At 42.2% G+C, this 136,834-nt stretch overlaps 2 protein-coding genes across 4 annotated transcripts; one reads left to right on the forward strand and one right to left on the reverse strand.

The window, feature by feature from the left end:
* Nucleotides 1–26,916: 26,916 nt before the first annotated feature.
* Nucleotides 26,917–41,627, reverse strand: PTCD2 (pentatricopeptide repeat domain 2). 3 transcript variants are annotated; one of them, XM_054986086.1, is made up of 10 exons: nucleotides 41,463–41,627; nucleotides 40,239–40,331; nucleotides 38,999–39,128; nucleotides 38,166–38,283; nucleotides 34,370–34,448; nucleotides 33,688–33,779; nucleotides 32,611–32,724; nucleotides 30,953–30,991; nucleotides 28,453–28,563; nucleotides 26,917–27,209 (listed from the first exon to the last, which is right to left on the reverse strand). In XM_054986086.1, the coding sequence occupies exons 1-10, from the start codon at nucleotides 41,575–41,577 to the stop codon at nucleotides 26,985–26,987; spliced, it is 1,116 nt and encodes a 371-aa protein (XP_054842061.1). In that variant the 5' UTR covers nucleotides 41,578–41,627; the 3' UTR covers nucleotides 26,917–26,984. The 3 variants fall into 3 exon arrangements, with proteins under 3 accessions (XP_054842061.1, XP_054842060.1, XP_054842062.1); XM_054986085.1 differs by having other exon boundaries at nucleotides 30,953–31,027; nucleotides 41,463–41,626; XM_054986087.1 differs by lacking the exons at nucleotides 40,239–40,331; nucleotides 41,463–41,627 and adding an exon at nucleotides 39,417–39,503 and having other exon boundaries at nucleotides 30,953–31,027.
* Nucleotides 41,628–41,759: 132 nt separating this feature from the next.
* MRPS27 (mitochondrial ribosomal protein S27) lies at nucleotides 41,760–119,853 on the forward strand. Its single transcript, XM_054986776.1, has 11 exons — nucleotides 41,760–41,829; nucleotides 44,175–44,252; nucleotides 50,191–50,261; nucleotides 52,250–52,308; nucleotides 100,654–100,768; nucleotides 104,073–104,151; nucleotides 104,772–104,887; nucleotides 112,237–112,339; nucleotides 114,754–114,896; nucleotides 116,324–116,464; nucleotides 119,478–119,853. Exons 1-11 carry the CDS (start codon nucleotides 41,760–41,762, stop codon nucleotides 119,715–119,717), a joined length of 1,215 nt encoding a protein of 404 aa, XP_054842751.1. The 3' UTR covers nucleotides 119,718–119,853.
* Nucleotides 119,854–136,834: the final 16,981 nt, after the last annotated feature.

Consider the following 136,834-nt stretch of genomic DNA (forward strand, 5'->3'; position numbering starts at 1 on the left):
CTAAAAACGAAAATTCAAGGCATACGATAGAACAAATAAAACAATTTGAAATTAAGATCTAGTTACAGTACAATATAATTTCTGATACCTGAATATCACTAAACAATATCTGGCTACTTGATAGGTAACAATAAGATCCAGCCCCATAGCTATGCGTTGCCTAGGTTTAAAGGGACTGAACACCTCCATACCAAGGAGAACTGCATGCAGCTGTCTCACATCGCAGTACATTTTACATATGGATGTGAATGAATTCTGGGTGGAGTTATTTTTCAAAACTAAATCCTAGATGTACGTGATCATTCAGCCTGTTGATGTTGGCTCTGGAATACTTGCATATTGCTGTGCACAGCAGGAGATCTCTCTTGGAGCATTTCCAGATCTCAGGGGATGTTTGATCATGGTCAGTTCTGTTAGCTGAGTGCAAAATAGAGCAGTGAAGTTACACTGTGCTGATTAAAGAGGCAAAAAGTGTATTTGAGGAAATACATACTTGATAGTGAAGGGAAGAGAGAGAGATGGGTTCCTTGCTATCTGACTACATCTTGCAGAGAGAGTGAAGTGAAGCAGGAGAGAAAAGAAGCAGGATATTGCCCTGTTTAGCCCAATAGGAGACAAGACAGGAAATGACCCCCAGGAAACAAGAGAGGTGCTACTGTCACTGTCCTAACTAAGTGACCCTTGCTGCCCCCTGCATGGTAGGCTCTTCTTCCTTCTTGCTGCTGCAGTACACCAGACATTGCTATTTCCAACAAATTCACCATCCAGGTGAATTTCACTGAAAAGAACGCCTCTGCTGTGAGAGGGGGGGCCTTGCCCACTCGATTATTGCAACCATTAGAAGTACATTGCGTAGCTTAGTTGCCAAGTATCTGCTCATGAGTCACAATTTAGACCTGCTTCATACATGCTGGAAATTCAGCGTGAACGGCACTTCTTCAGGATACAGGTGGAGTATCACATTTTGGAATTCTTTCCTAACAATAGTCTTCATTTAAAGAATAAACAAAGAGAAGAGGGAAAGACATTTGCTCTTCTCTGCTAGTTTTCTATTTATATGGATTTTTTACACAAAGCAACATTCAAAGATGGAATTTATTTATGTTCAATATATATATATATATATATATATATATATATATATATATATATATATATATATATATATATATATATCCAGAAGCCCTGTGGTGCAGAGTGGTAAGCTGTAGTGCTGCAGCACAAGCTCTGCTCATGACCTGAGTTCGATCCTGGTGGAAGCCGGGTTCAAGTAGCCAGCTCAAGGTTGACTCAGCCTTCCATCCTTCTGAGGTCGGTAAAATGAGTACCCAGTTTCCTGGGGGTAAAGTGTAGATGACTGGGGAAGGCAATGGCAAACCAAAGTCTGCCAAGAAAACGTCCTGATACGACATCCCCCCATAGGTCAGCAATGACTCGATGCTTGCACAGGGGACTACCTTTACCTTTACCTATATATATCCCACACTCTACAGAATCTGCCTGAGCTTCCAGCCATAGGTTGGGCCCATCAGCACACCTAGACAATGAACCAACTGGCAAAACACACACATACTGTGAGAGTTTTGTTTCTCACATTATGGGACACATTACCACTGGATTTCTTTGGTCAGGGATCCTGCATCCCTGATTTTTTAAATATTCTGTTGGCAATGGTAAGTCAAATAATGCATTCTGTGATGCAACTAAGATCACAGACTGCCTGTTTAGTTGGTAGCATTAAATGTGTTTGCTCAGAAGTCAATTTAATTGAATTCCATGTTACTGACAAATATGCGTAGGATTGCAAAGAGTTCTTTCTTGAAATTGATTGCAGATGAATAGCAAACTCTATTAAGTCTGAAAAATCTTGTAGTCTAGCCTTTTAAATGAATAAATGGCTGATTAAAATGAAATACATTCATATCTCAACAAAGGAGCTGGTATTTTCTAGGTTTCTGAAGGGAAGGGGCAGTTCCTCTTTACTGTAAAATAATCTCCAACTTAATAAATAGGTTTATTCATTGCAAGATGGAAAGATCACTGTTAGTATTCTTTCCTTTAGTCAATTTGGAAATACATAATATTGATCAAAAAGAGTACTGTAAAAGATCAGTATAAAATAGTTTAGAAGATGAATAGACTACGGTGATAGGGATTGCAAGGAACATTGGTTTGTGGATAAGAATTTCAAATAGAATCACATTACAAGGAAAACTGGGCTATCTGATTCAGCCTTGTTCTGGACTACCTTGGAGCATAATTTGATGGTTGTCATAAAAAAAGAAAATCAACCGGGGCCTAACAGAAAGCACCTTGCATAACTACCTGTACATCTTTGGTACAAGTTCAACACTTGATTGGGGGAAAAGGGAAATCAGGTTTACTTCCCTATGATTCTTGTCAGGTGTATCACAGTTCTGACAAATCAGTTCTGACTTCCAATGAGATCCAAATATAAATTTGACATTAGGAAAAATTAACAACTTTTTATACATGTTCTCTGACAATCAGGAAGGGGGAAAGTAGAAAGAGTTTTTTGTTTGCAACATTCACTTGTTCTAGAAGGCAAAAAAAATCTGTTTATCTTACCCTTTCTGAAAAGCACTTAGGAGAGCATACAGAGGGCTTTGCCCCCTCAGTTGGAAGAATGAGACAGACACAGATTATTTGGTATAAATGGCCGCTTTATTAAACATAACATCAACACTAAACTGCGGCAAGGGCAAACTAAGTGGTACAGGTCAAGCCACGGGGTCACCTCTGACCTCCGCCTTGACCTGTATGGGCGAGCCCCGCTGCCCCGGGTGTGATCCATTCATGGAATGGCCTCGGCCCGGCCGGCCAGGCAAAGGGTTCCCCCCTCAAGCTCCTAAAGCCTCAGCCATACAGCATGAGGGAAGAACTTGCACCTGGGGTTCCCTGGAGGCAGTCTGCACAGGTGGTGATAGCCATGAAGCATACCATCCCTCCTGACAGACCCTATTTCCCCACCGATGGGGAATTGCCAAAGGGGTGCTCCCTATTTCCCAACTTTCTCCTGCCAGGGGAAACCTACAAGGCACCACACCTAAAATACCTCAAACCTCTGCTTCAGTACAAGGTAGGCAAAAACCCTGTTCCCCACCTCAGCCAATCAGGGGGAGCAGGAAAATTCCTACCTGGCTCAAATAAAGCAACCGGCTAATCCTGCACTGAAACAGGGAGAGGAGGGTGGGCCGATCGCTCGGAGCCACTGAAACAGAAGGGGGCGGAGATGCCTAATGGCTCCAACTCCACCCCCTACTGTGAAGACCCGGATGGCCGGGAAAAGCCTCTCTCCTCCTCCATCCGAGAAGGCAAACTTCGGCCTCACGGCCAAAGCCACACGTGGCTGCCGTGAATAGCCGTATTCCCAGGTTACTCTTGTAACAACCATGAGGGATGATGACAGGCTCAAGGGAGCCCCAGGGAACCTCTTTCATGAGCCTGTATCAGAATCTAGTACAGATCCAGCTCCAAATCCATTACACCATGCAAGCGCTGTAGTTTAATGTATATCTGTGGATGCATTTCCCACCTCAGGTATTACAGAGGGAAATAAGTATATATTCAATCATTCCAAAGCAAGGCAGTTGCAACAAGTTGAACTGCTCAGCATCTAGCGGCTTCCTTCACACAAATGTACAATGAAAGTCTTCCTTTCATTTTCAGCTGTAATGGCACTGTGGTCCTTTTCTTAAGCAATGCTGTCATACAGCAAAGGTATATCTGTGAATCCTAGAACTGAAATGGATAGGTGCATTAATCTATCCCATCTGATCACTGGCTTACGTCTTGACTGGCTGAAGATTTTCTTCACACCAAATGGTTTTCTTCACACCATTTCACCTGCTGTGGCATGGGAGAGGAGTAACTTCCTTATGCAGCTAAGCCATGTAACTGCTATGTGTACAGGAATACTAGAATTGCATGGTTGGAATCAAATGCATCATCTCTCATCTGCTCATTGCCCTTGCTGCTGTTAAGAGGACAGTTCGGTGGGAGAGATGCATGCATCATGCTTGGAGTATTCACACACTTACTTCATGTGCACTGGATTGCACCGAGTTTTGTGTATGAAAAAGTCTCTTGAATTACTCTATCTTTGCCACAATTTATGAACAAGAATACTACCAGTAGACAATTTTATGGCTCATTTATCCTTTGTATATTTCTGTCAATAGCAAACAGAAGAAAACCTACTTTGTGTTTATACTCCAGCTCTCTGCTAATACTGACATCCAAGACAACATTCAAAGCTATAGAAAAAAATCAAAAATACATTAAAAGGTGAGTCCAAACTGCTTGTTTTAGTCTTTGCAGTATTACTGGAAGATTGGGAGGGGAAGGATGGGACAAAGCTGGCAAAAATCCTGACACACCCACACACACCCAGCCCTCAAATGGTCCTACTACTGCAGATACTTTCTTTAGAGGTAGTACAGTTGGGCTCCTTAATATTTATTTATTTATTTTATTCAACTTATACCCTGCCCTTCCTGAAAGTAGGCTCAGGGTGGCTTCCAAAAATTATACTGTTAAAATACAATAAAAACCTTATTAACACATTAACACATTAAAATTCAGGCACCATCAGACAGATCAGCTACTGCAAGATCATTATAAATCCCCGCACCACTATGATGTAACTCAAGGGTGGCTGCAAAAAGAGGGTATGGCGATCAGAAGGGGGACAAAAAGCTGGCCCCTAGTCAGAGGCCCGGTGGAACATCTCCATCTTGCAGGCCCTGCGGAATTGTAAAAGGTCCCGCAGGGCCCGGATCTCCATTGGGAGAGTGTTCCACCAGGCTGGGGCCAGGGCAGAAAAAGCCCTGGCCCTAGTTGAAGCCAGCCAAATGTCCCTTGGGCCGGAGATCATTAGAAACTGCTTTTGTGAAGAAGCATTGTTCTCCAGTCTTGAATAAATTCCAGTGAATCCTGCCTTCCATTTCAGAATGTACACTTGAGCAAGACTAAGAGCTTAAGGGAGCAAGCCTAAGCAGGTCTACTCAGAAGTAAGTCTTATTGTATTCAATAGAGCTTACTCCCAGGAAAGTGCCCTTAGGATTGCCACCTCATTGAATATGCGGTGGGTGGGTATGGGCATGTAAACTTGTCAAACATGCTCTACAGCATTAGGTAATATTTTCCTCTAAAAAAGGTGGGGAGAAATAGTAACAGGAACAATGTCCACTTTTCTACCTCTGCATTTATTTGTTTGTTTGTTTGTTTGTTCCAATTTCTATTCCACCCTCCCCACACTGGCAGGCTCAGGGCAGATTACATTAATGCTCATTAAAATTTGCAGTCCACGGTTTAAAACACAATAAATACAATATAAATATTTAAAATACAAATACAAAGCAGCACAAAAATAGTTCATTTAATCCATTTTCAACCGTCACTAAAGACAGTTAAAAAGAGAAAAACTTTCTTTTTGGAGGTGGATGTTCTGATAGGGAGAGCATTATTTAATAATAACGATCATTCAAACAATGAGATAGCCAGGGTAATAGTCTGGTTGCATGACTGTTGTGTCTTGCTAAAAAGCTAATTTGCACCTGAATTTCCACTTCTAGTATCTGAAAAATGGTGGACAAACAGCTCTCACACCAGGGCAAATGAACTGCTAGCATCCATTAAGTAGCAGCACCTCACCAAGAAGAGATAGATAGTTGCCCCAGAAAGTGTGACATCAGCCCCTGTGTGATTCTTGGTTCCAGTTTGTGCATTCTATTATCCACACCCAACTGCTTCTGGGTGGTGACATTCTTCCCCAAGTATAGCATTTATTCTTGGTTACAACATTATCGTAACAAAGTTTCTGCAGTCCCTCATTTTCCACAATAGTGCACGATAGTCTGATTCCTTATGGCACTGATGCATCTTACCAAGGTGTCTGAGGACCCTTGAACCCTAAATGACTGACCAGCTGCCAGAGAGTGGAAGATAAACAAGTTGTCTGACAAGCAAACTTCCGTCTTGTTCTCTTCTCTTTCCACAGCTGAACAGATGGCAGCCTGAAAACAGTTGTGCTGGAGCTATGGCTAGATAGCATCAGACTTGCTGTAGAAAATGAGTGGGACACCGTTCAGCACTTGCTGTTGAATTTTGAGTGGCAGACAGCCAATTTGCTACCAGTTGGGTTATTTGCATTGCAATAGGAAGCAATTTCTTGGATGTACAAACTTCCTTCTCCTTCTGTTTCAGGCCGGGCAACAACTGCATACATAGACTGTATATATAAAAAAGAAATGCCAGTTTAGAAACTGGAGAATTCCATCATGGGAAAAAAGAAATAGACACTGCCTCCTAATTGTGAAAGATCCTTTAAAAGCATGGCAGGTCCATGTGCTGTATCATACATTTCCTTGACCCTTTCCCCCTTGATTCAGGTTGAATTCACACATCTGCAACATCAGACAATATTTGCTTGTGTAAAATAGACTTTCAGGGCTGTGCCAGGTACTAAAATGGGTCAGAGAGAATAGCATAAAGTCAAGCCAGGGCTCAGGTAGCAAAAGGGAGTTAGAAGTGGCAGGTAACACATTCAGCAGAAAGAGCATTAGGGTCAAGTCAAAGGTCAGGATCTTTGCACAGGAACTCCAAAGTCAAGGTCAGGCAAGAGATCAGAATGTACATGTCAGCCCAGGCCAGTGGAAAACATGTGGTCAAAAGCCAGGCTTGCCGGAATTAACTTTGTCTCCATTCATGCTGCAGACAAACTACTCATACTGAAGACCTAGCATGGAAGCTAGGGGAAGTCTGAGTGATTCTAGGGTTCCACCAGGGTTTGTTTTTTTTTGCCAACCCCTGCTAGGGCCAAATGAGGGGGAGCCATAACTGGAAACCAGCTACCTGAACCTCAGATGCGGTCGGTATGAATGGCTGTCACTGTCAGTGGGCAGTCCAATCCCTGGACAGGCAGTGTGTGAGTAGTAGCAGCAGGAGCATGGTTTTTTTCTTCTCCCTCCCTTTTGGCAGAGGGCAGGGCCATGGGAGTTAGACTCTAAGAATGGGGCCTGGGGAAGCTGCCTCTGTTGCCTATTGGTCAAGACTGCCCCTGATGGAAAAAGCAGCTGGGTCTTATTCAACCATTCAGTCAACTGATCCCTGCAGCTCTCATTGGGTCCCTCCAGGCAGCTGGCCATCTTGAGAGGGTACTGTGGTGCAGAAGAGATTAGGTCAGCCATTCTTCCTTGGAGCAAGCACTTCAAAGGACACACAAAGCAAGGCTCTAGAGCTGCTTGTCCTGGGTTCAAAAGCCCGCAGTACCAAACAGGCTGCCTACAACAAAAACAACCCAAGAAATTACATAAGTGACAACATTTTGGTGGTTGCACTGCATCTTCTGCAGGCAGTTCTGGGATGCATCTCATGTACAGTTGTGCAGTTGCTCAGTCAGCACAGTTTCTCAAGTCAGACTGGCAACCATCACATGACCAATGGGGCTTTCTTGTCAACTGACATAACTTCAGATACCGCTTTCAGTGGAGACATGTCATGATAGACACGTTGTGGGTTCCCTATACTCCATTACATACCACCATGAGGAAACATCTACCTTGACTTTAGCCCAGTGGACCTGGGGTTGCTGTTATCTGATGGCGTTTCTGGTCTGTCCAACAGTCCCAGGAAATGTGGCCAGGCAAGGAGGTCTTCAACTTTAGTATAACCAGCAGATCATTTTAAGACTGGTTATATTTAAAGGAATTAACATGATTAAGAATTAACATGATTTACCTCCTTTTCTTTCAGAAGGAAGTGTTGTAAAATTAATACACTGAGATTTGCAGGAACAAATAGTTGTGGACGGACAACTAAGCTGCTGCTCAGGTTGTTACTGTTGGTTCAGTCCTAAATTGGATTGATGTCAATGGATTCAGATAGTGTAACTCTGCTTAGGATGATGCTTCATGTTGATATTTTATTATTTATTTATAGTCCGCCTTTCTCACTGAGACTCAAGGCAGATTACACAGCATGAGTCAATATGATCAACAGCGCGGACATTTAATAACTTTAATTAGTAGAAATTAAATATAAATACCTGGATCCTGCCATTCTTATTGGTGATGGGCTGAACCATTAGGGCATGCTGATGTGGACGCCTTCAAGAGATTCAAATATTACCTTGTTCTATTGTGTCCTGGGCAGGAATCTGGTTCTCACAGTGTGATATGGGCGGGCAGCAGTTTCTAATCATGGCACATGCACAGGACACATTGTTTCTCCTTTGATTTCCTCTAATTTCTTCCAGACCTACTTCAGAATAAAATAAATTAATTGCTGCTCTAGGAATGAGCCCCTGGTGTTGGATTTGAGATTACAGAGATAAGCCCTAATCTAATTTTGAAACCCTTTAAAACTGAAGGTGTTTCATGAGCTTAATTTAAGTGTCTGGCTTTAGCTAACTGACTTACATTGAAATCAATGGGCTTAGACTGGAGTAACTCTGCTTAGGATTGCACTGTTAGTTGCTTTTGATAGACACACAGGACCTTAACAGCATGTTTGCCCTGAGGACTGGAGGGCTGCTTCTCCCACAGCAGTAAGAAAAGGGAAACATCTGATTATGATGTCAAAATAAGACAACATTTTTCAGAACTTTCATGTTGTTGGCTTCCCTGAAAGACACTCAAAATGAATAGGAAAGAATTTCCTGGGGAAAATGCTGGAATGCTTAGATAAAAAAGAGGAAATGACTGAAACAAATCATGGCCTCGATAATGGTGGTGAGACTGATGCATATTGTCTATTGGTAGAAACTCCTGAAATTGTTGCAGATAGAGCAACACGAGGGTGATCCATGGCCCATCATGAGTAGCTTTAGGCTAATTTCATCCCATTTATTTCTGTGGCACAAACAATTTTATTTTTTTATCTGCAGCTGGTCACATAACTGAACAGAACCAGTTGCTATGCTTACCATCTTCTGATGTGGTGTACAATGGCATGTTTTAGCATTACTTTATTTATGCCCTCCACAGTGAATGAGCAATACCTTGCTCAGCAATGCAAAATAAGAAGTCCAAAGCCTGATCTACAGCTAGGTTATGTTGATGTCCTCCCCCAAACATTCCAGTGTCTAGCTAGCAGCATGCTTCAATGCACCGAGAATGGAAATACTTACCTGCCAATCATTGCTTACCATATGCAGAGGCTGGAGTGGGCTTAGAGATTCTTTGCTTGAACTCAAGCCAAGGTCCTGCTGTGCCTTGTAGGAAAGAAGTGAGGACTGAGCTGTGATCTTGACATCTGAGACCAAGCCAATAAGAACATAAGAAAGGCCATGCTGAATCAAACCACAGAGGCCAACCAGTTACCCTGGAGGACCAACAAACTGGGAATAAAGGAAAGGTCTTGCCGTGATATTGCCTCCTAGCAGCACAGGTATTCAGAGATTTGCTGACTCTGATTGTAGAGGTTCCCTTATGCTCAAGGGCCTGTAATCACTGGTGTACCTATCCTTTACAAATCTGCCGAAATCTGTTTCAAAACCATCATGCTTCTGGCTGTAACTAAAATGTGAGCCCTGCAAAGTGTTTGGGGCATGCAGTTTAATGACTGCCTGTCTTTCATGCATCTGCATTCAGCAATGTTGTGGCATTCTTTGTCAAACGTTGGTCCAGGTTGACCCCAGGAAGAGCACATGTATGTCTGCATGCAGTTGGGCCATGTTCTGACACAGGAAGGATATCTATACATGAAGAGACAGGTAGAAAGAGAAAATTTGAATTTCAGTTCTCAACACTTTTCAGTCTGTCAAAATGTATTTTTGGGTGGAGAATATCCAAATAAGTTTTGGATTAAAAACATTATCTGTGTATCATGTATTGTTATTATGAGGGCTGATTGACATGTACAGAGTCCCACCTTATGTTTTTTTAGTCTTCATGTGAGTTTGAGTTTTCCATGATCCTTTGATTGCATAACATCAGTATTTCTCAGCAGAAAGCCCAGCAACAATTTTAGAGCAGTGTTCTTCGAGATAAAGGCCAATAGTTCAGCACCAAATCAAATGATTCAGGTCAAGCCCTAATATTAGATAAGTTTATTGTGAGTTCACATATGCAAGGTCATCACATAGTCTGCTGTAGCATCATGAGAATGAAGACTGTTATGTGTGACTGGTGTATCACAAATTAATCTTTGCAGACAACTTTCTTTCATGTCATCTCACGTTGGTTCAAAACAATGTTTTTCAGTGGAGCCAGATCATACATTTGGCAGAGTTTCCTAATGTGAATCATCAAATGATGAGAAATCAAGTGATGCACATACTACTGTTTGTTTCCAGGTACAGTTCAAGATGCTGCTTATCACATTTCTATTCCCAAATGCATAGGACTGGAGTATTTTAAAGGACTGGCTGCTCCTACATATTGCTGCCCAGATTTTCTGCAAGAGTATAGATGGTCTTAGCTATGGTACAGCCAGGGCAGCTTTCCTTGGCCCCTCACTGGGTGGCATGCTGGGGGAGGGGGCTTGATCACTGAGCTGCCATGGTTTCCAGCAGCCACATCCCTCTCTGCCGTTGTCATGACTGCAGAGGTGAGGACAGTGAGAGGCATCACTCAGCTAGCAGCCAGGGCTATCAGCAGTAATGTGAGGGTGGCAAAGGATGGAAAGTTCCCCCCTCTTCTTGCCTCCCTGTCATTTCCTCAGGAATTACAGCAGCAGCTTCACTCAGGCAACGGATTGGCAATCAAGGGTAGGCCTGTGAAGCCCTACAGCTGATCGCCAACTACTGTGCTGAAATCTCTCCATCTGCTGTACCCTGTGATTCTGGGGCCCCATCCCTGACTTTTGCTCAGGTCCCAAGAATCACTAAGACTGCCTCTGTGCAGGAGTCCTCTGTGGCTTCAAAAGTATGGTGGATGGTCAGCAGGGATAGGGCTTTGTTGGTGGAAAGGAGTAGTGATGTGTGATTTGGTATACCAGAGCTGAAAATATACCCCAAATATATAAATTTAGGGTCTTCAAGTGTGCCAATAAAGCCATTCCCAAATATATCCAGAATTATTTGGGAATATTTGGGAATCACAGCCAGCTGGTTCCTCCCCTTCCCTTTACAGTTTTCCTGGACAATGCAGGGGAGTGAGTGAGGCAGCTTCACTGGCAAATAAGACCTGGCATTAGGGAAAGCTCTAAGTGTTTGGCCAATCATGGTGATTCTCTCATGGTATTGACTTGCCTGGTTGGGTGCTGGGATTCTCTGGTTTGATGATTGTGCTATTCAGCTTATTTGGCCCCAGGTTCTACCTGGCTTCTGAGACTGACACTGGTTCCGTTGGGTTTGCAACAGTGTCCCTGGCTTCAATTGGTTCTGCTGGGATTCTTTGGTTTGATGTTGGTTCTGTTGGGCTATGTTGGTTCTGTTTACATTACGAGGCTTGGCTAGTGTGGTTATTCTTGTGTGTGTTTGGCTAAGGCTCTTCCTTAGGCTTTTAAAGGCTTCTATCTTTGCCGTGGAGAAAGCATTTGACAAGGTCCCCCCTCGCCCCCAGGAAACAGTGGAGAGTGACTGGGAGCACCTTTTCAGGGGCCCATAGAATTGGACCCTTTGACTCAATTGACTTGAAACTTGTGAGGTCTTTAGTGGGCAGGATTAGGTTCCCTACAATTTTGGTGTAGTTTGGTTGGAAAATGCCCCTCCCAGCTCCCCAGAAAGATTTCCCCACAGGGAATAATGGAGCCAAATATATACAGATTCCCAAATAAAACCTGAACCCAACACTACAATGGTACTTTTGTTCCTAAATATCTGAAATACTGATATTTATGGCCTTTCCAATTTTCAAATCCAAAAAATATCATTTTTTTTAATGCAGACCCCTAGAAAGGAGAGCAAATGATATGCATAATCAATGATGTGCTTGAATCTTTGAATTCATTTGGGCTTGTGTTTGACTGCAAAGAACTGGGGTAAAGCAGCCAATCAAGGCAGCAAGATGGTGTAATAAACTCTGATGTTGTGCCTGTACTACAGAAAACACAGGCATCACATGCACACGAAGTGCCAGTATTCAGTAGTAGGATGGCACTGGTTTTAAGGCAGTATAGACATCAGGAGCTTAGATGCAGGGAAGGTTAGATTCAAATAATGTAATTATGAAAAAGGTAGTAAGTTATAAGGAGAAGAAGCAGCCGTGTTAAGGAGCTGGACTAGTATCTGGAGGACCCAGGTTCAAACTCCCACCCCCCCCCCCACTGTGCCCTTGGGCCAGTCACTCTCTCTTAGCCTATTGTACTTCACAGGGTTGTTGTGATGGTAAAATGGAGGAAGAGGGAGCCACGTATGCCACGTTGCACTCCTAGGAAGAAGAGTGGGATAAAAATGTTCTCAAAAATAAACACAAAGTTGTTTTTAAACAGATAATGGATGTACTTGCTCAGCAAAAAAATGGTTCTATCCAATCTCTAATTTATAGTTTTAGCAACTGGAGGAATATATATTTTCAGCATGCAAGGAACTAAGGGAGTTTTTCTTTCCAAGCGGTAGCATTCCTGAAATGTGGTATTATGTTGAGGGGGGGGGGACTGTATTCATTACAGCATTTTTTCCCCACATGCATTAGCCAGGGACACAAGAAGCTATTTAATGGACTAGTATAGCTATCAACTCATTCATTTTCTATCTGCTTCTGAATTGGCTAATTTGTTATGTCCTAATTCATGTTAGGCAGAAATTCAAGCCATTCTTGGCAAGGAAACAGAGGCTGATGTTCATTGCATTTACTGTGTCATTTGTACAACTCTTTTCACTCCCTTTGCCAGCTAGTCCTTTAAAAACTATTCATCTTTAATGAAAAATAACTTTAAAGTGTAAAGTATAGCATTATTATCTGTGCCAGATAAATTGGATGCAACATATTTTTTGCAATTCAAGATAAAGATCTCCCATGTCTCATCCAATGTTCCTGAAAATGTGCATGTTAATGTTATGTCATGGATACACTCCAATTGATTCAAAGACATGACCTTTATGCGAACAAATATTGAAACGTATATCATATTTTGAATGGCTCATGAGGCATGGATCCCTCTTTCCCTGTTGGATTCAGCCTTGATCACAGTCTGAAAGCTTCTAGACTATTGTTGCCAGAGAAAATCTGCACTGAAAACAGCAGCCTAAAGAAAAACATAGTTATTTCTCAGTGTGCTTATGACTGAGCAATGTAGCATCACTAGTTACAGTGGGGACAACCATATCCATCAGTGTCAACATTTGTTTGTTTAGAAAATGTAATTTGCTCAAGGCAGTTCACAAAGGAAAAACAATACAGTAAGGTAATGAAAAACAAAAACTCACAAATTTAAAAAAGCCAGAAAATAAAATAAGCCAGGGACGTAAAAAAGAAAAGAAAAATAATATCCATAAAACCAAAAATGATATCCATTGGACAGTTCTTAGGCTAAAGACAGCTAAAAAGATGGAGCCCCTCAGGTGAAGAATTCAAACTCAGCCCAGAGCTCATTCAGTTGCCATGAAGATGTTCTCTGCCTTCCTTCCCTGTCAGAAACCCCTCTGGCCACACCCAGGCTAAATACTTGCAAACAGATAAAGAAACTCTGTGTGTGTGTGTGTGTGTGTGTGTGTGTGTGTGTGTGTGAGAGAGAGAGAGAGAGAGAGAGAGAGAGAGAGAGAGAAATGGAGCTGAGCTGCCATTATATTGTTCCAGCCTGAGAAAGGAACATTGAAGATGTGGGCAAAGATGTTCAAATCTGTGCAATTTCAGAAAAGCTTATTTAGCAACTCCTTTCATGCTGAGGGCACCACTCCTTCCCTTAGGAAAAGTATGTCTATTGCTCTTAAGGCTGCCCACTCCATCTTCTGCATGTTGCCATCTGCTAAAAGTGGTGCACCTAAGTTATCATCCACTAGCATCCCAAGCCCATTAAAATGGTTGGGTCTTCACATCATTAAGATAATTTGCTCTTTTGATGTACCAGATGATGAAATATAGAGGCACTAGTTACCCAAGACAAAATGCTAAAGTCTCTAGTGATCCAGAAAACCTGGCTGGGAGCAGGAATAGTGAGTTGGCTGGAAATACTTGAACCAGGCTTTCAGGAAGGGATAGACATGGATAAATCTTGGAATTTTATGGGGGGGGGAGTTGCTTGACAGAAAAACGCGGAATTGTTTCTGCTAAGAAGAGATGTCCAGAGGAGATGGGCCTAGATCATGTATTGTAAGAATTAAGGCAAAGCACAGAGATGAATAGTAGTGGTCAGGGCTTTTTTTCTGGGAAAAGAGGTGGTGGAACTCAAGTCCACACAATGACATCATTTTGGGTCAGCTGGAACAAGGGGGGAGTTTTTTAAAGTTTAAATTGCCCTAGGTGAAAATGGTCACGTGGTCAGTGGCCCCGCCCCCTGATCTCCAGACAGAGAAGAGTTTAGATTGCCCTCCGTGCTGCCGATCAGGGGCTGGCCATGTGACCAATTTTAAGAGGTGCCGGAACTCCGTTCCACCGCGTTCCCGCTGAAAAAAAGCCCTGGTAGTGGTAGTGTAGTGATGTAGTGGTTAGAATGTCAGACTATGATCCGAGAGAACCAGGTTCATATCCCCACTCTGCCATGGAAACTTGCTGAGCAACCTTGCTAGTCACTGTCTCAGCCTAACCTATATCACAGGATTGTTAGGATAAAATGGAGAGAAATGCTGTAAACTGCTTTGGGTTCGCACTGGAGGAAATGGTGGGGTATAAATAAATAAAGGTTCATGAGATCAGTATCACAGATTCCCCTAAAGGGTATTTTGCAAAATAAGGAGAAATGAGATAGAGTTATGGTAAGACTAACAGATTGAGTGGTAATGGTACTATGATCAGTTCTGTTCTATACTGAAAAAGTATGTCATAGAAATTTATTTAGGTTTAAACCACACAGAAAGAGGAAAACTTTGAAGTCAAATATTCCAAATCAGAACCTTTATTTAACCCAACTGCATGACACTTGTGGGTAAGAAGATCTCACTCTCGTGACTTTCACTCACCTAACTTCTCATTTAAACTGTGCTACTGTACATGCAATGCTGCCACGTGTACACCATTAGCACACCAGAGCAATGACTGCCTGGACTATGAATCTTTGGTGTGCTAAACAGTGCATTCCAAGCAGCAAAAAGCACCATTTAATTAGATGCTAGAGCAAATACAACATCAAATGGGCAACATCATTTTACCCAACAGCATCACATTTAAATCAGGCTTCGGGGAACTTGTTTTGTGTTGCAGATCATCATATTAAAAAATAATTTCTCCATCACATATTCAGAAATATTCTGCAACCATGCAGGCTGATCCGCTATATTCTCCCTAGGGTCAATGAATGACACCAATAAGCCCACATGATCAAAGTGGCCCATCCCCAACCAAATCACTATCATTATTAATACTCCCATATAAAAAGACAATTGTGAACATCAAAGTGGAGAGTATGAATTCTACTGAACAATTTCACTAGAGTTGCCTTTAGCAGAGCATGGTATCCCAGTGTAATATGATAGTTTGTCAAATTATACTGGAGTAGTAGTAGATAAGCTCCATCTGGAGGACTTTTTTTAAACTACTGCAGCAAATCTTAAGGCAGCTGTTTAAGACAAAACACATTCCCAGACACAGCATTATTCTTAGTAAGAAAGAGAATCTTATTTCAGTGAGTTGATGTTTCAAAGCCTCCATTTATCACTACATCTAAAATGAACTCCCCTCCAAAGGGTAGTAAAAGTGCAGTGGAACAGACTCTGTGGTCTAAATTCCCCCTGAAACTACTTAACCACTGGGACAGTTTTGTACATATATCATTCCTTCTCTATCACAGTTCTCCTTTTTGGGGGGCATTCTGTGTAAGAAGTGACAACACTTAATACATAAAGGAGAAGTTCTTCCCAGGGACACCGCTTTTCTATTTCTCCTTCCCCTGACATAATGATAACATTTTGGAGAACAGTAAATGAGTTTATGGGAAATTAATTTCCACTTACAATAACACTGAGTATATTTCTGTCTTGCCCCAGCCATCAGGTGTAGTGGTCACTCGGTCATTGCACCATCATACCTACCCCTATTCTGTGCCAGTATTACAAGCAGAGCTAGGCTGTTGTGATGATACAGCAAGTAGGGCAATACTTTTATTTATTTTACTTATCAATTTAAGTAATGTATAGCATGGCTTGTTATGCTAGCACCCATATATTCATCTAGGAACTCAGGCTTCCCCCAAATCTGGGGTCAATTCCTGTTTATTGAGATTATTATTTATTTAGTTATAGTCTGCCTTTCTCACTGAGATCCAAGGCAGATTACACAGTGTAAGTGAAATACAATATAACTACCAGCTAGGACATTCACAGTACAATAAAGAACTACAGTTAAGACATTAGATCTGAAAATAAGCATAAAGTCAAGCATAGAAATGAAATCTTTCTAAAACAACAATTGACTATACTTAGCAACATAGAAACTTTCTAGTAGATGCATATGTGCATCAGCAGACAGTACCCAATAGCAGAGCATATAGTCCCTGTCCCTACCAAAGCCTGTCTTTGACCTATTACTTATGACACAGCCTTATAATGTGGGTAGAAACCCCTCTTGAATAATTCAATTTTGCATAATTTGCGGAAAGCCAGGAGAGTGGGAGCTTTCCTGGCTTCCTCAGGCAGGCCATTCCATAAATTGGGGCCAGTACAGAGAAAGCATGTGTGTGGGCGGCTGTTGATTTTGCCCAAGCGAAGGGTCTCTGGTCTGTAGAAGGCTCTGACCAGAAGAGAAAAGCTGCCATGGCATAACATAGGGGGAGAGGGGGTTTATTTGTTCGTTCTATTTAAGTTTATACCCCACCCTCCCCACAATCAGATTCAAGGTGGCTTACAATATAAACATCATAAAAATATAAAAGTCAATTCAACAATTGAGGGGCCGAGGCTGTGAAGGGCTTTGAATGTGATAGTCAGGACCTTGAATTGAGCCTGGTAACTGATGGGAAGCCAATGGAATGACTGCAAGAATAACTGTCTGAAGTTCAGTCTCTAGGAAGAATTGTTGATTGGTGCCTTTCATGTCATTATTTTTGCCTGACTATGGCTGTTTCCACACATGTTGAATAATGCACTTTCAATGTACTTTAGCAATCCTTCGGAAGTGGATTTTTTGTTTCACACATGAAAACCCAGTTCCAAATGATCACTAAAGAGCATTGAAAGTGCATTATCCAACATGTGTGGAAGCAGCCTGTGTGTTTTGCTATGTGTTATTTGGTCTGGTATAACTCATTTATGTTTGTTTTGTAAAAAACTATTATTCTATGACTTTTCAGATATCGGCATGATTTATAAGTATTCATTCCTCTTCTGAGGAAGACGCTGAAACGAGTAATAATCTGGAAGCTTGTCAGAAGAAGATTAAAGCAGAGGCTTTAAGAATAGGAGGAAGATTAAAGGAAAGACTTTGAGACTATTTCTTGTGTTTGGACCTAACACGATGTACTCAAGTTTTAATTGACTGTAATGAGCTTTGTTTACCCAGATATAACATTACATTGTGATGAGGTTGGAGTTTGAACATGTATGTTGACTGGATTGTATGTATTGTATACAGGATTATTTATTTATAAAAATACATACATAATAATTGATAAGACCAACTTATTGTATTTTAACTTCTTGTATTTAGCGACCTTTATCACAGGGTTCCTTTTGTAAACGGGAGTGATATGCACGCTCCATCTAGCTCCTGTGCGTAAATGCGCTGTGGTGTTCTGTGCCCACTGGAGTCTCTGAGTTGACTTTGAGGGGAGAACTATGTAGAGTGCATTACAATAGTCTAGTCTCGATGTTACCGTAGCATGAATCTAGGTGGCCAGATCAAAGTAGAGGGCCATCTTCCAGGCTAGTCTGAGTTGAGAGAAGGCCTTTTTTGTACCTGCATTTATTTGCTTCTTTAACAGCAGTGCTGCATCTAGTATAACCCCTAGGCTCTTAACTGAATCAACCAGGGTCAATTGAAGCCCGAAGCACAACCTCCTTCAAGATCTTTGCTTTTCCAACCAACATCACTTCTGTATTGTCTGGGTTCAGTTTCAATTTGTTTGCTTTCAGCCAATTGACAACAGCTGTGAAACAGTGACTCAGTTGTGTCTGCTGCATCACCAGGGGATTTGGATAATGAGATGGAGAGCTAGGTATAAACTGCATACTGATGGTATTCAATTCCATAGCTATGAATGAGCTCTCCCAAAGACTTTACATAAAGGTTGATTAACATGGGGGAGAAGATTGTGCCTTGTGGAACCCCACAAGATAATTCCCACAGTGAGGATAGCTGGTCTCCAATAGCAACCCTTTGAGTCCATCCTATAAGGAATTATTTAAACCAGTCCAAGGCACATCCTCTGATACCTACTTCTGCTTCCAAACAACTCAACAGGATGTCATGGATTACTGTGTCGAAGGCTACAGATAGGTGCAGCAGAAGCAACAATGAAGTATGGCCTTTGTCTACATTCAGACGAAGGTCATCAGCTAGAGCCACGAGAGCCACCCCCTTCCAATAGCCTGGCTCCAAACCAAACCGATAAGGGTCCAAAGCATGAGAGTTGTCCAAGAAGATCTGGAGTTGGTCAGCAACTGCTCTCTCAAGTACTTTACCAAGAAAGAGCAGATTAGAAACTGGGAGATAACTGGCTGCATCATTTTTCTTATTTTTTTTTTCAGTAGAGGGCGAATGGCCGCCTCTTTAAGTGGCTGAAGGAAGGTGCCTTGGGTTAATGACTCCTTTATATGGTTTTTATATGATTTTAGTAGCCACAATGGGCAAGAATCCGGAGTACAAGTAGTGGCTGCTATCACCACTGCTTCAGAAGTCATTCAATGGGCTCTGTAGTATGCTCTATCAGATTCAGCATGTGTTTTCTGCCAGACACCTTCTTGCCAACTTTAGTTCACCCAGCTCTGTAGTGAACCACAGGACTGGTTTCTGCCAAAAGGTAAAAAGAGGTAGGCAAGGAACAAACTTGTCTATAGCTTCAAGATTCCATGCTTCCATGCAAGCCTCAATGGAGCCTGAGTTTGAAATACTAAAATCATCCATTTTGGAATTCAGAAAGATCCATGAGTCTTCATGGGCAGTCCATTTTAGCTGGACCCTACATTTTGTGGGATTTCAGGGCCATATTCACCCTTGACTTCACCAGGTATTGGTTAGTCCATGGTTCATGCCAAATCTCCAGTTCTGAAAGAAGACCTACCCTCAAAGGCCTTGTGGTTGTCTGTCGTGTGTGCACTCTCACATATGAGCGATATTACTTCCAGGATGTAATGTCATCACATCAGTGCAGGAGTGCAGGCATGCTTCCCAGTGGGTTGATTTGGATCCCAGCTCATTTGGGGCCCAAATTGGTCTACTGTGGAGCATGGGAGCACTCTCAGGGTGGTGCAATGACATCAGTGACTTCATCGTACTGCCCCCACGAGAGTGCCCAGGAGGCTTGTTTCCCACCTTTCCCTCCTGCCAGCCAAGTAAGTGGTGGTGGGGAGCGAAAGGTAGGAGCAGGGGATCCCACACCCCCACAGGGGGAATGGGATCCCTAGGGCTGGCCCAGACATGGAGCATTCATAGATGTTAAAGTCACCCAGAACTATCAGTCTACGTGTCTCTAGTACCATATCTGAGAGCACATCTGTCAGCTCAGAAAAGGTGGTTGCTGGGGAGCTGTGTGGCTGGTAGACTAGCAGAATACCCAATCTATCTTTAGTTCCTAATGTAAGGAGCATATAGTCAATCCCTGCTATAGTTTGTACTGGGAGTCTCTGGAAGTTGAAAGTCTCATGGAGTACAGCAGCAACACAACCTCTTCTGTCAGCTGGGTGGGGTTGGTGGAGGACTGCATAATTAGGTGGAGTTAGCTGGGACAGGGACCCCACATAATTTCCTTCCAACCATGTCTCAGTTATGCAAGCAAGGTCAATTCTCTTCTCCTGCAATAATGCATTCAGATGGGCAGATTTGTGCCTCACCCATCTGTTTGGCATAGCATGAGAGAGAAGGTGGGAGAAGAAGAGAGCCTTGCGTCAGCAACTCTCAGGGCGCTATGGAGCTTTAACAATGACAAAAACAGTTGATAGAAGGTAAATAATGGCCTAATGGAATCAAAAGATGAGAGAACAGCCAGAGGCAACAGACAAAGGCTACTTCCAAATGGAGCTTTTCAGAAAGGAGGGACTACATTCTTCCTCCACAATTTGCACACAGTAGGGCTTCCATCCTCCTGTCTAAATCAAAAAGAGTCCAGTAGCACCTTTAAGACTAACCAATTTTATTGTAGCATAAGCTTTCGAGAATCAAGTTCTCTTCGTCAGACGCCTGATACAGTGATTCTCAAAAGCTTATGCTACAATAAAATTGGTTAGTCTTAAAGGTGCTACTGGACTCTTTTTGATTTTGCTATCACAGACTAACACGGCTAACTTCTCTTCATCTCCTGTCTGTCTACCTTGCAGGCATCAGTGGGAATGGTCTAGCACAGGATGTGCAATCTGCTAAAAAGATGTGATGAACCCATAGAAACAAAGCAAAATAGGCACACTGTTGGGGAGCTGCCTGCTGTTCTGGCTTTCCTTGTGTTTAGTGTAAAGCACAGTCATCCAGAACATGGAAAATGGGCATTTGGAAATTCCCAATGCCTGCTGCATGTGACTTCACAGAGACTCAAGACAAGAGGACCTCTTCTTATTGCATTCTCCCCCCCACCACCACCACACACACACAAATTTTCTGTGCTTTGGGAAGCAGGACTTTTCTGAAGTATGAAAATAAAAGCCACATTCTCCCAGATGGTGTTGTTTCCTCTTTGTGTTGACCTCTTCCCCTTTAGGTGCATATTAAAACTATCCCAAAGTCTGTGCATATTGTCTTTTGCAAAAGTACACCTATCTTTTCTCAAGCAAATTAATTGGGAATCTGTTCAAGAAAGTATATCTATTTATCAGCATCCTTTCTGGCTCTTTGAAATCTTGGCAAAAGATTGTGTGTGTGTGAATTATCTGAGTATTTCTGTATTATGAAAGACAACAAATGGTTCTTGTTCTTCCTTTGCAATATAACTAATTCCTACTGCACAATCCTAAGCCTGTTTACTAAGAACTCTGATCTCAAATTATTGTAATTTATTTTCAGGGACTCATAGAAGACTGAGGAGACAAAAGGTCCAGAGCTCTTCTTCTCACTGCCTCTTGTGCCTCGTTCTGCAGCACTATAAGTCCAGTACATCTATATCTTGTTCTTCCTTTGAGCTCAAGGTGGTCTACACGGGTCAGTCTTTCCCATTGCTTCCTCACAACAACAATCCTGTGAGGTAGGATAGGCAGAAAGTGAGTGGCCCAAAGTCACCTAGTGAGCTTCTTGGCAGAGTTGGAATTTGAACCTGGTTCACCCAGATTCTAGTCTGACCCTCTAACCATTATGTCACACCTGGCCTGCTGTGCTGAGCAGGTATTGGAAATGGCAATTTAAAATACAAGAATTTTTCTTAATGTTTAGTTGAATGGGCCATATGAAATCTTGCTATAGTGAATAAATTGGTCCAAGAAGGCCAGTTCCTTGTCAAGAAGAGAAGCAATCAAGGCAAGATGGGAGATGCCTCATTAAGACAATCTCATTCACAATAGAAAGAAAGAAAAAATATCTTATACATATTGAGAGGATGTGTCTTGATTCTTAAAAATAACAAAAATTATTACTCATAAATTCAAAAGAGTCAGAGATTCAATTGCTTATGAACATGCAAAGCTGCTTTCTACCAGGTCAGACCATTGGTCCATTGGCGGCATTTCTCCCAGGTGTCTGGCAGACTGACTGTGAAGAGAGAGTCTCAGAACATAGTGATTACTTTCAAAACATGCATAGACCTCCACATTCATGTTTAGTTATGTCATACACAACTTTTTATTACTGATCTAATGGGTAAATTAATATGTTCATAATTTTATATGTAATAGCTTAATTTTATATTAATTTGACATTGAATTCAGATTTATTAGTATATTGCCTGTTCAACCAAACGTATTACTGTAATCACATAATCCACTGTGCCCTCTACTGGCTGCTCCATGAGAAAATGCAAAAATGCAGTTTTATATTTATTATGCAAAACTGCAGATTAAAAAAATGACTTCCACTGTTTCTGCCTTTTTTCTGCTTTCATTTTCCAGTTGTCTCTCCCTTGAAGCAGTAATTTAAAATACCAGAAGTTTGCTTACTGAACAGAACTACAGCCCCCACCCCCTGAGAATATTAAGACCTTCAGGGGAGGCCTTGCTCCGTATTTCTTCTTTGCTTGGTTAAACCGATAAGGAGCAGGGCCTTTTCCTTGTAAAATTCACATTCACAAAGAACCTACCTAGGTCTGCCCTTTTCATACATTCAGGAAACTAGCACTCCTGGATTTCCATGAGCAGTAAGATTACACATTGGGCTTTTCCGCACACTCGATTTATTCCTGATCTTCTTAGCAGTCGATCCCCAAACACTGGAATCAATTTGGGTACAGTTCTTCTGCATGTCTGTCGCCCTTTGCATTTTTACAGTTGTGGAGTCAATTTATTTTGTTCTGCATCCACCTTAAATAATCATGCTTTTCAAGTCAAAGTGCTGTCATTATTAGTGACATTATAGGTAGGGTTGCCAGGTGCTCTAACCCTTCCGGCAGGAGGGGGGAACCTGGCACTCACCTTACCTTTCCTATTCTTGCACACATGTGCATGTGCACATTCCCAAGGGAGCACAATATCAGTTCTGAAGGTCTGGGTGACAATGTCTCTCCCGGGAGTGACATCATCGCGCTGCCCTGGGAATGCACCTGGGAAGCCTGTTTCCCTGCCTCCCCCCCCCCCGCCAGGTGAGTGGTGGTGGGGGCAGGTGGTGGTAGTGGGGGATCCCTGCCTGCACTGGGGGAACGACAACCCTAGTTACAGCACACACACTCCTGTTTATTTTTGAATGTGCTTATATTGATAGATTGATATAAGAGCTAAGTTTTGTTTTAAAAAGATCAAAAATAAACACATGGGGAAGTGTTTGCATGGGGAAGCATAAAAGGGGAGTTGATTCACTATTCATATCTAAGTTCCCCCATCCGAACCAGGCAGCCCTGCCCGGGCTGACCTAGAGGCAGGAGGCGGAGGCTGGCACTGGCGGGACATACTGACGTCGATTGGGATGGAGCCCAGAGAAGCAGCACCTACATGCTTTTCAAATTTTTCCGGTGTTCTAGACCACCAGGGAGGTTGCAATTTTTTTTTTACAAAAATTATAAATTTCTTATCAATAGATTGACCTAATGTTGTAGTAAAAAGTGCAGCAGATTCTCTGAATTACCTACTTTTATTTTTTTTAACAAGCAAGTCTCTAGCCCCTTCCCTTGTGGAGATGTAAGGAAAAAGGCATATCATCACAAGGGAAGGGGCTAGAGACTTACTCTTTTTCACCATCAATTTCATATCAATAGAGTGACCTGATGTTGTAGTAAAAGGTGCAGGAGGTTCTCTGAATTCCAAGCTTTAATTTTTTTAAAAAGCAAGTTACTGAAATGTCTTTGACTTGACTGTACTGACTCACACTTTATAATCCACCTTGAGTCTCAGTGAAAAAGGTGGACTATAAATAATGTAAATAAATAAAATAAAGATGTGTTCTGTCCCTTTGATCGGGCTTAATGGAATGTCATTTACAAGGTGACATTATTTACCTCTATGCCATGACATTTCAGCTGCCTGCTCCTTCACATTAAGACTCTGTTAAAGGGGCAGGACATTTTTCTCCAGGCCAGCTGGAAACCCTACATACCAATCTGAAGTTCATTTTCTAAAGGTATATACTTGGAAGAAATTCCACTAATTTCCATGGATTGTTCTTTGTAGGATGCATACTTTAAGATTGTAGGTTTGAGAAACTCTTTCATGATAGCATCATGTTCCACTCATTATTTCACCTTCTGTGAACACACTCTACATATGGTCTTTCATGTCATCAGTGCTAAATTTCACAGAAAGAGGTTCCTGAGAAGTATGCAAATGGCTTATTAGCCTATTTGGAATCTGGCACTAGCGGTTCAAGCATCTATTATGGCCTCAGGTTTTTCTGCAGTTCTCAAGATGAAAAATGGATCCTCACTATGCAGGTCATCTGAACGGCTCATCTGTTTCTTTCCTGCACTCCTGCATTAGAACTCCAGACTGTTATACATGCAGTTGGCTCATTCTGTGGCAGGAGATTTTTCCTTTGATGTGGTTTCATGCCCCTCTCCCACTGATCTCCTAATATCTTCCCTGCATTCCATTTCTCCACATTCTGTCTCCTCTCTCTCCCCTAGCTCATCTCTCTTAACAGTACACCTGTCAAAAGAGAAAAAGAGATGTTAGCCAGATATTAAAGAGAACTAGCCCCAGAATATCTGGCTAACATCCCTTCACAATAATTTCAACATTTGCAAGCCACTTCTTCTTTAGGAGTCAACTGCAGCAGTAAAGTATAGAAACTACACTTTTAAAAGGATTTCTGAAATTTCATCCTCAGGAAGGGAAATCTTGAAGCCCCAGCTTTTGAATTCTGGCTAGGTCTTGTGGCTATAAATGAGAGGATGGAGTTCTAAGATTTCCTGCCCTACATCTTTTCACAGTGAAAAAGATGCACATGGATTCAGTATACACTCCAGAGAGCCCTACAGTATGAGAAGGCAGAGGGATCAGGTTAAGAGGCGCATTATACAGTGTAGACATGTGTAGTTTTCCTGTCATAGACCATACAGATCCCAGCTCCAATCAAGAAATATTTTCAGCCTGCCATAGTAAAACAACAACAACAACAACAACAATAACCAGCCTGCCAAATCAAGCCAATGGCCCATGTAGTCCAGTATCCTGCTTCCCATAGAGGCCAGCCAGATATCTAGAAGGGTGGCATGCAGAGGGATAGAAGCCAAAGTACGCTCCTGTTGCTGTCCTGTAGCAATTGGCATTCAGAAGTAAACTCCCATCTGTTGCCATGTCCTTTGTGCTGCAGTTTAGGAAGGACAGACAGAAACTAAAATGGAAACAGTAAGTAAGGGCCACAGAAGTCTAGAGGGTGAGTTAATTCTAAGTGATTTAATTCTAAGTGAACTCACAAGGCTTGAGACAAGCACACCTTAAAGACCACATACTCCCATGTGAATCTACCCATGTGAATCTACCTGTCCAGTCACTACAGTAATCTGAGGCTATATGGGGGAGCAACCTGCGAAAGGGTGTTCTCAGTTGTGGCAACAAAACTAAGACTTTCCTCCCCAGGGAGATTTGTCTGCCCCCCTTTATCATTGTCTTTCACCAGTGGAGGAAAACATTTCCCTTACTTACTCTCACTGACACCCTTCCCATTCATGTGTCTTAAGTGGCCTGTTTTTAATCATTTTATATATGTATTTTAAAACTTCTGTAATGTTTTTCTTGTTCAGCACTTGGGGGATCTTAAATTGGGTGGAAAGACAGCTTTAAAATGTTTCAAATAAAATAAATAAGATCCCATGGCAGGAAGACTCCTCGTGTGCTTCTGCCCTTCAGCGCATGAGCATGTAGGGTTCTCAAACTCCTTGGGTCACTGCCAGCCCACACGGGGTGCCCCAAGGCAAACAAATACCTCCCCTCCCCTGGGCTCTTGCCATGTTCCTGGTTGTGCATTATATTTCACATATACTCATGATGGAGTAACAAATTCTGGAGATGCAGCACATCAGGTGTGAGCCTGAATAAAAGGGGACTAACTTCTAATACCTGCATATCTGCAACCAAACTGATGCACACCAGCTGGAGTCCGTACTCCCTGAGAGTTTGAAGCATGGCTGGGAGTGGGTGGTGCTGATTAGGAATCAGGGCAGGGGGTTGGGCGGGCAGGCAGGCAGGCAGGGACAAACGTTACTGCAGCAGAGAGTCTGACATTTCTTACAAGATAATAATATAAAATTGTGAAAGCTAACTAAGAAACAGATTTTAGTCGATGAAAAAATGTTTACAAGATGCAATCTAAGAAAGCTATCACAGAAAACCCTTAATGGTGTGCTTCTAATTATTATACTACAATAAATGCCCATAAAGTTGTTTTCATAGAATTTTTATACAAGTGCCAGTTACAGAATTATATCAAAGCATTTGGTTAAACCACATTACATAAGCTGCTCTACCTAGCTCCTGAGTAAACCAAGTTGATAAAGCACTTGTGCCGAGTACACATAGCCTTATTATGTAAAAAAGCTAATTTGTAATTATTGTACAAGCCCATCATAATCTTGAAATGACTGAAACCAGCAGGGATGAAAATAAAGTATTTTTGTGCAGCCAGTTCATTCACAGAAGTAAGTCCATTCATAAATATTCAATAAGACAAAACCTGCTGGAACTGCAGTCTCAACAGCTGGGCCAAGAAACTTCTTCAGAGTAAGAGGAACTCAGCTGTGACCCTGTCTTCCTGATGGGTGGTCCAGATCATTTAGCCCGTTTTGACCAAGCCATCACAAACCAGACTAACCGTGGCATGTGCTCTAGGAATAAAGAAACATCCTCATTCTGCTCAGGTAAAAGGCTGAGAGGCATTTACTGTGGTAAAATAATTACAAGCATACCATTAAGGGTTTTCTGAAATAATTTATTAGACTGCATGTTATAAACATTTTTCTTACTTAGCGTTCACGATTTTATATTGTTACTTTGTATCGTGGTACTCTCTTTCATCTTACATTTCTTACAAGATTCCTGCTTTGGAAGTAGCCAGGTCATTTGATTACTTTGGTTGTATAATGATTGCTGGCATGTTTGGGGGGCGGGGAACAGAATTCATACAGGAAAGCAGCTTGAAAACCACATTTATATACAACGGAGACATTTTATTGGGGACAAATCCTATCAGGGGAAATGCAGTCCAAACATGGTTCTACTCAGACAGCAAAGCAGACGGAAGTGGCTTGAATGTCCGCTGGCTCACTTTTTTTTGCTTCAACAGCTGTGTGTAGTGCTTTCTTGTGCGTGGCATCTGGCACAGCAAGTCATCCAGAGTCAGGGAAGTTACCTGTCCTGAGGCTTGCAGCTTGGCAAAGGTTTCTTCAAAGCGGACATAAAGGGTTGGGTCTCCCTGTAGCTTCTCCCTGGCCGTTGTCAGCTGTGAGAAGATCATGGCAAACAGGTCAACCATTATATCAAGTCATCACATTCGACATTCCACACATAAACAGGCTCTGGATCATAAAAGTGTGAGGAAAGGATTCCCTTGAGCTGTGCAAGGGCAAGATATGAAATGGCAAACCAAAACACCTTCCAAAAACCAGTTTCCATTTGCTGCTTGTGCTGCAGGGATTCAGCTGATCCTCAGGATCTTCCTGCTCAAGGGCCAAGTGTTGGAGGAGGTTTTTGAAATAGCATGTTACGAGGATGTGTATCGCTCTACCTTTCCTGTGTACTGACTAGTTAGAATTTACTGGATGAGAATGCAGCAGGCTTATAAGCAGCGGTCCAACTGCTTCCAGGTCAAGATCAGAATCTACCCAGTAGACTGCAAGAGCCTTTAACAACTGTTTAATCGGCCCTCTAAGGTTCATTTTAAAGTCACGTTTCCATTTACAATTACAAGGGAGTAGATCCAGAGGAGTTAGTCGTGTTAGTCTGTAGTAGCAAAATAGCAAAGAGTCCAGTAGCACCTTTAAGACTAACCAACTTTATCGTTGCATAAGCCTTTGAGAGCCTCAGCATGCATCTGATGAAGAGAGCTGTGACTCTTGAAAACTTATGCTACGATGAAGTTGGTTAGTCTTAAAGGTGCTACTGGACTCTTTGCAATTTCAAGGGAGAAATCAGTCAAAACTTAGCAAGCTCACTGGCTCTTTTCATCTGCCTTTCAGTGCAGGTTGAACACTAGGAGGTTAGGTTGGTGGGGTTTATTGGTCCATAGAGAAATACAGCAACCTGGTGGCTAAGCAATATAGCTGACCACACTGCCTGGTTAAAATCGACACATTTGTTCTCAGAATAACATCCCTTCAATCTAGATTGTATGAAGTGAACTCTGAGTGAATCATCTACCGATATGTCATGTAGCATAAAGAGTTGAGGGGGCCTGTTATGTTGATTTATCCTACAGAAGCAGTAAAACTGCAGCAGTGTAGAGACCACCCAAGGAAGTTAAGAAGAAAAACAGCCAACACATTTTCATGTTCTTGCCTGCAACAAAGAGGACTAGGAAATGTCATGTTATACTAAAAGAAAAGGTGGGGGACAGGGTGTATGAGATTTTGCAAGATCCTGGAGCCATCTGATAAAGATAAACACATGAACGGAAAACAGGCCAGACCTTGCTACAAAGAGGGCTTACTTTCATCCACTGGCTTTGGCTAGAACAATGCACTTACCACCTGCATGCAGAATTCATGTCTTTTCACAAACACAGAAGCACGGTCTGAAGCTCTTTCCACTGTCTGTACAAGGCCTTCAAGGTCTCCAGATTTGGCCTGAAGAAGAACCTTCAAACAAAAGCACCACCGGAAGCCAAGTTTTAATAGGACAGTGTGAAAAGGAAACACTTTCACATCCAGCAGATCCAATATACAAAGTGTGGAGAGAAAGAGCACGTACTGAAAATTTTAATAGCTAGAGATGATCCTGTATAAAATCTCACATAATAAAACAGCTGGGAAGAGAGAGGAACCAGGAAAGAAAATAACTTGGAATGGATACTTAGCTGGGAAACATTCAATGTGTAAACGGCGCTGCTATTAAAAAGTCTGCATATATGGGACATGGGCAACATGGGGTACAAGTTGCCAATATTTCTGCCTCAGTGAGTGTGATGATGCTTCAAATACAGAGATTAGAAACACAAGGGGCCCTGGTGGCAAGTTACTAAACAGGAAAAAATGTCATGTATACGGGCTCACATCCCAATCAGTTATTTTTAAGCACTCAAACTAATAAAGTGTGTTATCAAACACTACAAATTTTGTTACTTTGAACTCATATATTCATTATTCCACTTAAAACAAGTAATTGGAATAGTACAGTCTCTTCTATACAGGAAGAAGGTACATTCATTCACAAATTATGTCTCAGATCATAGAACCACTAGACACTTAAAGAATGCTTGTTGCAACTTTTCACTGTTCTTTGGTTTTATGGACTGGGACTACTGTTGTTAATGACTTGTAAAATGCATAATGAATTGTTAAGTAAATTGCAAACTTTTAGTGCTTTGTGGTTCTATGGACTATAGGTGTTAATGTACTTGAAATGTACTATGAATTGTTAAGCATTCTTTAAGTGCCTAGTGGTTCTATGATCTGAGACATAATTTGTGAATGAATTGCTTTACAACTCTTTAGTGACTTATGGTTTGATAGATTGAGACATATTGTGTTGTGAATAACTTTGAAAGTACTACGAAGTGTTAATCTAAATAGATAAAGACACTGGCTCATCAATGCCCTGTCCAAACCCCTGGACCTAGAAACATGAAATTTGGGGAGAACATTCCTTTCATGATGTAAACATCCACTAAGAAGGGATTTTAAGAAATTCGCCCCCTAAGGGTGTAAAAAGGGGTAAAATGTGTTTTCCCAAAGGGATACAGCTTCCTTGTGTGGCTGGCAGGCTGCTGCCTGCTTGCACCCCCGTCCACTGCCAGCTCGGCCACTCTTCCCTGATTGGGCCAGCCTTTCAAGTTCTTTTGCATATGCAGGCTGATTGGGGCTCACAACATTCCGCACCTCATCCCCCCAGAGACAGTTGGAATACGGAGGTCATTTGCATATGCGGCCTGATTGGTCCTCAGCTCCCACATTCTAAACAGTCTGCAGTTGCTATTGGGAGTCATTGAATGTGTCCTGAGGTAAAATGCACCTCCCAGTCTTCCTCTAAAAGTAGTTAAATACCGTAGCGAAGCATGAGTATCAAGCTAGTTGATATATATACCTGTATAGAAGAGATTGTATTATTCCAGTTGTTTTATGTGGAATAATGAATATATGAGTTCAAAGTAACAAAAGTTGTAGTGTTTGATAACATACTTATCAAACATAGTGTTTGAGTGCTTAAAAATTACTTAAATATGGAGATAGCAACCAGAGAAACTAAACTAAAAATGGTCTTCAATAGCAGTCAGAACCAGGGCAGCCAGCATGCAGAAATCCAAGTCATTAAGACCAGGGCTCTGTGCATCTTGCAGAAGGGAATGAGTTTTTATCCCAAGTTCAAGCAACAGCCTTGCTGAGTGCAGTCTGCTTAGTCCCATGCCTTCTATCCATCAAGGTTCTGTTCCTCAATTTCTTCCTACTTTGCCCTTTGCCTTGACTGCTATGCCTCTAGCCTCTCCGTCCTCACCCCCACACTGCTTGCCTATCTTGTGAGGTAGCCTCTCCCTAATTTTCCAGTCCTCATGGTTCTTCCTCGCACCAGGATCTGTATCAGCCAAACTGATTTTTCTGACAGAAGATGGATTGTTACATGTCAATTACTGGTCTGATAATTCCATTACTATGGGATGTTGAGTACTGACTGTCTGAGAACATTCCATGATGTCACGACCCTCTACAAATCTATCTAATTTTCTGCCATCCCATAAAACCCCTGAGCACATTAATATCCTATGTACAACCAGTGTGTCAAAGTATTCACAGTATGAAGGGGTAACTGTTTACATTTCCCCCCCAATGTAGCTCTGTCTGCAGAGCAGTGATTCTAATCCCTTTCAGTATATGTGAGGACAAAAGCAAACAGTGATTTTTTTTTTCAAATTAGTGCAGAATAAAGTAGGACGTTGCATATTCTACAATTGTTCTAGGCAGTGGAGAACAGCCCTTCAATGACTAACCATCTCTTTCCAGACCCAGGATGAGCAGCAAAACCCAACAGACTTACTTTTAGATTACTGCATATTCTGTTTTCTGTATCCTTGATCTGAGAAAAAAGGGAACGGGCTTTTGTGACATCATTCTAGGAAGAAGAAAACATTAATTATCAAAGCATATTCAGAAGAAGACTGTACTTAGTATGAAACGCCTTATACTCATGTCTCCTACCACAGCTTTCTCACCATTGCAAGAGAAGTAACTCTGCAACTTTTAAAGAAATATGTAGCAATTTTGTTTCGATAGCAACTTTATCTCTGCAAACGTCCACTCAGGTCCCTAAACCTGTTCTGCCATCTCTGTTTGTCCACATCTAAGGAACGCATCCAGAGTTTGGGACAACCACATTGCATATATTTACTGCAAGAATGGGGAGGACTAATTTCTGAGATCTCATAGAGTCTATTCTTCAGATGCTAGAGTGGGCATCAAACCAGTCTGACCCCAGCATGAATGATCCAATCCTATAAATAGAGCAGGTATCATCTAAGAGTAAGAGGTTTACTGTGATGTAGGCAGTGAGTTCAGATGCTATGAGATTTCTGATGGGGGGGGGATTAAGAACAGCTTTGTTTCCTGAAGAGATCCCAAGAGAGAGAATGACAGCGATTCTTGCTCTTTCCAGAATGTGCCAGTACAATTTTAAAGAACTGAAAGCGACCAATGAAGACGGTTTAAAGCAGTAGTGGGACCTGCTTTTGAACTTATTCTACAACTGGGATTCACCATGGTAGGTCAAGGCTTGGCCTCATCATGGCAGCTGCCAGCATGAGTCCAGGCGGTATCAGGCACAGGCATTGCCAGTTGCTTCCTGGCACTGGTGCAGGCTGGAATTCAGCTTGGACCTAGCACTTGCAGCTCAGGCGGGAGAGGCAACAGGCAACGACTGTGCCCATCACCTCCCCCTCTGCTGACAGATGGGAACGGGCAGAGCTCTTGCAAATGAATGGGCCACAGAATGAAGGAAGGAACATGACTGCTCTGCCCTCTTGTCTCTTTTCTCCACTGCTGGAAGAGGGAGATTCAGAGGCTTCTCTCCCAGCTCTGGCGTTTCAGTCTGGCAACCTACCTATGAGCGAACAATTACCTAATCCCCATGGTTTGGGAATCACTGGTTTAAGGGGATGTGGCTCATTGGTAAAACACATGCAGAAGAACCTAGGTTCAGCACCCCCCCCCCCCTTGAGTCTTCAGTTAAACAATCTCTGGCAGCAGCTGTTTCTCACCCTAAGACCCTGGAGCGCTGCAGCCAATCAGTCAGTGATGCTGAACTAGACAGATCAATGCCCTGATACAATATAAGATAGCTTTGTATGCTGCAGGGGTCACATGCGACTCATGAGCACTGCTCCATTTGTAACCCTTTGTCTTAATTATCTTTCTTCACATTTTCCAACTGCTGAGTCAGTGAGCCTCTTTGGCAAGTGATTTCCAATCTAAATCACAACCCCTGCAAAACAAAATCTACATCACATGAGCTCCCTCCCCTATCTGTAAAAAGTCAGGTGGAGATGCACCAGTAAACATTTATATAGCCTCAATGTATTTTAACAGTCCCTAGGAATGAGAGCAAAATGGTCACAGTAAAAATAGTACCTGTACTGCATGTTATAGTCCATCTACAGACACTATGACGCAGGTCTCCCCCCCCCCCGCCCCCGCTAGCACCTGTTTCAGAGCAACTGCCACTGCAAAGCAGTACACTCTTCTTGGCATCAGGACTCCTTTGAGTTGCATGTCTTCCAGTAAGGTAGTACAAATCTTGCAAGACTCTGAGCTGTTCTGTGTAACAGAAGAACACATGTGATTACAGTTCACACCACTTCTTGTGAAGACTCACTGGCAAGGGTACTGGGACTGTTCATGTATCATGACTTAGAAATCTGAAATTTTACACTCATGTATGCTGGTTACTAGAACGACCTGAAAAGGGACATTTTTATACTTTCAAAATGGGGCTGAAATGGTTGAGATACTCCCATCCCACCAGAAAGATGAGATCTGGCACACCTGTACTACCCACTGGATACTAGAAATCTCTCAACAGCTCAAGAATGACAATTACTAGAAACGGTTGTCTGAAAATAGAACTTTTAAAAACCTTTTAAACTTTTGATAGAACTTGGTGTATGAACTGGAAGCTGGCATTCTAAGACAAAGCAAGCCAAGTCACTTGCAGCATGGATGCAATGTTGGGTAGCAGAGGTTGTGACCTCAGCAGGCTTGAATTTGGGGGCTGCGGCACTTCCAGTTGCTACTACAAATATATAAGGATGCCTGCAGAATGAGAGTTTAATTTATTAATCAATCTATACTTCCTAAGGACAGCTTCTTATACAGGCTTAAAATACAAAATACAAATTAAAAAAAGGAATAGATTATGATCTCTCACATATGTATGTCCCATTAAGCTGAGTGAGACAGAATTGACCAGGAACTTGCTCTTGCCTATCATATATCACATGCCATTATTGATGATGGTGCAATTGGGGAGAGAGAGGTGTATCAAATATTTCTGCTTAGTCTGAACCCTTTTAAAAAGTTTTATCTAAAGTTTCCTAGCTTCATCAATTACTGTTTGAACCATGTCTTCACTGATTTAGTTGCAATGCAAAACTAATTTATTAAAGTCCTTGAGACCACTGTAACAGAAGGAGATTGTGAAACTTTGGGGTACTAAAGAGGCATTTAAAAAACAAGTTTCTCACTCACAGCAATCTAATAAAACATCTTATACAATATTACCAGTTTGTAGCATATTGCATATGCAAGCATACAGGTGTCTCTACTGAATTTTACGCCTTGTTTCCTCATTTCTAACAGCACGTCCAGAGCACCTGTCAAAAAGACCTTTATTAGTGTTAATTACAAGATCTTGTTATCACATATCTCAACTATCACATATCTCAACTACTAATTAATACCATTTTGGCGGGTGACCTGGAAATAATGATCATTGGCAACGAATAATTTGCAGGTTAAAGGAATACGAAAAGGTGCCTGCTCCCAGTTACACAGAAGTACAATTGTAAATTCAGGGTTATCTGCCACAGACAAATAAGCACCACGGCATCCAGGAAGTGTGGCATATACTTCTGCATAGCTTATAAAGATCCCAAAAGAAAACAGCTGCACAGAGATGGGAAGTTACCAGATACATGTTTTTTTTTAAAAATAAAATAAAGGCTTAATCATATGGCTGCACATCTGATGGAATACAGAGAGTGATTAAAAAGAAAGGGCTTCAATTACATTTACAAAATGAATTACAGCTCTCTCGCACCCAACAGAAATCACAAAATATCTTGCTAAACTAAAAGATCAAAGTTATCTGCATGTTAATTATAGCTTAAAATTACATTCATGTGTATACTGAAGGCAGTTTCATTGTAAAATAATATATTCCTTTTTGACATATGTTACTTACATTCATAACGACTTTTTACAAACAGCAGATCCATCAAAATATTGAATGACGTGCAGTCTGAGAAGAAGCCATGCAGAGCCTGAAGAATATAAATATAATCAGCTGGGAAAAAACACTACAGACATGAGTGACATCAACACCCAAGTAACTGTTCATACGGCAGCCATTGTGTTCTTATAGTGGAGTACCCTTGTGGATCTTGCTAGCAAACCTGGCCAAAAGAGAACACAAGAGGAAGGAAGGGAATTGCAGCCTAGGATAGACATGGGGGTGATATGTAAACACCTAGCTTCTATACATGAAATCAAGTCCTCAGGGCCAGACGAATTGCATCCTAGGCTACTAAAGAAACTTGCTGATGTAATTGTGGAGCCTCTATCTTCTTTGAGAATTCTTGGGAGAAAAGACAAGCTGCCAGAAGATTGGAGGTGGACAAATGTTGTCCCCATCTTCAAGACGGGGGGAAAAGGAGGATCCAGGTTACTATTGACCTGTCAGCTTGACATCCATACCTGGAAAGGTTTTGGAACAAATCATAAAACAGTTAGTCTGTGAGCATTTAGAAAATATAGCTGTGGTTACTCACAGCCTCAAGAACAAGTCACGTCAGACTAACCTTACTTCCTTTTTAAAAAAAGATAATACTTTGGTGGATCAGGGGAATGCTGTGGACATAGTTTATCTTGATTTCAGTAAGTCTTTTGATAAGGTTTTGCACGATATTCTTGATGATAATTTGGTAAAATGTGGTTTGGATCATACTAGTCTTAGGCAGTTTTGCAACTGCTTAATAGATCGCACCAGAGAGTGCTTGTAAATGGTTCCTCATCCTTTTGGAGAGGAGTGACAAGTGGGGTGCCTCAGAGATCTGTCCTTGGCCCTGCGTTGCTCAACATCTTTATAAATGACTTGGATGAAGGAATAGAGGGATTCTCATTAAATTTACAGATGCTACTAAATTGGAATGATTGCAAATCCAGTAGAAGACAGAATCAAGATTCAAGGTGATCTTGACAGGGTGGGAAAGTGAGCTAAAACTAACAAAAATGAATTTCAACAGAGATAAATGTAAAGTTCTGCATTTAGATAGGAAAAATCAAAGGCATAATTATAGGATGGGGAGACTTGCCTTGGCAGTAGTACATGTGAAAAGGATCTAGGAGTCTTAGTAGATCATAAACTGAACATGAGTCAGCAGTGTGACATGGTAGCTAAAGAGGCAAATTCAATTTTAGGCTATATCAATAGGAGTATTGTGTCCAGATCACATGAAATGATGGTATCGTTTTACTCTGCTCTGGTTAGACCTCAGAGTACTGTATTCAGTTCTGGGCTCCAAAATTTAAGAAGGATGTTGACAAGCTGGAATCTGTCCAAAGGTGGGCAACAAAGATGGTGAGGGATCTGGAGGTCAAGTCCTATGAGGAAAGGTGCTGAGTAAGTTTAGCCTGGAGTGGAGGTGACTAAGAAGTGATATGATAGTCCTCTTCAAGTATTTGAAGGGCTGTAACTATGGTTGCCAGGTCCCCTTACCCTCCTAACAGGAGGGGGAGTGTGGAAACAGTATTTACCTTTTAGTTGCTCCTTCCGTGTAAAGTGCATGCATGCTCCTGAGGCGGCACAACGACAGCACTTCTGAGAAGTGTTGTCATCGCGCCGCCCCGGGAGTGCACGCATGCTTCACAGTGGGCCAATTGGGGCCCTTGATTTCACCTGTTTGGAGTGCAAATTGGCCCACTGTGAAGTCCAGCGGCACCATAGAGACCAACAAGATTTTCAGAGTATAAACTTTTGAGAGCTCCCTTCTTCAGAGCTCCCTTCCCAGAGCTCCCTTCCCAGAGCTCCCTTCTTCAGACATGAGTCCTTGGCAGATGCTGGGCTCGCCTTCTTTGGAGGTATTTAAGAAGAGACTAGATGGCTACCTAACATCTATGATGATTCTGTGACTCAATATGATTGGGAGAGGGAGGCATGAAGGGATGAGCTGGTGTGAGGCTCTTGTGACTGTTTCTTACATTCTCAGGGTAATGCCAATCGCCACTTGGGGGTCAGGAATTTTTCTCCAGGTCATATTTGCTGGGGCTCCTGGTGGATTTTTGCTTTCATCTTGGCATAGAGCAGGGGTCACTGAGGGAGGTGACGGAGCAGATAGCTGTGAATTTCCTGCACTGTGCACAGGGTTGGACTGGATGACCCTTGAGGTCCCTTCCAGATCTATTTTTCTATATTTCTAGAATCCAGGCACTAAAATTTCAGTCTAAGATCTGTGGTATTCTATAAAGACTCACACAAAAAAAGAGCATGGAATCCAGAGAGACTTCCATTGTGACCTCAAAGAGTTCCTTCCCACCTTTAGAATAGCAAAAAGGGGTTATAGTGTAGGGCTGAGCTGGTGCAGCGTCAAAAATGATAGAGGGCGTCAACTGCTGCTACTGAGCATGCTCAGTTGCACTAAGCTGCAAAATCTGACAATTGGTTGTTTTCGTTGCTGCAGTGGTTCTATAATGAGAGTAGTGGATTTCTACCCCCTGCCTCACCCACCTTTTCTCCTGCCCAGGAACTAGAGCAGCTGCTGCTTCTATCCTCATTCTCCAGGTGTCTTTAAACACAGTAAGCCACATCTGCCCGACAGGGCTTCCTAAGCTCACACACATACTTTGCCATGTTTAAAGAAACCTGCAGAATCAGAAGGGGAAGATCATCAGCAAAGATGGTGTGCTAGCAGCCTCAAGTGGCTCCTTCTGTAGAGCTGTCACAGGTGGGGATCCTGAAAGACCACAAAGCGTACATGGAACCCCATGCATGGCCTTCTGGACCCTCATCTTATTCTTCAGTTTAATGAGACAGGTACATTGTTATATTTGTCTAACATTCTTAAAAGAGTACTACTAATCAGGACCATGAAAGGAAAATCACCTTTTTAAGTATGGGAAAGACTGGTATGTGAAACTGGCTGTTGTCTGAGGTGTCTGTTGCAGAAATTGCTGTTTTTTCTATAGAAGAACTTGTATGATGGCACATACAAGTCATTTATGTCACACTTATGAGATATCAATGATTAATTTGTCTTATGTTGGGATACTGATCTGAAGAACCAATACGTGCGCAAGAAGAGAGAGCCGTGAGTGCAGCACAAACTGCTCTGAGATCTTGGCAGGATAGTGGACTCCAACACACGTCTATCTTTGATCCAAGACTTATATATGTTAAATAACCCAGAGACTGACTGTTATCCCTAAATAATTAATCCAAACCCTAATGCAACACAAGCAAAGCAGCACAACCACCATGGAAAAATAAATTCCCACCATGTTAGCCAACAAGGCATGTGCCACACTGATTTGAGGACTATGTCCCAACCAAACGAGATGCAAAGAGTTTTACATAAGGGGATTCTGTATCCCTACAAGGCCATTTCAAATAAGGAAAACTATGCCAAGTAGGAAGGAGCTTAAAACTTCCTCATCTTCCCACACCAAGGTCCCAATCTGGATCAGCCCCATCCCACCCCTGGAGCCTACAATGCAAAAGTGGTAAAAAAAACCCAGAGGAAAGTCCATTCACAGAACTTGCAGCACTGCATCTGGCCCTTAACTTCACCAAGATATTTTTCTGTTCTAGGAGGAATGGCAATTGTGTAGCCCTCACATTTATCAAAGCCCTTGCAATCTTGCATAACCACACTTCATTTTAAAGAGGTTTGCACAGGGAAAAGTTCCAGTGGGCAGTACCTCTTATTTAAAATAAAGAAGAAAGGGATGAAAACACAGTTCTGAAATTCTTATGAACTTCTTACCTGGTCTTTGATGAGTTCTACAGCAGACGCTTCAAGGTCCAATTCATAACACAGTCTCATAAAGATAGGGCCAAATTTAAACTCTCCGAAGGCCACATTTTTGTTTTCTGCATGGTACCTGAGTGGAAGATATTGGGGAGGGGGGGGGGTGATTTATTTTTAAAAGATCAGGACTATGAAAGGAAAAAAACAAACACCAAAATGAGACCCACCAAGGAGATGGGAAACTACATACATAAGAAGGTACATGCCAATTTTTTTCTGCTTGTACAGAAAAACCAGGGAGTTCAACCAGGGAAATATGAACACAGAAAATATGTTATTTTCCAGAAATAGCCTCACTGTCTGTCACTGACTTAAGCATGGCCAGTCTTTGAAGACAGCATAGGCCTTTCTATCCTTCTTATTATTTTGTGTTTCGTGGTATTTCCATACAGCAGACCTCATAGAAAAGACCTAATTTCACAATGAATGCATTTTCTCAAGCATACAATGTTCTTTTTTTAAAAACTTGAATCTGAATAATTTCTTGGCTGAGTCAACCGAAACAAAATCATTTACTTAGCTTTATGAAAAAATTGTATTTCCCTCAGAGCAAAGACATGACAAGATGCCAATCCCAGAGAGGTAAACAAAAGCAACATTTTACTTTATTTAACTCTAAATGCCTTTGACTGACAACTCAAAGCAAAAATTTCCCAACGGTAAAATAATTAGGGCTGCTCTCTTAAAAGATGTGAATGTTTTCTACTAGCTGTCACATGGTCCGCGATACATTAGAATAAAGCCAACACACAAATGAAAGAGTACAATATTATTTTAATGAATTTTACCTGTATATAACCTTCTTGGCTACTTCCACATCACTTTCTGTCTGGCACAAATGCAGCAACATTTTCAATTCATCTTTGAGAATCAACCTATTTTTCATTAGCTTTTCTTCAACAGTACTAAAATATGTATCTGAAATTTAATAGACTGTGATCAGAATTTTAAAAGATTAAATTTGGCCAGTCAACACAGCATCATAGCCAGGACCTTAGGAACAGCATTTTGGGCCTGGGTAGGTGAGAAAGTCACATTCTTTAGACAGAAGTCCTTCCACCCATAGAAATGCTCTGCTGGCTCCATGCCAGTAGCTGGACAATAGCAGTCATACTTGTATGGAGGGAGGCCTGGAGTTTGGAGACACCCCCCCTGCTCTTTGCACAACTGAGCAGCACTTAGTGCAAATCCCTCTGTGCAGCACACCTGACTCTGTCTGCTCCACCTTCAACATGCATGATTGTGGCCTCCTCCTGGTTAAATCCACAGTAGGACAGGAACAATCTCCCAAATTCCATCTGCTTTTCTGTAAGAAACAGCCAGGCTCCACCTTGTTTTGTTGTGAATAAAAGACATGCTAAATTTTGTTCTTCCCTTCTGCATGAAAGTAAGGAAACAAGAACACTACTGTCACAGAAGGGGGTCTCAGCATTATTATTGCCTGCAATTATTCATCACTGAGGTGACAGCACTATGTGGGTGCAGAAGAGGGGCTAACCCAGTATGCTCTGGGACTGATCTTCCCTGACTACAATTAACTGTGCTGAGGTAGGAAAACGTTCACAGTTTTCAAATACTGTATCACCTATGAATGGATTGAAACCCACCCCCAGCAATTTTTTTGGAAGTTGAACAAAATGCAGCCTCATTGTTGCTGAAATGTTATTATATTATTGAATAAGTGTTTAGTTAGTGCCATTATATATCTGTAACACAGAGATATTGTCTCTTTTAATAATAATATATTAAGCATTTCTTCCACAATTTGTTTTCTTCCTCTGATCTATCCAGGTGGGTACAACTAGGAGATAAGATATCAGAAGCAGAGAACTGGGCTTCAGCAAATAAGGAACTTCTTTTGCCAAGGGGAAAGGCAAAGAGGTCTTGGTTAGATACTCCAGAATTAAATAATTGACCCTTTACAATATTTTTTTAAAGTTAACACTTCAAATGGACTCACAATTAGAACAGCAATCTCCACAAAACGAATTTGTGAACTGTTGATGGGGAGATGCCCAAAGTGAATACCTTTTTCACCATGTAGTTGACATCCAATTACCAACTTCTGCTGCTGAAATTCATGTAATCTCAGAACCTCTTCTGTTAATAAATAACGTTTTGCTAGAAAACAGAATAGTAAAAGGGAAACACTTTCACAAAAACTTCTTCAAATGCATAAAGTCTTCAGGTCAGTCCGAAATTCCAATGTTCTGAGCTTTCATTACTTTCTGTTCCAGTGTCTGATAGTGATAATAGTTATGAAGCAATTATCCTTTTGCATCTATAGACTGACATGGCTCCGAATCTGGAATTGTACTCAGAAGTAAATTCCACTTTATTCTAATCTATGACATACTCTTAGCTAAGAATACATAGGATCTTACATGTTTCCTGAAGGAAAGTATACTCAAATGCATCATAGTTACTATTTTCTTCATAGAGACGTGATGGACTACCGGTCAAATGGGCTACAAACAAGGTTCTCTTGGAATCAGTCACTGGAATGTTTGACTGGACAGGGGGAAACACAGGATCAAACCCCAACACGTCATGAAGTACACTTGTGCCAATCATTTTGTCTCAGTTTAAACTACTTCACAGAAGTTTTGTGAGGATAAAATGGAGGATTAAAAAGTAATAAATTCAAGATAAACACCTGGGTTTCTGGATAACCTGTGTCCAAAAACCGAAATAGAATAAAAATCCAGTTTACTTGCACTTAAACAGATGTGATCCTAGGGGAATCCCCAGGATTTTTTTTTTTAAAAAAAAAAGAGAGAGAAAAGAAATCTCTCAGGAAGCCTTCTGTATGAAAATCATACGCTCTACAGAGTTATGGCCCTTTGAAAAGGTCTGCAGGCAGCTGCATTTATTTTATTTATATTCAGTAGTAGGTATGCCACGTTCTCTCGATTACTGCGTTTGCATTCGTCCTTTTAACCTTCTCCTTTCTGCTCGATTAAAAGCTCCATGGAACCCCAAAGAAAAAGAATGTGTGCAGAAGAAGCTGTCACCTAACGCTCCGTATGGGCAAAATCAGGAAGGAACATCTGACAGTGAGCCCTAAGAGAGGAGCAGCTCCCTCAATTTCGGGACTACAAGCCCCAAGAGGCTTCACTCTGCTCAGCCTAAACAGCTGCTATCGGGAGGCAGCAAGGCATGACGGGAGATGCAGTTCTTCGCTGTAGCGACTGTAGCCCCAGCCTGTGCAAGCGGTGCTCCCCTTTCCCCCGCCGCATAGCCCTTCCATACCTCCTTGCGGGCATTTCCAACAACTAGGCGCGGCAGCAAGCGGTACGCGCAGCGCTGAACGTTTGATTGCCTCCCGCAGGAGCCGATTGGAACCTCCGACAACCACAGTAGCCATTCTGCTCCGGAGCGTACCAAGAGCAGACAGGAAGGGAATAAGGCTGCGAAGGGGCCGCCCACATCGTGCTGTCGTCTTTGTGCGAAGGACTGTTGGTGAGGAGGAGGAGGAGGAGCGTGAGCGGGGCGGGCGGATTTCTCTTTTCTCCCCCGACCCTGGCCAAGCTGTTGGTACACGCCAAGATGGCGACGCCCGTGTTCCAACGAGGATTTTTGTGGAGCAGGACGGGGAGGAAGGTCTGGGCTGCGGCAGGTGGGTGGATGGATGTATACTACGGGCATGAGATTTTCTGCTGCTCTGGCGGTTCCCCATGAACGCCAGTTAGGGTGGCTCCTGTTGGTTGCATGCATTACCCTCCATCAGGAATGGCTGTGCTGCCTCCATTCGCTGTTGTGGACGGCAATGCCCTCTTTCTCACAGTGGCCACCTACATGTCCCCAGAATGTTACAAGCAGAGCACGTAAGCGAAAGCTGCCACCCGTTATTGTCCCCCAGCAATTTTTATTTCACTTGTACTGTGCAATCCGCCTTGGGTCTCAGTGAGAAAAGCAGATTATAAATAAATCAGTAAATGACTATTTTCTCTCAATACCAGTGGTTCTCTTTAGCCGTTGCCAGTAACTGCTGTTGGCCATGGCTTTGTCAAATCTCCTTTTAAAATAATTACTGGTAATACATCCTATGAAAGCGAGTTCCACAAGTTAATAGTTGAGCAAAGAAATACTTGTCCTGAATCTACTGCTGATAAATTTCATTGGGTATTTTAAGGATTTTGGATAGAGAAGTAAATGTTCTCTCTAATAAATAATAATAATTGTGCTTATATGTGTGTGTGTGCCTTCTAGACAGATTAGTGCCCTGTTCAGAGCAGTGAATAAAGTGAGCATTATTGCAATCCCTACAAATACAACCGGGAGCTGAGGCTGAGAGAACTGGCTTACCCAATAACAGCAACAACATTGGATTTATATACTGCCCTTCAGGACAACTTAACACCCACTCGTAGTGGTTTTACAAAGCGTGTTGTTATTATCCTTGCAACAATCACCCTGTGAGGTGGGTGGGGCTGAGAGAACTCTGAGAGGCTGTGACTGACCCAAGGTCACCCAGCTGGCTTCAAGCAGAGGAGTGGTTCTACAGATTAGAGTTCTGCTTCTCTTAACCACTACACCGAAGGCCACCAACTGAGCTCATGCCAGTAGTGGGATTTGAACCAGCAGAGTGCCAATTTGCAACCCAGTCGCTTAAGCACTATACTACAGTAGCGCTCTATGCGACACCATTTATAATTTTATAAATCTCTATCATGTCTCCATCTTAGTAATTTGAAAAGCACCTCACTCTTTAGGTAAAATGTTCAAGATCTTGGGAGTAACACTATTGGAAACTTCAGCCATACACAAACTTGACCATGACTATCGTTTTCATTTGAATGAGCCTCACTGTAGGACTTTCCTGAACTTTAGTCTGGTGCAGTTCCATATTACATTACTTGTGTATTGCACACCAATTATGCCTGCATATATTTTGAAGCAAGGCCCACTATATTCAGTGAGGTTATTCTCAATTAAGCATCCATAGGATTGCAGCTTTAGAGTTTTAAATAAAATACTGGTTATGTTAAGTTCTCTGGCATTTCTATCCACTTGTGCTGTCACATCATTCATTCATCCCTTGAGCCTTTCAGAATTGACCTGTGTTACATCACAATTTTATAATATAAATAGGAAAACATCCATGGTTTTTGTTCTTGATTGCAGCATTTGGATCTTGTCTTAACATAGAATATATACGGAATAACACATTTTAGTATAATTTTTGATTATTCTGATTTGGATTTCTTTTAATTGAACAGAGCAGCAAAAATATGTGGTCAAATCTTGAACCTCTGCAGGCAGTATGCTGAACAGAGTGAATGCCCTTAGAAGAGTATAACTCTCCTTAGGCTTGCATTGTTAGGATTGTACCACGCTCAGAGTAGAGTGGGATGCCTTCCCACTTTCTTTCAAGCAGATCTAAAACCAACCTATTTCTTATCAGTGAATGAAAAGGATTCCAGGATGGAGCAAGATCATGCCAGTATTACCATATAACAGCATCCTCACATTTATTACCAGTTTTGACATAATTTATAGCAATAACTGACTGTAAAGATTTCAGAGTATGAAAGCCTGATTCAATCAGGAAGTTTCTGCAGCAGTTCAGGAATTTCAAATACTGCTTTTCTGATTCATGAATATTGGACAGGCTAGCATTTTACTTTTTTGGATGGAGAACAACATTTATGTATTTCTGATAATAAAAATAACATCACCATATTCTATGAGTTATGAGCTCAATGAAAGTTTTATGGAAATCTAATTTATAGTGGTGGTAGTGAGACCCCTTTAAAGCTAACAACCCTGTTCGGGGCTCTAAAGAATGGTGGCAGTTAATGAGTCTTGACAGGACAGCAGCTACACAGACACTTTATTACATTTAATTTAGAGAATGGAATGTATAAAAAGGAAGATGGCTAATAAAATGTACATTTAGATAAATTGAAACCTGTCTAAATGATCTTTCATATATATTGATAATGTTTTCCTTTTTATTAGGCAAAAAATCTATTTTGTCAGCAGCTTATGTGGATAGTTCAAAATGGGAACAGAGAGAAAAAGATAAGCAGAATCTGGGTAAGGAAACCTTCTGTCCATTTTGAATCCTGGAGTTGTTTTAAAAAGCAAAAAAAAAAAAAAAGAGCTATGATCTACACTTATATTTGTCTGTGTCCTATATAAGGATTTTCCAATCAGGGTCCCTGATTTCTTGGGGTGGGGTATATGACAGAGGAGTGGACTTGGAGACACCTGTTGAAGTTGATGGGTGATAGTTTAAGAAAGGAAATACTTTTTTTTACTCAACAGTTTTTAAATTTTACTCAACAGTTAATTAAATTGTGTGATTCAATACCAGTAGATGTAGAGATGGCGTTAAAAAGAAGTCAGACAGATTCATATTTATTTATTTATTTGTCATTTATAATCCGCATTTCGCACTGAGATTCAAGGCGGATTACACAGTATGAACTTAGTACAATCAATATCAAGTACATTTCCATACAGTGTCAAGGACATTTCCATGAACAATGCCATAGGGTAAATGTAAACAAATTTACAAAGACATACCATTAGCAAGGATCCAATACAAAGCAGAAGAAATGCTGAAACAGAACATAATGAAATCTAGGACTAATGATAGACAACATGAAGCTGAAACAGAACATAATTCTAGGACTAACATTTGACAACATGAAGCACAATAGTGCATAGGTGTACATATTTAAAGCAGTAGATAGTATGTAAAGCAACATGGTAAAGTCTATGGTCTTTAACTCATTAGTGAAGCATCTGAGACTTCATCCCTACAATACAGCCCTCCTATCTGAGTAAAAAGCCTTTTTGAATAATTTTGTTTTGCATCGTTTGCGGAAAGCCAGGAGAGTGGAGGCTCTCCTGACTTCCTTAGGCAGGCCGTTCCACAGAGTAGGGGCCACCACAGAGAGAGCCTGTGTACGGGCTGCTGTTGATTTTGCCTATGTGCAGCTTGACACCTGTAGGAGATACTGATCAGATGAGCAAAGCTTTCGCGGAGGAACATATGGAGGGAGGTGGTCCCATAGGTATGCTGGACCAAGGCCGTGAAGAGCTTTGTATGTAATAACCAATACCTTGAACTGAGCACAGTAACTGATAGGTAGCCAATGGAGTGACTGTAGGATGGGAGTGATGTTCATGCTCCTGCTCGCGCTTGATAATAGTTGAGCTGCAGCATTTTGCAGCAATTGGAGTCTCCTACTTAATGTAGATGGGAGATCTTTGTATAGTGCATTACAATAGTCAAGCCTTGACGTTACCATAGCATGGATCCAGGTGGCCAGGTCGGCCGTGTCGAGATCAGAAGCCATCTTCCAGGCTAGAGTGAGGTTGTAGAAAGCATTCTTTGCTTTTTTTAGAGGATAAGTCCCATAATGACTACTAGCCGTGGTGAGTACAGAGAACCTTCATATACAGAGGCAGCAAATTTCCGAATCCCAATGCCAGGAGGCAACATCAGGGGAAAGGCCCTGTCCTCTGTGCCATTTGTTGGCCCTTCAGCATAACTGGTTGGCCACTACGGGAAATGGGTGGCTGGAGTAGATGGACTGCTGGTCTTATTCAGAAGGCTTTACTCATCTATTGTTCAGCTTAAAATCAACAACTTTCTCTATTTGTCAGCATTTCATAACCAAAAATGTATTTGTAGGCACAAATTGTTAAGATCCATTGCCATTCCAGTTTCTGCTGGTTTCACCAGTGTACATAAGCCTTCAAAACAATAAAGAAATCTCTCTGAATTCATAGCGTGTCCTATAAAAGATGGTGGGATAATTAAGTGGGCTTGGAATGACCAGGCCACATATCAAAATACACTGTCTCAATTTTATCTTATCCCTCCAGGGAGCTCAAAACAGCTTACATGGTTTTTCCCTTTATCCTAACAACAGCCCTGTGAGGTAGCTTAGGTTGAGAGATAGTGATGACCAAGTTTACATAGTAAGCTTCATGTGACTGAATAATGATTTAAACCCAAGTCTCCAGTTCTAATTTTGACACGTTAACTGCTGCAACCACTGAATTGTAACTGTTCTCTGAGATGGATGAGAAGTATGGAACTATGATGCCTAAACTTTGCCGCCAAGCACCTTTTCTATGTTCCTTTGCCCTCCCCCCGACACTGCCTAAGCTCTGTGAAGGGCAAAGAAAGAGAAGCTCGTTCTTGTTGTTCCTTCTTACTCTCCATGCCTGGAAGTCAGAGGAACCCCTTAATTTAATATTCCTTGGAAAGACTGCCAGTTACTTATTCCCAGGTTCCCGAGTTGGCATATTCACAAGCATAAGACAACTGAGATAATAAAATAATCTTTTCATTAAAGAATTGACTTAAAATTAATTAAACTATTAAAAATGCATCCAACGCGGGTATCCATAACTCCAAAGCATATAAAATAAGAAAGTCTACCTTAGCAAGATGTTACCTGGAACCTGTGCTGTTTCTAAGCTCCTTGCTTACGCAGTCCAAGCGTCAGCCAAGCAGAGTATGCATGAGGCACCAGAAAACATTAATCCTTTATGCTCCTCTTTATTAATGTTTGCCCTTAAATTCCTCTATGCTCTTCCAGAAGAGAAGCTAGCAGAATCTGAAGGGTCAGATGGTCCGAGCGCTCTTTGCCAGCTCTTATGCCAGTTATAGGCCTTGGACCCGCTTCAGCCAATCAGGGGGTTAGACACTGGTAATTTTCCAGAGCTGTCTTTTGGGTGCTCTTTACTCCCCGTCCCAACTCTGAAATCAGGCTGTAACTCTCTCCAGCTGGAATAGCCTTGAGCAGGGCTTTTTTTCAGCTGGAACGCGGTGGAACGGAGTTCTGGAACCTCTTGAAAATAGTCACATGGCTGGTGGCCCCGCCCCCTGATCTCCAGACAGAGGGGAGTTTAGATTGCCCTCAGTGGTGCGAAGGTCAATCTAAACTCCCCTCTGTCTGGAGATCAGGGGGCGGGGCCACCAGCCATGTGACCATTTTCTCCAAGGGCAACCCACTGAGTTCCACCACCTCTTTTCCTAGAAAAAAAACCCCTGGCTTTGACTAATTAGACTGAAAGAACATCTTCCAGCTCAAGTGCAGGACTGAGTTCTGAGCTCTTCCTATTAACTTTTACTGCACTGGAACGCCTTGGCTCACAGAAGCTATCAGTCTGCTAATGAAACCCCTGACAAATTTATTATTTGAACACAAGATGGCACTGCTGCTTTGTGGTTGGTAGTAATTCACAGTCCAGGGGTTCGTTTTTACACTTATAATCATGAGGAGAGGCTTCTCAATCACACATGACAGAGATAATTTCTGTGTGTGGGGGGAGAGCATTGACTCTGTCATATATAAAAATGATGTGAGGATCCATATATATTTTTTCCATACTGGAAAAAATTCACCCTCTTTATGGACTACTTTCTCCTTAGACCTCTTCAACCATCCTTTAATTTGTTGCCATAGTAGTTAAAGCTTGGATTTGTGCTACTCTTCTAAAGAGCAATGGGTGGAACATGTTTGTGATTATACAGCAACATGTTTGTGATTATACAGCAGATTTCTTAATTTGTAAAGGCAAGGGTTAACATAGTGTTGTTCCAGTGCTCTGTGCTTGACCAGGGAGATGAAGTGGTTAGAATCTGTATGTTTCCTATGTTTTAAAGACGTGAAAATATCTAGTTAGTGTCTAATATGCCACTGGACTAAAATCCTGCTGTTCTACTACAGACCAACATGGCTACCCACTTAAACGGTGCACACAGAAGAGTATTTAAGGTATATTAACTTTAGTTAGCCCAGCATTAAACTTCCTAAGGCTTTATGTAGATAATCAGTAAAAGCAGTGTGATTTTTTTTTCTGATTCTAGACTGAACCCTTACCTGTTTAGCTACTGTATAGTGACTTTAGTTTCAGTAGATAGCTATGCTAGTCTGCAGTAGAACAGCAGGATTTGAGTCCTTAGAGACCAACAAGATTTTCAGGGTGTGAGCTTTCAAGAGACAAAGCTCCAAATTCTCTTGAAAGCTTATACCCTGAAAATCTTGTTGATCTCTAAAGTACCACTGGAATAAAATCCTGCTGTATATTGACTTGTAATGCTTTAAGACAGTTTAATTGTAAGAACATTTTATTCCTCCTAATTTTCATTTAATACTGACATCCTTAAAGAGACTACCAGCTAACTTTCCTTTTTGCTGGTGTGTTGTGGGTTTGTCAGCTAGGAGGAGAACCAATTCCACTGGTACAATAGGGATTTCTCACAGCCCTTATACAATAAGCCTTTATTGATTGGGGCTGACCTGAGCTAGATTTGAACTAGCAATTTTGGTGAGCTGAACATGCGTTCTCTCTCATTAATGGTCTCCCGAGTCACGTATTTGAAGGGAACAGGGGTTTTTAATTTCCATGGACAGTTTTAAAGCACATTTCATCAATAGGCAATCCTAGATCTCATTATCTAAGAAGGCAGTGTTTAGTAGCTAGGTGGATTCTTAGAATGATTTAGTATTTTCTTGACTTGATTCATGAAATTTCCAAAGTACTCTTCTTAATTTGGGTTTTGTGGAGGGTAATTAAATAAAACATTCTAGTTTTACAGAAAATGTGTACTATAGACAGCTGTTTATATCAAGCAAAGATTGACCAATTTCTTCAGCATAATTCCTCTGACTTCCAAAGGGTTACCCTAGCAATTACCATTTGTCAGAAAATAAAGTGGGTTTTTTTTTATACATTTGTGCAAAAAATGCATTGTGCAATGTAAAACTTACGGTGCAATCCTTAGCAGAGTTACTGGAGTAACTCTGCTTAGAATTGCACTGTAAAGAACCAAACCGGCTATATATACACACACATACTGCGTTGATTTCATTGTTTGTTCTAATTTTGTTATCTTCTTTGGGTTTCAGTGAGAAAGGTGAACTATAAGTGCAGTAATTAAGTAAAAATTCAGGGAGAGCTCTGCATAAAAGTGCATTACAGTAATTCAGTGTTGAGGCTACAGAATCATGAATCAGCATAGCTGGGTCAGCTGAGTCAAGAAGAGAGATTCATGTGAATCTCAGTGACAAATGGCAATAAAAATAGTGCATAACACACTAGTTTATGTTATGATCACCTCTACCAAATGTCTCGCTTTCATGTAGAAATTCCGCAGGTATATAGAAGAGGCAAAACAGGAATACATTATTCATTTCTTGTCTGAAATTCCAACAGAAGATGAAATTAACCTGATGTTTTTGCCCCTGTTTTCAAAGCATCCACAGCCTCTCTTGATAAGCCTTTTATGTTGGGTTTGTCGGATCTGTGTCAGTAGAGTATACTTTTTTAAGTAGGGCAAAAGCTTTGACGGAGATTTCTAGATTCCTTGTGAGACAAATAGATTAAGAATGCCACAAGAAACAGTTCTCTAAACAAAAGATTAATACGAATGGGCACTCCAGCCAGGATTCTCTGTCCAACAGAATCTAACACAATAGAAAGGTATCTATAATTCTGCAATCGGAATTATGATTCAAATAAAGGCTGATTCATATATTACCTTCTGCATTTGGGAATGTGTATATTTATATTTGTGGCTAATCTGAGAAAGGGTCACAGTTGCATTTTATATGGTGCTATGCTGTATTTCCATGGCACGGGTAACATAGTGCAGGGCTAAGGTGGTGGAAGGACATGCTGGAGTGGATCCAACCTTAGGCTGGAGGAAAGTCTCATCACACCTTGCTCCATATAGTGGTAAGATAGTAGAAGGATCTGTGCTGCTGCCTTCCGTTGCTATGTCACCTCTCCTCAGAATGCACTGCTACTTGCTGTAGGCCAAGAGACAAATAAGAGTTTTGTGGTGGGTGTGGGAAATATTTTTTTAAAACACAGAGATAAATTGTCTGCTGTATTTGTCTCCTAGTCCAGATTGCAAAAAAAGCTTTCCTGTTATTCCTTGGATTTAAAAAAATCCATAATTCATACCTAGTGAAAATGGGAAATTTTGATTTTTTTTATACAGCTGAATTAGCCACTTTGATGGACAAAACCTATGAAAGAAAGTTTCCTGTCAGCTCCTTAACTATATCCCGGGTAAGTATGTATAGTCCTTTTCAATAAAAGCAAAAGCCATCCAGAGAATACTGATGACGTTCAGCAAAGTATTTGTTCCTGAAGACTTTTAATTGAAATCATTTTTGCTGTATAGCAAAATATACAGTGTTGCTTTGTACAGATATTTTCTAAGCATACCTGCAGAGGTCATAGTGATAGAGATTTAAGGCCCTGGGTAGTTCAGTGGAGAAGCCTTGGAAGAGGGCACATTCCAGTGTTCTCTCTTATCTCTATTCTCATAACTGGTTATTATTTTTGATTCTGTGTTATCTGCCTCACTAGTGAACTGACCTTCTTCTGGATGTACCATTAATGCTTTGTGAAACAAGTTCCATTCCTTAGTCCCCGTAGGCTCACAGATAACACTCTGAATTCCAAAGGTCAATAAAGTACTGCTGGCATGAAGAGGTCACATAAACATCAATATAGTATTAAGGCAATCTGTTAAATTGCTTTTTTTTAAAGAAAAGGTAAACTGCCTGAAGGATAAAACCATAGCCTTACTGTGGCAGATGTTCTGAAAGCAAGTGAAAGTCGATACATGTCACTGTATTGACATTTGGAATAACAATTGACATAACAATTTATGGTTACTAATTTTTGCATAGTGGCTTGAAATATGTCAGATGATCTAGAAATAATAGTTTTACAGCAGAGTGGTCTACTAAAATATTCTGTTTCCTATGTTTCAGTCGTAGGTTCTGACAGGCTAAAATTACAAGAAGTTCTAAGTGTAAGGATAGGTGTCCTGAGATTCTAGACAATAGCTGTTGATACTCTTGCTTTCAGTGAATGTGATTGGTTTCTTTTAAAACAAAAAGAAAAGTATTAATGCTGTTTACAATCAATAAAACAGGTATGGGAAGGATGCATGGTTTAACTGGACTGTGTAAAAAAAGCATTTCCCTTAGGGAAAAAAAGGTTCAGTTTGTTAATTTAACTGTGTCATCTTCTAGTATTATGCAAAAGATAGATCAATATAGTCTCCATCTTGCCAGAGTAGATGTATACCCTTAGGATTCTTGTTCCAGGGATTTTTGAGTGAAAGCTACTGCCATGTCCCTGACACATATTGTGAAATGGGGGCATGGCATGAAATGCCTCTTTTTCCAAAACAAGACGACATGTCAATACATCATGGACATTGCCCTTTCATATTTGTTTCAGCCGTAGTTAGAGTCTGCCAAGTACTTATTGCGAGGATTCCTCTGGCTAATATTCTAAGTGACACATTCTGAGAAGGCTCTTTTTTTTCCTGTAAGAGTTGTGGAGCTGGCAGAATTGTTCTATATGTGATTTTTATATTATTTATAATTGTCAGAGATGACTTGATGGCTCATAACACACACACACACACACATAATTGTATTCAAACCTCCTCATGTTTCTCTGTTGAAGAGAACAGGATATCAATTATTTTTTAAAAAGACACAGGGTATGTACTTATCAGAGCCCCAGACTGTGACCACTGAAGTTATCCCATCCTTTTCCTCAATTCTGAGGTTTGTTAATCAAAGCTATCTTTGTAGCCTTCCCCCCTCTTCAGAACTGAGAGTCAAGGATATAGAATTCCATATTAGCTCTATGCATTCCTCAGCGTGCAGCTGTGACTAAGATTTCCTTGCACATGTAGTATTAGCCCACTAGTAGTTGCTTAGAGGTTACCCTTTTAGTAAAGCCCATCATTATGGCAAGTTGAACTGTTTTTTGTATTGTTTATACATATTTTCATTTGTGATAGTGAATTGTGTTCAGCACAAATTTTTGGGACACATTTACCTAACAGGCTTTTGGAATACATATGCTACAATTTGGTCACTCAAAACTAGTTCATTGTACATACACCTATGGAACAATTTCTTTCTTTAGTGAGCTGGCAGTAAATAAATAATTTTAGTGAACTTTGGCTGATAACTTTTGAAATGGATTAAACCTTGATTATATCTCTAAGGCTTTTTCTTCCCCAGTTTATTGATAACATTTCTTCACGGGAGCAAGTGGATCAAGCTGAGTATTATCTTTACAAGTAAGTCCCCTTACTGATTATGTAATTTTATTTATGAACTGTAAAAGTTAACCATACATGCTTTGCTTCCAGTTCTTGGTCTGAGTTGCTGAATATTGCTTTCAAATATGTTGCTGATCATCAGCTAGTATATTATTGATGGCAGAAGCTAAGATGGGGTACCGGGGACTATATTTCCACAGTTCATAGCTCCCCAGCCAGCGAGTCTGGATAATTGGTAGACCTGATGTACTTTCTTGTTCTGGGGGCTTGTTTACTGACAGATTTATATGGTGAAATGTGCTACTGTGTTGTGATCAGGGTTGTTCTGAAGTTGGCCAAAGTTGGGCATGAGTGTTCAGAATTTTTATAGGACACGTGCACCCTGATCCTATACATGTTCACTCAAAATTAAATCTCATTGTGTTCTGTGAGGCTTATTTCTAGGTACATATGCATAGGATTGTAGCCTTAGAGTGCTGTTACAGTCTGCATCTTGTTTGTTCCAAAACCCTACTGTACAATAGATCGGCATTATTTCCATTTTTACAGTAGGGGAACTGAGGCTTAAGACGACGCCCTGATTCTGTGTTTGGGGTGGAGTTGAAATATTAAAGTCAGATTATCTCCTCTCCCTTCTGCCTTACCGATTTTAGTTCATGGTTTAGGGAAAAACTAATTGGATACCTCTAGCAAAGTTGTATAGTTTAGAATTCTTCTTTGATAAGTATCATATATTCCAGTTCTTTGAAAGACATTTATTTTCTACAGTTTACAATGTGTATGTGTGGCTGTTAGCCCTATATTTGAGAGTCTTTTAAATGACTTTTAGTTCTCCAGCAGACACTGTGTTTCCTACCTTCAGGCAGTAGTTTCTAGCCAAGCACCATTTTAAGGTGCTAAAGGGCAGCTCAAATAAAAGATGTGGAATTACAGGACTGTTCATAGTTTTTGCTTCTGCTTGGTTTTACTCCAGGTCATGATTTAATTGAAACTGCTATTTTTGAGTTCTCATGAGTATTTGCAAGACTTGAAGTCTACTTCAGAGTATGTTGCATTAATCAAAAGAACCACCAGAGAAGGTTTCTCTGGCTGAGTTGAAAAGGTAAAAGCTGTTACTGCTTTGACTTCTATATATCATGATTAATTGACTGTATACCTATAGTTTTTCACTTTCATTTTTATACATAAATTGGGATTTCTAGAAGTGTGTAAGAGGACATGTATTTTTAGTAGATCCTTTAAGTGAAAAGGTTGCAAGCTTCACCTTCTTCCCCTGTAGCATAAGAATGGCTCTGGTGAGTCCAACTGAAGTCTTATTTGGTTTAGTGTTCCATTTTGAACAACAGCTAGCCAGCATTAATGCTGTTCCAGTTGCTGGTACCCCAGCAGATATACTGCATCTGTACATGGAGTTTCCATTTAGCTCTCATTGCAGATAGCCATTGAGATAACTGTTCTTCAGTCCTTTTTAAAAAGCCATCCGAGTCAGGCGACTGTATAATTTGTAGCGGGGAATTCCACAATGCCTCATCATTTTTTATCTTGTTACTTTTAAATATTTAGTTCTTACAGTTCCCCTGATAGTACCATTATACCCTGCTCTATATAATGAAAAGATTAATGTTGAGGAAGGCAAATTCAGTCATAAGAAAACAGTAGACTTTTTATTTTCTGGGAAGAGTCTAAATTTAACGTTCCATTTAAACCTGAAAGTAATTTCAGGTTTGAATGGAACATTAAGATCTGCAGTAATGTTTCAAAAATTCTTTGCCCAGGGCATAGTGTTAAGCATAGGGAAAGGCAGCTTGTACCCTAGTGACCCAACTCCACCCCCCCAAAGTTCCTTTTGGAAGATGCAGCCCTCGTTTCCAAAGTTTTTGTACAACACAACACACACACACACAAACTAACATAATAATAATAACAACATTCAATGTATATACTGTCCTTCAGGACAACTTTCCATCCACGCAGTTTGCAAAGTGTGTTATTATTATTATTATCCTCACAGCAATCACCCTGGGAGGTGGGTGGGGCTGAGAGAGCTCTGAAAGTGCTGTGACTGTCCCAAGGTCACCCAACTGGCTTCAAGTGGAGGAGTGGGGAATCAAACCTGGTTCTCTTGTTTAGAGCAGTTGGGGCATTTCTGAGTGCTCCCCTACATACCCCCCGTCCCAAACTTCCAGTATAGAGGAAAGTATCACATCAGGGAAAGAACCTCTAGTCCAGCCGTGCTGCTTTTCTATCTGAAATGATGGGGGAGAACTCAAAACATGATCAGCTGCAGAATGATACTGATTCAAAGCAGCCTGCCACATGAATGGGCCAGGCCTGAAACACTGGGATATGCTAGTGAGTGGGCAATGAGCATCAAAAGGAAGAGCTCAGACAGAGCCTCTTTTCTATTTACATTGTAGGATTAAAAGCCCTTTGCCAGCATCTCAGCTCAGGTAAGTGTGCATCAAAAGTTGGAGGCAAAGAGGGGACTTGCGGCTTGGGATCCATGAAGGTCTAACGCAGTTCAGGGAGCTGAGCTGTCCGTGCCGCTGTTTGTAGGGGCTGGAGGGGCGCAAATTGCCCATAGCCCCCTGTTCTCAGGCGGAGAACAAGCAAGTACGCTCAAGACCTCGAGAGTGCATTGATCTCGGGTGTGAGGGGGGGGGTCTACACAACGATCCCCCATCCACCCTTGAGGTCCCACTCATAGACAGGCAGCCAAGATCTCTGCAGCGGCTCTGGAGTCAATTTCTGACATAAGACCCTCATGCCCAAGCTTCAGCAACACAAAGAAGTACTTTGAAACGATTGGATAATTGAAGCAGTGATTACAACCTAAGAGAAACGCTTAAGAAGGTAAAGATTGCTATCTCTCAGTACGGGACAGATTACAATAAGAAACAAAGTGATAAAGAGAATTAGAAAACTGCGATAGACTTAATATATAACTGAGAAAGTTGTGGCATACAAATTGCTAAGAAGTGACTTTTTAAAGAGAAGTTAGAGTGGGAAAATGAATATTCTTTACATACCTGCGGCTTGGAGGAGATAGTGGACTGAGAGAAAAGTTTCAGTATCACGAGAGCTGCTGTGCAACGGAGAGGAACAGGAAGTGCAACACAACCATAAAGAGATGGGCGAGAAGCGGCTTGTAACCAACGGAAGTGGAATATCGCCATTTTGAAGAAGGGCAGAGTTTTGACTTCAAGGAAAAAGGAAGTAGGACATCTTGGACAAGGGTAAGGGCGGCTGCCTCATATAAGATCATAGAGAAAAGACGCCCGGCATTTTGGATCTTGTAAACACTAACTTTTGGAAAAACAATTTAAATTCGGACTTTTAAAAATAAAAGAAAAGAATAAATTTGCGCCACGGAGTTAAGGAAAAGAGCGGACTCGTGGGAGCGAAGTAAAGCTAGCCCCACAATGTCAAAAAAGGACTGGCAGACGGCGCTGGAAAATTTAGACAAAAAAGTTACAGAGGGAAATAAAGAGATGGAGAAAAAAGTTATGGAAGGAAATAAAGAGCTTAAAGATATGATGCAAGAGATGGTGAAAAATTTGAAGAACTTCAAAGAGGCATTCAAATCGGAGATGGCAGAACTATCTAAGAACATGGATCAAGTCCAAAAAGATTTACAAGTCACACAGCAGAGAGTTAACGCAGTAGAAAACGCGGCTGACACCTTGGCGGATGTGCATAGAACAGAGATGAGAGGAGTGAAGGGAAGAATGGCCATAGCTGAATGTAAACAAATGGAAAAACAACTTAGATTTCGTGGGATCCCGGAAGTTTTGGAAAAATCAACCCAAGAGCATATTACAGAAATTCTGGCAGGTTACCTGGGCAAAGAGGAAGTGGAAATAGCAGCTCTTCTGGATGTGGCATACAGGATTAATTCAAAATTTGCAGCTCAAAAGAAGTTACCAAGAGATATGATCATGCAATTTACAACTAGAAGTATCAGAGAGTCAATTGTGAGTAAACAATTCCAGGATCCATTAGAAGTCGATGGGAAAGTGGTGAGAATTATGAAAGAGCTGCCCAGATCGGTGCTGTTGGAGAGGAAAAAGTACAGAGAGCTGGTCCAGATGTTAAAAGATTTGAAAATTAGATATAGATGGGAAATACCTGAAGGGCTGGCTTTCGAATTTGGTGGAGTTAGGAGGAATATCAGATCTGGTCAGGAGATGGAAATGTTTATTAAAGACAATGAAAAAGACTTACCAAAGGGAGCTAAAATTTGATCATGGAGTGTAAAATTATATCTTGGAATGTAAACGGACTAAATTCACCTTCTAAACATAAGATCATTTTCCACTGGCTTTTAAAACAAAAATGTAATATAGTGTGTTTGCAAGAGACACATATCAAAAAGCAGGATGTGAAATATTTAAAAATTGCAAAACTTGGAAACGAATTTGCAGTGGCTTCCAAAAAGAAGAAGAGAGGAGTTGTACTGTATATAAAGGAAGAGCTGCAGCCTAAATTAGTTTTATGTGATACAGAAGCCAGATATATAGCAGTGGAAATAATTTGGAATTCAGAGAAGACTTTGGTGATTGGAATCTATGCGCCTAATGGTGCGAAAGAAAATTTTTTCAAGGATTTACAGAAACAGTTAGATGAACTGACCTATGATCAAATAATTCTGGCAGGCGACTTCAATGGAGTTACAAACTTGGAAGAAGACAAGAAATCTAAAAGTGCACATAAAAAAAGAGGACTTTTGCCAAAATCTTTTTTTGCGATTTTTTTGCAATATACATTTTATTCAGCAAGACATTTTACATTATCAAGAATTGACATGATCTGGGCCTCCAAAGAACTGGCGGTATGGACTAAAGATGTGGAGATAATACCTAGGGTAGGCTCAGATCATAATCCGATTATGTGGAGATTCGGGGAAAATACCAAAAGAAGAGGATGGAGGATAAATGAGGATTTGCTGCAGACAGAAGAAAATATTGCGTTGCTACGGAGAGAGACCAAATTTTTTATACAATATAATATGAATAAGGATGTACCAACCTACAAGGTATGGGACACCTATAAAGCTGTGATAAGAGGAATATTAATGGACTTGAATGCAAGGGATAGAAGGAGAAAGGAAGAAAAGAGACATGAAATTATGGAGAAAATTAAAGCCAAAGAGATACAACTTAAGAGAAGACCAGGGAAGAAGAAAATTTATCAGGACATAAAAATTCTGCAGGAACAGTTGATGGCAATGAATAATAAAGGATTGAAGTGGAATAAAATGGAATAAATTAAATTTGTCATGGTTGGGAAGAATAGCAGCAGTGAAGATGAATGTGCTACCACGTGTGATGTTTTTGTTGCAAACAATTCCAATCATTCGGGATTACAAGCAATTTGATAAATGGCAAAGAAAATTTTCGGACTTTGTGTGGGCAGGCAAGAAACCTCGTGTGAAAATGAAGGTGTTACAAGATTCGAAAGAAAGAGGCGGCCTGCAATTGCCAAATTTAAGATTATATTACGAAGCAATCTGTTTGGTTTGGTTAAAAGATTGGATAATGTTAAAAGACCGTAAACTGCTGGCTTTGGAAGGATATAAAAAACTGTTTGGATGGCATGCCTATTTGTGGTACAATAAAGTTAAAGCGGACTCTATGTTTTTGCATCACTACATTAGAAAAAGCCTTTTCACAATCTGGAAGAAATATAAGAACTATATGGAAGGTGGTATTCCCTCATGGGTAGTACCATATGAAGTAATAGATCCGAGAGCGGTTTATAATGAACAACAATGCCTAACTTATAAAGAGATAATGTTGATGGAACATAAAATGTTAAAAATTAAAATGGAAGAAAAGTTATCTTCTCACTATGGTTGGTTCCAATACCGGCAAATAAGAGATCTTTATAACTCGGACTGTTCAAAGGGCGGAATAAGATTGGAAAATACAGAATTAGAAGTGATTCTTCAAGAAGGAAAAAAAGAAATTTCGAAAATTTATAAAATACTTTTAAAATGGTACACAGAAGATGAGACAGTTAAAGTCCAGATGGTGAAATGGGCAATAAATTTTCATAAAGAAATAACAATGGAATCTTGGGAGCATTTATGGAAAAATACATTGAAGATTTCAACTTGTACCAACATTAAAGAGAATGTCTATAAAATGATGTATAGGTGGTATTTAACACCAAAGAAAATTGCGCTAGGAAATTCTAATATGTCAGACAAATGCTGGAAATGTAAGAAGCATGAAGGATCATTATATCACATGTGGTGAACTTGTGAGGTAGCTAAGCAATACTGGGGAGATATAATTGAAGTAATTAATGAGGTTTTGCAAACCCAAATAAATAAGAACCCAGAATTGCTGCTACTGAACTTGGGAATGGAAGATATTCCAATGCAGTACAGAACATTGTTATTTTACATGACTACAGCAGCAAGACTTTTATACGTGCAGAAATGGAAAGTGCAAGAAATACCAACTACAGAAGATTGGATTTACAAATTGTTGTACATGGCAGAAATGGACAAAATGACAAGAAAACTGAAAGATCTTGATCCAGGAGAATACATTGCAGATTGGGGGAAATTGAAACAATGCTTAGAAAAAAAAATGGGATGTGAAAGGAGGACTGTGGCAGTTTGAGAACTATTAATTTGTGACTTTACAAACAGAATGGGAAGTAACTTTACCTGTAATGAAAAAGTTAGCTATTGATTAATCTAAGCTAGTATTACTATTAAGGAGATTTTATTAAAAATATACAGTTTAAATAGTGATGTAGACAATAGATATTTTAGTGGATTTGATAAAGTATATATAAAAGAATTTGAAAATGCTTAAGAGTAAGAGACATAATACATATATGATTTAGAAGAATTTAGTTGAAAATAAGTTAAGTAATAGGATAAGTTAAGGGTTGGAAAGCTGTTGGAAGTCTATAAGGAGGGGGAAGGGAAAGGGCGGGGGTTGATATAATATAGGTAAGATGGGGAATATGTGTATTAATTTTGTACTCACCAATACAAATTTCTTTTAAAAAAAAAAGGTTGGAGGCAAAGTTGCTGGCACTCTGCTGAGTTTGAAATATGCCCCTGGTCTTTGCTAACAACAGACCTTGTAGAAATGGCTCTTTCACTAGACTTGTGCAGACATCCCAATTGTGTGGGCACTCACTGTGCAGGGAGGGCAGCCAGACACAAATGTGCTGGCCCTGCCCTCTGCTTCCATGATATTACCCATGTATACGCCCCATCCCTGTGATTAGTGATGTTGGGTTTGGAACATTACTAATCATGGGGACGGTGTGCATATGGGCACTTCTTACATGTGTTCGCCTCATGCAGACCAGTTGGTAATCGCATAGAGGCGGGGGCGTGGCTGACATACTGGTGCCTGCTGTCTTCCTCACGTGGTGAGTGCCCACGCAGTTGGGACATCTGCATGGGACTATTATGTTAGTTACTGCTTTCTGGATCCTCTGAGCATGCAAGCCCAACCAGCCTCTTGGACTCCAATTACCCTTTAGTACTTTCTACCTCCACTAGAGTTTTTAAGTATGTTAATAGGGTGCTTCAGGCCAGCCAGTAATTCTCATCATGAACATAGTTTGCTTGTGTGCGTGTGAGACACAGGAAAGGATCCCACCTCTTTTCATTTTATTGGTAGAATGGGCTTGAGGAGCAGGTTTTTGAAGAAAATAATCCACAAAATTTCTCAGAATCAAAGAACAAATTGAGAAAATGGTTTATTCTGTGCATCTACATATAAACTAGTGGGGAAATGTATGAGCTGAAAATATAGAATACATAAACACACAGACTTCAGTTGCCTCCCTCTTGGAGATGGGTCACCTTTCTCCACAGCAAGCATCTGGCTTCTTCCATGCTTCCCCATGTTTCAAGTATCCTTCAGAACTGGGGACTTCATTATGGCCTAATCAGAAAGTGGGATGCTTATTCAAACTAATAAGGACGTTGTCCAGGGTCACAGAGTTTTTTGCACATAATATCTGTAGTGCAAAGTGTAAAGGAAGCAGGTGGGACACGGAGAGAAATTAATGGGAGACAGACCAGAGGAAATTCTCCACTGATCCCTGGATTGACATGTGTTAGGGCTTTGTGGCAGATGGCAAGGCACTGTACCTTCAGGATGAGTCTCCCCCACTCCCCAAATCTGGAAGGCTTACATGCTTTTCTCATCTTGATATAACAGAGTTTGTGTTTCAACTGTAAACTCAAACAGAGTTTGGCCTTTTTCTTCTTAAAACAGAGAGGTGTACCATAACACAGCCCTCTTCATACAATTTTTGTTTTCTTACCCTGTAAACAATTCCTGCCAAATGTCAGAGCTTAAGTGAAGTACAATGGAAACTTTAACCAAAGAATTCAGGTTTTACTGAGATTGTGCTTTAATAATGTCCTTCAGACGCATATTAACTAGCAACAGATATTTTAATTACAGTTTCATCATTTGTTATCCCTTTTCTGTTGTAACAGCTGGGTAATGGTGTTTGAAAATGACAGAAAGGTTAGTAATTACCAGCAAATACAGATGGCTATCAAGATTGTACAGGAGTGGAAACATGCTACAATAGGTATCCTGAGTCTAACTGTAGTGTAAGTTCTTTCATATACATTTATAACTGTTATTAGTTCCTAATTTGGTCTGTTACTTCACAATGTTTTTTATAGCTCTCATTTATCACTTATGCCACTTAGACAGGATGCCATAAGAAGGCAGGGGAAAGAGTAATGGGATCTGTGAGCTAAGTGTAAATAATAGTTTAATGTAAAAAATTGTGGCAAGTTTGACCACAGTTTTGCACAGAAAGGTTGAGCTCAAGCATCTGTGGAAGTGAATGGGTCAGTGATATTTCATTGTCTGGTATTCTTAACATTTTGGAACCAGGTGTGTTTGGAAAGTAATATGTTTAGCTAGTTGAGCACAACTGCAAGAGAAAATCTTTTTCACAGTTCAGAGGAATAGTAGTGTTAATATGTTGCAGCAAAAAATATAGTGGTTAGAGTGTCAGGCTAGAATCTGGGAAACCCAGGTTCAAGTGTCCATTCCTCTGTGTAAGCTAATTGGGTTACCTTGGGTCAGTCAGAAGAGCCAGTTTGGTGTAGTAGTTAAGAGCGGCAGTACTCTAATCTGGAGAGACGGGTTTGAGTCCCCGCTCCTCTTCTTGAAGCCAGCGGGGTGACCTTGGGTCAGTCACAGCTCTTTAGAGATCTCTCAGCCCCATCCACCTCACAGGGTGATTGTCGTGAGGACAATAATAAGACATTGTAAACTGCTCTGAGTGGACATTAACTTGTACTGAAGGGTGGTATACATGGACTTTTTTTTAGCTGGAACGCGGTGGAACGGAGTTCTGGCACCTCTTGAAAATGGTCACATGGCCGGTGGCCACGCCCCCTGATCTCCAGACAGAGGGGAATTTAGATTGCAGCACGGAGGGCAATCTAAACTCCCCTCTGCCTGGAGATCAGGGGCGGGGCCACTGGCCATGTGACCATTTTCACTGAGGGTGATTTAAACTTTGAAAAACTCCCCCCTTGTTCCAGCTGACCCAAAGTGACATCATTGCACGGTCCTGGAAGCATGTGCGCATTTTGTGTGTACACATATGGTACCAGGGGCACCACTTCCTGCCCGGAATTCCCCCTGTGCTGGCAACCCACTGAGTTCCACCACCTGTTTTCCTGGAAAAAAAGCCCTGGTGGTATATAAATTGAATGTTGTTGTTGTTGTTCACCCAATATAACCTACCTCACAGGGGTGATATGAGAATAAAATGGAGGGGAGGAGAACAATATGTAATGGGGACCCAAAGATTAAAATCACACTGAAGAGAGTGTGTATATAATTCAGATATGCACTCAGGAAATATAAAGTGTGAATAGACAAACACGTTCATCATACAGATGCACTCAGATTGGTTAATCTCCCACTGTAATGTAGATTTGGTGGTAAACCAGGATTTCCCTGTAAAATAATTTGTGAAATAGCTGTAAGGGTCACATTTTCTAACCCTCAAAAAGTGAGAAAGGTAGTGCATGTTATACAGAAGCCAGATTGAACTAATTTTTGCAATCTGTTCTGCGCCAGCAGATAACCTGTTGCACCTGTTGGAGGTGGTGGCAGAGTGCGCCTTAGAGTACCACAGGTTGATTGTGCTGGGGGACTTCAGTGTCCACACTGATGACACCCCCTCTGTCCAGGCTCCGGACCTGGTATCAGCCATGGCAGCACTAGGACTTTCCCAATTTGTATCGGCCCGTACACCTAAAGCAGGCCACATGCTAGATTTGATCTTCGGGACGGGGTTGGATGTGGTTCTGGATACGATAGAGTCAGTGCCATGGTCAGACCACTCGGTCCTGAAGGATCATTTGGGTATACCAGCCCCCCCCCACAAGGGTAGTGAGCTAATTTATGCTCGCCCGTGGAGACTTATTGTCACGGGCTGGGCTAGCCCAAGCAGGGTGGTTCAAGTCCAAACCTTAAGGCCAAAGTCAAAGGGGAGTTCCAAGAGCGAAAGCCAAGTCAAACCGGTGGTCAGAGCACGAGATAAAGCCAGGAGTGGGTCCAGAGTCCAAGAGCGAGGTCAGGCACAGTCCAAGGTCAGTCACCGATAGCGTCAGGTCCAAAAGCAGGCACGGGCAAGGTTCACAGAACATGGAGTGGTTGCAGGCAATAGACCCATTGCTTCCACACCCGGCAGTTCCTCCAGACTGGCTCTTATAGCCAGGCATGGTTTTCAGCCAGCTGCTGGGGCTCCATCCTGACGCTACTCATCGTCACTCTCCAGCAGCTGGCATTGGCTCAATAGGCGAGCACTGCGCTGTCTCTCCTGCAGTTCCAGTCTCTGGCGCTGCCTGCGGCGTTCCTGGGGCGTGGGTGAATCTGGGGGGGGGGGTGGAGGCTCTTGGCTGCGCTGCACCTGTAGAAGTCCCTGGCTGAGCTTTCCCTGTGGTATTGGAGCTAGAGGGTGCTGGTGTCTCAGCTGCTGGCTGCAAGCTCTGATCAGCCAGCAGCTGTTGCTCCTGATTGCTGGCTTCTGCTGAATCAGGGCTAGGGCTGGCTACACAGGGCTCCTCTTCTCCTGAGGAGTCCTGGCTGGCTACATGAGGCTCCTCTCCGCCAGAGGACACCTCACTCTCAGACTGGGCCATGACTCTTATGGATCTGATTGGTTTCCAGAATGCTCTGCGGGAACCGATGCTCCACGGCGGTTCATTGGATGAGCTGGTGGAGTACTGGCAAGGCCAGCTCTCTGAAGCCATCGACAATATCGCACTCTGTTGCTCTCTTCGCCCCCATAGTTGCTGAGCTCCTTGGTATACGGAGGAGCTGAAGCAGAAAAAACAGGAGCTAAGACGGCATGAGCGTGTGTGGCGGCGATCTCAGGACACAGAAACAAGAACGTCCTATAGGTTGCTTATGAAATCTTATGAGGTGTCAGTGAAAGCTGTGAAAAAGGAATTCTGCGCAGCTTCTATTGCGTCAGCTAGCTCACGCCCAGCAAAATTGTTTAATGTGGTATGTTCATTGGTCTCCCTATCGGAGGGTGAGTGTCAAGATTTGAATTTGGACATTAGTTGTGAGGCTTTTGCGAGCTTTTTTGCTGACAAAATCTTGTCTTGCCGCCACGACTTACCAGCCACAGTTGATATGGTACATGAACTAGAGGCCCCTTGGCCGTCTTCTGGGCTGATATTCAATCATTTTAGCCCACTCTCGGGGGAGGAGGTGGACAGGATTCTGCAGATAGTGAGACCCACCCCTTGCCTCCTGGACCCGTGTCCATCGTGGTTGGTGAAAGCCACGGGATGGACTACAGGATCCCTTGAAGGCTATTATCAACTTGTCCTTGAGCTCTGGGTTTTTCCCCGGGACATTAAAGGAGCCAGTGGTGAGACTTCTCTTAAAGAAACCATCATTGGATCCTGCCGACCCGGTCAGTTACCACCCGGTTTCGAACCTCCCGTTTCTGGGCAAGGTGATTGAGTGGGCGGCAGAGAGACAGCTACAGAGTTTCCTGGAGGATACCTCGGACCTGGATCCCTTCCAGTCGGGGTTTCGCCTGGGATATGGGACTGAGACACTGCTGGTCGCCCTCATGGATGATCTTCACAGACACCTGGACCGAGGTGGATCGGCACTGCTCGATATTGTTGATTATGATCTCTTGACTTACTGCCTTGCCGATGTGGGGATACAGGGGACAGCACTACAGTGGCTTGTCTCTTTTTTTCATGGTCGGGAACAGAGGGTGGTGCTGGGAGAGAAATTGTCCTTTTGCTACCTGCTGGTATGCGGTGTGCCGCAGGGGTCAATACGCTCCCCATTATTGTTTAACATCTATATGTGCCCCCTCGCCCAGCTGGTGCAAAGCTTTGGTCTTGGGTATCACCAGTATGCTGAGGACACCCAGTTATATCCGCTGATGGGCGGCCGGCCTGGCTCAGCCCCAGATGTCCTGGAGCGAGCTTTTGAAGCTGTGGCTGGAAGCAAGAGTCGGCTGAAATTGAACCCCATGAAGACGGAGATCCTGTACTTGTGTCATGGACGAGTGGATTAGGGACCCTAGCATCCTGCCTTCAACGGGGTGGTACTTGAACCAGCCCCAAGAGTCAGGAGTCTGGGAGTGATCCTGGATGCCTCCTTGAATATGGAGGCTCAGGTCGCTGCGGTTGCCAGGTCCTCCTTTTTCCATCTACGACAGACTAGGCAGTGTGCCCCCTATCTCTCAACCCCGATTTAACTACAGTGATTCAGGCAATGGTCACCTCTAGGCTAGACTACTGTAACGCACTCTACGCAGGGCTTTCTTTGAATCTGATCTGGCGGTTGCAACTGATCCAAAATGCAGCGGCACGTGTCATCACTGAAGTGCAGAGAAGTGCACATATTACACCGGTACTACGTCAGCTGCATTAGTTACCAGTGGAGTACCGAATCAGATTCAAGTTTTTGGTATTAATTTAATTTTAATTTAATTTAATTTAATTTATTGGATTTATACTCCGCCCTCCCCACAACAGTGGGCTCAGGGCGGATCACAGTACAACTTAAAACGGGGACTTCCGGTTTGGGATGATGGTGGTCTGACGCAGCTCTGAGAGCGGAGTTGTCCGAGCCGCTGTTTGTGAGGGCTAGTGGGGTGCTAGATTGCCCGTGGCCCCCTGTTCTCAGGCGGAGAACAAGCGTGAATGCTCAGGATCCAGAGGGTGCATTGATCTCGGCTGTGGGGGCCAATCTGCGCAACGATCGCCCACCCAGCCTTGACGTCCCGCTCGATGAAGGACGGCAAAGATCTCTGCAGCGGCTTTGGAGTCATTGAATTGACATAGGATCACCGTAGCCAAGCTTCAGTAACTAATTTGGAATATTTTGAGTACCGAAACAGCTATTACAACCCGCAAATAGAACTATTAAGGTAAAGATTGCTATCTCTCTTTCTGAGAAGAAATTTGGTAAGAAGAACTGAATTAATTTAGAATATAAAGATTGCTAAATTTTAAGGACATATTGGCTATGCTCCGGTAAAGTGACTGAGTTAAAAAGAATTTATTTAGAAGAATTAGAGCGGGAAAAGTAATTATTGTTTACATACCTGTGGTCTAAGAGTGATAGTGAACTGTGGGAAACTTGAAAAAATGAGAGAACTGCTGTGTGGCTGCGACGGAGCAGGAAGTGCATCAAAGCAATAGAGTAACAGGCTGGAAGTGGCGGTTAAAGGAAACCCGGAAAAGGAAGAGCGCCATTTTGGAAAAGGGAAAGGGCAAGACCTCAACTTAAGCGGAAGTGGGACATCTTGGAGAAGGATAAGGGCAGAAGCTTCGAGTTAAAACCATAGAGAAAAGATGCCTGCCATTTTGGATACCGGAATTGTTTAATTGGAGAAGAATTTGTTTTAAATAAAGGACTTAACTTTGAAAATAATAAATTACTTTCGCCACAGAGTTGCGGAAGAGAGCGGACTCGTGGGAGCGAGGTAAAGCTAGCCCCACGATGTCGAAGAAGGAGTGGCAGTCAGCACTGGAGAGCTTGGACAAGAAGGTGGCGGATGGAAATAAAGAGATTAAGGACATGATAAGGGATATGGCGAAAGATTTTAAAGAGACACTTAAATCGGAGGTGGCAGAAGTAACCAAGAGTATTGATGAGGTCAAGAAGGAGTTACAAACGACGCAGTTGAAAGTGAAGGTAATGGAAGATGAAGTTGACGAATTGTCTGCTTCTTTTAAGATAGAAACCAAGAGTTTGCAAGGAAGAATGGCCGTGATGGAATGTAAACACATGGAAAGACAACTTAGATTTCGTGGAGTCCCAGAAGCAAAGGGAAAGTCAGCCCAAGAGCAGATATCAGAAATACTTGCAGAATTTTTGGATAAGGAAGTGGAAGAAATTGCGGCTCTTCTGGATGTGGTGTACAGAATCAATTCAAAGTATGCAGCTCAAAAAAATTTACCAAGAGATATGATAGTGCAATTTACAACAAAAAGAACGAGAGAAGATATTGTGAGTAAGCAGTTCCAAAACCCTCTGGAAATTGCTGGAAAAAGAGTGCGAATAATGAAAGAGTTACCTAGGGGAGTTTTGTTGGAGAGGAAGAAATACAGAGAATTGGTTCAAATGCTGAAAGATTTGAATATTAGATACAGATGGGAAATACCAGAGGGTCTGAGTTTTGAATTTCAAACAGCCAAAAATCAATTAGGTCCAGTCATGAGATGGAGAGGTTTTTTATGGACAATGAAAAAGTCTTACCTAAAAGATCCAGAATTTGTTTATGGAGTGCAAAATCATATCTTGGAATGTAAATGGACTGAATTCACCTTCTAAACGTAAAACTATCTTCCATTGGCTATCTAAACAGCATTGTAATGTAATTTGCTTACAGGAGACCCATATTTAGAAACAAGATGTAAAATATTTAAAAAATGCAGGGAATTTGCAGCTTCATCGAAGCAAAAAAAAAGAGGAGTAGTTTTGTATATTAAAGATGAACTGCAACCTAAAATGATATTAAATGATGTGGAAGGAAGATACATAGCCGTGGAAATTATTTGGAATACGGAAAAGATTTTGCTGATTGGGATTTATGCACCAAATGGAGCTAAGGATAATTTTTTAAAGGATCTACAGAAACAACTGGATGGACTAACTCACTCACAAATAATTTTGGCAGGTGATTTTAATGGAGTTACGGCTTTAGATGTTGATAAAAAAACAAAGGGTGCACAAAAGAAAAGAGGATTATTGCCAAAATCCTTCTTTGAAATGAAGGATCAGGAGAACTTGGAGGATACTTGGAGAAGGAATAATCCTAAAGTAAAGCAGTATACGTATTTTTCGCCAAGACACTTGACATTATCAAGAATTGATATGATCTGGGCCTCTAAGGACTTGGTTGTATGGACAAAAGACGTGGAGATAATGCCAAAAGTAGGCTCAGATCATAATCCAATTATGTGGAAGTTCGGAAAATGCACCAAAAGACGAGGATGGAGAATAAATGAGGATTTGCTGCAGCAAAAGGGCAATTTAGAATTGTTACAAAAGGAGACCAAATTCTTTATACAGTATAATTTGAATAATACCGTTCCAACCCACAAAGTTTGGGATACTTATAAGGCAGTTATCAGAGGAGTATTGATGGACTTAAATGCAAGGGATAAAAAGAGAAAAGAGGAAAAAAAGAAAGAAATTGTGGACAATATAAGAACTAAGGAGGTACAATTGAAGAAAAGACCAGGGAAAAAGAAATTATATCAAGAAATTAAAATCTTGCAAGAACAATTGAAAGCAATGGAGAATAAAGAGTTGGAATGGGAATTGAAGAGATTGAATCAAAAGTCATTCGAAGGAGCAAATAAACCTGGGAAATATTTAGCGTGGCAGCTGAAAAAGAAAAAAGAAAAAAAGGTGATAACTAAGATTCAAGAAAATGGAACGACACTGACCGATCAAACAGCGATTAGTAGAGCATTTTTTAAATTTTATGCAAAATTGTATCAAAGGAAAGAAGTAAATTTGGATGCTATTGAACAATACTTAGATAAAATTAAATTACCATCAATATCAGACAACTGGAAGGAAAAGCTGAATGCAGAAATTACAGAGACAGAGATAAAAGAAGCTATTCAGTCGACTAAATTAGGCAAGGCACCAGGTCCAGATGGAATTACGGCTAAATTTTACAAATCATTGGCAAATGAATTGGTACCTCTTTTGAAGGTGGTAATGAATGAAATTTAAAGAGGACAAAAGGTTCCAGAATCTTGGAATGAGGCCATTATATCATTGATACCAAAGGAAGACCTGGATTTATGTAATGTTAAAAATTATCGACCTATTTCGTTTCTGAACAATGATTATAAAATTTTTGCAAAAATTTTGGCGGAAAGATTAAAGGAAGGGCTTGTGGAATTTATTGCAGAAGAACAAGCAGGTTTCCTTCCAAATAGGCAAATCAAAGACAATTTGAGAACTGTTTTAAATGCGATAGAATATTATGACAAACACTGTGAAAAAGAAGTTGGTTTCTTTTTTGTGGACGCAGAGAAAGCTTTTGATAATTTAAATTGGAGTTTTATGTTCGCCACAATGGAAAAACTGCAAATGGGAAAAGATTTTATTCAAGCGGTAAGAGCGATTTACAAAGACCAATGTGCTGCAATTGTAGTCAACAACGACTTAACCAAAAAACTGAAAATCAGAAAAGGTACAAGGCAGGGCTGCCCACTATCTCCATTGTTGTTTATCTTGATTTTGGAAATGCTGTTGATTCAGATTCGAGAGGATGATGCTATAAGAGGCATAAAGATTAAAGATTTTACCTACAAAGTTAGAGCTTTTGCGGATGATGTGATGGTTATTGTGGAGGATCCAATACAAAATATGCTAAAGCTGTTAGATAACATAAAGGAATTCGGAGAGTTGGCTGGATTTTATGTCAACAAGAGAAAGTCTAAGATACTATGTAAGAATATGACCAAACAAAAGCAACAAGAATTGATGGAAATTACAAATTGTGAAGTAACACACAAAGTAAAATATTTAGGAATTGAGCTTACAGCGAAGAATATTGACTTGTTCAAGAATAATTATGAAAAGCTATGGCAGCAGATTGATAGAGATTTGATTAAATGGAATAAATTAAATCTGTCATGGCTGGGAAGAATAGCAGCAGTCAAGATGAATGTGTTACCATGGATTATGTTTTTATTACAAACAATTCCAATTATCAGAGATAGTAAGCAATTCGAAAAGTGGCAGAGGAAGATTTCCGATTTTGTATGGGCAGGCAAGAAACCGCGAGTAAAAATGAAAGTTTTGTGTGATGCCAAAGAAAGAGGTGGACTGCAATTGCCGAATATCAGATTATACTATGAAGCAGTTTGTTTGGTTTGGCTTAAATATGGAAGATGTTTCTATGCAACATAGAACATTGTTATTTTATATGACAACAGCGGCAAGAATACTGTATGCGCAGAAATGGCAAATGCAAGAAATACCATCTATTGAAGAGTGGATACAAAAGTTGCTGTACATGGCAGAAATGGATAAGATGACAAGAAGGTTGAGAGACCAGAACTCTGAGGAATTTTTTAAGGACTGGGGGAGTCTGAGGGAGTATTTGGAGAAAAAATGGGACGTGAAGGGGAAACTTTGGCAATTTGAAAGTTACTAATTGGGGAAAATATTGGAGATAGGGATTTTTACCATTTAAAGTTAAGTTTTAATTATTGCTAAGTTTAAGTTTTGAATAGATTTGAATTTAATGGATATTATTTAGTTTTATTAGGGAAATATGGGATAATAATATATAAAGGGAATAGATAAGTAAGGAATAGAATAAGATATGGGTTGGAAAGCTGTTGGAAGTCTGAGAAAAAGGGGGGAGGGAAAGGGTGGGGGAAAATTGATATTTAGGTTTTAAATAAAAATGTTATTTGTAATATGTACTCACCTAATAAAAAACTTTTCAAAAAAAACCCCAATACAACTTAAAACACATTATATGCTTCAACTGTCATTAAAATTATAAAATACTACATACTATCATTAAAATTACATCTATATAAATACATACATACATACATATACACACACACACACACATATATATATACATACATATAAAGCAGGGAGACATAGCAGCACACAATTTAGATGATCCATAAAGCAGTTTTTCCCAGAACAGCATGTGAGAGATGGAGGGTGACATTGGATGGGAGGGCATATGGTTTATCCCCCCCCTCGACTAGGGGGGGGCACCGCCTAGCATCAACCATATGCCTGGCGGAACAGCTCCGTCTTACAGGCCCGGCGAAGTGCTAGCAAGTCTCACCAGGCCCTGATCTCATAAGACAGAGCGTTCCACCAGGCTGGGGCCAGGACCGAAAAAGCCCTGGCCCTGGTCAATGCCAGGCGGGTCTCCCTAGGGCCAGGGATCTTTAATAGATGTTTATTGCATGAGTGAAGAGTCCTCTGGGGCTCATATGGGGAGAGACGATCCCGCAGATACATCGGTCCCAGTCCACATAGGGCTTTATAAGTTAGTACCAAAACCTTGAACCTGATTCGGTACTCTACCGGCAACCAATGCAGCTGGTGCAATACCGGTGTAATATGCCCCCATACTGGTGTTCGGCGATGACCCCCGCTGCTGCATTCTGTACCAGCTGCAACTGCCGGATCAGGTTCAGGGGAGGCCCAGCATAGAGTGCGTTACAGTCATCTAACCTAGAGGTGACCATTGCTTGGACCACTGTAGTCAAGTTGCAGGACGATAAATAGGGAGCAAGTTGCCTCGCTTGTCGAAGATAGTAGAAGGAATACTGGGCAACCACAGTGATCTGATCCTCCATCTTCAGGGAGGAATCAAGAATCACCCCCAGGCTCCTAACTCTCGGAGCCAGTGTAAGCACTGCCCCATTGAGTGTAGGAAGCCGGGGTCCTGAAACCATACTTCCACGACTCAAGTACATGATCTCCGTCTTCGTTGGGTTCAGTTTCAGCCGACTTTGTCTCAACCATCCAGCCACGGCTTCAAAAGCACGCTCCAGGACCTATAAAGCCCTGTGCGGATTGGGCCCTGCATACCTTTGGGACTGCCTCTCCCTGTATGTGCCCCAGAGGATGCTTCGATCCAGGGAAAAACAACTATTAACCCCAAGGAGGCCCGCCTAGCATCAACCAGAGCCAGGGCCTCTTTGGTCCTGGCTCCAACCTGGTGGAACGCTCTGTCTAATGAGACCAGGGCCCAGCAGGATCTGTTATCGTTCCACCTGGCATATGGTGGATGCTGGGTCGGGCCCCTGCTGGCCAAATAGGATAGAATGGAGCCCTCCCTATCAGAACATCCACCTCCAAAGAAACTTTTAAATGTGTAATTATCTTTAGTGACAGTGAAAATGGTTTAACTGAATTGTTTTAGTGATGCTGTGTATTTGTATTTTTAAATATTTATATTGTATTTATTGTGTTTTAACTGTAAATTTTAATGTATATAAATGTAATCCACCCTGAGCCTGCCAATGTGGGGAGGGCGGAATAGAAATTGAAACAAATAAAATAAAAATAAATTAAAACATCTTTGATAAATTTGCTATACATTCTTGGAAAGGAATCTTCTGAACTCTTTGCACAGGACTTCACAGTCTATTTCTTCCTGTTTGGTGATTTATCAGACTTGACTCCAAGTGGTTCTTCTGTTACGTTTTTCATTTAATAAAAGGAAATACTTATGACAGTGACTTTGGAGGGTCAGCATGGGCCAGCAGGTGCATTTTTATATGCTGTTGGTGGTGGGAAGGGATTTATCATCACCACAGCAGATGTTACTGTTATTTACAGGTTACAAAGAGCTTTGTGAGAGAGTGGTAGTTATGATTATTATAAAGTTCCACTTTTCCCTGTGATAGTAAATTAGGAAATGAAAGCTGTCTGGCCTATTCAAATGTGCCCTGATTTTTTTAAAAAAGCGAGGTGCAGAAATGCCTGCAGCAAAAGTGACATGCAAGGAAAAATAAGTGTAGAAAGATGTTTCTCAGGTTTGTATAACACAATATGATATTTATAGAGTGTACTTTGTCACTTTTTCCTTAGTAGCTCACTCAGTTTTTGTTAGAAAAAAGTTGCTTCAGATTTAAGTGGAGCAACAATGACTTGAGTTATTTTAATAGTTGTATGTAAAAAGTGGCTACAAACAAGGTGGCAGGGGGAGGAGAATGTGAACACAGGGAATGAGCTTGTGTTAGTTTATCCCATTCAAGTACAGTTGTTTTGCAATACTTACTGTGCAATCCTATGGAGAGTTGCTCCAGCCTAAGCCCATTGAAATCAATGAGGTTTAGGCTGGAGTAACTCTGCATAGGTTTTCACTGTTAGTCTCGAGGTTGTCTGTCACTCCAACTTCAAATCGCAAGCCCTGTACACATTTTTTATTTGAATGAATTAAACACATGTTTAATTAATGAAAGTTCAGAATGCTAAACTTTGACAGGATTGTGCCTCACTACCCTGGGAAATCTACTTTACGTTGAAATGCGGCCAGTGATATGAATACCTTTTTGACTGGGGGAGCCATTTGGTTTATGCCACCCTTTGGTATGTTTGGAAAGTAAGAGTATGTATGTGCATGCATGCGCTCACATGTATTAGGGAAGCTGACCATTGAAGATTCCATGTCTAATGCTTTGGGCTTGTGACAGGAATTTGGACAAAAGTCTCTGAAGATGCATTACTGAATATTAGAGAACTACTGGAGAACTCCCAGTGTCTCTTTTTATATACAAAGAAAAATAGGGAGACGCTTACCTGAATAGGGATAATTGTAAAAAGTGAGATTTCCAATGTTCTTTTTGTCTTCATGGTAATATGAGGGAGAAGAGTGATTCTTAATCTGGAGTTGCTTTTAAGAAAAAAAATCAGTTGATGGTCAGGTTCCTCAAGGAATGCCATTAGGATAGCTTGGACTCAGATATTTAAGGCTATAAAAAAAAATCCTGCATGGAATTTGCTGAGTTTCTGGTGTCTTTTGTGAGAATTCTTTCAAGTTTTAAGTGGTGTTGCAGAACCTTATGCCTTTTCTTTAGGAGTGACTCTTCAAATCACCCTCATGCTTTCTCTCTCAAATCGCTGGAGCCAATTCACATAATGTCTTGAGGTGATATTATCAAGTGATACATTTATTATTTAACGGCTTATATTCAGCTGTGCATTCCATAGACTTGAGAATACTTACATTTTTAGAAGAGGGGGTGGTGATTTTTTTACAATTCCCCCCTCTCACTGCATATCCCTACTTTGCCCCCTATGTGGTTTACTTTTATTTGGTCTTTCCTACCTCATAGGATTGTCATGAGGAATGCCACCCTGTGCTTGTTGGAGGAAAGGCTGGATAAAAATAATAGACCTGCCTCCCGTATCTGCTCATATCTAAATATAACAACTGTGTGTCTCAATTGCATGCCATCAGTATCTTATATGTACATGCACAGAATTCACGCCTTTGCTTTCTCTCCCCCCCCCATCAAATAAGCTCTCCAGCATATGGTCCTAATCCATAGAAAGAAAGGTGTCACCACCATTAACAGCCAAAGGAGGCAGATGGAGCTAATTGCATGACAATTTATTGTTAGAGCCCATTACCTCTGAGGCATAATCTAACCGGTGTAATATTGTTCAATAAGACTTAAAATTAATTACCTTCCTGGTAATTGTGAAGTGTGACTGCAGTAGTGAGCTGCAGCACAGCTTGAAGGTAGAGCTCTCATGCGCATCATTAATCATAGGAGCTGATTTTGGAAGCCTATTCATGGTGGTTTCCCAGGAGTGTGGCATTGTGTGTGTGTTCTCATCCCACCCCCACCCCATATTCCCCTGTGTGGGAGGCTTCAGACATCATGGGCCTCGGATCCATGTGCTCCCAGTCTGCGTTTGAAATGTAAAAGAGCATGACTTGATTTGTCAACAGTATGTGTTTTTAATACCAGGCCCTCATTTATTTTTCTTGACATTTCATCTCATTCATTATATTTCTGACATTTTCGATTGGTGTGCTGCTGGGGGCAGAAGTGCAAAGTGGAATTTGGTTGTCATAGTGAAGAATTAGGAGACCAAGTGGGTAGAAATGAAGAGTGCCTAGCAGCTGCCCTGTATCTCATTAGGAAAGGCAGTGGGTGGGAAAAGGTGCTATACTAACAAGGTTTCAATGAAAAGAAGTTAACATCATGTTAAAATTTCAGCTACAATTATAACAGAAAAGCCAGGTGGTAATGAGCTTGCCCTTCAGTTCTTTAAATCCAAGCATAGAGTTGTCATAAACCTCAAGATACTCTTCCAGTCTTCAGTGGTGTCCCACCTCAAGTGAGCCAACACAGACTGAAATATCACTGCACTTGCAAACAGAAAAACTTAGTACTTTCTTTTGTGTAACAAATTAAAAAACTATTTATTACTTTGAGTTTGGAGTTCCAGTTTCTAGATATTCACACTCACTGAAAACCTGTGGGGCTGTGGTGGAAAACAATCCCCAATGCGCCTGCAAACATTGCTAGAAGCAGGATGTACCACCCTGTTTCCACATCTGTGCACAGTAGTTTTCTAAACTGTTTCCATAGTAAGCATATATATTTAAAATGTTTTCTCCACACTTCTTGTGCATTTCTGGTAATTACAGAAATAGTTGCATACTGTCCTCATTGTTAAACAGTACAAGATATTTTCTTAAGCTTTCCATTTGAGACATTCACTTTTTGACAGTATATAAAGAGTTTGCAGAGTATGTGATTAGTTGGTAGGGTGTAGGGCTGAACTCATTTGTTCCCAGCTGAGTTTTCCCCTTTAATTGTAAAGTGAGCCTAGATTCCAAGCTGAGGCCGTAGGAGACATGCTTCTTTATTATAGTGAGGAACTTGATAAGACTGTTGCAGACATGTATCATGACTCAAGGGGGTCCAAGGGCAGATAGAATTCCATTCTGTTTACTATATTGTGTATAAATTCATTTGAGGAGGAATGCAGCTAACAAGCAGATCTGACCTTTAAGCTTTGTTTAGAAAAAGAGCTGTGTACATTTGAATCTGTTGCACTATAAATTGCTGATAGTTGGATAGTGGTTTCAAAAGAAGTAAAATATTTTGAATGTTTTTTTTTAAAAAACCATGCCAGAAGTAGCAGGGGAAACATTAAACAAGCAAGTGTCTTGTTGTAAATTAGACAGGCTGGGAGAATGGAAAGCACCAGAGGATCTCTTAACGTTGCTATAGCCAGGGCCGGCGCGCCCATGGAGGCCAGGTAGGCGGTGGCCTCGGGCGCGTGTGCACGGGAGGGGCGCTGGAGGGGGTGTTGGGGGTGGAGGCGCACGCAGCGAAGCTGGAGTGACTGGGCTGCCTTCAGCTACTGCTGCAGCCAGCCAGCCAGCCCCTTGCTGCCGCCGCCGCCGCCACACACGCCAGCCGGGCACAGCCTCTGTGCGCCGCTCAAGCAGCGGCTCGCGGCTTCTGCGCCCAGCTGGGGCGTGCGGCGGCGGCGGCACGGAGCTGGCTGGATGGCTGCAGCTACTGCTGCAGCCAGCCACCTCAGCTCCGCTGCGCACTCCTCCGCCCCAGCTGGGCGCAGAAACCGTGAGCTGCTGCTGGGGTGACGCACGGAGCAGCCTCCGCGCGCCTCCCCAGCCCCGGCTCGCAGCTTCTGTGCTCGGCTGGGGCATGTGGCGGCGGCGGCACAGGGCTGCCTGGCTGGCTGCAGCTACTGCTGCAGCCAGCCACCTCAGCTCCGCTGCGCACTCCTCCGCCCCGGCCGAGCGCAGAAGCCATGAGCTGCTGCTGGGGCGGCGCGCGGAGCAGCCTCCGCGCGCCGCTCCAGCAGCAGCCCGCAGCTTCGGCGGTCGGCGTGCCGCCCAGCCCCCCTGCGGCGCGTGATGACGTCTGCGATGACGTCATCACGCCGCGCAGAGGCGCAAGGCACGCTGCCGCAGGCGCCAAAACCTCTGGCGCCGGCCTTGGCTATAGCAACACCTCACTCCATCACTCTCAGCGTTTTTTCTGGGCCTGTCATACTTAGTGTTCTAGTACTACATTATTAAAGAAATTTATATTCAAATCCAGACATTTCAATTTTAAGAACCTAATTTAAGCAGATCAAAATCTTACTGACTATTTACTGTCAATACTTTCATCTAACATGTAGGGATTTTTTAAAGCATTTTATTTTCAAGAAGTTTTAGATTCTTGGTGAAAATAGTGTCAGTTCTTTATTCAAATTTTGTTCTCTAATTTTTCTCCTACACCAGGAGAAGAATGATGGAAGGGAAATTGCAGGGAAGGTGGGGGGAAAGCCCCAATGAAACTATTTTTTAAAATGTATTGTCATTAAGGAGACATTGCTCAATGCCGAGGACCACAGAGGAGAAACACTGTTATCTTTCCCCCCCTTTTCTTTTGCTTGCTGTCCTGTGAGATAAGTTAATCTGAATAAAGCTCCAGAAGAGTATTTCTGTGTTTGTTTTAAACTTGTTAAACACTTTATATTAATAAGCCTTATTTTAATAAAAGCATAATATTAGGTTTTTCAAAGAATCTCACAACGGTTCTGCAGATCTACAGATGAAAGACCAGAAGCCTACAGCCTGGTTCCAAGTGTTGGCCTTGTACTTGATACTGTTTGTGATAATAAGGAGGAGACATTTTTGGTAATTGGTGATAGATGTCAAGTTCTATCTGGGGATCTCATTTATTCTTCTTGGTGCTTGGTGTTTTGATTAGTTCCCTCCCGCTCCTGGAACTTTGGCACTCAAAAAGATTATATTTAAAAAACAGTGTGCTTCCAAACCATTAGTCAGACACCCTCTTTAGTACAGAGGGTGTACTAAAGAGGATGTACCAAAGAAGATTAAAGAGTCTTCTGGTATCCTGCTTTCCCCTTTGTCCAGCCAGGCAGGGCTCTGAAATGGGACCACGCTTTTCTGGACAGAGGGGATACTTCTGGGATTGCTCTGACTTGGCCACTTGCAGAGCAGGCTGCATCAGGAGATCTGTATCCTTACATTACCATATTGGATATACCCATTATTCTGTAAACCTTAGAGCAAGGAAGCCGCTTGTGAAACTGATCCTTCCCTTCTGAAGAAGGGTGCTTTGACTCTCAAAAGTTTATACCTTGAAAATCTTGTTGATCTTTAAAGTGCCACTGGACTCAAATCTTGCTGATCCTTCCTAAAGTTCAATCAGATCTAGCCACAATAGTCCATTACGTTTCATTGGACTACAGCAAAACAATGAACTTGGTGCTACTCCTGAAGAGTGTTCAGAAGCTGCAGCTGCCACAGGCTGCTGTGACTAAACTGCTGGTTGGCCAAATACAGGGAACACGTTACTCTGATAATACAGCAATTACAATAGCTACCCAATCCACTCCCAAGCCCAATTTAAGTGGTTGATCTTGTCCTTTCAAGCCCTACATGGCTTGGGACTGAGGTATCTGAAAGAACATCTCCCCCATGCTCCTGTCCAGGAGTTAAGATCACAGAGAGAGGCCCTCCTAACTGTCCCATTGATCAAAGAAGCTTTTCTGGTTTATCCACAAGAGAAGCTGTTTTCAGTGGCAGCCCCACAATTATGGAACATAATTATGGAACAATTATAGAACATAACCCCCTCACTGTCTATCTTCAGCACCCAAATGAAGACTGATTGTTTTATTTATTTATTTATTTTGTAAATCTTTTTTTATTACTATTATTATTTTTATTTTATTACAACAGATAACAAGCAAAGATTCACATGAAGGAACAAGAACATAAACACAAAAAAACCCCCAAATGAATGAAAGAGAACATGGAGATATACCATTTTGTACATTTTACAGAATTTCTTTTACAGATCATTTTAGACTGTGATTATTTTATGTCTGTATTTTATGTCTGTTGTAAGCTGCCTTGAGAGTGTAAGGTACAAAGGCAATTAAATATTATTATGAATAAATAGATAAATAAACAAACAAACAGAGACAGTTTTTATCCCAAAGGAGAACTTAAAGTTGCACTGAATCCCATCACAAGGTACACTCAAGGCACACAATTTAAGTCAGGGGAGTTCAGCTTGTGTAGAAATGTGACAGTTTTTCTGCTGGAGAGGGGAATCTTCTGTTAACATGTACCAGGGCTTGAGGATGTTTGCTGGCTTTCTGTAATCTTGCAGGCATAATTCAAAGAGATGGTTTTCTTTTTTCAAGCCAGGGATCCTCAACCTCGTTGAGCCTGCAGGCGCCTTTGGAATTCTGACACAGGGTGGTGAGTGCAACCAAAAAATGGTTGCCACAGGAGGCACAGCCAAGGACAGAATGGTTGTCACAAAAGGCGAGGTCAGACACAAAATATCAGGGAGTGACTTCATGCACAACACTAATAAGTAACTCTTCAGCATTTCAGACAGAAGCTGTGTTTAATTGGATGCCATTTAAAATGACCATATTATTTAATTTTTTTTCTGGTATAGACACAGCTTACCTCCAGTCGTACAGTGAAGATCCTTGGGCTTTGGTGGGAGATTCCGCCAAAGCAATTTCTTAAAAATCTGCACAGCCAATCAGATCTCTAATAGCTGATCAGAAACTCTTACCAGGCAAAAGCCCCACCTGTCCCCCACCTACTTCCTAAAAACAATAAGCAGGCATCATGTTGGGGACCTGTATTTTAAGCAACAAATAACTTGTATAGCTTTGGGTTTAATCCACTAAACCAGACAGATTTTTCTAAGAGCCAGTTCCACACTTTCACTGGTCTGTGGGTTCTTGCAAGCTGGTTGAGGAATGAATATACCTTGTCTAGCAACGTTAATTTAGGTTTCCTAAACACTGAACTGATTCTCTAGTTCATTTTGGCTATATTAGAGAAATTTGGTACAATTCGACCATTATTCCCTATGGGAAAATCAATCCAGGGGTTATCTGGGGGGCAAGGAAGTAATTTTTCCACAAAACTCCATCAAATTTGCAGGAAACCAACTCCTGACTGTCCTCTAAAGACTCCACAAATTTCATGAAGATTGGAACCTGAGGGTCTATTGTATGGGTCCCCCCCCCCCCAAATTCCCCCAGCTACTCTACATTATTCCCTATTAGGAAAACTATCTTGGGATCTCCGGGGGGGTTGGGGATTGGCATTTTTCATGCAAATGCCACCAAATTTGCAAGGGACCTACTCCTGACTGTCATCTAAAGACTCCCAACGTTTCAGGAAGAATAGAATCTGGGGGCCAATTCTATGGGCTCCCCAAAAGGGACCTCCAGTCACTCCCAAATGCAAACTGAGCTTATCTCAGAGAAAGCCCAGAATCAAACTGAAGCAAGGGAATGAAATCCCTCCAGAACAGAAGTGAAGCAAGGGAACCAACATCACACCAGAGAATCACACCCATTCCATCCAAACCAGACTGAAGCAAGGGACACTCTTGCAACATATTTCAATGGAACCAGTGTCATTCATAGCAGCCAGACACTGGGTTAAGTCAGTGGGGGAACTCCACAGAACACAACCATCAGTACTCATCCACAATCACAAGGCATTCCCTTCAGTTTGTTTCTGTTCAGCTGTTGCAAGTTTACCGAATCAGCAAAAATTCACCTTTTTTCCAAATTCTGAACCCAAACTGCACACCCCTCCATTGGGCCTGAATTAAGCCCTGGGAACCTGATAGGCAGCCAAGCATAGACTAGGATTTCCAGCTGTGGGGGATCTACCCAGTGTACCTTTCTGAAGCAGGATTGCCAGGCCAGGGAACCAGAGGGAGCTTGAGGTGGGTGGGAACATGGGAGGGGCATGCAATGGCATGTGCATCATGATACCACTTCAAGAAAAATCAGAAGTGACATGTCACTAGGAATCACTGACAACTCCGTGGTTTTACCATACGGTTTTCCATGATTCGTAGAGTGATACGGTTTTACTTCCAGGTTTTCCTTGGAAGTGATATCACGCTGCATGTGACGCCATTTAATGTTTTCCTCCACCACCACTGGAAGCAACAGCAGGCAACCAGGGTTGATGGCAGAAGGCTTCCTGCCATAGCAATACTAGCCTTACTTTTTCAACTTGATGTGTACGTCTACACTGTAGAGAGCGCATTTGCAACATAAGGAAAGGGACAATCTGTAGAACAGTGTGCACCTTGGGACATAAGTGTGTGTTAAAACTTTGGAATTCTAAGCATTTCTTTCCCTTTCCCTTAAATACATGATAATTTCTGTCAGAGCTGAGTTTACAGTTCATCTGATAGAGGGTATGTGTGTATACTCAAAATAGAACAGTTTATTGTCCAGTACAGGGCTTAATTATCTAAAATGTGTTTTCCAAACAATTTTGGATTAATCTTGCCCCTGGCTCCAGATTTCTCTGTGGTGTTCTACACTGAAACACTTTTTTATCAACTTGTATTTTTCCATATGAATAATAATGCCATGCAATATACAATTTTATAAGAATGCAAGAATTTTGAAATATATCATCTTTACATATTCAGAAAAGGCAAAAGTGAACTTTCAGATGTTGTGATGGTTATAAGAAGAATTGCAATGAATTTGCTGTGTTTACACTGGGGTAATGGTGGTTATAGAAGTCAGCAGGTTTGATGCTCCTTTTGAAAGGGCAGATGAATGCAGATTATATGTAATGCTTTATTGACTGAAGAAGGTAAATGCCTTGTCTTTGGGGAGGAGAGAGATCCTTTGTCCAGTTCTTGGAGAACAGCTATGTTGATGTGAAGAATCTCTTGTCCCTCTTGATTTAAATAGCTCTGAAAGAGTTTCTAAAAGGACATCTGCCATCATTGTCATAGTTAAGAGATTTATAACATGTTGCTTGAAAAAGGAGATTCCTTTAATGCCATTGCATTTTCTTTTACAGTGCCAGAAAAACATGGAGACTTAGCGTGATCATTAAAATGCATGATGCTTTCCCCCCCTTTATAGCAAAAGCGATATGCTGGTGCACTGCATCACTTGTACAATGAATGGCTTGTGTGTCTGGCCTAGTGTCTGCTTACATGCAAATGGATGCAGTGTTGATACAGGCAGCGTGTTAAAAGGAAAGCTTCGTTTGCTTGTATGTGATTAATAATGAACTTTCAAGGAGCGAAGGGTCTGTGGGACACTTTTATTTGACAGTGAGGCATGATCTGTGCCTCCGGGCCTGTTTTATAATGCAAAAGGTTCCTCTCTCTGCCTAATGCTTGAAATGGCAGACAAAGGAGATTTCTTGGTGATGTCCTCTAGCTTCAATCTAAGCCTGCCTGGAATCTGTTTGATCATTAAGCTTTGTACCTAAAAATATGCCTGGGAAGAAAGACCATGACATTTTGGAATGAAAGCTTTAACTCATAGTTATGACTTGCATTTAGAAAGTGAAGTAAGTGGTTTTGGACTTGTTCCAGGAGATCAGCTTATGTCTGGCAGTTGGAGACTTTCATTGGCAGTGGAGCCATTTTTTTTCCTTTTCCCGTAAAATAATTTTAGAATCTGAAGTAAACACAAAACACATCTATTTTGGAGAAAGTAAACAAATACAAAGGCTCACCTCACACATTTGTAGAGTGTGAGTGCAGAGGGCACCATCGCATGTCATGTAGTTACACTACTCTGAGTCCTGACTGGATGCAGCTCTCTGGAGTAAGCAAAACACAGCAAAACTTATGCATACAGAGAAAGCGTATGCTGTATGGGCACAGTGTATATACTCTGTATTCTCTTAGTCCTTCATGTATGACTCAAAAAGAACTCCTCTTCCTTAGCCCTTGATTTAGGTTTAGTAAAATGACATTTGAGTGCTTAAACAATCAAAACATTCCTTCGTGGCAGGCAGCTGTAACTTGTGCAAATTTCTATTAATTCTAATGTTTTTTGTTCTTACAATGAATGTGTTTTTTTCTCCCCCCTGCCCTGGTCCAAGTTCTCTTTTTCTTTGCTTTTTCTCCTCAGAGAAAGGGTGCTGTTTGCCGTCTTTGTCTGTAGGCTTCTCCTGAATAATGTGCTTAATTCAGTGGGTTTTATGCATGCCTCAGTGGATTTAGAATTGAGGGTTCTGTGGTTACTCTGCTGTTGATTTACTCAAGGAGTCCTGAATGACTCAACCATTCTATGAGCATGTTATACAGCAAGCTCACCACATGAGGGCACCAGATTGTTTAAGAGCTTTGAGTCCCCCATCCCCTGAAATAATGCCACAATCTTGATGCAACATTGAAAAAAACCCAGGTCTACATGGAAACAAGTTCCATAGCCATCATTTGTAATAATGTCAAACATTAATGCTCTTAGAATTTCGCTTAGAATAGAATGAAAGCACTAGGTCCATACTGCAGTCCTGCTTTTTGCACTTGTTTTTGTGGAGATGCAGCTACTCAAGGAGATGTGGCCTTCTGAAAAATATAGCTCTCGGCCAGATTTCTTATGTGGAATGGACAAGTATCATTTGTTTATTTATTCATATCCCCCCCCTCCCTGCAAGCGGGCTCAGGGCGGGTCACAACAGAAGATAAAATATACAAGATAAAATCAGAATCAATTAACACAGCTTTCTAATAAAACACCTGCTCACTGTATAAAAACCATATAACATCTGACGGAGGTGGAGGTGCGGCTTAACCATGCATGGTCGCTCATGTATAGGGGGTAGATGGTCAATACCCCCTACAGACATAGAAGAGACCGAGAGAGAGGCTCATTTGGTGGAAACCCTGATGGCCTCAACCATATGCCTGGCGGAACATCTCCATCTTACAGACCCGCCTGAAGGAGAAAAGATCTTGGCAGGCCTGGGTGTCCTCAGACAGAGAGTTCCACCAGATTGGGGCCAGGATCGAAAAGGCCCTGGCCCTGGTTGAGGCCAGTCGAGCCTCCATGGGGCCAGGGACCACCAGTAGGTGCTTACCGGCTGATCTCAGCACCCTCCGGGGAGTATATGAGAAGAGACAATCCCTCAGGTATGCTGGTCCCAGTTCATTTGTGGTCTTTGGCCGAATGGGGAGTGTTTGGAAATACCTTCCAACATAACAGCTCTGAGGAGCTGATGTTTTAATTTGCTGCCTATTAATATTAAATAATACAAGTGTTTACAGTGCTTACAGTGGTGCTTGTGTGGTGCCTTCCCTTGTGTAAGAATACATCATCAGAATCTGGTGGAATCCGATGAACAGAGATGGCAGAAAGCCACAGTGAAATAAATCTTTCTGTTCAATGCATAAGAAGAGCCAGAGGCTGCCTCTTCCTTTAATTCAATGTGTATCCCTTTATTTGGCTCGTCGCTGCTGGCTGCCTGCAGTGCTGGGATGCAATCCACCAAGTACCTTTCCTTCCTGGCTCTCATTCCTTTCAATAAGATTTGTGCAGGAACTGTGATTAGTGGATTGTGTCTCTTGCCTCCTCCTGTCTTTCACAGGTCCCTGAACATATTGCACAGCCTAATTATATCCTGTGTGAGGTTTCCGAGAAGATGAGAGAAGTACCAGCCAGCTCTCTTGCAGGTGACCTCTGTTTCTCTGAAAGCATCTGTTACAGAAATTCAAAAATTGCAACTAGGCCAAAGAGGAAAAAATGGAAAATCTTTCACAAGACAGAAGGGGGGCAGAGCTTTCTTGAACTAAGTGTTGATCCTTAGGGGGACCTGCATGTAATTATTCACAACGATCTGCGCACTGCATGGCACACATTTGGTTCTGCCACAGGGGCGGTTTGTGATCTCAGCTTAAGCTAATGTTTGTTGCTGTTATTGGTGCTGCTCAGCCAGAGTGGTGTGGCAGTCGGGATCTCCTTGTCACTTTTGCTGTAAAAGGCCCCACTGAAACAAACTGAAGGTGGTTTCATGCAGACCATTAACATAGCAAGGCCACCTAAGGGTCCTTCCCCTCCTTCTGTGATTTCTGTTATAAAAGTCTCTGTGAAATAATTGTTCATATGTACGACTGAGCTCTGACTCTTGAGAGCATATGTTGGAATGAACTGCGTTAGTCTTCAAGGTGCTACTGGACTCCTGTTTTATTTTGCTGCTGCAGGCTAAAATGTCTACTTCTTTGGAATGACTGAAAAGAGGTAAAGTTGGTTAGTCTTAAAGGCGCTACTGGATTTTTGCTATTTTGCTACTGCAGACTAACACGGCTAACTCCTCTGGATCTATGCCAAGAGGTGAGATTGCAATTTGCTACCTCTTAGCAGTCTGTTGAATTCTGTACATAGCAACAGCATTTACTGTTGCACTTTCATATTATTACTGTTTTATTGTTGTTGTTATTTTATGCACTGCAAAAAATAAGAAACATACATTTCAATACAAAGAAACATAAATTTCAATACAGGTATACAGAGATGAAACAATGCTGATGTTACATATTAAACGATGTGGAGACTGCCCAGTAGGAGCATATCTGTAGTCAGTACAGTCTCTGACTCTTTAGCAAAGCATGCCTTTGGGGGCATCACCCTCAGCTGCTTGTCTATTACCATAACTATTAGCCATGACGATTAAATGTAACCTGAACATTCAGAGGCAATAACACTCAGTACCAGGAGGGGAGACTCTCACTGCCAGGGGGAAGGCATACAAGATGAACCTTGTATACAGGCTTGCCACCTAATAACATATTGTTGAAGGGGAAAAGGAAAGTTTAAAAGATGACTATAGGTCATTCTACACTAGTGCAATTACAATAATTGGCACACACAGTTATAATGGTAGTTCCAGACAGCATCAACCCACTGTTCTTTTCTCTTGGTTCTTTTTTTCCCTAAGGGCTGATTTGTGGTGGGTTTTTGCTTTGTCTCTGTGGTTAGTGGATGGGTCACTGCGGTACATGAAGGAGCGCCTCTTCCAATATTGTGCAGCCTGCCAGTTAAAATCTATTTCAAAAACCCTGCTCTTGGTGTCTCTGCCTTCAGAGGTGAGGCAGATGGCAACCAGAGACAGGGCTTTTTCAGTAGTGGCACCTCACTTACGGAATGTCCTTCCATTGAGGCCCACTTGGTGACTTCACAAAAACATTTCTGTACATTGTGGCTTTTAATTCACAAGTCTTTTAACACCATTTTAATGTGCTTTTTATCTGAAACTGTTCTAAGCTAAAACTAACCCGCTCAGTGGTCTGTGTTTTTATGCTGTGTTTGGTTTGTGTTGCTGGATTATAATTAATAACTTTTTATTTTTTATGATGTTTAATTTTGTAAGCATAAAAATTTTCTAAATAATACAGCTTTGCCATTTCTCAGAATAACATGTTTTGGCTTGCATTAGAAAGCATCATTCTAGTTGGCAGCCACCAAACTGCTTGCTGTGATCACCATTTCTTTTGGTGCTGCCAATCTGTTCAAACTGGAAAAAGAATTGCAGAATTATACTTGTGCTGATGTTGGTAATTGGAGGGATTTGTGATCCCCTTTGGGATTGAGGAATCCTGGAGGAAAATGATTTCAGAAGCACAGCACCCATTGAGATGTGGATGCTCCAGTGTGATTTTTGCAGGCCAGTGATGATTTGATTGTGAAAAATGTCTGCAGTGTGGAACCACCCTATAAAAGAAGATTGACTTCTTGGGAGGAAATGTAACTCCACTGCACGTGGAAGCCCTTTTCTCTGCCTGTTGCAGAGAAGGGGGATATAGTTCTCTTTGCTGATTTGTTCCAGAAAGTTTACCAGTTTATCTGTCACAGGTTGAGTGATGGACCTACAGGTCTAGAGAACTTGTTATTCATTAGGCTATGGCTTTACTCAGGGCTTTTTTTCTGGGAAAAGAGGTGGTAGAACTCTTTATTATTACATGTGCATGTGCAAAGTGCGTGTGTGCTCCCGGAAATGCATGATAACATCACTTCCGGAAGTGACGTTGTTTCCTGGAATCCTGTACAATGTATTACGATGAGATAAATGTTAGTAAGCTTGGAAAATTATACTATTACAATAATGAAATATTATAAAATACAGTATAAAAACAATAAACACAATCCACAAGGACCTCCAAAATGCATGCTGAACCCACAGTTTCAGTCACAAACTTGCTGTGGCGCAGGGTGAAATGCAGGTTAGTTTTTTTAAAAATGTATTTACATTATTCAGGATCTGCCTTTCTCACTGAGGCTCAAGGTGGATTATACAATGTAAAGCAATGTAACAGGACTAGAAATGAGAAATTTGAAACAGAGCTGTCATCCGAACAAAGCAGAAGTCATTAAACATGACTTCTGCAGAACATTGTATCGCATCAGTACAAAAACATCCATTTTCCTTGACAATCTGCTATAATGTAGTCCTATTTTCTTTATAAAAATGCTCTCCTGAACAATTCTGCTTTACATAGTTTGCTGTGGGAGCCTTCCTGACCTCCAGAGGCAGACTGTTCCACAGGATGGGGGCCACTAAAGCAAATGCACATGTACGGGCAGTTGTTGATCTTTCCCAGCTGCAGGGTGGCACCTGCAGAAGGCCCTGCAGGGGTGAGCAAAGTTGTTGCCACAAGACATGGGCAGAGAGGTGATATTGCAGGTGCAAAGATCTGAGGTCATAAAGGGCTTTGCATGTGACATCCGATACCTTGAACTGAGCTCAAAAACTGATGAGCAGCCAGTGCAGTGACTGCAGAATTGGTGTACAGTGCATACTCCACCTAGCTCCTGATGTTAACTGAGCTTCTGCATTCCATACCAACTGAAGTCTCCAAAATGATTTCAAGGGGAGATCTATGTAGAGTGCATTACAGTAGTCTAGCCCCAGTGTTACCTTAGCATGGATCCAGGTGGCCAGATCAGCTGAGTCAAGGTAGGGAGTGTTGTAGCATCTTGTTGAGAAATTTGGGAAGTTTTTAATATATCCAAAAGCCCCTTGTTGAGAAGTATGATAAGGCTTTTAATATATGCCAGATCCTTACTGTGATTCAAAAACTGGTTGAAGTTCTTTCTTTCCCCTACATTTTATTCTGCGGATTGTTTTGATTTTGAAGTTTGATTGACTTAACTAGACCAGCTCCATTTTTCAAGCCCCGCATTGGAAGCATCCTGTCTGCTGAGTGTCTGCGTCTGAGTGTGTGCTTCTTTTCCCTGTATGCTCCTGTCTGCTATAACCAGCCCCTTCAGGGAAATGTATAATGGATTCAGACTGATGGTATTGCTTGCTTGGAATCACTCCATTTGAAATGTTAATCATTAATCCTGGCAAAATTCCCATACTATAGATATATCATTTCTGCCTTACTTGGCCTGTACTGATGTATCTCTTGTGCCCTTTTGCAAATAGTTTAGGGTTTTCCAGTTAGAATGTGGAATGTGTTTTCCTGGGATTTTCAGAATTCTAATTTCTGTCGCAGTCGAACTTGCTGGCCACAAGTATGTTTCTTCTGGCTTCTTTGCCTACAAATTGACAGATATGCCCTAGTAGACATAAAGGCTAAGTTTTCTCCCCTTGCCTGGACACAGCTTTGGAAAATAAACTCCCTCCCCCTAGAACTGTGTAAACTATACATGTGTGTGTGTCTATTTGTTGCTCTTGTGCAGGATACAGATCTTACACTCTGACCTCTTATATGGCTGTTGAGCCAGTCAGTACCAATTAGGTAATTGATTCATCAAGATATTATTAGATCTGAATGCCAGTAATTGATGCCTTCCCCAAGCATTATTGAGGAAGGCCCCTAATGAAACCAAATAGAGGGTCTTTCTGTTCTTAATATCAAGAGTTCAAGTGATGAGTGTGGGAAGCAATTGCATCAACAAGAGCGACGTTCACGGCCTGATATTTAAAGTGTGCTGTGTTTGGTGTGTGTGTGTATACATGTTTAACCTTTAAGTTGTTAGGAAAGAACTATCTGTCACTTAAGACAATAGTTTTCAAATATTTTGAAGCAGGACCCACTTCTACACTTCTTGGGATTCACTTGCAAAGTAACCTTCTCCAAAGCATAAAAAGGAGGAATCTCACATCAGTTAACATTGAAAAAAGTTAAATTTTAGTATGTTTTGTATTTATAAATATACTGCGTCCTTGACCACTTTGCATATTCTAGATAGGCAAACACTATCTAGCGTCCCAAAGCAGCCCGCTGTGTTTCTTCTGTCCGTTGGCTTCACAGACTTCTTGCAAGAGACTTGCAGCCCAGTTTTCGGTCCTGAACCTCAGTTTGAGCACCACTGATTTCAGGCGCAATATATTTTCCCCTCATTTATTCACACTAACACCAAAGTCCTCTGCTCTCAGCCTCTAGATATCTGCCAGTCCTGTAGACTGCAGTCTCCACCCCTCCCCCTTGGAGCTCTGTACAGCCTTTAGCCATAAGATGAAATTTTTAGAAATGCACTAGGGAGAAGGGGTTGGTGGCTGTGATAATCTGATCAATGTTCTGGAAAGCTTGCTCGTCCAGATGGAAGAACCAGTCTTGCCACTAAATGGTGCTGCAGTTTAGCTCCAGGCTGCTAGCATCTGCACAATAGTATTGTTCATTCCCTCTGATGTTCTGCAGGAAGAGGTACAGGCCAGTGCTCACGGAGGTTTAGATGTCATGATGCTCACTGCTGGCTGGTCTCAGATTGCTTGTGTCTTAGGAGCTTCAGTCTGTAAGTCAAGGAAGAAGTTTAGCGCACACACCCTTGTTGTTTCTGCATGTCAACAACCAGTAGGCTTTCTATGCCATTTATTTTCCCCGCAAACTGTTGTGGTGCTTTCACAGCAAATAAGACAAAACTTCAAATATTCCACTTCCATCTTTGAGCAAGCACCCCACCCAGTCTGCTGTAAAATACTGCCCTTGAGGAGCACAGTAAGGGCCTGAGAGTTTGTGAAAAAGAGTTAGAGCACTTCAGATAATTGTATGTTTTTCTACAACATAAATCAACATTTCCTTTTTCAGTTCCCAGTTTGCAAACCGCTTGTGCTCACTACAGCATAATTGGGTTGCCCTAAAACCTTGTGGTGTTTCAACACTTCCGTAGGTGGTGTGTTTTTTGGACTTGTTTTCCTAGTATGCGCTGATTTCCCCTGGGCCACAACTTTGATTTACCAGATTTCATGCCAGGAGGTTTTGTCTTTTGATTTTCCATAGATTGTCTTTGAAAGACTAAAAGCAAAGCTGTTAGAGCACTATTCTGTGCTTTGTGACTGTCAGCAAGATCCTCTAAAGTTGTTGGATCCTACTTTACAATGAAAACATGGGAGAGGAGAAGCATTTTTCCATTCAAACTGGTCACATAGAGAACTGCTCTTCTGTCTTAAGCAATGCTTGTCTGTGTCACCACTGCTCCATTGATCATAACCAAAAAGAAATCTTTTTGCTGGCAGACGCATCTCGGGGTGTGCAGTGCAGATTCAGGAAGAAAGCTGGACTTTTGCCAATCTAGCTAAATCTGGCTTTGCCAAATTAAATCAGAGAATCCTAGATCTGGGCTGGAAACCTGGATCCAACCCCCCAGTAAACCTGGATAAGTCTGCCAGTTTGATGTAGTAGTTAAGAGCAACGGGACTCTAATCTGGAGAACCAGGTTTAATTCCCCACTCCTCCGCTTGAAGCGAGCTGGGTGACCTTGGGTCAGTCACAGCTCTCTCAGAGCGCTCTCAGCTGCACCCACCTCACAGAGTAATTGTCATGAGGATAATAATAACACACTTTGTAAACTGCTCTGAGTGGGTGTTAGGCTGTCCTGAAGGGCGGTATATAAATCGAATGCTGCTGCTGTTGTTATAATAAATCAGCCTCTGGCTGGTCACTTCCTGGGCTTCTTTCACTTTTTCTCCAGGAGGGAAGGGGGAGTGAAGCAGACCGGGGACAGTGAATGGCCAGTCCATGCAGGAGCACTCCTTGTCTGCCTGGCTTCTGGGAGTGACAGTGGTTCAGTTGGGCTAAGTTGCAGCAGTGTCCGTTTGGTTTGGGTGGAATTGTCTGTTTTGACACGATTCTCTGGTTTGATGTTGGTTCCCTTGATTCACTTTGCTTCTGGGGACGATTCCATCCATTCCCTTGTTTAAGTTTGGTTCTGTTGGGTTTCCTCTTGCATTTGGGAGCGTGCCTTTGGCTACTGGCAGACTTGCCCATGTGTGTTTCTGCCTGAGAGCCTGCTTGGAATGTTTCCCCAATAGAAATCAATGGAGTGGCAGGGGCACCTTCTTAAGAAGCCCATAGAATTTAATCCTGGTGTCCAAAATTCCTGAAACTTTGGAGAGTCTTTAGAGGACAGTCAAGAGTAGGTTCCCTGCAAGTTTGGTGGAGTTTGCTTGAAAAGTCCCCCCACCCCCACCCCAGGATAACACCCAAAAGTTTTTCCCATAGTAATGGCTGAATAAATCTGGGATTCTCTGATCTGTCTTGACCGAATCAGAGAAACTTTCCAGGATGTCAGGAAGACTGGGGGAGGGGGGGATTGGGATCCCCGGAACACAGGTCTGGATTTCCTGAGCTTTTTTTTTTTTTTAGTTCACACCCCTAGCCACAACATAACATTTCACATATGAATTGAGCTTTGACGTCATCTGCTCCCATGTACTCCATCTTGTCAGTTAAGATCTGGAGAGGTCTTTTTCAGTGCGCTCCTCCTTTCTGGAATTAGATGATTGACTGTCAGACATAAGGCTTTTTCAAGGGTTTACGAACCTATGAAGTTGCCATATACGGTCAGACAATTAGATCCACCTCAGTACTGTTACCTCCGGCTGGCAGCAGCTCAGGACCTCGAAAGGTCTTTCCCAGCACCTGCCAGCTGAGATCCTTTAACTGCAAAAGTCAAGGACTGAAGCCTGGACTTGCTGCATGCAAAGCAAATGCTCCGTCACTAAGTTATAACCCTCTCCCTGTTGCCTTGTTTAAGGGATGCCCTCCTCATCAACATTTTCTCAGCCTGCTTGTTTTAGTCACCAGATGAAAACATTTTTCCTTTCCCAGGCTTCTAACCTATTCTTGTTTTATTTTTCTCTCCTTGCTCTGATCTTCATGTTCACTGCTTATGTTGCCGTAATTATTTTCTGAATCTGTATTGCTCTTTTAAACTGCTGTTGTATTTCACCTGGCTGTGTAATCTTTTGAGTGTTGATGTGAATGTATTATATGTTCTAGAACCCTTGTTAACCCTGACCTAGAGTTACTTCATGGATTTCACAATTCCTACATGGAAATTTTCAAAACATGTAATCATGTATAATTAGTATAATACGTAATGCTAGAACAGTGGCAAAAACTGATCTATTTAGTCTGTTCTGAATACTTACTTCAGAAATCAATAAACAAGGAATGCTTAGTTGTTAAATCTTTGTATATCTTTCTGAAACCTAGCTAGTTTCTGTGTCAGTGTGAGACCCTGGAGGCTATAGAGATTGCTAGGTGACCTTGGTCAGTCAATCTCTTTTGGTCTTGTCTACTGCTGTTATAAAGGACCATCTGTTTCCTTATGGTTTTTGGAAACACCCAGAGCATCCCTCTGTTTGAGACTCCATCAAGTGGCCGTGTACCTAATAGAAATTTTTGGAAGATGTTAAACATTCTTTTCCTACCTGCAATCTCCCAGGTAAAATTCAAGGCTTAGGGTTGGTTCCTTGCCCAGCCAGGTGACTAGGTGCATCCCAGTTTTGTGCAAGGGGCAGGGACTTTGGGACATTTATGAAGTACTCATCCCAGGAATCGGGCGCGCATTTATGGATGGTTCAGCTACTGCTGTTGCTGCTGCCAAGGGAGCTTTTCCATCAAGGGCTGGGCTTTTCCATCTGCCTGGCCCCGCCCCTTCCTGCTCCAGCCTTCAAAGGCTGTTGCCAGAGGTTTGCCTGCACTGCTGTTGCTGCTGCCAAGGGAGCTTCTTCCATCAAGGGCTGGGCTTTTCCATCTGCCTGGCCCTCCCCTTCCTGCTCCAGCCTACAAGGCTGCTGCTAGGGGACTGCTTGCACTGCTTGCCTTGCTGTTGTTCGTTGTTTTTATACCAAGTGTGTTAGTTATTGTAGTCTATATGTATTGTTCATGTTGTTAATTTGGTAGGGTATCGGGGGTTTTATGCATGTTTGGTAGCTCAGTCGGCAATGGTGGATTGTTTTGATTTTGGGAGGGTGGTGGGTTAGCACTATGATCATTGGTGAGGAGGCCGGCTCAGAGTCGGGGATCCCAGTAATCCGGGGGCGTGGGAGGTACGGTGGTGGGAGCAGATTATGGAAGGAAAGGGCATTGAGACATGGTAGGGCTCGGTGCCCTTCCAATCTGCGTCCCATCCCAAGATATACTCATTGTGGGGCTAGGATATTAAACCACTCTCTGACACTGGCATTGTGCAATGCCAGGTCCATAAATAATAAGACCAAAATGCTGCAAGATTATCTTGCAGCATTGAATGTGGACCTGGCTTGTGTGACCAAGACCTGGGTGAGGGAGGGCGAGACAGTTGCTCTGAAAGAACTAGCCCCCCCCCCCAGGTTATAGGGTCCTCCACCAGTCCCGGACAAGAGGTGGGGGGAGGCATGGCTTTGCTCATTCGGGAGTCTTTCTCCTTCAGACCACTCCCCACCCCCAAAATTACTGGCATTGATTGTGTGGGCCTAACGTTGGATGCCGAGGAGAGGTTGGCAATATGCATGGTGTACCGACCGCCTACTGCACCTGCATCTTCCCTGTCTGGTCTGTTGCAGGTGGTGGCTGGCTGGGCCTTGGAATTCCCGAGACGTTTGGTTCTTGGGGATTTCAACGTCCATGCTGACGACGACGCCTCCACGCAGGCCATTGACCTTGTGTCCTCCATGGCGGCCCTAGGACTCTCTCAGTTTGTTTCAGCTCCCACACTTCAAGCAGGTCACCAGCTGGATTTGATTTTTGGGGCAGGGATGATGGTGGTCCTGGGTGCCTATGATGCAGTGCCATGGTCGGATCACTTTGATCTGAAGGCTCATCTGAGCATGCTACTCCTTTCCCGGGTGGGCAGTGCGTGGATTTACCCTCGCTCACGGAGACTTATGGATCCAATTGGTTTCCAGGCGGCTCTGTGGGATCCGATGCCCTCTGGCAATACGTTAGATGAGCTGGTGGATGATTGGCATGGCCGACTTTCTGAAGCCATCGACGTTATTTCGCCCTGCCATCCTCTCCGAGCCCACAAACAGGTAGCTCCTTGGTTCACTGAGGAGCTTTGCCAGATGAAGCGGTCTCTGAGATGACTAGAGCGAGTGTGGAGGCGGGGGCACAATGAAGAGGCAACAAAATCTTATAGGATGTTTATGAAAGCCTATGAGGTGGCAGTGAAAGCAGCAAAGAGGTTTTTTGTTTGCTGCTTCCATTGCGTCCGCTATCTCAGGCCCGGCTCAATTATTTCAAACAGTTCGGTCCTTGGTCTCCCTTTCTCAGGGAGACCGCCAAATTCTTAATTTGACTATTGGCTGTGAGGCTTTTGCGAGCTATTTTGCGGGCAAAATCTTGTCCCTTCGCCATGGCCTGCCGCCCACTGTTGATACAGTAAGGGAACTGGAGACCCCTTGGCCGTCTTCTGGGTCTGTATCAGATCATTTCAGGCTGCTCTCCTGGGACGAAGTTGACAGGATCCTGCAGGGGGTGAGGCCAACCACCTGTCCTCTGGATCCCTGCCCATCCTGGCTGGTGAAGGCAACCTTGGAGGGGCTACGGGACCATTTGGAGGACATTGTTAACATCTCCCTGAGCTCTGGGGTTTTTCCTGGAGCATTAAAGGAGGCGGTGGTGCAGACCCCCTCCTATCTTTTGACTCCTCCGACCCATCCAGTTACCACCCAGTGTCGAACCTCCCGTTCCTGGGCAAGGTGATTGAGCAGGCGGTGGCGGTACAACTGCAGGAATTCCTGAATGATGCTGTAGTCCTGGACCCATTCCAGTCTGGCTTCCATCCTTGCCATGGGATGGAGACGGCTTTGGTTGCCCTCACAGATGACCTTCGCAGGCATCTGGATCAAGGCGGGTCGGCGCTGCTTGTGTTACTTGATCTCACAGCAGCGTTTGACACGGTTGACTATGACTTGTTGGCCAGCCACCTCGCCGACGTGGGGATTAGGGGGACAGCCTTACAGTGGCTGGTCTCCTTTCTCCAGAGTCGGAGACAGAGGGTGGCGCTCAGGGGAGATCTATTGCCCTGTCACCCTTTGGTGTGCGATACTCTCCCTGATGTTATTTAACATCTACATGCGCCCCCTCACCCAGTTGGTGCGGAGGTTTGGGCTGGGCTGTCTTCGATACACGGATGACACCCAGCTTTTTCTGTTGATGGACGGCCGGCCAGACACGGCCCCGGACAATCTGGCCAGAGCTCTGGAGGATGTGACGGCATGGTTGAAACAGAGCAGGCTGAAACTGAACCTGGTGAAGACGGAGGTCCTGCAGCTGGGACGGGGACTGCCAGATGTTGGGATCCAGCTCCCTGCCCTGGATGGGACATCACTGGCAACTTTGCCAGTGGTAGAGTCTGGGTGTGCTCCTGGATGCCTCCCTATCGATGGAGGCCCAGGTCACGACAGTTGCCAAGTCTGCATTTTTCCATCTCCATCAGATCAGGCAACTTGCCCCTTACCTGATGCCCCACCTCCAGGCTAGATTACTGTAACTCACTCTTCGCTGGGCTACCCCTGGGCCTGATCCGGAAACTACAACTAGTCCAGAATGCGGCGGCGTGGGTCCTGACCAGTATATCCTACCAGTCACATATCACACCTGTCCTGTGCCAGCTGCGCTGGCTTCCAGTTGAATTCCGAATCAGGTTCAAGGTGTTGGTTCTTACCTTTAAAGCCTTGAGTGGGTTGGGACCGGCCTATCTTTAGGACCGCCTCTCCCTGTATGTTCCCTGGAGACCACTTTGATCAGCGGATAAATGTTTACTGGTGGTCCCCAGCCCTAAGGAAGCCCGCCTCACTTCAACCAGGGCCAGGGCCTTTTCAGTCCTGGCCCCAGCCTGGTGGAACACTCTGTCAATGGAGACCCGGGCCCAGCGGGACATATTATCGTTCCGCTGGGCCTGTAAGACAGAGCTGTTCCGCCAGGCATTTGGTGATTGAAGGGGGCGGTGCCATGTTGGTCTCCCACCTTTGGGGGGGGGTTCTCCCCACCATTGCACCTTAATGTATTTGGTTAATTTATTTTATTATTGTTTATTGTATGTTGATTTTCGAATTATTGTTCGAGCCCCTGAGGATGGGCGGTTTATAAATAGAAATGACGACGACGACGACGACGACGATGATGATGATGATGATGATGATGATGATGATGATGATGATGATCGGGAGGGAAGGCAGCATGGTATAGCCTGACCTCATCAGATCTTGGAAGCTAAGCAGGGTTAGTATTTGTATGAACGACCACCTAGTAAAGACTCTGCAGAGAGTGGCAAAGGCAAACTACCACTCCTTCTCACTTGCTTTGCTGGAGTCGCCGTAAGTCTTGTAACTTGATGGCACATAAACACACACAGCTGCTGTGCATTGCTGGCCATGAAAGTTGTGAATATGTGACTCACACACTATCCTAGTTGCTCTGTCCCCACAAAAAGACAAATAGTTGAAGGAACCAAGGAGGAAGGAGAGAAAGACCTCTGGCTTCTTCCAGAGTAATAACCCCCAAAGTCCTTGGGGAAATAACTCATAGATTAGCAGAAATGGTGGCAGTGATTTACTAAACCCATCCATTCAGATGGAAAGGAGGCAGAGGGGGTGATGGGGGCAGGGCAGTCTGCTACCCAAGAAAGGCAGTCTCTGGTTTCCACTCCAGACATCCTATACTCCCATTGCAGTTTCGTGAAAATAAAGGGGAACCATACATACAACCCTGAACTTCTGGAACAAAGAGTGATAAATAGCAAATTTTGTTTTACTCATTCTGAAACATCTCCTATGATAAGTGTTTGTTTGTTTGTTTTATTCGATTTGTATTCCGCCCTCCCCGCATCAGCAGGCTCAGGGCGGATTCCAGTTAATACAATAATATAAAATTATTATAGTATTATTGTTATTGTAGTCATTCCTTCATTTTATTTATTTAAAATATTAGCTGCCTTTCCTCTATAAGTGGCTTATAAAGAACATAAATACTGTATATCAAAAAAGAACAGAATTAAAACACAGTTAAAAACCAAGTTAAAACAGATGTTTCCATATGCACACTTAAACTGGGTTTTCTGGGTATTCAGTCTATGAGGATTGGATCTGCTTTGGGCCTCTGTAATTCCGCATTTGAGGGTATCGAACTGTTTGTCTGCTTATTTTTTTCTGCACTAAGAAAAATGCCCTGCTTCTGTTGTGAGCTGAGAACACATCAGTTTTGTTCGTTGTTGTGCTAAGAAAACTTGCAAGAATTTTTAAAATTCTTTAAAAAATAATAAATAAAAAGACAAAAAAGAATGGTGTCAGTTTCTGTTCCCAAAAATATCTGCACCGATCAGATCTGGCAGAGACAGATTCAGTAAACGGATTTTTTTTGTTCAGGAATCACAGTACAACCAACTAACATAAGGCAGTTGCCAAGAATGACCGTTTAACTGTAACAATGCTGACGATGTACTCCTTGCCCCTCCCCTTTTCCTATGGAACGGAACTTTTGGCTTTGACAGCTTCTCAGCGCTAGAAAACTTAAACGGTAACTATGTACCTTCTATACCTTCTATAACTGACATGCCAACTTCTGTCAGACATTAAACTGTAACTATGTAACTTCTGCCTTCTAATTTGTTACCAGTACTGAAAAGTGCAGGAAACACAGAGACTCCTGCACAAAATGTCATGCTACATACCTTGTGCTGGACAGAAGACAATTTACTAGGTTAACATGCATACACAACGCATAACAAACAATGATGACATTTCTGTGTGTTGATTAGCTGAGGTATTCTGGAGGGAAACTTTAAAATATTAGGGATTCAGGGCTCTCTGCAGAGTTTTTCTGTTAGCCGTATTGTACCATTTTCCTCTCATCAGCTGCAAGGGTTCTCTCCCCCCTCCGAAACAACAACAATGGTGCAACGGTGTTTTTTAAAAAATAAAAAATTAAGAAAAACTGAATTGGTTGCTCAGCCAACCACGATGCAAGGGGATACACAGGAAGGCAAAAAGCAGGACCAGGGCCAGGCCTCATACTGAAAAAAACATTCTCCAATTCAAAAAAGCCGCAGTTTGATTTTGCTGGGGAAAAAAAAAACATTGGGGTATGTGCACAGGGAGAAAAGTCACAGAAAAGCTGGGGAAAGATTGGTTCTGTGGTAGATTCAGCCTTTCTCCATGCAGAATGAAAAAAAGTCTGGGAAGCAGTTTGGAGACTGAATCAAGGTATTTTGACTGTGCATGCAGTACTCTGGAGAGAAACCAATCTAGTATGGGGCCAGAAACAGTGAAAAAGCCCTATGTGGGAAAGACCAGAGTCAGCAGCCCATGTTATAAAGCTGTCCTAACAGGAGGCTAGGTGCACCTCTCTAGGGAGATTGTTCCACAATCGTGGGACTGCCACTGAATAGACCTTCTTCAGTTGATGGGACCGTCAGGAGGGCCTCTCCCTTGGATCTTAACTCCCAGGCAGACAAGTATGGGAGAAGATGATCCTTCACCTACTTTGGTCCCAAGCCATGTAGGGCTTTAAAGTATAGAACCAGCATCTTGAATTGGATCAGTAGCCAGTGTAGTTGCTGTAATATTGGGGGTCTCATGTTCCTGGTAGCTGTCCCCAGTCAGCTATCTAGCTACAGCATTCTACACTAGCTGCAGTTTCCAAACCATCTTCAAGGCTAGCCCCAAGTAGAGCACATTGCAAAAGTCCAATTAAGATGTAATTAAGGCATGGATCACTGTGGCTAGATCTGACTGTGCAAAGAATGGATGTGGCTGATGTACCAGCCAAAGAGGGCAGTCTGAACCACTGTAGCCACCTGGCTTTCTGAGGTGTCCACTTTGTCAAGCAGTACTCCTAAGCTGTGAACCTTTTCAAGGGAGAGTGTATGTCTAAGTGACCTGTCTTAGTATGTTTGTATCCCACCATACCCTTGAGCAACTCGGCGCAGCACACATGGTTCCCTCTTCTTCATTTTATTCTCCCAACAACTTTCTACAGTGAGGTAGGCTGAAATTGTGTGACTGTCCCAAGATCACCCTGCAAACTTCCATGGCAGAGAGGGGATTTGTACCTGGGCCTCCCAGATCATAGGCTGACACTCTGTCACACCACATTTGCTGCTGTAACTGAATTAGCTGCCATTTGTATATACGTTGCTTTATTTTTTAAAAAAACATTCAGACATGAGATCTGCCTGCAAGGAGCCAAGGAGTTCCTGCATGGAATTGCCTATACTTTGGAACTGTGTAAAGGGAAGATGCCTACTATGCCATTTCAATATATTGCTTGCAAATAACATTCCTGTTTACCAAAGGACCCTATTATCCTACGTTTTCACCAACAGGTGGTTTTAAATCCGTCCCATGCCGCGGGAGTTGCTCAGTTGTGACGTTCAGAATTGAGTCTGTATTACAGGAAATAACTTCAGTTTTAGGGGGTGACTAAGAAGGAAAATCACCTTTGAACAAATAATCACTGGAGATTTAAGACACCTATTAGGAAAAAATTATAAAATGTTATTGCAGTATGACACTGAAACAGAACAAGTAAAAAACTGTATGATAAAATGTATGAAAATTTTTAGAGAAAAAATACACACGAGTCAGTGGGAAAATTTATGTACTAAAGAAATTAAGTTTACTGAATGTCAAGTATAAAACGTTTTTAGATGGTATATTACCCCCAAAGTTATAGCAAAAACAAATAAAGACTATAATGAGAAGTGTTGGAAATGTCAGAATACAAATGCAACATTTTATCACATGTGGTGGACATGTAAGGAAGCAGGAAAATATTAGATAGAGATACATAAAGAAATCCAAAAGACATTAAAATTTAAGTTCGCAATGGATCTGAAAATTTTTACCAAGTAAGATTACAAAAATACACAGTGAACTATTTAAGTATATGGTAATGAAGGTAAGAGTAATTTTTACAGCAAAAGCAGTGAAGTGCCCAGACCTGAATGAATGGAAGAATAAACTAAATGAATATGTGACAATGGCAAAATTAACCTCTTTTATTCATAACAGACCAACTTCAGAATTTCAAGAAAAATGGAAAGTTTTTTTCAATGATATAGCTGAAAATCAAGAACAAAATTAAATTAACATAGAGAATAATAGAAGCTTAAAACAAAAATGTTATTTGTTGATAAAATGTTATTAGATATGAAGACAGGTAGTAAAGATAGAATAAAGATATTTAAATAAAAGTGAAAAATTAAAAGTAAGTTTGTTCCATGTAAATTTATGTAGATGTTATTTCGGGTCTATATGATCATAGTTTATATTTTATGTTTGTATGCTTGTATGTTTGTAAATTGAAACAAAATTAAAATATAAAAAAATCCTCCAGTTTTAAAAATATGCCTTGCATTTTGTATGTTTTAGTTTGTCTGCAATTTTAATTGGAGATCTGTGGTTTCTTCTGAAGCTTCCCAACATATTATACTTTTTAGATGTATGCTTTAAGTCTTCAGATTGAATACCTAAAAATTAAAAGAGTGAATATGAAAACATATTGCTTAATCCATTGGAGAACCAGGATTGATGGGCTGACTGTAATGCGTGAAACGATCCTAAGCAGCACAAAATAAAAATTAGGAATCTGGTCCCACCAAAGTTAAACATTTTAGACTTCGCTACCATCCATATTTACCTGGGATTAATTACAGTGGGACTTATTAACTGTCCTGTTGAGATCACTAAAACTCACTTAATATTAGCTGGATTTTGTTTTTGGCAGAGTTTTCTTGGTCTCCTGTTAAGGCTAAAATTTTGTAACAACTGGGCTGATTTTGTTTGCAAGTATATTTAGCTCTGAATGCTATACATGCAACTCTGAATGCTGTAGGTATAAGGCTTTTTGTGGGGAGTATTTGATGTGTCATGGTATTAATCAAATGGATACTAAAGTGCTTTGAACCCGAAAGGGAGAAATATGATGTAAGTATTTAAATAAATGAACAAATGAATGAAATTGGTCTTGATCCTTTATGAGTTAATAATGATGTAACAACAGGGTTGGTTCCAGACAGCTTTTTATCCCAATCCTCCACCTGATTACAGCTCCCATTCCACATGGCTTTTGTACAGGTAGGTCCCATGATTCTCAGCATAGCCTTTTTGGGTAGCTAAAGGGCCACCATTTGGGTGTCTGTTTCCTTTTTCACCAGCAGAAAAGTTGGTTGGATCCAACCTGTTCTGTTGCAATATTTTACACTGCTTGTTTTTAATCTGGTTGCGCCTCTTGGAAGGTCAATATGTCTCTGGTGTCAAATTCCTTTTTGAAGCACGATGTTTTTTATTATCTCATAGGTTTCGTCACAGTCCTAATTGCTTTTACTTGAGAGACTGGAGCATCCACTCCTGGATCAGGCAGTGCCTTAAATTCAGTGCACAGGACAAAGCCTTGTACACAATACAAAATAAGGTGATGTTTTGATGAGATGCTTTTCAAATTTTATTATTATTATGGACTTTTTAAATGACTGTAAGAGTAACTGAATAAGTAGTGGCTCCTTGGGCCATTTCAAGTTGGGAAACTGTACAGCGTGGAGGGCTTAATGCCTCCCACCACCCACCCACCCCCAATCAGGAGGGTTACCATGCTCCTGATAATTTTTAAATAATTGCTGGCAGCTCCAGTCATGGAATTCCTATCTTGGTCCTCAGATATCCAAAATGCATATAACAACTGCACGTAATATTTTGAAGCTGAGCTATAGGCAAGAAAGGGGAGAGAGAGTTTTAAAAAATCAATAAAGTTCTGTATTAAGATTGATAAATGTTGTGCTCATGAAAATAATGCCATTCATCCCACTAAAGAAATTATAGAATGTGTTAAAGCCAAGGAAAGAGAAAAAGGGTAGATGACAAATACTTCAAATGGTTAATTTGTTCACAGAACAATTCTAACATACAATAAGGCTCTTATGGGTAGTTAGCTCAGACCACAATATCATCATCACAGACATTAGGATTAAATTAGATTGGTGATAGGCTCATAAGGACTGTTAATTTGGAAATATAATAAAGTTGAGAATGGTAAGCATTAGACTCTTGAGAAAGGTTAATTCATTTAATAATGCAACTACAAAACTCCTGGAAAGTTGAATTGAACAACAGTGGGCTCTTGTAGATAATTCTCTCAGAAGTTTAGTTCTAAAATTCAGTGGGATGAGGTTAATTCACAGAAAACTCCTATAGCTGATCAGGTATTTCAGAAATACAGTTCTGCAGTGCATAGGTAACTCCTATAGATTGCTCTTCACGTTAGAGAATTTACAAGGATTGTGTAGCTGATCATTCAACAAATATTCAGTCCAGTGGCTCTGCCCAGCTCAGATCTGAATCAATGGCTGGGCTCAGTGTCAACAGCAGCCAAAAAAAGATTCATTCATAAGATGTTAGCTGAGGATAATCTTCATAGTAGTTAGTATTTTTCTTTTGTTTCCAATAAAAATAGAAGGAAAATGTAGAAATGCAGAAAACAAAAACACCGTGTTTACTCTTTGTTGTGTTTACTCTTTGTTTTTATAATTCAATTATTTCAATTGATAATTCAAAGACATACAACATAAAATCAGACATCCAGATCGTATCTCGACCATCATCCATGACTACAATAATCGATATTCATCTAGATTCATGTTTACACTTTGTTGATTGCGTGACAGAAGGGAGGAAAGCGCCACAAGTCCCCTGGCCAAAGTTGTAGCCTCCTGCCCATTTTTTTGAAGGGGAGGAACAGAAGCTGCCTCTGCAGCTGTGGTTTGCATAGTCCCCTTTTCTCCTTAATCCCAAGAAGGAAAGTACGGGGTCCACTTTGGTAACTGTCCAGCAGGTCTGGGATTGCTATGGGGAGAGAGAAGAACTTGGATCTTCATTAATCCATCCTTCTTGAAACACTTCTGACCCCCAGACACCGAGTTTTAAATATCTTTCTTTGTCCTCTGCTCACAGTTAATAATAGACTTGATTCAGCGAGTACTAAACATTAATTATCCCATTGATTTCAGAGAATGAGTTAAAAACATGCTTATATTTCTTCCAGTGAAATAACTGAGCCTTAAAAGTGCATGACTTTAGACAGGTCATGTCAAAGTTTGCTTGTTAACAGTGGAATACTAACAATTTCATCTTTCCAAGTCCTTTTCTTTATTAAGATTATATATAATGTTGGGCAAGCAATGTGTGTTCTTCAAGTAAGGTATTTGCTTCTCAACCTGGAGGAGCTTCTCACAGGAATGGGCAATGTCTGCCCCTGGATCCCAATTTTGTATTCACAAAGATACATGAGCTTTGCAATGCATCTTGAAGTTTTGTTTGTCTGGGCCACCATAACAGATTTTAATATTGAGATGTACTTTGGCTCATCTGTTAGAAATAGTGTGCTGTTGCCAGGTGTGATCAGAGGAAGTGATACTTGCTGCTAAAAGTTTCATAGGGTTTAGGAAGTGATGCTAGGTCATAGCCTTTTTCCAGAATGTCTGCAGCTTGGGAAACTTTACCAACTGTCAAGTTCTACAGTCTGGCTCTCTTTAACCAATCTGATGCCCTGTACAGCAAGCTGCTTACCTGCTCTTTTTAAGGCCTGATTGTAGAAAAGGGAGGGGGGTTGGGATTCAGCCCTGTCCTTCTCTTTTTCTGCTGCCTGGAGCCCAGACTGGTCGGTCCTTATTGGCCTCTCTCTGACTTTTAAAGGCCATCCTAAAGAGGAGGTGGCTCCACCTACGGCTTTCTGTCTCTCATAGGAGGGTGGAATCTCAATGCAAGGGATATTGCATATTGTGGAATCTCAGTGCAAGGGATTAGTAAAAATGGAAGACTATTGACTCCCAAAGCAAATGTGCATCACTGCCTCTGAGGTTTCTCCATTTTATCCTTGTGTCCTGGTTAGGCTGAGATAGATGGAATGGGCCAGGTTCGCCCAGTGAGTATCGTGGTTTGAGTGGGTGTTTGAACCCAGATCTCCCTGCTCTTTCTGCAGCTACACTACATCACACTAACTCCATTTTGCTTTCTGGAACAGGACAAAGTAAAACATGGTTGCGTAATTATGCATGTGCAAACATGCAGCTAGCAAGTTGTATTGGTGTACCCTAGCCTCTAGCCAGGAATGAAAGAAAAGGAGAATGATGTCTTGAAGGACAAGACTTGGTGCAGTGAGGTTAACCAGCATGACTCTGTTGTTCTGTCATGGGGAACTGAGGCACAGGGCAATTCATGCTGCCAGCACCAGTTTTTGATACATCTGAAGCTGGTATAGCTGCTAGATATTGATGCTGGTAGGAGAGGCATGCTAGCAAATTGCTTCTTGCTTGCTTCTTGCCTAATCAGCATGATGCTTACCAGAGGAGACAGCCAAATAGCTTGCTGGAAAGGATATTCTTCACCATGCTTCCTTTTCACCCAGTTACAGCTGAAGGAAAAAGAAAAGCACGGTGGCCTTAAAACTTGCCTTTCTTTCTTTCTTTCTTTCTTTCTTTCTTTCTTTCTTTCTTTCTTTCTTTCTTTCTTTCTTTCTTTCTTTCTTTCTTTCTTTCTTACTTACTTACTTACTTACTTACTTACTTACTTACTTACTTACTTACTTACTTACTTACTTAAATTTGTAGTCCGCCCTCCCCAACCAACTGGGCTCATGGCTTGTTCAATAATCTAATCTAAGTTTATGAGAGGCTAGAATGATGGCATTTACAAATGTTTGTCATTTCTGTGCATTTTCTCCCCAGGTGCAATATGGAATTTTTCCAGATAATTTTACCTTCAATTTACTGTTAGATTGTTTTATAAAGGATGGGAATTATAAAGGTAAGATCTTGATCTCTAAATACACGGCAGATATGGCCATCTTTGGTCCTCTTCCTACATATTTGGGTAGTTTGCAATAGCAACTACCATATTTTCCTAAATGTTCTAGAGCTACAAGCATCTAGAGCCAATCCATGCATCACACAAGGGGTTGGCAAAGATACTGTTAGCATTCATTTTTGCATTGTTGCTGATTGGAATGTTGTTCCTTCCCTACCAACTAAGGTCTTGTTCACAACAGATCTTAAGATATTAGAGTGCCTGAAATTGTTTCAGATTTGGTTTTGGTAACACAATCCATGGATCACCCATCGATTTAGAGTGTAAAATTATCTTATCTCTCAATTAGCTAATGTGGTACTTCCTGTTTTAATTGTGGGCAAGTTTTTCAGTCCACAAAATGAGACTCTGATAGAAATATATGCTAAATAGCGACATCTTTCCAAGTATTTTTCTAAGTTCCCCTTCTGGCCCTCTATTTTCACACATCTTAAGATAACAGCATACTCACTTTTTAAACAAATAATGTGGGAAGTATCTATGAGTCCAGAACTGGCATTCCAATTTTTTTTTTAAAAAAAAATACTGTTTAATTTCCAGACGCTATGTTTAATTTCCAGACGCTATGGCTGTGGTTACTGAGATAATGATACAAGAAAGTTTCGATGAAGTGTCTACACAACTTCTCGCACTATATATCATGTACAACTATTTGAAAACCAAACCAGAACTTACGGTAAGCTATTTGAATGATAAAAACTGGTCTCCGGTGGTAAGACTTCCTAAGGGAGAGGGGAGCTTACCAGAAAAGAACACAATTATTTCTTGGATTGTCTAGGTGAAATAGAACAGCTATGGACTATTTTCCCATTGAATGTAACAATGCAAACCAAGTCAAATACCACCTTTTAATTCCAAAATGTGTATAGTAAATGCTGTTCGGCAGACTAAAGGCATGTAAACAATATCCTGTTTTCTTTATTGTGCTTTAACCCTACTTTCGTTCAAAAAGGGCAATTGGTTGCAAAAGGGCAACCTCTTTTTGCACATGGTAGAAACTTAGATTGGAAACGCCTCAGGGCAGGGATGTGCAGTTTGGTTCAAAATTTGGTTTAAAATACAGAATTTTGACTAATTCAGTGGAATCTGGCTATTCTAAATCAAAATACTGAATACCGAATCAGATTTGGTAAAATTCAGCCATTGTTTCCTGTAGGAAAACCAAGCTGAGGCTGTCAGGTGGGCTGGGGGAAGTGTCATTTTTCAACCAAACTTCACTAAATATGGAGAGCACCTACTCCTGACTGTCCTCTAAAGAAATCCCAAGTTTCATGAAGATTGAATCCTAGGGGCCAATTTTATGAGCCCCCAAAGAAGGTGCCCCCGGCCACTCTCCATTATTCCCTATGGGGAAAACTATATAGGGAATATCTAAGGAGCTGGGGATGGCATTTTTCAACCAAACTCCACCAAATTTGCAGGGGCCCCACCTCGACTGTTTGCTAAAGACCCCCCAAGTTTCAGGAAGTTAGACACTGGGGGCCAGTTCTGTGGGCCCCCAAAGAAGGTGCCCCCAGGCACTCCATTGTTTCCTATGGGAAAAAAGTCAAAGCTGACTCCCACTGCAGAAACAATCTAAGCTAAGGCTACCATGGCTAAGACACACTTCCAAATGCAAGCTGAGATCATCTGAGAGAAAGCCTAAAAGAACCAAGCAGAATTTATTTTATGAAATCCCCACCCCCAAACCAAATTGAACCAAGGGGACTGTAACGAAATGGTTCCAGGGGTGAAATGAGTGCCCGTTGCTGTTAATCTGTCTTTAAAGAAAGGGGAGGAAATGTTCCCCCTGAGGGTTGATGGGCTGTGGGGCCAAGGAGAGGCCTGCAGGAGTCTTGGTGTGGGATGCCCTTCTTCCTGGACTACAACTCCCAGCTGTCCCGGGCCAGGAAAGTGCAGGAAAAATAAGGGGTGAGGCCGGAATTGAGAGACTCAGCCGATCCTGAGGGGGAAAATGTCAGTTAGTCTCCTTCTTGGTGAGGCTCCTGCTGCTGGGTGAAACCCAGGTGCCTAGGCCCTAAATGTGGAGGGCCTGGGAGGCAGCAGAAAGGAAATAAAAGGCAGCAGAAAGGAAATAAAAGGGAGTCGCCTTCTTGGTTGAAGAAGGAGAGGCTCCTGCTGCTGGGTGAAACCTGGTTGCCTAGGCCCTAAATGTGGAGGGTCTGGGAGGCAGCAGAAAGGAAGTAAAGGGCGAACCTTCCCTCAGACCACCACCCCCTTAAGGTAGAGTAGGGAACAGTGTGGTAGGGAAAGCAGACAGCGGTTCTCTTCAGTTTGATTTTCTGCCCTATGAGTTCTGAACAGGGGCAGGGGTCTACCCCTATGTGTTGTGCCTTTACCTGCTTTGTATATAGTGCTCTGTATATAGTTATTAAATTATACTTTTTTGGAATATAAAGGACCTTGTGGTGCTCTGACTACGTAAGCTCCCCCACTTGGCACGCTACTGGAAGGGAGGGAGCCCAGGAGAACTGATCAGGCCAGACCTTGGTGGGTTGCCAATTCTCCAGGGCCCACCCAAAGATTGGGGAATTCACTTCCCAGTAGGGAAATTCAGCCAGAGGGGTCTCACTGCCCCTCAGTCAGGCGGTGTACAATTCAGTGAGTGGTGGCAGCGACAAAGAAGGTGAGCCACGCCCACTAGGGATGGTGGGAGGTGGATAGCGGGGCTAGCAGGCCATTGACGGCGGCTCAGTTGCCCAGACTGAGAGCCAGCGCCCGTTCCACCACATTTATGAAATCCCCACCCCCAAACCAAATTGAACCAAGGGGACCAACATCACATTAGAGAATCACAGACATTCCACCCAACCAAACTGAAGCCAGGGACACTGTTGCAACTTAACCCAACAGAAACAGTATCATTCACAGCAGCCAGGCGACTGGGTTCAGCTAGGGAGAGCGGAACACCACAGAACAGAACCAACAGTCCCCAGCCACAAGCTCAAGGCATTCCCTTGCTTCAATATGGGGGATGGGGGTGGCATTCCCAGATAGTCCCAGATTGATTTTCCTATAGGAAACAATGGCCAAATTTTACCAAATTTCTGCTACGTTACCAAACTGAACAAGAGAATCAATTCTGTATTCAGGGTATTGCCAGTTCGAATTTACAGCATTTTATTTTTGTGCACACACCTAAAAATTGCACATGCCAAAATAAACCCCTCAGAATATTCCATTTTTTCCCATTAGAAGTCAGTAGCTGGAATTATACTAACAAAGCCAGTGGCCTGGCCTTTTCCTTCCATTGCAGTTGTGCATTTCCCCTGTGAACATAGGGCCTGGCTTATAACTAGAGATGGGCACGATCCGCATTACAAACGAAATACAGTGATTAAAACACCAGGGTAGTAGATCATGGAGTGTACAAAGAATTTTGAGGACTTTGGTAAAGTGTTAAATCAATACCAAATATTCTTACAATCCAGAAATTGCTGGCAGTTCAGAAAAGAGAATCGATTGCATTACACAGGAAAACTGACTTTCTTCCAACATGGATTAGTTTAATCTCTAAGATTTTATACATAAGATTCTAGTTGTTTGAAAGGACTGGTCAGATTCCAAGTCATGGTTCTTTATATTCCTTTTTGTTTTTTTAGTTTGTTCAATGGGCAATATGATTATATTTCTTCATATATAACGTAGGACAGCACAATGTCTTTCTGAGGCCAGTCTTCTTTGGGGGTTTACTGTACTTTTTAATTTTGGTCAAATCAACTAGCATAAGTTGTGGCCTTAAATCTCATGAGATGATTCCTGTTTTTCAGAATATACCCATGTCTCCATTTGATTGATTTGATTGTTGGCCATTGCTAATGAGACTAAGAACAATGTGGTACTGTGGGAAGGGAAGACAGTAAAACCCCCATTATCAAAATTTGTCATTATCCAGATTTCTTGTTTGTCTTTTATATGTCAGCATAATCCTATGTGAACGTTACTCTCGTTCTTTTTATCTGAATTGCAGATTGCATTTTAAATTGGTTTGCCAGCCAGCCATCAACTCATTGTTGTGTTTTTTTTGCTTTTATCTAATGTCTCCAGACCAGCAATTTCCCCCTAGCCTCCCTATCCTAAGCCATTGCAACTGTCCTGTGAGGAACTAACTGTACAGCTGGTTTTCCTTTTGCCCTAGAAAAACAAGCTAAACAATAGTAATGTTAGGTCTGGGGTACCTTTAGTTTGCAAATGTTCTCTGATGCACCTCCTCTTTCTCTCATCTAGGGTTGCCGTATTCATTTGGTTGCTTAATTTGTGTAGAGCACACAATGATAATTATGCAAATTAAGCATATTAATTAGTGTATTATATAACAATTTCTTTGCATCCCCTTCTATTAAATACCACAAAAGGTTGTGCTAACTATGCAATGCATTGTTCTCAGGTCTGGTCTGGGGCTGTCAACCAGGAGTTCTTAGGTAAAACTGATTCACAGGTATTCAGGGACCTGATTTGGACAGGGATCGTAACTAGGGGTGTGCAAGGAAAAAAAATCAGATTTCCTGCTTGGGAATTTCCAAACGGGGGGAAAAGACAGAAATAAGCAATTTCTGAAGCAGCAAGCCACTTTGGAAATTGCTTATTGACTGGCTTCAGTATGCTCCATAAAGATTTGGAGCACCCCGAAAAGCTTTTAAACTTCCAGCCCATGCACTTACTTCACCCGATGGGGGGAGGAGGGGGTTCCCAACGGGTAAAAAAAACAGCGGGGCAGGAAGTTTAAACCTACACTTTTCTAGTCGCTCGCAAGCAGCTAGAAAAGTGTAAGTTTAAAAACCAATCCTCACTCACTTGGTGCAGTGAGTAGGAATCCCCTGGCCCCTTCTGCAGCGGGCGAAGGAAGCGACGGGGCTGTAGGCTTAAGCCTGCAGCCCCACCACAAAGCACTCACTTGGCCCAGTGCAGAAGGCCCAGGGAATTGCCTAGCCCTTGTGCTGCGGGCAAAGGGAAGCAGCAGGGCTGTAGGCTTAAGCCTGAAGTCCTGGGTGCTTTATTTGCCCGCTGTGGGAGGGGCCAGGGAATCCCCTGCCCCTTTCACAGTGCGCAAAGGATGCGACGGGACTGCAAGCTTCATCCTGCAGCCCCGCCATGGAGCGCTTACTTGGCCCGCTGTGCAAAGGGCCAGGGAATCCCCCGACCCCTTCCAGAACGGACAAAGGAAGCGATGGGGCTGTAGGTATCAGCCTGCAGCCCCACCGGAGTGCTCAATTTGCCTGCTGCGCAAGGGGCCAGGGAATTGTCCGACCCCTTGCGCAGCAGGCAAAGGATGCGATGGGGCTACAGGCTTTATCTTGTAGCCCCACGACAAAGCGCTTAATTCGCCTGCTGCACAAGGAGCCTGGGGTTCCTCCGACCCCTTCCACAGTGGGTGTAGGACGCGACGGGGCTGCAGGCTTTATCCTGCATTTTAAGCCCCAAATCAGCTGCTTGGCAGCAAGTTCCCTGCCAGGCAGCCGAGTCTAGCCGGCAGGGTTAAAATGCCCCTTTCTGTGCCTCTGCACAGCCGGCTTGACTAACTCCTTGCCAAGCAGCTGATTCGGGGGTAAAATGCCCCTTTCCGTGCCAGTGTGCAGCACCATGGAAGGGGCATTTTAACCCTGCCGGCTTGACTCAGCTATCTGGCAGGGAACTCCCCGTCAAGCAGCTGATTCAGGGATTAAAATGCCCCTGATGCTGTGCAGTGTCATGGAAAGGGGCATTTTAACCCCTTGACCCGAAACTTTCCAAAGCGATACAAATCGCCTTGGGAATCTTTGATTTGGGGTTTGCGAAATGGTCCCGGCATGCTGGGGCCGATTTGGAAATCCTGAATCTTTGCGAATCGGGTCTGATTCGGGTATTTTTCACGAATCAGAAACCTGAATCACACACCCCAATCGTAACATGTGGGAATGGAAAGAATATCAGCTTCCTAGAGGTGTTGCAGATCAGGACAAAGGTGTGGGGGGCAGGCATGGCTTAAGCCCTTGCACATCATGCTCCCAATCCAGATTGTGCCACCACATATCTGGGAATCTAAATATTACCAGAACAATCCTAGGACACATCTGCTTGATAGATCCTAGGTCAAACATGGGAATACACTTTTGTGTAATTGGACCCCGAAACTACAGCAAAGCTTGTCTGCCAAAGAGAAAAATAAGGTAGTGCGGTCTCTGATTTTGTGGCTATGGTAGTACACTGCTCTGTATATATTCAATCAATGAACAAGTAGAAGTTCGCATGTAGAAGTTACTTGTTTTTCTTCCCACGTCTGGAACCATTTACTGTTAAATACCACCACCACCCCAAAAAAAACCCTCCCAAACCCTTTGTTTGTAATATTTATTGTTAGCAGAAATGTCCTCATAGGTAAAATATCTACACGCAAATAAACCTTGAATCTTGGGAGATAATATTTTTCCTTAAAATGTTTCCTGAGGCAGACATGGGGATACACTTTTGTGTAATCAGACCCTGAGACAACAGCAAAGCTTTTCTGCAGGAGAGAAAAATAAGGCCATATGCCTTGTGGAGTCTGATTTTGTGGCTACGGTAGTACCCTGCTTGGTATATATTCAATCAATGTACAAGTAGAAGTTCGCATGTAGGAGTTACTTGTTTTTCTTCCCAAGTTGAACCTTTTACAGTTAAATACTAAAAAAGCCCTCACAAAACTCTTAGTTTGTAATATTTATTGTTAGCAGAAATGGAAAGTCCTTGTAGGTGAAATATCTACACACAATTAAGCCTTGAATTTTGGGAGAGAATATTTTTCCTTAAAATGTTTTGAGAGGAGAAAGGTCATGTGAAAGGTTGGGCTCATTACACGGTCTCCATCCACTATGTAATACCGCCCTTTTGATTTGCAAGTGTACTTTTGAAAAGTGTTTTCAGGTCTCACAAAGATAAAGATCTCTTTCTTTTTTGCTGCTGTCAGCCTTATAGATAGATCTGGGGAAGGCACTGATAAATGCTACCCTTTTATAATTTTAGAGAATGGTTCAATTTTGATTACACCATTGCTGTGTCTTGGAATAATACAGAAATTCAAATTCACAAGAGGACATGAGTTATTTTACTTTAAAATTACTTCTAAAAAACAGTTAAAGCCAAAATATCAGAAAACACGAAGCTACCAACTGCCACTGCAGGCTCCAAAGTAGCAACTTATAGCAATAGAGAAACAAAGCCTGTCAGTCATAGACCTAGATTCTTCACTGGCTAGAACGGAGGGATGATGGAACTGACCATTTCCCTCTAGATAAATTAGAAGGTAAAACGTGCAGTTTTCTACCTGTCTCTGAATACAGAAGGTGTCAGGCTATGGATGACAGGATATAGTAGATCTCTTTACCATTGCAACAAGAAGTCCAAGCTCTTGGTTAAATGGTTTTATTCAGAAATCCAATCATTTCCATATATATGTCCATAGAATTACTCAGAAGCAAGGAAGCATCTAAGCAGTACACATTCCCTTGACAGGAGTAGAAACTTGAAGAAAGTACAGCTCTAAATACCCAATCATTTCCCTCCTTCCACCTAGACCACGGGTTTGCGCGGGAAATGGTCTGGGAATCTCCTCCAGGGTTTATGCATCAGCCTAGACAGGACAAAAGGCATACGATTTGCAAAATGGATGTAGGGGTAGAGTGGAAGAGTCTTACTCAGTTCCAGAGGACATGTGTTCCATGCAGAAGGTCCTAGGTTCAGTCCCCGACATCTCCTGTTGAAGGATCTCTGAGTGGAGCCATTAGGGGAAGAGTCTCTCCTGTTCGAGATCCAAGAGACTTCCTGCCATCCTGAGCAAGCGGTACAGAGTTAGGCGGAGGAATGGTCTGACTTGAGCTGTGGCATCTTTGTACGTTGGGTTCTTCAACGCATGTTCGCATGGTGTGTTTAGGGCCTGTTGGTTTTTAAATGTTTGTATTGTTCGAAGAAAGAAAGTGACCATGCTTGTGTCTGGGAAAGGGCAGGACTGGTGACTGAAGACAATCCACAACCAGGCACATCATTCACTGAAGTGACATTTTATATTTTTAGTGGGAAGAAGAGAGAGATCTTGGAGCATCCCTGTTGTTATCAGGACTGAAGCAGACCAACACAGTTGGCTTCAGCTCTCAGTTGTACGGTTATGCACTTCTCGGTAAGTTGGAAGCGTTTCATTGCAAGCTCTCTTCCTTACAGCTTCATATGTTTAGGTAGGTGGATTGGCTAAATTAAATGGCTAAGATAGCTTTCTACATCCTACAAAACTAAAATTAACATAACATATGGTATTAACATACAATCCAAATAAATGACTCCCATCTACTAGTATACTTTCATCTGGGATTGAGAGCTGCTGTACATCATGACTGGAAGAGGGGGACCTGTGCATATAACATTCCTGCAACCTACTGTTGAGTTCCAAATCTGCTTGAGACAGACCTATGCTTGAGGCTGAGAATTCCATGCATGGAAGTATTTTTCTTCCTTTAAATAAAAATTGTGCTTGGCGGTTCCCAATTCTACCTGGGCCTAGAGTACACACGCATGCATGCATGTTGGTGTGTGTTGTTCTCCCTCCTCCCCAGGCTATTTTCCCAATCTGAAATGGCTCTGGGGAGCATAACCCTCCCTTCCCCTAATGCTACAGTCCCAGTCAGAACTGGGGCCTTCATTTTCAAAGGGGGAAAACCCTGCTGAGGACTCTCTTTGTGGACTCCTAGCATCACATGTAGCTGAGACCTTGACGTGCAGTGTCTGAAGCTCCCCGTTTTAGTATTTGGGGGAGGGGGGGATTTTTAGAATAGTTTCACCCAGTTCTAGGCTACCTACCAATTCTGTGCTAGTTTTGTCCTCCCTCTTTATTAGATGTTAACTGGCAAGTAACCTTCAGCTGTGGGACAATTCAGGCACAAAGGATTTGACCTCTCTGCGTGTCTCACAGTTTGTTAGGGAAAACTCACAAAGGTAGTAAGACACCCAACCTGACAGAACAAGGATGTTGATTTTGATCCTGTGTGACTGTAAGACAACACTGCAGATCCGTGGGAATAAAGAGCTGTAAACTAATGGACATCTCATTTCCCTCAGAACTGTTGGTGTGCGCTTCACTTAATATACTGATACATACGTACATCCTCCCCCCTTGGGTCAGCATTTTGTGTCTGTACATGGCCTGAATTATTTGGGAAGGCATTGTACTTAGCAAACTGGTTTACTGCCATGTGGGAGTGACCCTCCTGACATTGGCATTCCGTGGATCAAAAGCTATTTTCTGCTATGTCACACATTTTGCAGTCTTGCCAACTTTAATGGAGTAGACCTCTGCAAGAGTGAAAGATGTCTGTGGCACAGACCAGCTCGGAGCAACTTAGCAGTTTATATTTAGCCACAACCCAACAAGTTTTGTTTGTGCACACATGATTGTGGCTCTCTTAGCCTCCCTGCATGGGGAAGAGAGACATTGTGTCGCTCTGCTAGATGTGCTGTTGTGATTAATGTAGACAGCTAAAGGTGATACAAACTCCAGGAAGGCCACATCAGAAATCGTTATTATCAAATGTCTGTTTTTACCAGGATGAGAAGAGTTAAGAACGGGATCCTGCTAATAAAGAGTTTGTAATCAACTGAGTGGTCAGGATTAGAACCCTAGGTATACTTAACGGGCTATAATTTTCATATGTACGAAGCATTTTCCACATAGAAAGCCACACGGCCTCTGCAAGTGGATGATGTGCGTACTGTGCAGTTCATGCTCTGGGAAAGCAAGTAAATATGAAGGAGCCCTTTGTCACTACAGTCGTAGCAGAACTCATGAAACCATAAGTTAACCTCAAGAAAAAATGATGCCCATATGTAAATTAATTCTGAGTTACTCAGATATTGGCTTGGAGCCACTGGAACTTTTCCATGGCTAGCAGATTTCTACCCTGGAGTGCAATTTCCATGCTTCCCCTGCAGTCCAAAATATACCCCAAAATGCTTGTTCTTCTAGGAGCCACATGGGAGAGGGCATTGCGGGCTGCAGCAGGAGGGGGCAGTAGTAAGTAAGGTGCAGTAGGTGGGTGGGATTATGCCAGATAATGGAAATACTATATTTTTAAAAACACCGTTTTTTAAACAATTTAAGCCTGTGGTAAGAGACAAGCAGCCAATCTATTGAAAAGTTAGTCCATTGCAGGTGTGACATACATCTGGAGAGAAGTAAATACTGCAGCAATATTGTATTGGGAAAAACAGGAATTCTCCTTGAGTCAATAGGTGCTTTTAAGGCACTACATTTTTGCACAAAAAAAAAGAGGGGAGTTAGATTCAGTTGGAAACAGGGTGGATTTTGATAAGTGCAAACTGGAGCAGCCTGGTAATTGAAGATCATTGTTGAGTTCTCCAACTGATAACTGGCATGTTAAGAAACACCTGATTTTACAGGAAAGGTGTTTTTACAGTCTCCACAAGAAGATATAGGTGGCAAGCTAAAAAAAAATTCAGAGGATGGGGACGTTGCTTCCAGGATGAAATTTACTTTCTCATTTTAAACAACCGTCACACTCTTAATTTTGTATTTAACAACAGGAAAAGTGGAGCTGTGCAAGGGAATACGAGCTGTATACCACCAAATGCCACTCATGTGGACCCCAGATTATCTGAACAGAGCCTTGCAAGTGATGGAGAGCGTGGCGTTACTTCCTGAGGATGTAAAGCTCTGTAAGGAAGCTGTAAGTGGAAAAACGGTTGGGCAGAGGACTGTTTGGCAAAGCAGAGCCTCACACCTCCTCGGGAATAGTATGGGTTGTTCATCTGAGCAGGCCAGCAACAGGTGGCAGAGGAATTCAATACTGGCCTCTTTCAACATTGCTGCTGTTGGCCCTCTCATTGTATTGAACAATGTGCTTGTAATTCAGTAGTGTCGGAAGTGTTTTTCTTTCTAATTTCCAGATGGTGTTTCCTGACATAGGGGACCCTCCTTCTGCTTTTTGAAGCTAGATATGATGGGCAGAATAGCTGCGGTACTCCAAAATATAAATAGGAGTCTTCTGACACTTTAAAGACTAACCATTTCAGTTTTAATCCAATAAAATTTATGCTAGAATGTCTTAGTCAACAGCAGCAATAAATAGACAGAAATTCTTGTGGCACTTTAAAGACTGACTTGGCCTATCCCTCTAGTCAAATCCCAGTTTAATGGCCATGGATCCTCAGCTGCTACTTTTCTCTTGGCGTTTTTGATACACTGAATAATCAATTCTTCTCCTTGGTAGAATGGAACCTTCTGTCATGCTCTTAATACTTAGCCCCACCGAGCAATTGTGAATGACCCATGGATGCAGAAGAACAGAAAGTGCAAGTATCTCGCACAGTGCCCCAGCGCAGACTTAGTCAGCTGCCTGTTTTCAACAGCAGAGAGTAGATGATTAGGCAAGATGAGCTCATGATACAATTTATCAAAACAGAAATTCAGTTGCCACTTGCATTTCCTCAGCATACCGTAATCTCTTCCTATACACATAATTGCTGTGGAATAGTTGAGCAACTTTCAGCAAGAGCCATTGCAACCCATATAAAGCCAATAACAAAATCAATAGTCATTTCAGATTCCTTCCTTCAAATTCCTTCTCCCACAAAGTTCAATCAGCATGCAAGTCTTTTTTTTAAAAACTTTACTCTTAAATCCCAGTCTTTTATCTCACAGCATTAATCGAATAATCCACTGTCAATAATTAAATCATTTGTGCTTTAAAAAAGTCTTTATGAACTTATTCTATGATGGAACAGTCGCAAAGACAAAGAGCAATTTTTCTGCACTGAAGGGTGGTGGGAAATACTGAACAGACTTTAAAATCTTGAGCTCTGAAAAACAATCAGTTGTGGTTGTTTGCTGGCTAGCAATGTCTTTGGCCATTTTGCCTCAGTGCATTCAAACACTGAATCAGGTTTATGTATAGACTTTATTTCTAGACTTTATGTTCAGAAATGTCATTTCTTTAAAATGGCAGTCTGTATTCTCACATTTTTAACATGGATCCACAGACTTCAAAGAGATGCCCACAGGGGCTTCCAGTCAATCACCTTTTTAGACAAAAAGGATGTTGCTCTGTGATTTTGTCAAACCACTTTCTTACAAGTACACATTTCTGTTCCCCAGACTGATGTTCTGGCAGCCATTTTACAGCCTGTAGTGGAGACATCTGAAGAACAAACAAAGACGTTAGCGGAAACACCAAAGCAAGCACAGTCGGAAGAAACAGAGAAGCTTCGACTGCCTGAGTACCTCAGTCGATTCAAGGTATACCGTTTTCCCAGGCATTTGCTGATTAAAGTCATTTTCCATTGTCCCCAGTAAAGAGTATGCACACTTCTCATTTACTCCAAAACGTTGGTGTCTCCCAGTGAGGCAACCTGGCCTTTTAAACATTGTCATTGAATTTTACACTTCAAATAGGAAATTGGGTTTTGAAAAACAAGCTCAAGGCCTCTTGTCTGTTGCCTGGCTGCTGGAATGTTATTTTTGCTTTTCAGACATCAGCAACGATAAGTCAAGTGCCTTGCTAAGTGAAGTGGCGTGTCGTTCTGGATCAGTTACTTGCCCTTGCGCCATCTCTTGATTGTTTAGGCGCATTCAGTTGTCAAGCTGAAATGACTATAACGTAGTTTAGATTCATTTGAACACAGACAACCATTTACCAAATGATAACATATCAAGGTGGTTATGCAACCATAAATAAACCTAAACATTTAACTGTGACAATTTCGCAGTCTTGAGGTCTCTGATACCTTTTAAGTGTGCAGATGTATCTGTTTGAATGAAAGGTGCAAAAAAGGAAATCAGCTCCATTCTTTTGTCAGAATTCTCTTCAGGTCAGGTAATGGAAAAGTATGAGTTCGACCCTGCAGATCTGTTCCACTAATGGCAGCAGTTTCCTCCCATGTGAGGAGCCATCTGCTGATACAACAGTAACAAATGCACTGAATTCAACCTAGTGAGCAGTAGTTGTTTAATACCATGTTAAAATGTTGCTTACCATTGGCCAGTGGCAAAGTTGTCATTGAAGTCTGCATTTGTTAAACTCGACATCTGCTCTGTAGATCTAGGTTCAATATTTAGGTTCTCTTATTTGCTTGCTTTCAGTGATAGTAGCACCAGCTCTTCTCACCTCCATAGCTGCCCCTTTCCTTTAAAATTAACTGGGGGTGGTGATGATGGGAAGATAAAATAGAGGAGAACAATGTAAATTGCCTTATGTCTATATTAGGAAGAAAGGTGGGGGTATAAATGTAAATAAATAAACAAGAAGGGCTGCTGCGGCCTGGGCTCGCCTGGACCACAAGTTTGACCTGATGTATGCCAAGCGTGCCTTTGTCCACTGGTACGTAGGGGAGGGGATGGAGGAAGGAGAGTTCTCGGAGGCTCGGGAGGACATGGCTACCCTCGAGAAGGATTACGAGGAGGTTGGAGTGGATTCTGTTGAAGGAGAAGGAGAGGAGGAAGGAGAAGAATATTAAATCTTCTGTCCTATGTCCCTCTGCTGCATGGCTCATCTCCATGATTTTCTCAGCTTGACACACTTGGCTTGTTAGTTAACTGAGGTGGTGTTCCTATGAAAGAGTGCAGCAGCCTTCGCTAGGATATCTTGCCATTCTGCTATGTGATCATGTCAATTTTCCATGTCTTTGTAAACGTATCATCATGTCTGTGAAATAAATGGCTTTAAAAACAAAAACAAAAACAAAAAAAGAAGGGCTGCTGCTGCAACAGGTATTTTTGATAGGCAACAGAAGCAAGTCTGTGGCCGGGACTTTTGGGAAATTTCCCATTTTGCCCAGGTCTTGGTTCCACGGTGCTGTTACCTAAGGAAGGAAGGCATATCTGCCTTTGTAATAATGTAGAGCATTGTGATAATGTAGGCTTTAGCTCTGCAGTGGAGCTTGCCCCAGTGTGTCATGGTGACCACCAGTGTATTTCTTGGTACTCACTATATTTCTACCCCAAAAGCAAAGGGCTGACCCCCCCCTTCTTCTGTTAAGGTTTTGCTGGCCACTTTGAACAAATCCTTGTTTGAAAAAGCAAGATTTATATTTATTGTGATTTATATTTGTTTTATTTGTTTATTGAAGTAAATTGATCTAAGTGACTTCCAAAAATACCAATACCCTTCAACTTGCACCAGAATGCTTTCACTCTGGCCACACCCAGATTTTAATACCTGTGAATGGAAAAAAGAAAAAATACGTAGCTGAGTACTGTAGCTGGCAAGTGTTCCCCCAACAATTCTCCAACTAATTTTGTCTAATCCATAGTTCTCCCAATTAGGTCAGCTGTGTCTTTATTTTGAATAAAGAAGGTAGTATGAGGGCTCCTTTCTGGCAAGTAAGCAAAGAATAACAAAATAGATGTGATGGAAGCTGCTGTCTGGATGTTCTTTCTGTCCTTGTGTATCTCTCTTTGGAAATGGAGACTTCTCCATTAGAGCAATTAATTTGCCTTTTGTCTGGGGAACATCTAGCTGTCCTGTAAAACTTCCATAACCACAAATGGCCCTGCATCTTAAAGCACTTAAGTGAATTAATATTTTTTATGATTCATTGGGGTGTGTCACAAGAAATACTGCATTGTATACATGATAAGATATATTACCCAGCAGTCTGCTCCAATCCTGCCTAGTTGGGATAGGAGACACACACACACCTCTCGCATCAGTAGAATTAAAGTGATTACAGGATCTCTGTACATGGAGCTGAAGTAAGACCATGCGAGCTATTAGAAGAAAGGCCATAAGAATATGTTCTGGGCAAGAGCTGCAGGGGCTCATGGGAACTATTTAGTATGCCATTAGCCCAAGCCTATTTAAATGATACCCATCTATTGGAAGTAGAAACAGCTCAGGGTGGAACCTGGTCAGCACTAGGTTGGGAGGAAGGGAAAGAGCCCTAAAATGTTAAGACTGCCAGCAAGTCATTCATCATTTCTTAGCATCAAGAATTTTCCTTAATGGAATTCCTTGTTCATTGCGCAAGCTCAGTCTATCCCAGCACTTAGCTGAATTAAAAATTGATTCTTTTTTATCTCTGCTTTATTATTATTATTTAATAATCATAATCTAGCCTATAATTTGTGTCCATTTGGAACGGATGGTTTTTTTACAGTAGCAAAATGAATGCTAGATTGTGCCAAATTCTCGAATTTCAGATTCCAGTCCCAGTGGAAAGATCCTCCAGGCGAGGCAAGTGGGTTGTTGCTGTGACAGGGTGTCTGCTGTTCCTCCACTCCCTCTTTTTCTTTTCATTCCCTGTCATGACAGGATCTGCACGCTAAACTGCAGTCGCTTGGCAAGCTGGTCTCTGAAAACTTGTTGACATTGACCACACAACTTGTTGAGAAAAAGCAGCCCGGATTTGAAGAGGAAGACCTTGCAAAATATGAGCAGAAGCTGAACGAGTGGGAGCAGGAGCGAGCGCTTCTCATGGAAAGGGAGAGAGAAATGAGAGAAAAGGCCCGGCAGGAGCTCGAAGCCCGGAAAGCAGCAAACGCCTCCCTTTAACATTACCTGTTGGATAGACTTCTGTTAATGCTTCCCTTTCTCCCAGCTGTAAAATGAAGAATGTGCTATTATGAAGGCTGCCGAGTAGCCCTGTTGGGATATGGCCATGACTATCTTGCAGATTAAATATGTCTGGATCCCCCTTGCAAGAGTATTCATTTTCTCCCATTTTTAGCCTATACTTAAGATTGCTTCCTTTTGTGTGTGTTGTGCCTGGAGCAAAGATCTGTCTTCTAATAGAATACTTCATTTCTAAAACTTGCTTGGAGAGACAATGCAAAATGCTATTGCCACTGTATTTACTATCATGCTCTATTTTTGAAAAGTTACTGCCAGTAATTCACATCTTGCCTAGTAATATTTTAGGTGATCTCCCCATCTCTTCCCCCCTCCCCCAAGTTTAGGGGCTCACAAGTAGTTATGGCTGTTAACTTCGATAACTAGAAATAGAATCTGCTTATTTAGAGTCAATGTACTTTGATTTAAAGGCTCTCCCTATCAGGCCCTGTTAGAAAACCTTTCCAAGGGCATCTGGCTGGCCGCTGTTGTGGAGAAAATGCTGGCCTGAATAGACCTTTAGTTTCGTCTGATGTGCAGGATTTATGTTCTTTCACAGCAGACCTAAGCAGAAGCTTCCAAATTATGTGCATTGCGATACACCTGCAGATCAGTTTCTGCCATTTCCTTGGATGCTTTCCCTTCTGCTTTGGCTGCCCTTTCCAGCTGACACTCCAATTTCTCTGAAACAAAAACATATGGTAATCTTGTACAGGTCTTATCTTGATACACATACTCAAAACATTTTTTACATTAGAAGAGCGGCTTGGCTGTTGCATCTTAATTCTCCTATTATGGGAGGCACTGTGGTGCAATGGTGAGTAGAGATGGGCACAAACCAGGAAAAAAATGAACCATGCGGTTCATGGTTCGTCACATTTCATGAACTTTCACAAACCTGCCCCGGTTCATGAATCAGTTCATTTTGGTTCGTGAAAATGTCACTTCTGGCCCAGCAAATCACCACTTCCAGGACAGCAGAAGGTCACTTCTGGGTCAGCAGAAGGTCTGCAAGAAGTCCATCCCCTGTTGCCTAGGAAACTGATTGATCGGCGCCAGGCTGACTGCTGTGATGAACTGGAAAACGAACCAAATGAACCAATTAATGGCAGTTCGTCAGAAATGGGATCTGACGAACCGCTGGTTCACAAACCACGAACCGACCTGGTTCATCATGAATTTTGGTTCGTGTTTCAGTTCATGCCCATCTCTAGTGGTGAGTGTTGGAGTAGGCATTGGGAAACCTGGGTTCAAAGCCCCAATCTACCATGAAATTTGTTGGGTTACCTTGGGCCAGATACACACTCTTAGGAGAGCCATGTACAACACCACTCAGTCCTTGGAGGAAGGATGGAATAAAAATACATTAAATATGTTAGATTATGGGACTAAAGACTGGCAAACAAAATTGGACGTAGTTAATTTATTTTTGACTGGGCCATTAACATTCTCTATTTGACTGCTGTTGACTTTTGAATATTGTAAACTGTCCTGAGACCTGTTAGATAGAAAATGGCAAGATATAAATATGTTAAATAATAAACAACATCACTCCTATAATGTATCTGAAGAAGTGAGCTGTGACTAACAAAAGCTCATACCCTACCACAAATTTTATTAGTCTTATAGGTGCTCTTGCTCTTTTCCCCAGCTACAGACAGACTAACACAGCTACCCATCTTGATAATGTATGAATTACAGTTGTTCAAGTTGTCAGCTGTTGCGAGTCCCAAAATCTTGTAGCAAATACTTTCACTTGCTCTATAGGTAGCATCATATCAGTTGCTAACATTCAAAATACGTTTAACCCTCTACCATTTTGTTCTGCAAAGAAGGCTCATTTTTGTCTGCTGCTCTTCATAACTTTATTCTTGTTTCAAACTTGGTGTCCCTTCTCTTGCAGAAAAAAACAATTTTGCCTACTCCGTTAATCAAGAAAATTCTTGTTCCTCTCCAGGATTTTGTCCCTTCCTTATTCTGATTTTTCCCAGAAACTTTCTCCTTTAAGTATTCTCCATGTATTTCATGGCTTCCTATGTTATTCTTTTTAAGTAGGCTATAGAGTTGTAAGGTTGAACTATTTGACCCTTGGCCCAGTGAAAGCTCCTTTGTATGTCAAGATTCGAGCCATTCTTGTGGTTGTCATTTAGGAGATCATGTGTGTTATTTGTGAGCATGCTTGGAAGGTTATGGTGTTCTATCCCTTCCTAGAGGGCTGGGATAAACCATTTAAAAAGCATGGTTTTATATAGTCCTTAGAGCTGGCTTCCTACTTGGATAACAAGGACATTCCAGGTGGGAAGATACCTGCCCTGCTACAAATAAAGACAAGTGAGATGGCTAGAGTGACTGTGACGATTTAGGATAAATCTGATAACAGATGGGCGAAAGCTTATTTTAAAGCCTACTCTATGGCAATGATGGTGGCAAAGAAACAACGCTTTCCTGCCATCATTACGTCTACACAGTGTAGGCCAGAGGAAAAGTTGCAGGTAGTCAGAGGCATGTTGGGATCTGGCCTCCAGGAGGAGGTAGACTGCTCGGTGGCCTACTGTCACTGTTTTGTTCAACACTTTGCAGATAAAATATCCCAACTCTGTTCTGGTTTGGTCTCTACATTAGCAGTGATGGGGTCAGATGGTGCCAGACTGTCGACTTGTCCACCTGTTTGGGATACTTTTCAGTTTATTCAGTCTGAGGACTGAGCCTGAGTGGGCAGGATCCCTGAAATATTGAGACCTGCTACCTGCTTGTATGACCCTTCACCTTTCTGCTTAAATCTGCTGTGGGAGGGGGGAGTTGGCTGGCTATGTTTGAGAGGCAGTTAATACCTCCTTGATAGTTGGCTGGTTGCCTCAGCCTTGAAACAGACTGTGGTGTGTCTGCTTCTAAAGAAAACTTCCATGGACCCCAGACATCACGGTAACTATTGACCACTATCAAATATTCCATTCTTGAGCAAGGTGATTGATTGGGTGGTAGCTGAACAATTTCAAGCATTCTTTGGAAGAGGCAAATTACTTAAGATCCTTTCTAATATGTCTTTAGGCCTGGTTATTGGACTGAAACAGCCTTGGTTGTCCTGGTGGATAACCTGTTCTGGGATAAGAACATAGGGAATGCAATTCTGTTGACTCTTCTGAAACTCTCAGTGGCTTTTGATACTGTCTTTCTGGACCATGATTCTGGGCTAGGATTGGGAGGCACCATTTTGTGGTGGTTCTGTCCTTCCATGGAGGGTAGGTTTCAGAAAGTGGTGCTGGGGTATGCTGCTCAGCCCCTTGGTCATTTACCTTTGGGGTCCCTCAAGGTTTTGTCTTGTCCTCTATGTTCTAACATCTACATGAAACTACTGGATAAGGTCATCTAGAGATTTGGGCTGGGTTATGACCAAAATGCAGCTGACACTCAGCTCTGTCTTGCGCTTCTGGCTGACCCTAGGAAGGCTGTAGAAACCGCCTGGAGGCAGTTTTGGAGTATGTGCAGGCTAATAAACTAAAGCTTAATCCAAACAAGCCAGAAGCATTTATTCAGCTGAAGGTCTGGTCCAGGATTTAAGATGCCACCCACTCTGGATGGGGTTGCACTCTGCTTGAAGGAACAAGTCTATAGTTTGTGGATGCTCTTGGACCCAAGCCTACTGCTGGAAAACCAGGTGGAAGCTGTGGCCTTTCCTGGGCAGAAAAATTTGGCCATTGTGATTCATGTCCTGGTTTCATCCAGATTAGATTACTGCAATGTGTTCCATGTGTGGCTGCCCTTGAACAGTGTTCAGAAACTTCAATTGGTGCAGAACGTAGCAGCCAGGATGTTGACTGAAGTGGGTTGTAGGGACCCTATCAATCCAGTCTTGGCCTATTGACACTGGGTCCCAGTGTATTTCTGGGCACAATGCAAGGTGCTGATTTTGGGACCAGCATACTTCAATGACCACCTATTCCTATAAATATACCTGACCAATATAGTCATCTTCTGCGGTCCTGGCTCAGTTGCTCCTGCCTTTTAAGAATAGGCAGGTGGAAATGCAATTGTGAAACCTAAACTCTTGAACTCTCCCCAGGGAAATTTATCTTGACTTCTTCTGTTGCTGTCTTCCACTAGCAAGAGACTTTATTTTGGCATTCCCTTATGGGGGCAAAAAAATGTGGTATAAAGCATAGAATCATAGGGTTGGAAGGGACCTCTTCACAACTACCCCCCAACTGCCCCAGTGACCCCTGCTCCATGCCCAGAAGATGACAAAACACCTTCAGGATCCCTAGCCAAACTGTCCTGTGGAAAATTGCTGCCTGACCCCAAGGTGGTGATCAGCATTATGCTGGGTATGTAAGAAGGGGCCATGAGAACTAAGCACTGATGTAACCCAGTCTGCCCTTCCCCTCATGATCTGCTCAGGTTCACAGAATCAGCATTGCTGTCAGATGGCCATCTAGACTCTGCTTAAAAACTTCCACAGAAGGAGAACCCACCACCTCCCAAGGAAGCCTGTTCCACTGAGGGACGACTCTAACTGCCAGGAAGTTCTTGCTAATGTTTAGCCAAAAGCTCTTTTGATTTAATGTCATGAGTCAGCCCCAGCCCGGACTGGCCACCTTACCTAGTGCCTCAGAGTCCTCCTCAGAGTCCTCCTCAGAAGATGAGCAGGAAGGGCCAGCAGGATCTCCTCTAGAGTTGGAAGCCCCTGCAGAAGCTATGGGAGAGGAGGAGCAGTCAGAAACCACTGCTGCTGCTCCAGAAGGAATTCAGCAAGAACAGCCTGGAGCTTCTGCAGAGACTGTCAGGGACGAGGAACAGCCAGAAACCTCCACAGAGGCTGTAAAAGACAAAGACTCCCCCAGGGCAAGAGTGAAATCCGAGCCTCTGGGGCCAGCTGAAAGGAGGAAACTTAGAGATAAGGCAGCGCTCCTGGAGAGGCGTAGGAGTGGCCGTCTGCAAGCACAACGCCGAGCTGAGCTGTTCGAGGGAGAGGCAACAGCTGTCCCTCATTAGGACAGCAATAAAGGAAGACGCTGAGGAAACCAAGCGTGGAAGCAACTCAGCTCGCCACTCCCTGCTACCTGGACGGTCATGCACCCTGCTCTACTGCTTGCTTGGACTTTGACCTTGGCCTGCCTACTGACTACTCTTCTGCCTGCCCCTCTCTCTCTGACTGATAGCCTGACCCTGACACCTGGCCTGACTCCTGGACCCTGGTTTGCTGTCTTCTGTAATACTGAACTCCTGCCTGCTGTGTTCAGCCCTGCAGTACCAGTGAGCCTCCTGCCTGCTGTGCCCAGCCCTGTGCGCAACATTTAATTTCAAACCATTGGTTCTGGTCTGACCTTCTGGGGCAGTGGAAAACAACTCCGCACCATCTTCTATATGACAGCCCTTCAAGTACTTGAAGATGGTTATCATATCACCTCTCAGTCCAAATGGATTTTCTGGTTGTGCCCTGATCCGAAATCAGAGCTTGAGTTTCAGAAATCAGAAGGTAAAGCTTTTCACAAAGTAAACATAATCATTAGCAGGCGATTATAGCCCTTTGCACACGACGCATCTGTGCTTTGACTGAATGCCTGGAGAGGGAGAGCAGGTGCAAGTGCCCTGCCCCTGCCCTGTGTGTGTGATTGGCTCATGAGCATGGCACCTACATGTGGAGCGCTGTGTTCTCATGCTCATGATCACGTGGAGATTGGGGCCAGTGCCTTCAGGCCCACTCGCTTTTCTGTACATTCAGTCAATGCAGTGGACAGAGGAGGTAGCATCAGCTTTGGTCTTCAAGCCAGGGTCAGCTGAAAAATTGCAGATCTTACAAACTAGTTTCCTGTAATATCTATATAGGAATCTGGTGATTTGTTAGAGGAAGTTACCCTAGTGTCTTACTAGTGAATAGACTGTGTATTTGTTTTATTTGTCCGAAGAGTAAACCAAAAAGGTCAAGCAACAGGATTATATGTTTTTGGAATAGAATTTAATACAAAAACATCCTGTTCCTCAGCCTTTTTTTTTGGTTTACTGTTAGGTTTGTTGGTTGTAGGTTTATTTTAACCTTTTTTACTTGATCCAAGCACATGTGTCAAGTGAGTAAGTTTTTTAGATAGTGCTCTGCTTCAAGAATGTCCAGGTTTTACAGTGGAAATCACAGACTTGCAGCATGAAAGTTGAAATTTTTGGTGGGGGGGGGAAGGGGCCAGCCAGCAAGGCCTTGTGGGGGAGATCTCATTTCTCCTCCCCCGTTATTTCTCTTTCCCGTCTCTGAAAACCCTTACAGCCCCTTTCCTGCTGCTTTCTTCTAGCCCACCAGACAACCAACCTTTATCAGCCCCCCACTTCAGCTTTCCCTCCTCCTGGCAGCTTCTCCCTGGAAAAATTCTGTATGGTTCCAGCTGCTAGGCCGGGCCAGTTACACATCAGGGACCAAACAAGGACATGTCACATTCCCCTGTACCTCCCTCCCCATGGTATTTCCTCTTTGCCTACTCTGGGAAATCCCCATATCCTCAGCTTTCCATGCTCTATTTTCTCATTTACTTCATTTACACCCCACCTTTTCCATAATGGGGTCCCAAAGCAGCTTACTGCATTCTCCTCTCCATTTTATCCTCAACCACAACCCTTATGAGGTAAGTTAGGCCAAGAATATGTACCTGGCCAAAGGTCACTCAGTGAGCTTTCATGGCAGAGTGGGGATTTGAACCTGAGTCTCGCAAATCCTAGTGGTTGCTGAACAGTAGCAAGAAGTTGGGCTGGAGTGAGTCATGCAAATCAGGCGCTAGCAAGTTGCCTAGTGTTGTTGCCAGGCCTGGTTCAATGTGTTGTCCCTCAAGCACAAAACAGCCCTGGAAAGGGCCCTGTCTTTTAATGACAGTAACCAAGTTCGGAAGGCTGGCAGTACTATTGAGGTTGTCTAGCAATGGCTACTGAGGGCATTCATTTCTTAAAACTAATCTTTTTATCATTAAGGGGGGGCGGTTAACACCCAAATATATATTTGGATTAAAACATTTTCTGCAAACCTGGGGCTTTTCTCATGTTCATAGAAAAATCTGTCTTGCTTATTCATGGGTCCAGTCTCCCAATTTAAGTATCCACAGATGGGGCCATGTTGAGAATTAGATGTATTGATTTCAAGAGAAAATATTCAACACCTGTTTTTAACTTGTTTTTCATTTCCTCCCTCTTCTAAATACATTTTTCTCCTTTGGATCCTGTCTCCTGCAAACATACCACAAGGGGTTTGTAATACAAGAAATTAGCATATTGTCTGTGCAATACTTCCATTACAACCTTGTGCTTTTGTGCACACACTGCATATCTTGTAGGATGAGTGGTAAAAGGACATGAATACAAGTATTCATGTCCTTTTACCACTCATGCTTTCAAAGAGCCCCTTTGATTTAATCTGTAGATAGTTCCTGATGGGAGATCTTGTGTGGCCTAGCTTGGAAAAGATCAGCACTGGAAGTGTTAATTTTTGTTCTGTTTCATTTGAAATGCAAATTGCTCATTCAAATTCACAGCAGACACCAAATACTTTAATGAGTAGGTAAGCAAATATTCAACTCTCCCTTTCCTTTATTATTCACACTTTCAAGCCTATAGAAAAGGTCAGTATCCATTATTCACAAGAGCCAATTACCATTTACTTCCTTCCAGCTTGGATGGAATGTTGCACAGTGTTTTGCAGGGCTTGAATGTAGAAACCGTAATGCAGCTTGTAGAACAACACTGATGAGTGTATTCATGTTCAGGTTGGAATAGTGTGCACAAAGGCTAGCTGGTGAAAAACAGTATTACTGGTATGTTGGACTTGCACGATATCAACTCCCCTTCTGTGATTAGCAACACCTCCTTTGCTTGCATCAGAACGGTGATAGGTTGAACAGGCTTTAGGACTATACCGGGAAGGGAGAGAGAGAACTTCTTAACTATACTAACTGTTCTTATATACTAACTATCTTATATACTAATAGCCAAGTGCCCCTCCTTTGCAGATACTTAACTCCATGGATCGGAACCACTAGGCTAGAAAACAGATGCTTCTGCAAGCTTGAGTGCCCCCCAAGGGTTGCAGAACAATTTCTATGGTTAAAAAAATACTTCAGAGGGGGAATTTAACACACCGAAACATAAGCACATGCCTAAAAATGCACTTTCCTCGTCCTCCATCGTGATCAGCAGAGGAGGTGAATGGTGGAGAGGGAGAAAGAGGAGGCTCCCTGGAATCCTCCCTCCCGTGAGTCTCTTGGGCCATACAGGAAATTTTAGCTGTTTTTGCCGTAAGGCCCAAACCCAAATTGCCACACACCCCAATCCAGATCAGGGCCTCACAGCAATTTCTAAACAGCTAAAAGCACTTGTAAAAGTGGCACTATGGGGAAGAGCAGCAGCAGCCACCAGCAGGTAAGCTCTGAGGAGATGGGCGGGGGGAAGAGGCATGTGCACTCCCAACGAATGGGTAAGAAGTTGTTAGAAAACAGGACTGGCGATGTCTGGCTCAGACCTTTGAGACTACAAAACAAAGCAAAAGGAAGGCAAGAACCATAGAGTTAGACAGATAGATAGGCTAGTATCAGTTTCCTTCCTGGCTACTCTACTATAACTCACTTTCTCTGACTGGCAGAAAGTAGTCCAAGAGAACTTCCTTCCTCTCTTTTCTTTGCATGCACCAGGAGAAGCAGCATGGTATCTCCTCCTGGGACAAATGAAGCAGATGGCCTGTTATCAATTTGAAGCCATCCTAGTTAGCTAGATTAGTTAGTCACTTTTTCTCTCCACTATACTTAATGTACTTCTCTAAATAAATAGACCATTATTGGTTCTTTAACTCGAAGAAGAGGCTCTCTGTGTGCAATTTGTAAGATAGTGTGGTAAATATTAGTTTAGGCCATGCTGCTGTGCTGAAGCTCAGGAGGACCACTCTGTTAATAGAGAAAGGAAGGGCTATCTGGTCCCGCCATCCTTAACTAAACCCAACAGAAATCACTGCAGGTGAAGCAGCTACAGGGGGCTGGGAACCAGCCTCACATTTCTTCTGCACAACCGATGCTGCCAACAAGCTAAGAGGCAGCACCTCAAAAAGAAAGAAAGGTGGTTACAGGCAGATGAGTAGAAAGAAGTTACTGGGGGTGGGGGAGATTAAGTGGTTGACATAGTGATTCACCCTTTCCCACCCACCCTTCCCTCTCTTCCTCCCTCTTTTCTAACATCTTTCCTTTTGTCCCCCCTCCTTCCCAAGGACCTTTCCTCTGCCCTTACCAAATACCCATCTCCTTTGGTCCTCCTCTCTCCTCAAGTCCCTTCCTCTTTGATGGAGGTGTAAAAGGGACAGTGTTTGGAATGGAGGGGGGTGAGGGGGGCCAGAAGCCTGGCACAGCTCCCTGGAATCCCTCTTATGCAATTTTTGCAGTGGCTCTACTTGTCTTATATCCTAATAGCCAAGTTGCCCTGATAGGGTTGCCAAGTCCCTTGACTCTGCCAGCGGGAGATTGGAAGCCTAGCATTTACCCTGCCATGTCCCTGGATTCTTTCCTCGGGTGCACTCTCCCAGTTTGCATGATGACATTACTTACGGGAAGTGACGTCATCACACAGGTCAAAGGGCAGTCCCACAGGTCAAAGAGTGCTCCTGCGCTCACCAAGGGGCACGATTCAGCCCCAAACGGGCCCGCTGCAGGAGGTAATTCAGGCTGCTGTAGGTGTGCTGCACTGCCGGGGGGGCGCCCCAGGGAGCGTGCCACCCTGCCGGCCAAGTAAGTGGATGCTGGGGGAAAGGGTGGAAGCAGGGGATCCCCTGCCCCAGGTGGGGAAATGGCACCTCTATGCCCTGATCTGTGGGTACTTAAATCTGTAATTTCGAGCTATGAATTGACAAGATAGATCTTCCTAACACCTGAAAAATGCCCCAGGGTTTCAGAAAACCCTGAAATCTAAAAAAAAATACACTTTTTTAAAAAAATGATAAAGGGAGCACTAGTAGCTTTAACTCTCAGTGGCTATTGCTAGGCAACCATAACAATTTATTTAGTATTCCAGACTTGGTTTCTGTCAGTAAAATGTAAGGGTTTGTCCTGGAAGACTTATTGGGGCCAGGCCCAGAAGCAACTACCGGGTGACTTGATACCACGTGATTTGCATGATTTATCCAGGCAGGGCTGTTTGCTGCTGTTCTACAGCAGCCCCTGCCCCTCCCAGCCAGTGTAGTGTAGCGATTAGAGTTTCAGAGTAGGAACTGGGAAACCCCAGTTCAAATCACCACTCTGCTGTGGAAGCTCACTGGGTGACTTTGATTCAGTCACATATGCTCAGTCTAACCTACCTCTCATGGTTGTTTTGAGGATAATATTCAGGCAAGGAAAATAATGTAAGCTGCTTTGGTCCTCTATTGGGAAGAAATGAAGTAAATTAATAAATATAGATCAAGATGGGAGGCAGATAAAAGACAAGTTGTTTAGTGGATTTGAAGGAGAGGAGGACATAGGGAAAGGTGAGCATATGGAGACTGCCAGGACAGAAAGAGGAAATAGTGTGGGGGTCGTGATGTAACCGCTGCAAGTCTTTGCAGGTTCCTCACCATGGGCCTGGCTTAGCCAGCTTCACACATTGTAGGGGGAGGGGGGTGAAGACAGGGAAGCAGACAAAGGTGGGAGGGAAGAAAAGGAAGCAGGAAAGGTGGGAGAGGCTATGGGGGCAGGGAAAGGAAAGAAGACATGGTAGGGGTGGGGGAAATGAGATCCTCATTTGTGTCCTCAATGTGTCCTCATTTGTTAACCTTATTTTTGACTGGTGGCTTCATATGCACCTACAAATGGAGGAGAGGATGAGATGCAGCCTCTTATCCCTTGAAGGCAATAAGCAATGATGTCCACTTTTCTGTACTGGTGTAAATCCTAGAACTAGTTCATTGATAGTCTTGGTTGGTGGGAGCTACTGTCATTCTACCACTAAAAGCCTAAATTCTAGTTGGTAATCCAAAATCAAAAAATAAATTAAGAGATTGGGTTGAAAATGCATGTGCATTTTAAAATACAGTGAAGGGTCAAATCAGTCTTCCTGAATAAGCCAACTGCCTGCAAGCAGATGCCTGGAAAGTGCTTTAGTTGGAGTGTGTGGATTTGATTGGCAGACATTCACATTTTGACTCCAACCACTATGCAAGGAGCTCCGATGTACCTGATTTATATCTCTTTATGTTATAACAATAATAAAGCTGGGATAAAACATCACATTTATAAAATGTTAAAATCAGGGCTTTTTTCAGGGGGAACGCGGACCCTCTTGAAAATGGTCACATGGCTGGTGGCCCCGCCCCCTGATTTCCAGACAGGGGGGAGTTGAGATTGCCCTCTGCACGGAGGGCAATCTCAACTCCCCTGTCTGGAGATCAGGGGGCGGGGCCACCAGCCATGTGATCATTTTCTCCGAGTTCCACCACCTCTTTTCCCAGAAAAAAAGCCCTGGTTAAAATACATGCCACTATCACCACTATCGGTGATGAAGCTAAGCAGATCACACAGGGGTTATCCTACAACTCTGTTCATCTAATGGTGTTGGTGTGTGCACATTCCTGTGGTTATGCCGACAGAATGCAGTACACTTAACCAAACTGGCAAAATAGAACTTGCTGAGTTTGATCCGGTGAGCCATCAGAAGTTGTTGACAGTTGTGGATTTTTCCATGTTTCCCTCTCCTCAACAGTCCTTTCCAGCCCTGGGCAGGGGGTTGGACTAGATGGTCTGTATGGCCCCTTCCAACTCTAAGATTCTATGATTCTATGGCCCTGAGTTTAAGACTATTGCCGTTTTCACGTCTCTTTACATAGCGCAAAACTTACAAAACGAGAGCATCTTCATGGCGCGATATCTGATGTCATCATGCCACAATTCTGGTGTGAAAATGGTCTATGAAAACAGTGTGGACTAATAGCCATGTGGATTGGGAGGATCTAGTGAGGAGGGGGGGGGGAGAACAAATTTCCCCTTTCTGTCTCTTCTCTCAGTGCAGCTCTACTGAAAGAGGAGGAGAGGGTGATTTTGCTGCTTTCCCCACTGAGGCCTTCTATGTGATTATTAATCCTTGCAGCTTCCTCAACCCTAAGAATAAGCTTTCCAAGAGCTGGAAAGGAGTGCTGGGGGTGGAATGTAGGAAAGATTTGCTATCCTTGTGCTTATGGCTTTCTGGTTCCGACTTATGCCTACTCTTGTTTCATTCCCCCCCTCCCAATTCAGCAATACAGGTTGTGTGTGCGACACCCTTCAAGAAGCACTTTTTCATCTGTCTGTCTGTCTGTCTGTCTATCTATCATCTAATCAAATGCTAGCTCAGCTTATTGACTTGCCATCCATTACTCCTAGTTTCAGATGCCACATGGAATGAAAATTGCAGTGTCTGCACAAATTCAAAGAGTATCTGAGTGCTTGTTCAGACCAAAGGGTGTCCAGTTAAATAGGTCTAGAAAGCTTACAGATTACAATGGTGGTAAATGGCCAACTCATGTTGTTTCATACCCAGCCTTTGGTAAGAAAGGGCACATTGAACATGAAGCAGTGCAGGTTCATTACTGCTGTTTCCATGTATGTGGTTTAAACAGAAGGAGGATTACAGGAGTGTTTATATAAAAGACAGCAATCATACTAACACCACTTGCAACTATTTTTGTATTTTATTGTGGAACTGAGCTTGTTTCCTTTACATCAAATATCCTCAATGGAAGAGGGGATATTGCACACAAATATCATAGAAGCACTACATATTACTTTCACTGGAAACTAATTTTCTACATTAGATATGACTGGATAGAATAGAGGTGATGAAGGATTATAAGACATAAAACCATACACAGCTGCAGACCGACACAAACAAGACCATTCAGAACAAGAGAGAGGAGTGTGTGTGTGAGGTGCTTCTCAGCCAGCAATAAGACGTTCTCTCCATGGTTTAGAAGAATATATGGCTGCATGCAAACATGTGAAAGCATCCTGGGACTTCAGACTTGCGTTTTTACTGGTGTGATTACAGCCCAGTCTTGTATGACTATAATGACTGAGTAGTTCTGGGCATCTGGAACTCTAAACTAATTCAGTGCAGAGAAGCATTTCCCCCGCCCCCACCCCAAATGTTCGAGGTTTTGATGCTGCAGTTTTGTTTTGCAAGATCACAACAGTTTTTTTAAAAAATAGCAAACATCTTTTACAAGGCAAGTAATGCAATTACAAATGCTTTGAAAGAACTGCTTGTCCCTACACTGCTTTGACTGGTTTGTTCAATTATTAAATGAAAAAGCAAGCACTTGCATTTTTTTTGTTCGTAAGTGCAAATGTAACAATTTTTCCGTTGCTAATGATGCCAGACCACAAAAATTACTATTTTCCTCTGAGCAAGAACTTCTGATTACATGTGGACAAAAGCGAGGCCTAGGGAAGAAAACTCCAAAATGCAGAATGATTCCTTGGAGTTGAAGATCTTGGGGGCAGGGAGACTTAGACATTTCCCTTAGAAAAATGTCAATTCAGTGTCAGAAGGTGCCTAAACTGTTTAAGCTGTTGAAGACAGTTAAATACATTCATCTACACATCTGCATCCACTCACCATAGTATGTGAAGTGGAAAAAAAGAAGTATGGAAGATGGAATTAGAAGGTAGGAATTGTTGCCATTAGACCCACTGTAGGAAGATGAGAAAGCATGCAGAAAAAGATCTTTTAAAGTTTTAAACTGGGCTGTTATTTCAACTGAAACTGTCAATTTATTAGTGATGTAGTACTATTATAAAGAGCAGGGCTTTTTTTCAGGGGGAATGCGGGGGAACGGAGTTCCGGAACCTCTTGAAAATGGTCACATGGCTGGTGGCCCAGCCCCCTGATCTCCAGACAGAGGGGAGTTTAGATTGCTCTCCGCGCCGCTGAGCAGCATGGAGGGCAATCTAAACTCCCCCCTGTCTGGAGATCAGGGGGCAGGGCCACCAGCCATGTGACCATTTTCTCTGAGGGCAACCCACTGAGTTCCACCACCTCTTTTCCCAGAAAAAAAGCCCTGATAAAGAGCATGATTTGGGGATTGTTACCAATAGGTAATGCCATTGTTTCCTTAAGTAAGTGCTCTTAAATACTCAAATAGTGACACAAAAAATTAGATTAACCAATTAGTACTGAACCATGCTTCTAGAAATCTGTGTTGAGCAACAGAGCTCAATATCAGTATCTGTGGTACTTCCTGGTTGACTGTCACTAAGCTAATTGTGTACAGTGCTAACACAATTAGGGTAGTTACACAGGCAAGAAAGGCATTAATTTGATCAAGAGGAGTTATTTTAAAAATATATTTGGCTGCCATTTAAAAGTGTGTGTGTGGGGGGGTGTTCTCTTACAGTCTAATTGTTAGACTTGGATCTAACAATTCTGCTACACAGATGGGGGATTCACCAATTGGCTTACCTATATAGGCCAATATATTTTGGGGTGCACCCCCCAAAAAAAACTTCTCTAGAGGATCCGATGATCACTGAGACAGCTTCCAGGGGCACAGGCAATGCAGACAGGAGGTACAAATTAGGGAACCCTTGCTGTGTAGTGGGATCTTTTGATCCAAGTCATAGAGATTAACACCCTTTCCATACAGGAATAAATTAACTGGGAATAAGAACTGAGGGCTTTTTTAAAAGTTCTGTGACATCCTAGAAAAAGTGCATCTTAACAAACAAAAAACATCTGAATTTCATTTTTCTTCTTATGCAGTTAAACAAATATAACAGAATGAAGAAATATGAAGGCAATATTTGGACCCCATTTATTTTAATTTCAAGTCCATCTTCATTGGATTGCTGGTGTACATGTGACTTAGTAGGGGTTGCAACTGCTGGGAGGGAAGGATGATTAAGTCATTTCTCTTTCATACACAGACACGTGAATATATCCAGATCTAATATTGCAATTTGGGATTAACTAAAAAAAAGTTTAGAGAGATTTTAAAAAACAGTCCTGCTAAAAGCAGGCCAGGTGGCAACAGCAAACTAGTCACAATGTTCCTTGCTCACTATTAAGTACATTCTCCAATTTTTGGCAAAACATCCAGGAAATGTGCTCTCAGTCTATAAAGTCTGCTGAATTACCAAATACAGAGAAAAAATAATTTTTAAAAACCAGTAATGCAAAGTTGGTTAATAAATGGAGTATTTCATTTAGTAACTTGCAGCGCCATCCTAAGAAGAGTTTTAAAACCACTGGCGTCAATGGACTTAGAAAGGTGTAATTCCACTTATGAGGGCGCTGTTGGTAGACTAATGCAGCAGTCTTATTCTTAAAGGGTGTCTATCCCAGTCACTTTTAAATAAACATGCATACTAGGGTGCGGCTAACCTAAACCCTTCACTGCTATGGTAATAAAGCAAGTGCAGGATGAGGTACAGTGCCCGGCAGAATGACTGCATGCTGGCTCATTCCCTATGGATAAAAGCCCTGTCACAGTTGCATCACACCAGCAAGTGATGTCTGGGTATGCTACAAAAAGCCACTCTGCAACCAAGGAAAGGAAGGGGCTGGGTTCACTTAAGTGCCAACATGAGGGCTTTTTAAAACTACCATAGAATTAGAGGCTTCAACCTACAGGCAAGTTAGAAGGGTAATCTTCCCTCACTTGCACTGGGCAAGATTCTGCTGTTAATTAGACCAGGATAAACCACTTGTGCAGTGGTGCAAAACTAGCTTTAGGGTCAATGGTAGCATTAGAATTAGCTGTGGATAATTAGGAACTCAGCAATTTCCACAATACATTTCCCTTTGTCTTTTGTACCACAATCATTTGCAGTTTTTTAAGGACTTAGGCTCAGCCTACAAAGGCTTTCATGTATTTTGTTCCAATAAAAATCAAAGGAACTACAAGTATAATAGTGTTTGAAGGATCAGCGTAACATAATAAATAAAGCAGCATTGCTAAAAATGTCAAACAAAAATAAAATATTAGAATTTCTTTAGAAAACACACAAAACCTTTGACAAACAATATTTCACAGCATTAACTGGGCAACATGGCCCAAATTAAAAAGGTCTTAAGTAGTATTTAAAATATATATATATATATAAACTAACAGTGCAAATGCACATCTATAAAACAAAGCAACACAAAAATAAACAGTGTTAACAACTGAAATAAATTACACAATAATATAAAATAAAAAGCTGTAACTGTTCGCTACTTAATGAAATCAAAGCTCTCTGCAAAAAAAATGGCACAATAATGCAAATTCCTACTGTAGAGAAAATGAGCTTGAGTAAATTCCATAGAAAGCTGCAAAGTAAACCGGAGTGGCAATCGTTAGACGTGGAGGAAACATGCAGTTCAGTCCTCAAGGTCCTGGTAGCGCCCGCCAGCCACCGTTTTAGTGACTTCAGCTATCTCACGTTCTTTGATGTTTCATCGCTTTGAGCCCAAACGGTCATAATAGAATAGCAGGTTTTAAAAGAAACATTGTAGGTTTTAAAACTGAAGCAACAGGAATTCCACAAAAACAAAATCTGAAATCTTAATAAATTATATGCCTCTGTATGGTTTTTCTTATTTGATGTAATATATTCCAAATCTACCGGTCACAGGGAAGGCCAAACAAGGCACTGAAGCCCCAAGCTGCTGACCACTAGGAATCTAACTCCTCTGGCTTCTGAGATGACCAAGGTTTGGTTAAATTGTGGTTGTTGTGGGTTTTCCGGGCTGTATTGCCGTGGTCTTGGTTAAATTATCCACAGCATCTCGTTTTAAAAAATGGAAAAAAATGAAAGCTAACATTCTGAGGAAGCTGAATTCCGCAACCTTGGTTGCTTTTCTGGGGAGGTACACACACATCTAATTTAATTCTTTGAAGGGGCCTGTAAATACTAAGGTCACAAATGACCTGACTTGCTTGAGATAGTTTCACAAAAGGAAAAGCTTGGTAGGACCGGCCCCAACCAACATCGTTGAGAGATGCTCAGTGGGATGACTCGCATTATCCCAGAGGATGCTGGTGGGACTCCTGATAGCACGTTGCTTTCATTGGTGTCCCTAAAAATATTGCTGGACTCACAAACAATTGCTTGAGCTGCCCCGTCCTT

The sequence above is a fragment of the Eublepharis macularius genome, chromosome 8 (assembly GCF_028583425.1).
Source record: "Eublepharis macularius isolate TG4126 chromosome 8, MPM_Emac_v1.0, whole genome shotgun sequence".
NCBI classification, from domain to species: Eukaryota; Metazoa; Chordata; class Lepidosauria; order Squamata; family Eublepharidae; genus Eublepharis; species Eublepharis macularius.

Excerpts from the sequence above, each read along its gene's own strand:
- PTCD2 (XM_054986085.1), bottom strand. The coding sequence starts at position 41,577 with ATGGCTACTGTGGTTGTCGGAGGTTCCAATCGGCTCCTGCGGGAGGCA. Across the intron at positions 32,725-33,687 it reads ATGCAATATGCTACAAACTG|AACAGCTCAGAGTCTTGCAA; the intron begins GTAATATTGTAT and ends TCTGTTACACAG. Across the intron at positions 31,028-32,610 it reads TGGCAGTTGCTCTGAAACAG|AATGATGTCACAAAAGCCCG; the intron begins GTGCTAGCGGGG and ends TCTTCTTCCTAG.
- MRPS27 (XM_054986776.1), top strand. The coding sequence starts at position 41,760 with ATGGCGACGCCCGTGTTCCAACGAGGATTTTTGTGGAGCAGGACGGGG. Across the intron at positions 50,262-52,249 it reads GCTCCTTAACTATATCCCGG|TTTATTGATAACATTTCTTC; the intron begins GTAAGTATGTAT and ends TTTCTTCCCCAG. Across the intron at positions 100,769-104,072 it reads TGTACACAATACAAAATAAG|GTGCAATATGGAATTTTTCC; the intron begins GTGATGTTTTGA and ends TTTTCTCCCCAG.